At 42.1% G+C, this 113,199-nt stretch overlaps 7 protein-coding genes across 9 annotated transcripts; 3 read left to right on the top strand and 4 right to left on the bottom strand.

Annotated features, from left to right (window-relative positions):
* The first annotated feature begins 2,800 nt into the window (after positions 1-2,800).
* Positions 2,801-4,226, top strand: LOC139376834 (ovarian cancer G-protein coupled receptor 1-like). Its single transcript, XM_071119783.1, has one exon. It carries the CDS (start codon positions 2,901-2,903, stop codon positions 3,753-3,755), a length of 855 nt encoding a protein of 284 aa, XP_070975884.1. The 5' UTR covers positions 2,801-2,900; the 3' UTR covers positions 3,756-4,226.
* Positions 4,227-4,750: 524 nt separating this feature from the next.
* LOC139376836 (luteinizing hormone subunit beta) lies at positions 4,751-5,382 on the bottom strand. Its single transcript, XM_071119785.1, has 2 exons — positions 5,200-5,382; positions 4,751-4,996 (listed from the first exon to the last, which is right to left on the bottom strand). The coding sequence occupies exons 1-2, from the start codon at positions 5,380-5,382 to the stop codon at positions 4,751-4,753; spliced, it is 429 nt and encodes a 142-aa protein (XP_070975886.1).
* Positions 5,383-6,213: 831 nt separating this feature from the next.
* On the top strand, positions 6,214-9,897 carry LOC139376837 (cytochrome c oxidase assembly factor COX20). Its single transcript, XM_071119786.1, has 4 exons — positions 6,214-6,362; positions 6,732-6,846; positions 8,791-8,854; positions 9,393-9,897. The coding sequence occupies exons 1-4, from the start codon at positions 6,333-6,335 to the stop codon at positions 9,538-9,540; spliced, it is 357 nt and encodes a 118-aa protein (XP_070975887.1). The 5' UTR covers positions 6,214-6,332; the 3' UTR covers positions 9,541-9,897.
* Positions 9,898-10,785: 888 nt separating this feature from the next.
* LOC139376835 (uncharacterized) lies at positions 10,786-12,291 on the bottom strand. Its single transcript, XM_071119784.1, has 2 exons — positions 12,113-12,291; positions 10,786-12,007 (listed from the first exon to the last, which is right to left on the bottom strand). Exons 1-2 carry the CDS (start codon positions 12,227-12,229, stop codon positions 11,357-11,359), a joined length of 768 nt encoding a protein of 255 aa, XP_070975885.1. The 5' UTR covers positions 12,230-12,291; the 3' UTR covers positions 10,786-11,356.
* A 352-nt stretch (positions 12,292-12,643) lies between these two features.
* LOC139376833 (ARFGEF family member 3) lies at positions 12,644-61,017 on the bottom strand. 2 transcript variants are annotated; one of them, XM_071119781.1, is made up of 33 exons: positions 60,617-61,017; positions 59,383-59,434; positions 56,420-56,501; positions 55,944-56,075; positions 54,776-54,844; positions 45,964-46,077; positions 45,571-45,616; positions 44,691-44,775; positions 44,276-44,380; positions 43,700-44,030; positions 43,400-43,512; positions 42,236-43,212; positions 41,838-42,004; positions 41,464-41,629; positions 41,191-41,298; positions 35,002-35,217; positions 34,444-34,554; positions 34,031-34,181; positions 33,532-33,819; positions 31,871-32,004; positions 31,600-31,745; positions 31,038-31,217; positions 30,821-30,962; positions 30,427-30,549; positions 30,148-30,251; positions 29,680-29,953; positions 29,348-29,524; positions 28,909-29,023; positions 28,713-28,815; positions 23,712-23,843; positions 23,246-23,376; positions 19,298-20,540; positions 12,644-17,178 (listed from the first exon to the last, which is right to left on the bottom strand). In XM_071119781.1, exons 1-33 carry the CDS (start codon positions 60,699-60,701, stop codon positions 16,987-16,989), a joined length of 6,594 nt encoding a protein of 2,197 aa, XP_070975882.1. In that variant the 5' UTR covers positions 60,702-61,017; the 3' UTR covers positions 12,644-16,986. The 2 variants fall into 2 exon arrangements, with proteins under 2 accessions (XP_070975882.1, XP_070975881.1); XM_071119780.1 differs by having other exon boundaries at positions 30,418-30,549; positions 60,617-60,984.
* A 2,838-nt stretch (positions 61,018-63,855) lies between these two features.
* On the top strand, positions 63,856-70,975 carry LOC139376829 (p53 apoptosis effector related to PMP-22-like). The gene is made up of 3 exons (XM_071119775.1): positions 63,856-64,302; positions 67,658-67,798; positions 69,030-70,975. Exons 1-3 carry the CDS (start codon positions 64,098-64,100, stop codon positions 69,239-69,241), a joined length of 558 nt encoding a protein of 185 aa, XP_070975876.1. The 5' UTR covers positions 63,856-64,097; the 3' UTR covers positions 69,242-70,975.
* A 20,769-nt stretch (positions 70,976-91,744) lies between these two features.
* LOC139376828 (tumor necrosis factor, alpha-induced protein 3) lies at positions 91,745-107,773 on the bottom strand. Of its 2 annotated transcripts, none has more exons than XM_071119774.1 (9): positions 107,011-107,773; positions 105,500-105,841; positions 97,518-97,708; positions 96,562-96,703; positions 96,122-96,292; positions 95,734-95,914; positions 94,604-95,493; positions 94,089-94,306; positions 91,745-93,910 (listed from the first exon to the last, which is right to left on the bottom strand). In XM_071119774.1, the coding sequence occupies exons 2-9, from the start codon at positions 105,804-105,806 to the stop codon at positions 93,620-93,622; spliced, it is 2,391 nt and encodes a 796-aa protein (XP_070975875.1). In that variant the 5' UTR covers positions 105,807-105,841; positions 107,011-107,773; the 3' UTR covers positions 91,745-93,619. The 2 variants fall into 2 exon arrangements, with proteins under 2 accessions (XP_070975875.1, XP_070975874.1); XM_071119773.1 differs by lacking the exon at positions 107,011-107,773 and adding an exon at positions 106,526-106,616 and having other exon boundaries at positions 93,461-93,910.
* Between the last annotated feature and the right edge of the window lie 5,426 nt (positions 107,774-113,199).

The following is a 113,199-nucleotide window of genomic DNA, read 5'->3' as shown; positions in this document are numbered from 1 at the left end:
GAGTGGTTGAACTCATGAACTTCCCTGTCAAAGAACTACAGTACCAGTCAGAAGTTTGGAGACACCTACGCATTCAAGGGGTTTTCTTTTTTTTTTCTTCTACATTGTAGAATAATAGTGATGACATCAGAACTATGAAATAACACACATGGAATCATGTAGTAACCAAAACATCAAAATATATTTTAGATTGTAGATTCTTCAAAGTAGCCACCCTTTGCCTTGACAGCTTTGCACACTTGGCATTCTCTCAACCAGCTTCACCTGGAATGCTTTTCCAACAGTCTTGAAGGAGTTCCCACATATGCTGAGCACTTGTTGGCTGTTTATCCTTCACTCTGCGGTCCAAGTCATCCCAAACTAGGTTGAGGTCGGGTGATTGTGAAGGCCAGGTCATCTGATGCAGCACTCCATCACTCTCTTTGGTCAAATAGCCTTTACACAGCCTGGAGATGTGTTGGGTCATTGTCCTGTTGAAAAACAAATGATTGTCCCACTAACACCATACCATCTGGTTTGTGCTATCTCTGTAGAATATGGTAGCCATGAATTGAAATCAGACAGTGTCACCAGCAAAGCACCATCACACCACCTCCATGATTCACGGTGGGAACCACACATGCAGAGATCATCCGTTCACCTACTGCGTCTCACAAAGACACGGCTTTTGGAACCAAAAATCATTATCCTGTTGAAAAACAAATGATAGTGGGACTAAGCGCAAACCAGGTGGGATGGTGTATTGCTGCAGAATGCTGTGGTAGCCATGCTGGTTAAGTGTGCCTTGAATTCTAAATTAATTTCAGACACTGTCACCAGCAAAGCACCCCCACACCTACATGCTTCATCGTGGGATCTACACACGCAGAGATCATCCGTTCACCTACTCAGCGTCTCACAAAGACATGGGGGGGTTGGAACCAAAAATCTCATATTTGGACTCATCAGACCAAAGGACAGATTTCCACTGGTCTAATGTCCATTGCTCGTGTTTCTTGGCCCAAGCAGGACTCTTCTTATTATTGGTGTCATTCATTGGTGGTTTCTTTGCAGAAATTCGACCATGAAGGCCTGACACTGAAGCATTTATTTGGGCTGGTAACTAATGAACTTACCCTCTGCAGCACAGGTAACTCTGGGTCTTCCTTTCCTGTGGCGGTCCTCATGAGAGCCAGTTTCATCATAGCTTTAAAAGTTCTTGAAATTTTCCGGATTGACAGACCTTCACGTCTTAAAGAAATGGTGACTGTCGTTTTTCTTTGCTTATTTGAGCTGTTCTGGACATCTTGGTATTTAACCAAATTGGGCTATCTTCTGTATAACACAACTGATTGGTTCAATCTTGTGACACCTTGTGACAACACAACTGATTGGTTCAAACGCATTAAGAAGGATAGAAATTCAACAAATGAACTTTTAACAAGGCACACTTGAATTGAAATGCATTCCAGGTGACTACCTCATGAAGCTGGTTGAGAGAATGCCAAGAGTGTGCAAAGCTGTCATCAAGGCAAAGGGTGGCTACTTTGAAGAATCTCAAATATAAAATATGTATTTCTGTTGTTGGTTACTACATGATTCTATATGTGTTCTTTCATAGTTTTGATGTCATCCATATTATTCTACAATGTAGAAAATAGTAAAAATGAAGAAAAACCCTTGAATGAGTAAGCGTATCCAAACTTTTGACAGGTACTGTATCTGTGATCCCACAATTTCAACATTAGTGAAAAGTATTTGCACAATATTTTGTTTGTTGCATTTGTGTGTGGTGGAGGATTGTTATCACGTTTCATCATTGTCTCAACATATTGGTTTTAAGTCTGATGGACCTAGACATTGTGACTGACCTATAGAAGTATGGTGGAATATCACTAGTAAGTTTGTTTTATTCTCCAGTAGCTGCCTGTACCACAGCACATCAAGTCTGTGAATATCAAACTAACAGCTTCTTCACCCAAAATGGTGTATGCATATTATAAGATGTGTGCATGAAGTGTATTATGTTACACATCAGATGTAATATTCCTGTTGTCATTCTGAAATACATTGAAGTAGAAACTTAGTGTGGAATGGATTAGGTCCGGGATCTTTTAACCACTGTTAGTAATGTCATATGATCTTCCTGGCCAATCAGAAATCGAAGACTGACAAATGCTATAGTAACACATTGTGCAATGACTTTTGACATCCTGGAGTGGTGGACTTCCCGTCTCACAGTATTTAAGGCTCAGACGTACATGCTGTATGGTCACTGGGTGTGCACCGTGAGTATCTGTGAGTATCTGTGCTGCAAAAAAAATAGTCTATAGTCATTTTATTTATTTTTTTACATGTTTCTAACTTTCTAACTGTAGATTCCACATGGTTGCTAAAGGTTTATTTGAACTTTTCTTGTGCTACACATGTTAAACACTGAACTACGCAGTGATGACTTAGTTATTCTTATTTTTTTCTATTATATGATATTCATAAGAAATGTAGTAATGGCTCAATTGATTAGTTAATTGCATAAAAAAGAGACGTTTAAGGTATCCTAACATTTACACAATGTAAGAATGTTAATGTCTATAGACATTGCACTTTGACAGGTCTATTTGTATTACATGTTCAGTTTTACAAAAAATACGAAGAACGTAGAACTATTGAGCATACTTCCTGTTTCTTTAGAAGGGAAATGCTTTTAGATTTAGAGTAAAGATGCATAATGCAGCTCAAAACTAGACCTATTTTAAAGAATCATGACCGGGATCTTAGATGTTATAGAGTAAAACACCAGCTATTTCACTTTTTTTCTCTGTGTAGGCACAGCAGGAAAATATTAACGACCCTGAACTTGGAATCTGAATCTGAAGAACCCTGCCATTCACTAGTTCCTGCAACAACAAGCAGCATCAAGGATGGAAGCAAGCCTCTGCAATATTTCGGACAACATCACATCAAATAGGAGCCTCATTGAAACCGTTGTACAGTGGACAACATTCTCCATTGGTTTTCCTCTGATCTGTCTGTCAATTTATGCCATGTACTTCCTGATCAGAGCTGATCACATCGCTCCAGTCTATGTAATCAACCTTCTTATTGCAGATCTCATTCAGATTTGCATGAGGCCATTCATACTGTCTGGTACCTGGCAATTTATAGTCATGTTGATTGAATTCTTTGGTATTAGTGCAAGCATTGGTTTCATGGTATGTGTTGCTCTCGAGAGATATCTTGTGATTGCATTTCCTCTCTGGTACCGTTTTCGCCGTAACATCAAATACTCACTCATAATGTCCTCCATTATCTGGCTTTTTCCTTTCATCCAAATCTCCATGTTTTACCTCACACCAACTATTGATATTTCACTTATTTTGTTTGCAGTTAACCTCCTCATACCCTTTCCACTGCTTGTATTCTTCCTAGTGGGCACGTTGAAAGCTCTGTCCGTCTCAATCTCTGTGCCAGCTGTCGAACAGAGACGGATTATTGGTACCCTGGCCCTTGTGCTGGGCAATTACACAGTCCTGTTCCTACCCCTCATCATACAATATCTGATATCAGGGGTAACATGCCAACACAATGTGGAGATTGGGACAATCTTTGAGAGATTCAGCCCCCTTGTGGATCCTCTACTCTATGTGTTCATGAGAAAGGGAGCTAAGGACACTCTGGCCTTCCCCTGCTTCGACAAGCTCATGGGTGACGAGGAGCAGAGACAGGTCACAAACACTATGACCATGACTGATAGTGGAGTAGAAGGCTCCAGGTAGGACAGATCCAGGATAATGGACTGTATTTGTATGATTCACTATGTATCACTCCTATCAACTCTTTGTTAAAATTATCGGATCGAAACGTTGTCAAAAAAGCGGTGAATTGGGAGCTTTAACAGTGTGCGGCCTTGTTGTTTTCTTTGTTAAAATTATACCATGCGGGCCTCCCGAGTGGCGCAGTGGTCTAAGGCACCCGGGTTTGATTCCAGGCTGTGCCATAACCGGCCGTGACCGGGAGTCGCAAGGGGCGGCACACAATTGTCCCAGCATTGTCCGGGTTAGGAGACGGTTTGGCCAGGGGGGACGGAACGCTGACTTCAGTTGCCAGTGGATGGTGTTTCCTCCGACACATTGGTGCAGCTGGCTTCCGGGTTAAACGGGCAGGTGTTAAGGAGTGTGGTTTGTGGAGTGCGGTTTCGGAGGATGCATGACTCGACCTTTGCTGCAACTCCCCAACGGGCTCGGGAGAGGCAATGAGCCAAGATCGCAATTGGATATCACGAAATTGGGGAGGAAAAGGCTGGTTAATTTTTTTTAATTAACCTACTTTACTTTTATTGTTGTTAAAATGTGACGAATGGCCTTGCTTTTTAATATACAATGCATAACATACTGTATTGTACACAGCCCTATTCTTCATTGCACTATCTTTGTTGGGCTTGTATAGCATCTTTTCAGAAAAATATGGACTCCTTTCCTTCAATAAATTGATAATGTGGATATTTGAGATCGCTCTTTCTCCTCTATTGTTCCCATTCTCTCCCGGAGTCCCTCTTAAAAGAGGACACCTGAAAGTGGTCAGAGTTGGAGCCAGTTTATTCAGATCCCAATATGAGTACAAGTACATTCACATACAACCTACAAGCCCATGTCTGTAGTACCTGTGAAATTTGAGTTCAGTTTGAGTTCACCATACATTGGGCCTACATGTCATTACATGGGCGGGTGTAATATAACATGTCGTTACATAGGCAGGCATGTTGGCTGACATGTCACCACATGTCCCCATCCGTTAGTACTCTTTGGGTAATGCAGAAGTCTGGCTGCAGGCTCTCGATGGTACAGTCAGAAGTGTCCATGTTACAGAGGCTGCAGTCACAGCTCAGAGCCACAGGGTAGGTGACATGAGGGTCCACCCAAGGGGGACAGTCAGGTAGGCGGATCGTTTCATAGCGGACGTCCCGGTAGGTGCACACATGCTGGTACACGGTGGAAAATGGGCTCTTGAAAACCGGCTCCTGGTAAATAAATACACGGGAGGAAAGGTAAATGTAGATCAATGTTTTCTTTTGTTTTCACGCATTAGGGGTGTTTCTAGTATTTGATACGCAATTATGAAGAACACATTGACAATTTAAGGAAGTTATGGCCTTCTAAATAAGATAACACTAACCACTGTATAGTACATTCAGATGATACTAAACCACTGTATACATTGTACCTTGGTGACGCAGTGGCCACTGCAGATAGGGGTTTGAATGACTAAGCACGTTGGGCAGCCTTCCTTCTCCAGAGACACAGTCTGGTTGATGGGCTGACAGGGCTGCATGAGAGACCCTTCAACGGGTTCCAGGAGAATGCACAGAAGCAGGGAGATCAAGGTGCCTACATGAAGACCTAACATCCTGAAAGAGAGCCTAAGTGAAAACAAATTATTTTCTCTGGCATTAGAAATGGTACAGTGTAAATTGCTTATTATTTGCAAATTGTTGTAATAACTATATATAACAGTAAGAGAAGTCTGATCAATATAGATAGGTTTACCTGAAGGACTCGAAGGGTTCAGCAGGCAGCAGAAAGTTGTGTCTTGATGGGCAGTGTGTTTGGGCATTTATACAGTGGAGGAGGCTAGTATTCAGGGTTGGATGCTCTGCTCATGATTTCTCCCCCTTCACAACAACCTTGAATAGAATCCCATGTTGGTAACAGAATGGATTACTTTGACACAATGACTTCCTCCTGACCTCTACTTTGCACATGTGGATGATGACATTGCATCAAAAATATTAATTCATTCGACACCCTAATCCCTCAAGAGTTGATGGCTTTATAGGGTCAGATTGACATAATTGTCATAGATTTAGATCCCTGCTGTACACAGGAAGGACATGTTTTGATGTTAATGCTGCACATGTTATCAAGGTCCAAGCAAGTACATTTTGTTGAGATAGAATTTCATTGACAGGATTAACCCTATTAATCACACACTTGTTCATTGGGACAACGGGTAGTCATTTGAGTTATTCTGTGAATAGCCCACTGTTGGATATTGCTCAAGGTTTTGGTAAATCATGCTGTATCAGTTTGAAAGAATTATGACATATAAAAAAGTCAATATATCAAATACATTTTTGAAAGCATACCTTATTTTTCAATAAATAATGTGTCAGCAATACTTGGAGAAAGACTTCCCGGAACACAAAAGCTTTTGACCACTGTTTCCTTTTATGAACTCGTGGGTTAATTTCTAACGAACCTGCTAGTGCGCATGCTCAGTGTACAGTGTGATTACGAAAGTAAATACAGGCGATGCTGAAGGTAAATTCCTCATAACAGGGTCAATCTAATGCCATAATGGCCGGTGAAGAGGAGAGTGACAAAAAGGTGAGTGTCCTAGTCAATGTCATTCAGAAAACACTGTCTGTGACAATGCTAACTTAGCTAGCAGCAACTCATTTGTTGAAGGTCAAGAATATTATTGGTGGTGATGTCGCTACAGTAGTTTAGTTTGCTTAAGTAGGTAGCTAGCTAACGGTAGTGTGAGTATGGTATAGCTGAGTATGTGTTTCTTCATTAAATGTTTAACGTTAGCTACCCCTCTTTCGTGTCTGCTAGCTAACAGTATGAATGTAATATCATGTGATGCTTGATACAAGATACAAGTAATCACGGTTTATATCTCAGTAATTCTCTGCTTATTCTCTGTGTAGTTTCATTTCCCATAATGTGTTTCATATACGGCATGCCATTTAGGGTTTCAAGGTGCTGGGTATTCTGGACGTTCAAAACACACCTTGTGCCAGAGAGGCTCTTCTACATGGATCTGGGGGATCCCTGGCTGCTGGCCTTTTGCACTTTTTGGCCACAAGTAAGTTTGATTTCCCTGCAGATTCACTGGCATACATCAATGATTTGTTTGTTTGAGTGTAATCTCAGAACCCATAACCTAATCTCGTGCCAGATACATGTAACTCTGTCTTGAGCGATTTGTTTGGGTGAAATCTAATCTAATGTCCATTAATATGAGCATAGTAAGAATATATTACTTCTGTCATAGGTTTCTCCATAGATTATATTGACAAGATAGCCGAGTGACTTCTCTAACAATGGAAGTTGCCTCGTGCATCCACATACAGTACCAGTCAAAAGTTTGGACACCTACTCATTCAAGGTTTTTAATTTTTTATTTTTTTTTACTATTTTCTACATTTTAGAATAATAGTAAAGCCATCAACTATGAAATAACAAATATGGAATCATGTAGTAACCAGAAAAGTGTTAAACAATTTAAACATGTCTTCAAAGTAGCCACCCTTTGCCTTGATGACAGCTTTGCACACTCTTGGCATTCTCTCAACCAGCTTCAGGAGGTAGTCACCTGGAATGCATTTCAATTAACAGGTGTGCCTTGTCAGAAGTTAATTGGTGGAATTTCTTTCCTTTTTAATGTGTTTGAGCCAATCAGTTGTGTTGTGACAAAGTAGGGTTGGTATACAGAAGATAGCCCTATTTGGTAAAACACCAAGTCCATATTATGGCAAGAACAACTCAAATAATCAGAGAAATGACAGTCCATCATTACTTTAAGACATGAATGTCAGTCAAGAACTGCACTCTTCAAGTGCAGTCGCAATGATAAAACTGGCTCTCATGAGGACCACCACAGGAATGGAAGACCCAGAGTTACTTCTGCTGCACAGGATAAGTTCATTAGAGTTAACTGCACCTCAGATTGCAGCCCAAATAAATGCTTCACAGAGTTCAAGTGGCAGACGCATCTAAACATCAACTGTTCAGAGGAGACTGTGTGAATCAGGCCTTCGTGGTCAAATTGCTTGCCAAGAAACCACTACTAAAGGACACCAATAAGAAGAAGACTTCCTTGTGCCAAAGAAACACGAGCAATGGACATTAGACTGGTGGAAATCTGTCCTTTGGTCTGATGAGTCCAAATATGAGATTTTTGGTTCATGGGGGATGTCTTTGTGAGATGCTGAGTAGGTGAACGGATGATCTCTGCGTTTGTAGATCCCACAATGAAGCATATAGGTGTGATGGTGTGGGGGTGCTTTGCTGGTGATAGTGTCTGAAATTTATTTAGAATTCAAGGCACACTTAACCAGCATGGCTACCACAGCATTCTGCAGCAATACACCATCCCACATGGTTTGCGCTTAGTCCCACGATCATTTGTTTTTCAACAGGACAATGACCCAACACACCTCCAGGCTGTGTAAGGGCTATTTGACCAAGAAGGAGAGTGATAGAGTGCTGCATCAGATGACCTGGCCTCCACAATCACCCGACCTCAACCTAATTGAGATGGGATGAGTTGGACCGCAGATGAAGGAAAAGCAGCCAACCAAGTGCTCAGCATATGTGGAAACTCCTTCAAGACTGTTGGAAAAGCATTCCAGGTGAAGCTGGTTGAGTAAAATGCCAAGAGTGTGCAAAGCTGTCATCAAGCTATTTGAAGAATCTAAAATATAGTATTTTTGGTTATTACGTGATTCTATGTGTTATTTCATAGTTTTGACGTCTTCACTATTATTCTACAATGTAGAAAATAGTCAAATAAAGAAAAAACCTTGAATGAGTAGGTGTGTCCAAACTTTTGACTGTTATTATGAAACTTATTTTCAATCAAATAAGTCTCAAGTAATTCAACACTCTCATAGACCTCCAAACAAAAAGGGCTTATCTCACAAGGACAGATTTTGGGCAGAGTAAATCCTCTCCTTCAGCTCTTCCTCTATTGCTTCTCACAGTATTTCTCCATTTCTTACACATGCCTTTAATTTGTCATTCACAGGTCGAGTGAAGCGGTCCTTTGACATAGGTTTTGCAGGATTCATGCTTACCACACTGGGATCATGGTAGGTTTTGAAGTCAGTGTTGATTTATAAGTTTAGCCTACTTGTTGGCTAGTTGATGTCCATTAAAAGTGAGAATCCTTATTTGCTACTTCCATTTTTGGACTTACAAATTAATTAAATAGACCCACTGATTCTTGAAATATAAGATTGTTTTAGTCCAATGTTTGTAAACAATATATAGCCTCAACATGGTTAAAACTATACTTTTGCTGTCCTTTCATCCATTGCTCTGTCTGTGAATTTGAGTGGTTATTTTTCTCCAGGCCCATCCCTCAGCTTTTTACCAAAACACAGGCGTGGTGACCACTTTATTATTGTCTCATTTTAGAATATTTATTTAGCATATTCATGAGATGTTCTCATCTATTTGTGTAGTACTACAACCCCTATGCAGCCAATTTAGCCTATACCCCAAGGCAGCCAATACAGCCTACACCCCTATGAAGCATATACCCCTATACAGCCTAAACCCCTATGCAGGTCCCTATATATTAACCAGCCCTTTACACTGATGGTCTATTTCTGCTGGCGCTCTCAGGTTCTACTGTAGAATTACCAATGCCAAGCTCCGTATGCAGCAAAGGTTGATCCAAGATGGCATCAAGAACAAGGTCATGTATGAAGGCACGAGTTTGGACACCGTCAGTAAACCAAAAGAGCAGGAGCCTTGCCCTTCATGTCCTTGAGATTATTACATGATCCCGTCGTCAAATCATTGATTCTTTCACACACCCTTGACTGCAGTTCACAATGGCCACAGCCTTTAAATGTTCTTCTATTTATCTGTCTTATTAGATCATGTCAGGCATGGTTTGTCTGACAGATTTGTTATTTCTATGTAAAATATTCTGTAACAAGTGTTGTTTTTGTGCACAATGGTGGATCTATTCATAATTATTTAAGAGATGATTGGTTGTGCGCTGAATAAATATTGATTGACTTTCTGTACAGTGTTATGCCTTTTGGTAGGCCATCATTGTAAACTAGAATGTCTTCTTAACTGACTTACCTAGTTAAATAAAAATGAGTATGTGTGGACTAAAGAGTACTGCAATAGTCTATTACCGGGTCACCAGATGGCCACTAGATGGCACTCTGCATCATATCATACCACAGCACTGTAGTAAATCTTCCACACCTCACTATCATCCAGCCCTACTCTCACACATTTGTACTGGAGTGAATGAGAATGTGTGTGTTCTGGGTCTTTAGGTCTGACACAAAGCTACAGCGGAGAACTAGTCCTCTGTCTCCTGTCCTTCTTTCACTCCTGTTGCCTCTTAAGAGGCATGCATTTCCTGACTGCAAACTGTGTGCAAATCTTTGTCACACCGAGGCTAGGGGCTAAGGCCACAGTGGAGAAGCGGACCTCTCCACAAACTCCCAACACACAGGTGCTGCATCTGTGGACAGTATGGGTGTCTCGATAGCTCACTGGCCCCTCCATCTAGGGTCCAACTCATAGCAAAAGTAAAACAATATAAGTTCATATTATCTGCCTCTACCCTGCATTGGCCCTGTGCTGACACAAAATGGGCCTCTCAGATGGCCTTGTTCTTCTCAGTGTGCAGCATTGTCGAGGGCCTACATCCAGCTTACTAAGCAACTTGTGGATAGTTTGTCCCAACGGTCAGTAAATGTCAGTCTGCTGCAGCCAGCCAGTGAACTGTTTACAGAAAAATAAATTAAGACAAAAACAATATTAGATGTCAAAAGACTTTAATGTGTTTACAATGAATTGATACATATTTGGACTATCAAATATCACTTTTCTTCAGTTAATGAAAAATATTAAGAAATATCTAAAATAGACCACTCATTTACATTTGGTATTTCATCTTCCTTGATCATGATTATTATATATATTTTGTTATAGCTGTGCAGTCCAGGAAGGGAGTAATTACATTAGAAATAAGTCTTAATGATATAAATAAAAATAGCAAGATATGGTTCTTTCCTTTTTTAAACATGACCAGATGACAGAAGAAATAGCTTTAGACATTTCTGCAACTGTCAAAAGCTCCTCAGACAGGTGTTAAACAGTATGAAACGCACAGTAACAGTACCATCTTGATCGGCTTATTCTGAATAATTCTGACCATTGACCTCCATGCATTGCTTAACACTATCATGAAAAACTGCACAATATGCTGTACGACACAGCCTAGGAGAAACCCTGGTCTCATACTGTATGTGCTGTTGCCAACTCTTCGGTCATGCTATACATGTTTAGTATGACAATGAAGGAATACAGAGAGGAGTTAGCAAGAGCACAAACAGACTGTTCCATCAGGCTACAAAGGTACATTTTACAAACACAAAGAGAAGCTGCTCTATGGTTTCAGCTCCTGGCAGCAAGAAATTAAGGAATGACGATCCAGAGATGTTATTTTGATATTGGCCAGGATTCAATCCAGACCGCAGAAGATTTGCGTTGACTGCGTTAACATTTGCTTAAAATGGTGCATTGCCAGAAAGGAGCTATCCGATTGAATCCTGCCCTTAGTCCGTGGACTGTTCCTTCACTGAGTCTGCATCTGTCCGGGTTTCATCTGTTCTCCCTTGACCAGCAGGTGGATTGGCGCTATTGATGCTGGCAGCTCGATCTGCACCTCTGGAGCTTCTGACAGAGGCAGATCGGTCTATCTTAGGGGGATCCACATCTCTTGAGTTTCTAACAGTGGCAGCTCGATTCAAACCTCTGGAGGTTCTAGTGCCTTCAGCTTGATCAACACCTCTGGAGCTTCGGACACTAGCAGATCGATCCACACCTCTGGAGCTTCGGATGCTAGCAGCCCGGGCTAACTTAGTGAGGGTCTCCTCATAGGGTGTTGGCAGGTACACCATGAGGAAGACTCCGTCAGACATGTCTGTCTCAGAGCTGCAGCTGGGGATATGGTCTCTGTGCAAGGCCAGTGAGGACAGGAAGTCAGTGCTGCTCTCTGGGTCCTGGAGGTCCTGCAGATCTTGGAGCTCCTCCAGGTCCAGGGTGATGACGTTGGTCAGAGCCAATTTGCTGGTAGAGCATCTCCTGTAGACCAGGAAGCCAACGAGGCTGATGAAAAGGAGAGAGGTTGTTGCTACGACAACATAAAGGATGAACTCTTTGCTCATGATGTCCTCACTGGGGGTCAACTCATTCCAGTGGTCACCCTGGTGATAGAGTAAAAGGTGTGAATAACACTAGTTACTTCTATTTCACATACTTTTAAACATCGCATCCATTTTGTTTAATGTGCATCCTGTTGATCAACTCACCTGAGCATGTTTGTCGAGAGAGGGGAGCGGCGACGGCCCAGACCCAGGGACCCAGTCAAGGCTATCTCTGCCCGCTGGCCCAAACTTCATCCAACCGCTATCCAGTAACATCCGCATGATGCTGGGCTGAAAGCCTGGGCTTGGAGCGCAGAGTGGAGCGACAATCAGAGCGATTATCACTCTCGTGTCAGGGTGTACAATACTTACAAATGAGGGCATGACAAGCATGGGTCCAGCTAAGAGATCACTGAGGACGTAACAGTGTCCAATCACAGCCAGGCTTCTCCAATCTCTTTGGATTTACTCACAGCAGCACCACATTTGGCCTACATTGCAAATAATGGTTACGTGGGTGGTTGGTCAACTGATGTGGCGAGTTATTCTGGCTTGTCCCTGTCGGAGAACCAGGTAAAACCCTTTCACCCACAAACACTGTTTTGAGAAAAGTTCCTGACCCCCTCTTAGATGAAGAGAGAGTTACATAATTGAGACCAATATAAATTGTATAAAATAAATCATCAGATCCGGTAATCGATTTGTTTGTTTATTCTACAACACAACATAAAAGCGCTTTGAAATATACTGAGTATGAATACAAACATGAATACATACAATCTGAAGACAAATTACATCAGCAAGGGAGTCAAGCCAGAGAAAGAACACAAACATTATAATAGTTATTTTTTATCAAAGGCAGAAAAAAGCTTTTAAAAATCACTGACAATATTGGCCCTCTTAGGGCTCTATTAAATCTGTGTCGTTGAAGAATTACTGTAATTCCTGATTGAGCTGACATATGCAGCGTTTACCATGAATGCAGTCTCCACGAACGCTGAAACGTTGCCTTTAAATTTCATGCTGTAACACAGAACTTTCACGATAGGGATTGAATAGAGCCCTAAGCAAGACATTCTTTCTGCCAGGCTTGTGCCATTCAGTTCATCCATAATACCGACCATAGTCATTCAGAGGAAAATGTACAGAACTTACAAACTGGCAGAATTTTGACGGTATATGTACACTTAGTTGCCGAACAGTCAAATATTCATAAAACATATGCATATTAATAACAGTATATTAACCAAATGTTTGTAATAATCAGTTAATTGAATTTTGTTTGGCTAAACATTTAAGATGGCAGAATTAATCTGTTAACAAAACAGTCGTCTTAGTGCATGAAAACGTTACAGAAACCGTCAGGCATGCTCCACACATTCCTTTCTACATTTTAGAACACTTTCTCACTCATATTGCCTTAAATTAAGCATTACACAATACACCTCTAGCTACATGGCCCAGCTGTAAAAGAGACCTTGGTCTCAGTCTGTGTTCTTTGTTGAAATAAAGGTATAATAATACCATTGATGTCAAGTTATTTTAATTCAATCATGTGCTTTTGGTTATAAAACAAAACACATTGAACTGTGTTGAAAACAATTACCATCTCATGGGACCATACTTATGGGTTCCAAAATATTTAATTTTTCTCAAATATTGTTTAAATTGCTCCAAAAGGAATTGCCTTGAATCTTTTTTGAATCATGATCATACAGTATTCATGCACCATTAAGTAATGTGCTCCCACACTGCAGAACATATGGAATTGGACTATTGATGGTTTCAAATAAATGCATCAACACAGTTTGGGGCAGAGGAGTAAAAATGTGTTATAGGAAGCAATGATATTGCCACAGTCTAGGACGGTTAGATACACAAACACTCCAATCCACGTCCATCATCCCATAAACTGATCATTTTGAACAAACTGTGTCAAAAAATTGGGTCACAATCTACCCACAAATGATCAACTCAGACAATAAGGAATAGTCGACGGTTTCTCTCTCAAAGCCGCTTATATGCCTACGCACTCTCTCAGGGTCCTGCTCCCTTTTCATCCTCAATCAGCAGATAGGAAGCTATGGCAGATGATACGTTTCTTGGAAAGGATCAACAGTTAACAGATAGTGCCTCTATATAACACATTCACAAGCTGCATGCTCAGCATAATTTCCAGAGAGATGATGCTGTAAAAGTATACAACGAATGGAACTTAATAATCATCAGCAGCTTACATCAAGGGCTCCATTCAATCTTTATTGCTGAAGTTCAGCTTTACAGCATGATGAGCCCGGTCTCAGACTATAGGTAACATAAAAAAATGTACATTTCGGGAAAACTCAAAATAGTTGGTATGTTTCGTTTGGTATGGTTACATAAAACAGAAGGTTACCTAAGGCAAAAACAAAAGGAGGATGTTTGGTTGTAATATAACGCAAACGTATAGTAACCCAAAGGTTGCGTGTTCAAATCTCATCATGGACAACTTTTGCATTTAGCAACTATTATTTTTTCAGCCACTTAGCATGTTAGCTAACCCTTTCCCTAACCCTACCTACCTTAACGTTAGCCAGCTAGCTAAATTTAACCGCAACAAATTGGAATTCGTAACATATCATACGTATTGCAAATTTGTAACATTGTATGAATTGCAATTCATAACACATCATACGAATTGTAATTTGTAATATATATGGAATGGATGATGGGCATCCACAAATTAATACATACCATACAAATGTGTATTTACTATGATACCCCTGAGTTCAGGTTGGCGTGACTTGACATTTTAACAGCAATATTCCTGTGGAGACTGTATTCAAGGTAAACGCTGTATGTGTCAGCTCAATCGGAAATGACCTTTACATTTCTAAAATCGCCCCAATCTGTAATGCTTCAGCCATCCAGATTGAATAGAGCCCCTAGACACATACAGTGGGCAGGTCTTTGGTCATTGTAGTCATTTTCACCTCCCAAAGTTGATAATTTCATTAAGACAGTAAACAAAAAGGTACATTCTATAATAAACAGTATGTATGCAAAAGACTGTCCCAGGTTGTCAGAAGAAAATACACTATAAAGCACTGTAATAAGTAAACTTGACACTGAAAATTCTACCCCCGGTACTGCAATGGAGACCAGATGAGAATACGCTCAACAAATTATGCAATGAAAGCAATTACTAAACTTTTCAATAGTAGAATATTACATTAACTCTCATGACAGAATTCTAAAATAATAACATGTTACTTTCTAGATATCTACATTTAAATGTACTTCTTTTTCAGTTCTTCTATATGAAATCATCTTGATTCATTGTAAAAGTGTGTTACTATAATGAGCTTGAGAGTGCTTCCATATAAAAATGTACTATATTCACAAATGCATTTGGCCAACTTCAATTTTTTTCTGATCTGTTTTTTTTCTCCAATTCTTGCCTATTTTAGAGTACAGTAGAGCTGAAAACCTAATAAGATATATTTATTTTTAATACCTTTTAAGCGCAGACATTTACTACCAGAGATTCAACTAATCTTTGGAGGCCAGCATGAAAATGTCAACTGTATCAAAACATTAGGGAACAAATGTGCATTCAAGGGAACATGTTCTGAGAGCAGGTGCATATTATATCTACTAATAAATAATCCAATGGGTGGGTACATAAAAGGCTGTTCTTTGACTGCTCAAATTTACACAAACAGCAATGGCGAACATATATTATAGTGATACATGTACTGAGTGTTCAATCATCTGTCCCTTTTCATTAATACCCAAGCAGATGTCAGCTATTAGAGCAGGGTCAGGGAGGTCAGAGAGGGACAACACGATAGCAATTCCGACATTTCCTATAGGCTAGCAAGGAGTCCGGGTATGGTCAGGGAAAGGCGTAGTGATTGGAGAATCATCATGTTTGGGTCTGGCATTATCTAAGGATGACCGTTTCTAGACAGGCCAGGTCTGAGCATGGCTCCAACCCAAACTGTTGTTGAGGTTTGAGGGTATATGAACGAAACATAATCCTGCCTTACAGTATTTGTTGGGTTGTTTATCAACAGCGCTCTCAATAAGGATCAGCATGTGGGGATTTGCTCTCTGATTTCATTGGACATTGATGAGTAAGACTCATTGACCTATATGGTGAGATCTCAGGCGTGCTTAGATAATAGCAAGGCTGTATTTCTATCATGTTAAAGAATGGATGGATTTGGGCAGTGGTGTAGTGGAGGGTAAACGCGAGTAAAACAGTTTACCTACCTTTTGCAGATTTTTTTTCCCCGGAAGTATAGGGAGCCTTACTCTTTTCACTGCGACAGCCAATTAGAGTTTATCCACCTATTTTTTTCTACCACTGGATTAGGGTCATGTGGTCTGTTTACCTAGAGGGGACTGGGTCACTTTCACCAAGGCCTTGTGACTGGCTGGTGTCATCAAGGCATCTCATCTCCTCTCTTAAACAACATTTGTTAATGTTAATTAATACTAAAGAGAATATCATCCATTTCACTGAGAGGGGCCTGGGCTTGGTAAATCATTTTGCCTGATTTATAGATTGGAATCTTGTCAGAGTGCAGTACACCAATTTACTACTGAAATGTGTAAAGCTAACTGGAACTAATATCTTCATATAGCACAAGATCTGATTTATATACAGTTATTCCAATGTCAAATCACAAATATAAATAAAAAAAATATATATATTCTTAATGTAATAGCATATTTGCAGTTGTAAATAATGATATAAATAATATGTAGTAAACATAAATTGGGGTCTACAATAAATAGCTATGTCAGCTAATTTAAAGACACGACAATTCTATTTTTGGTAAAAAGCTCACTTCCATTTCATTCAGGAGTGACAGCGTTAAAGCAAAACCTAGCAAAGAAACTGCATGACTTCCTGTAAATTACAATCAAACTGAATGACTTCCTGTAAATTACAATCAAACTGAATGCGGCTAAAAGTGGCAATGCAGATTCTCATTGGCTGAGCCTTTGAGACTCCCCTTTACAAACACTGTAAGGAACGCAGCTGCTCCTCACATAGTGATGTCATACATTCTTCCTACGCGACTCAGCCACTCTCGCACTGCCTGGCGCACACGGAGGTCAGTCACGTGACAGGTCAGCTGACTAATGCAGGGGAACACGGCAGGCTGCAGGGCCACGAAGGTAGGGTCTGGAAGGAGCTGGATCTGAGTCAGGATGGTCAGAACCATGTTAGTCCATGCCTAGAGAGAGAGTGAGAGAGGTAGAGAGAGAACGAGGGAACAAGAGAACGAGAAAGAGGATTGAGTGTTTATCCAATCATGAAAAGAGAACTGGACCTGTATCTGGTCATGTTTCCCCTGCATGTGATCCCACCTGTATCTGGTCATGTTTCCCCTGCATGTAGTCGCACCTGTATCTGGTCATGTTTCCCCTGCATGAAGTCGCACCTGTATCTGGTCATGTTTCCCCTGCATGCAGTCCCACCGGTATCTGGTAATGTTTCCCCTGCATGTAGTCGCACCTGTATCTGGTCATGTTTCTCCTGCAGTCCCACCTGTATCTGGTCATGTTTCCCTGCATGTAGTCGCACCTGTATCTGGTCATGTTTCCCCTGCATGCAGTCCCACCTGTATCTGGTCATGTTTCCCCTGCATGTAGTCGCACCTGTATCTGGTCATGTTTCCCCTGCAGTCCCACCTGTATCTGGTCATGTTTCCCCTGCATGCAGTCCCACCTGTATCTGGTCATGTTTCCCCTGCAGTCCTATCTGTATCTGGCCATGTTTCCCCTGCATGCAGTCCCACCTGTATCTGGTCATGTTTCCCCTGCATGCAGTCCCACCTGTATCTGGTCATGTTTCCCCTGCATGCAGCCACACCTGTATCTGGTCATGTTTCCCCTGCAGTCCTACCTGTATCTGGTCATGTTTCCCCTGCAGTCTTACTTGTATCTGGCCATGTTTCCGCTGCATGCAGTCCCACCTGTATCTGGTCATGTTTCCCCTGCATGCAGTCGCACCTGTATCTGGTCATGTTTCCCCTGCATGCAGTCCTACCCGTATCTGGTCATGTTTCCCCTGCATGCGGTCCCACATGTATCTGGTCATGTTTCCCCTGCATGCGGTCCCACATGTATCTGGTCATGTTTCCCCTGCAGTCCTACCTGTATCTGGTCATGTTTCCCCTGCAGTCCTACCTGTATCTGGTCATGTTTCCCCTGCATGCGGTCCCACCTGTATCTGGTCATGTTTCCCCTGCATGCGGTCCCACCTGTATCTGGTCATGTTTCCCTGCAGTCCTACTTGTATCTGGTCCTGTTTCCCTGCAGTCCTACCTGTATCTGGTCATGTTTCCCTGCAGTCCTACCTGTATCTGGTCATGTTTCCCCTGCATGCAGTCCTACCCGTATCTGGTCATGTTTCCCTGCAGTCCTACCTGTATCTGGTCATGTTTCCCCTGCATGCGGTCCCACATGTATCTGGTCATGTTTCCCCTGCATGCAGTCCCACCTGTATCTGGTCATGTTTCCCCTGCATGCGGTCCCACCTGTATCTGGTCATGTTTCCCCTGCATGCAGTCCTACCTGTATCTGGTCATGTTTCCCTGCAGTCCTACCTGTATCTGGTCATGTTTCCCTGCAGTCCTACCTGTATCTGGTCATGTTTCCCCTGCAGCAGTCCTACCCGTATCTGGTCATGTTTCCCCTGCATTCAGTCGCACCTGTATCTGGTCATGTTTCCCCTGCATGCGGTCCCACATGTATCTGGTCATGTTTCCCCTGCATGCAGTCCCACCTGTATCTGGTCATGTTTCCCCTGCAGTCCTATCTGTATCTGGTCATGTTTCCCCTGCATGCGGTCCCACATGTATCTGGTCATGTTTCCCCTGCATGCAGTCCCACCTGTATCTGGTCATGTTTCCCCTGCATGCAGTCCCACCTGTATCTGGTCATGTTTCCCTGCAGTCCTACCTGTATCTGGTCATGTTTCCCCTGCATGCAGTCGCACCTGTATCTGGTCACGTTTCCCCTGCATGTAGTCCCACCTGTATCTGGTCATGTTTCCCCTGCATGCAGTCGCACCTGTATCTGGTCATGTTTCCCTGCAGTCCTACCTGTATCTGGTCATGTTTCCCCTGCATGCAGTCGCACCTGTATCTGGTCACGTTTCCCCTGCATGTAGTCCCACCTGTATCTGGTCATGTTTCCCCTGCATGCAGTCGCACCTGTATCTGGTCATGTTTCCCCTGCAGTCCTACCTGTATCTGGTCATGTTTCCCCTGCATGCAGTCGCACCTGTATCTGGTCATGTTTCCTCTGCAGTCCTACCTGTATCTGGTCATGTTTCCCCTGCAGTCCTACCTGTATCTGAGCCTCTGAGTCTCTAATGGAGACGCTGTGGGAGCTTGCTGTAGAACCGGAGCGGGGTCTGATCTTCTCCTGCCTCAGCACCTCTGGCCCGGCACTGAACGAGTGTCTCATGGGCCCCGGGTCCACCAGCTGCTGGGGCCTTTGTGGGTTGGAGGACTCTGGGGCCCTCATCGTCCCTGCCTCGCTCCTGTTCTCTCCCCCCTTGGTCTCCTTCACGAAGGTGGAATGGTTGTGCTGCTGCTTTCTCTTCTTGTACTCCATCATCAGCTTGGTGATGGTCTTGTCGGTGGCGATGGTGTATAGCTTGTTCCCAGCACTCTCCCACCACTCCTTCTTGCGGCCCGCTGGGTCTCTCCTCTCCCCTCTCAGGTGTGGCAGGCTGTCCATGCAGTAGCCAGCAGTAGGGCTGTGTGTGTCCTCCGACGGCGTCTCTGCCAAGTGGGAGCGCACGCTGTCATCTGAGGGTGTTCCCCGGCCGGACAGGCCTCCCGTGGAGGGAGTGGGAGTCTCGGGGGTGGAGGGGAAGAAGGGCAGGAAGAAGAGGGGGTCCCCCCGGAAGACGGGCACTGCCTCGTCCACCAGGTTTTCCTGGTCCAGGTGCATCTGGATGTAATTGTTGCAGAGGTCCATGCAGAGCTTGTGCAGCCGCTTGACCAGCCAGGCCCAGTCTGCGCTGCTGACCGGCTGGATGCTGAGTGAAGGGATGGTGGCCCTCCACTGGCGCTTCTCCTTCCCCCGCGGGGGACTCACCTGAGCCGTCTCCTCGAAGATGTCCTCGTCCTCAGAGGAGCACTGCTGGGAGGAGTCGGAGCTGCCTTCGCCCTCCTCGTAAAGGATCTTCTTCACCAGCTCAGCAGTGATACTCTCTTGGTTGGTGAGCGTGGCACACAGCAGGGCCTGGAAGTAGATGTTGAAGCTCATGGCAGACTGGCGGTACAGGTTGGCAGCGCCACACACCCCAGACACCTTCATCAGCAGGTACTTGAGGCCCGGGCGCGTGTCGAAGTCTCGGGCTGTGCGGTAGGAGTCCAGCAGCAGGTCGAAGATGATGGCCAGGTTCTGCATGGAGATGTAGCGCAGGAAACCAGATGGTCTAGGATCAGATACTGGGGTGGCCTTCTCCTGGGTCTCAGCATCACCAGGGTGCTTAAACTCCTCCAGCAGAATGTCATACAGGTTCTGGAGCAACACTTGATGAGAGAGTAAGCTAACCACTATAGTTCTGAAAGGAATCCTATAGATCAGATGGAAAAAAAGTTTATTGAAACCATTTATGTAAATAGATTCCTATTTTCCTGATATTTGGTTTGCCTGATTGTCAGAAACATGCAACAACGTACTGGGATTTAAGCTTGAAAGTTTTCCGATCCATTTTTGGACATAAATTAATGATATGTACCCATTGATTCTTGAGGAATATAACTTAGAAATACCTCATGAGCTTAGTTCAACTGTCGTACCCTATCATCAGAACCCAAAATATAAGCTTGGTTGTTTGTAAACAATAAAAATGTAAACAAACAGTAGCCTCAAAACATGGTTAAAACTATAATTTTGATATCATTGATGGTCAGTCCTTGCATCCATAGCTCTGTGTATGAATTTGAGAGTGGTTACATTTCTCCAGCCCCAACCCTCAGCTGTTTACCAAAACAAAGGCGGATTGACCGATTTGCTTTTGTTTCAATTAAGGACTCTAGCTTTAAATCTCAGACATCAATTTCTCCATCCTTCTGGGCATCATATGAGGTTTCTGATAAACAGCATTAAAGAAAAGGTCCTTAACTGAAAGTCAAAAGCAGATTTAATAAAACCACATTGTAATCCCAAAGAGCTTGATCAAAATAATAATACTGTATCAGAGGTCAGAGGACTCTGGGAATTTTCTTATTTTATAAAAAGGGAAAGAATTTCATATCTACGCATGGTGGATAAGACAAAGTCTTCATCATCTGCACAGTAGCTCATGTCATCTGATAACAGATGTTGACATGACATAATATGGTCCATGACATTGAATGGATGCTTAAAGGAAAAATGTACAGTGCCTTGCGAAAGTATTCGGCCCCCTTGAACTTTGCAACCTTTTGCCACATTTCAGGCTTCAAACATAAAGATATAAAACTGTATTTTTTTGTGAAGAATCAACAACAAGTGGGACACAATCATGAAGTGGAACGACATTTATTGGATATTTCAAACTTTTTTAACAAATCAAAAACTGAAAAATTGGGCGTGCAAAATTATTCAGCCCCCTTAAGTTAATACTTTGTAGCGCCACCTTTTGCTGCGATTACAGCTGTAAGTCGCTTGGGGTATGTCTCTATCAGTTTTGCACATCGAGAGACTGACATTTTTTGCCATTCCTCCTTGCAAAACAGCTCGAGCTCAGTGAGGTTGGATGGAGAGCATTTGTGAACAGCAGTTTTCAGTTCTTTCCACAGATTCTCGATTGGATTCAGGTCTGGACTTTGACTTGGCCATTCTAACACCTGGATATGTTTATTTTTGAACCATTCCATTGTAGATTTTGCTTTATGTTTTGGATCATTGTCTTGTTGGAAGACAAATCTCCGTCCCAGTCTCAGGTCTTTTGCAGACTCCATCAGGTTTTCTTCCAGAATGGTCCTGTATTTGGCTCCATCCATCTTCCCATCAATTTTAACCATCTTCCCTGTCCCTGCTGAAGAAAAGCAGGCCCAAACCATGATGCTGCCACCACCATGTTTGACAGTGGGGATGGTGTGTTCAGGGTGATGAGCTGTGTTGCTTTTACGCCAAACATAACGTTTTGCATTGTTGCCAAAAAGTTCAATTTTGGTTTCATCTGACCAGAGCACCTTCTTCCACATGTTTGGTGTGTCTCCCAGGTGGCTTGTGGCAAACTTTAACCGACACGTTTTATGGATATCTTTAAGAAATGGCTTTCTTCTTGCCACTCTTCCATAGATCTCTGCAGTTCATCCAGAGTGATCATGGACCTCTTGGCTGCATCTCTGATCAGTCTTCTCCTTGTATGAGCTGAAAGTTTAGAGGGACGGCCAGGTCTTGGTAGATTTGCAGTGGTCTGATACTCCTTCCATTTCAATATTATCGCTTGCACAGTGTTCCTTGGGATGTTTAAAGCTTGGGAAATCTTTTTGTATCCAAATCCGGCTTTAAACTTCTTCACAACAGTATCTCGGACCTGCCTGGTGTGTTCCTTGTTCTTCATGATGCTCTTTGCGCTTTTAACGGACCTCTGAGACTATCACAGTGCAGGTGCATTTATACGGAGACTTGATTACACACAGGTGGATTGTATTTATCATCATTAGTCATTTAGGTCAACATTGGATCATTCAGAGATCCTCACTGAACTTTTGGAGAGAGTTTGCTGCACTGAAAGTAAAGGGGCTGAATAATTTTGCACGCCCAATTTTTCAGTTTTTGATTTGTTAAAAAAGTTTGAAATATCCAATAAATGTCGTTCCACTTCATGATTGTGTCCCACTTGTTGTTGATTCTTCACAAAAAAAATACAGTTTTATATCTTTATGTTTGAAGCCTGAAATGTGGCAAAAGGTTGCAAAGTTCAAGGGGGCCGAATACTTTAGCAAGGCACTGTAGATATTGAATATACAGGTGGGCATAAATGCTGCTCACAGTAAACCAGAATCATGGTATGGGTGTCATCGAGTGCTCTTACCCAATTTTTCTGTTGTAAGTCCAGCACATGAGAGAGAAATCAGCACATAAGGAGATAGAATATACTGCACATCGAAAGCTACATTCTGAGAACGGGCTGTGAACCTAGACAAACTGTAACACACTATATATAGATAGTGAATAGATTAGAATAGAGCAATGATTCAAAGTTGATGGTGTACTGTACACGACAGGTTGAACACACAGTATACAAAAGCCACCACACCAGCTATGTGATTAAAAGTTGCAAACCTTTTCTGAGTGTGACCATTGGATTGCTGGTCTGAAGGGAGCTCTATGATGAGCACACAGGACTGGGCATGCTCAAAGCCTTCTTTGTTATTGGGGGTTTTAGGGGAGCACTGGGTGTCCAGCATAAACACCTAAAGACAGGAGGAAGATAGGAGACATGTTCAACAACTATAAAGTCATACTGAACAATATACATGAATAATGAAATGTACTGTCTACATAGAAGATTTGAGACTTAATACAGAGGTTTGAAATGTTGTTTAATAACAGCTAGATTGATGAATAGTAGTATTTGACACAGGTCGGACTGTGGACAGCCACACATGTATACGTTATTTCACATCAACATGCATGTAAGCCTAGGCCTAGATTCAATCCGGACTGCAGAAGATCTGTGCAATAGGGCGACTGAAATGTAAAGGTGATTTCCGATTGAGTAAATTAGTGTGTGGTGGTGGAGGGTCACCTGCTGGGCCATGGCTCTGATTCTCCAGTACTCTGCCTCAGCAGAGGGGGAGTGGGACGGAGCGGCCACCTTAACCTCACAGGCGTCCCCAGAGAAGCTGTCTGAACCACTACGGAAACACGCCAGCAGGTTCTACACAAGAGGTAGAGACACAGAAACACACACAGGTTCTGTGTGGCACTCTGGCATGCATGCTGAAGCTATACAGTCTGGAGCACAAGGTTACATACAATGTGATCCAATCAACAGGATCTAGAACACACTGATCAACTGCAACTCTCTCAATCAGACACACATGGAACGTCATACAAACAGTTGAGACAGTGAAAGTATACATACACCTAGGATAATTTTTTATGTCTAAAGAAATTAATGAATGACAGTAATCCCAACATTCATTACTGGAACTAAACATCTAAATTATTGTGGACATTTACTTTTACTAGGAAATTAATGACCTGTCCTGAATGTAGATGACCCTTTTACAACAACTATGACTATTTTATAAAGCCCTTTTTACAGTTGTCACAAAGTGCTTTAAAGCCCCAAAGAGCAAGCAATGCAGAGGAGGAAGAACAAAAAAAGCACAAGCCTGAGAAAGTTGGTCTTGTCCATACAGTATGCCTGCGTGCATATAGAGTCTACCACTATATGTTTTAAGACAGTCTGAATAAACAATGCTGTTAGTGAAGACACAATGCATTCTTAAGTAGAGTAATCTCTTGCAAGGTCACTATATTTAAGGTCTGTTATTGGTAGTAATGCATCATGCATTTAAGCCCTCTTTCTACTACAATACAAGTAGAGACAAGCTTTTTATTTTCTCTCTAAAAAGGCTGCAGCTTTAAGCTTTAAAGAAGATTATATTTGGTCCTCTCATATTGTGCAGGGCTGTGACTGAGGAAAATACTTGTAGTGAGACGTATCCTTCTAAATGTAGCCTACCTAGTGTAGGAATGATATGGGGCTAGATGGAAGCATGCATTCACCTGCTGCCACACACCACAGCCATAATCAGAATGGGTTAAAGGCCCAATGCAGCCATTTTTTATCTCAATATCAAATCATTTCTGGGAAACAAGTACAGTGCATTCGGGAAGTATTCAGACCCCTTGACTTCAACATTTTGTTACATTACAGCCTTATTCTAAAATGTATAAAATATATATTTCCTCATCAATCTACAGTGCCTTGCGAAAGTATTCGGCCCCCTTGAACTTTGCGACCTTTTGCCACATTTCAGGCTTCAAACATAAAGATATAAAACTGTATTTTTTTGTGAAGAATCAACAACAAGTGGGACACAATCATGAAGTGGAACGACATTTATTGGATATTTCAAACTTTTTTAACAAATCAAAAACTGAAAAATTGGGCGTGCACAATTATTCAGCCCCCTTAAGTTAATACTTTGTAGCGCCACCTTTTGCTGCGATTACAGCTGTAAGTCGCTTGGGGTATGTCTCTATCAGTTTTGCACATCGAGAGACTGAATTTTTTCCCATTCCTCCTTGCAAAACAGCTCGAGCTCAGTGAGGTTGGATGGAGAACATTTGTGAACAGCAGTTTTCAGTTCTTTCCACAGATTTTCGATTGGATTCAGTTCTGGACTTTGACTTGGCCATTCTAACACCTGGATATGTTTATTTTTGAACCATTCCATTGTAGATTTTTCTTTATGTTTTGGATCATTGTCTTGTTGGAAGACAAATCTCCGTCCCAGTCTCAGGTCTTTTGCAGACTCCATCAGGTTTTCTTCCAGAATGGTCCTGTATTTGGCTCCATCCATCTTCCCATCAATTTTAACCATCTTCCCTGTCCCTGCTGAAGAAAAGCAGGCCCAAACCATGATGCTGCCACCACCATGTTTGACAGTGGGGATGGTGTGTTCAGGGTGATGAGCTGTGTTGCTTTTACGCCAAACATAACGTTCTGCATTGTTGCCAAAAAGTTCAATTTTGGTTTCATCTGACCAGAGCACCTTCTTCCACATGTTTGGTGTGTCTCCCAGGTGGCTTGTGGCAAACTTTAAACAACACTTTTTATGGATATCTTTAAGAAATGGCTTTCTTCTTGCCACTCTTCCATAAAGGCCAGATTTGTGCAATATACGACTGATTGTTGTCCTATGGACAGAGTCTCCCACCTCAGCTGTAGATCTCTGCAGTTCCTCCAGAGTGATCATGGACCTCTTGGCTGCATCTCTGATCAGTCTTCTCCTTGTATGAGCTGAAAGTTTAGAGGGACGGCCAGGTCTTGGTAGATTTGCAGTGGTCTGATACTCCTTCCATTTCAATATTATCGCTTGGACAGTGCTCCTTGGGATGTTTAAAGCTTGGGAAATCTTTTTGTATCCAAATCCGGCTTTAAACTTCTTCACAACAGTATCTCGGACCTGCCTGGTGTGTTCCTTGTTCTTCATGATGCTCTCTGCGCTTTTAACGGACCTTTGAGACTATCACAGTGCAGGTGAATTTATACGGAGACTTGATTACACACAGGTGGATTGTATTTATCATCATTAGTCATTTAGGTCAACATTGGATCATTCAGAGATCCTCACTGAACTTCTGGAGAGAGTTTGCTGCACTGAAAGTAAAGGGGCTGAATAATTTTGCACGCCCAATTTTTCAGTTTTTGATTTGTTAAAAAAGTTTGAAATATCCAATAAATGTCGTTCCACTTCATGATTGTGTCCCACTTGTTGTTGATTCTTCACAAAAAATGCAGTTTTATATCTTTATGTTTGAAGCCTGAAATGTGGCAAAAGGTCGCAAAGTTCAAGGGGGCCAAATACTTTAGCAAGGCACTGTACATACAATACCACATAATGACAAAGTAAAAACTGTTTTTTAGAAATTGTAGCAATTTTTTTTATATCACATTTACACAAGTATTTAGACTCTTTACTCAGCACTTTGTTGAAGCACATTTGGCAGCGATTACAGCCTTGAGTCATTTTTGGTATGATGCTACAAGCTTGGCACAACCGGTTTTTGGGGAGTTTCTCCCATTCTTCTCTGCGGACACTCTCAAGCTCTGTCAGGTTGGATGGGGAGCGTTGCTGCACAGCCATTTTTGGGTCTCCAGAGATGTTCGATCTGGTACAAGTCCAGGCTCTGGCTGGGCAACTCAAGAACATTCAGAGACTTGTCCCAAAGCCAGTCCTGTGTTGTCTTGGCTGTGTGCTAGTGTCGTTGTCCTGTTGGAAGGTGAACCTTTTTCCCAGTATGAGGTCCTGAGTGCTATGGGGCAGGTTATCATTAATCTCTCTGTACTTTGCTCAGTTCATCTTTCCCTCGATCCTGACTAGTGTCCCTGTCCCTGCAGCTGAAAAACATCCACACAGCACGATGCTGCCACCACCATGCTTCACCATAGGGTTGATGTCAGGTTTCCTCCAGACGTGACGCTTGGCATTCAGGCCTAAGAGTTCAATCTTGGTTTCATCAGACCAGAGAATCTTGTTTCTCATGCTCTGAGTCTCTTTAAGTGCCTTTTGGCAAACTCTAAAGCGGGCTGTCATGTGCCTTTTACTGAGGAGTGGGCCACTCTACCATAAAGGCCTAATTGGTGGAGTGCTGCAGAGATGCTTGTCCTTCTGGAATCTTCTCCCATCTCCACTGAGGAACTCAGGAGCTCTGTCAGAGTGACCATTAGGTTCTTGGTCACCTCCCTGACCAAGGCCCGTCTTGGTCAGTGGTTCTAAACTTCTTCTATGTGAGAATTATGGAGGCCACTGTGTTCTTGGGAACCTTCAACACTGCAGAAATGTTTTGGTACCCTTCCCCAGACCTGTGCCTCGACACAATCCTGTCTCGGCGCTCTACGACAATTCCTTTGACCTCATGGCTTGGTTTTTGCTCTGACATGCACTGTCAACTGTGGGACCTTATATAGACAGGTGTGTGCTTTTCCAAATCTTGTCCAATCAATTGAATTTACCACAGGTGGACTCCAATCAAGTTGTAGAAACATCTCAAGGATGATCAATGGAAACAGGATGCACCGGAGCTCAATTTCGAGTCTCATAGCAAACGGTCTGAATACTGATTTAAATAACATATTTTGTTTTTGTATTTTTATAAAATGTGCCAACATTTCTAAAAACCATAAGGACAAAGCGAAAACGGGTTAACAAATGTGTAGATTGATGTAGAACATTTTACATTTATAAAATTTTAGAGTAAGGCTGTAACAAAAATGTGGAATAAGTCAAGGGGCCTGAATACTTTCTGAATGCACTGCAAATACCTTACTGTAATAGCTTTTAATTAATATGTTAAAAATAGCTTTCTAGCAAAAAACTATTTCTCAAGCAAGAAATTTGCAAGGATTGTCTGGGAGTGGTCTGAGTGGGGAGGGGAAATGGATAACTAGCTGTTATTGGCAGAGGTTTGGAACTCTTTCTTATTGTTCTATTAAATAATTCACCATCTGGTGTTGTAATTTTGACTGCACTGGGCCTCTAAACGAGGTGATTTTGTGTCCTATTATTGTAATTTGTTCATGGCATTAATATCACCTCATGAGATCATTACCAGGGAAAGCTTTTTGCATCATTTTCTAAACGGGTGTTGATTATTCCACTGGCCTCAACCCTGAAGAAGGCACAGCGTTGACGAAACGTTGATTAGGTTTATCCATTCAATTGTTGGGAGCATATAGAGTGTGTGGCTTGATTTTTACACAGTTTATTCCACTGGTCTAAAATAACAACCATGGAAATATTTGCACCTTTAATTATTTTTAGATGAAACACCATTGACACAGGGGATGGCAGGGGGTTCTGACTACAGGGAGTACAGCTACGACCGGAAGTTACTTTTCGTAGCAGGTTAGTAGCATTTTCAGGTAGCATTTTCAGTAACCCTAACCCTTTTCCTAACCTTAAATCTCCTAACCTCCCACGTGAATTATCCTAACCTGCTACGAAAAAGTCAATTCCGGTCGTAGCTACACTACCTCTAGTCAGAACCATGGCACGGCCCAGGTATATACCTTGACAGGCTCCAGGGTGGCAGAGAAGGCATCCTGCAGGGCACAGCATGCCAGACGCCACATCTCCTCAGTGAAGACTGGGCCTACCGTCACCAACACGTACCTGCCACAGGAAGAGACAAACACCTGTCATCTACAGCTCAGTCATACACATTCTGTGTGTGTGTGAGCGTGCACAGCGCAAGTGCATGGTCACCTGATGCAGGAGCAGCCCACTCTAGAGATCGTCTCAGCAGGTTCAGCCACACAGGCCACCAGCAGCTTGAAGAGGTCCTTTAGCATCAGGTTGATCAGATGCTCATAGCCAATATCTACAGGAGGACAGAGATATGAAGGATACGGACAGAGGGACAACCAGGATCTGGGGGCGTATGTATCAGGGATCTCAGAATAGGAGTCAGGATCAAGTTTTCCTTGCCCATGTAGAAATGTTCAATGTGATCTAGAAGGCAAAACTGATCCTAAATCAGCACTCCTACTCTGATACCCTGGATACATACAGCCCCTGGGCTACATAAGTTTCACAAAGACCTATTTTGTCTGTTTAACTGCCTAAGTGCACTTCCATCTCTGCTGACAGCTTTGTGTACACTATGTTTTACCATCACTCAGGAGTCATTCCATGGCCACTGTACCTGAGTGGATGAAGCTTTGAATGTGCTCCACTACCAGCTCACAGCACAACCCAATGGCGTGCTTGAAGTTGGCTGCGGCTATGTCCCAGTACGCATGGTCGCCATGGCTACGCTGGAGCCAGAGTGACATCACAGGAAGAAGAAGCTGGATCACAGAGAATATGGCAAAGCCCGGTCCTATGGAGGTGAAGAAAAAAAACGGTTTTCATGTAGGCTACATTCATAATGGCTATGTTTATCTTATAAAATTATCACCCAGATCATGTAAACCAAACTCTAGTGGAGAGTGTTGAATCTGATCTGTCCTTTGGTGTTATGGTATCACTTCTAACCTGGCAAGTTGGTGAGCGCTCTGAGAAGTTCAAACAGCAGTTCCAGGGTGGGGGGCTGGTGCTGCCGGGGGCAGTTCGATACCGCTGCAGTCAGCTGCTCTAGCAGCAGGATCCAAACCTGGATCAAGCCTGTGTCATCGTCAAACTCAGCCAGGACGCAGTCCATGCCATCCTCACTGCTGACAGACTTCTCCTGGGCCCTCATGGGCAGGCTGGCCAGCCGGGCTCCCAGGAACACTGGCTTGGAAGGCATCTTGTAGATTTTGGCAAGCAGCTGCAGAAGAAAACCTCATCATACAGTGTGGATACACTAAACGTAGATGGAAAGTTCTTCCTTTAGCGGGTTGTGTGACCCTTTATTTATCTATTTTAATAGACTTTCTGGAAGCCTGTCTGATAAAATAACTCATTTTCGTGTGACGCCCATTGAAAATAGCTAAGGTGGCCCATGGGCCAGTGTTTTCCTACCTGAGAGCACTTCCTCAGGTAGTCCAGAGCAGGGAGGCACAGGTCTGTAGAACTGTAGCCAGTGGCATTGACACAGTCCCCAATCTCCTTATAGTCCACTTCTCCTGGGAACAAGGCCAACACACTCACTGATGGCAATCAGAGTAATCAATTCCATTATTTCTTACCAAATGACATGAACATTCAATGTCTCTCCCTAAAAATGTGACGATCATGACAGTAGTATTACACATCCACAGAAAAATAAAATGGTGTAATCATCTCATTTACCTGACTTACCTAAACCTTTGACAAACTTCATAAGGCACATGATGTAGTCAGTTGCTGCGTTGGCGAAGACCTGAATGTTGTCGGTGTTGATAAACGCTTCAAAGACATCAAACACAGGCGCCTGAGACTTCCCTGCATTACAGACGGAGCAGAAAACAACCTCAACAAAAAAACAGCGATATACAGGAATCTCCTTCGAGAGAGGAGACGAGGCTCTGTGCCAACATACAGTTTCTCCTGCTGAGACTCTCTCATAAGCCATCATTACAGACAACCCAAAGAAACAGAATGTATGTGAATACAATAGAAATACTGTAGCCGGGCAGTACCTGAGGGAATACAATAACACATAGAAACATTGAGATGTAACAAACTCAAAGACTAGGCTGGCTGTCATACATACCCATGGAATATTCTCCTATCAGGTAGTCTTTCATGTCTGGCTTGTTCCCATGCACAGTCCTCAGGGCACTGAATAGAGGTCTCCAGCCAGACTGGATCTGAGGGGAACACATCTCTACCAGCTCCCCTATGGACGTGACCACCTGAGGGACAAACAATAGGACGTTTCAACTACCGGGTCAACTAATTATAAGAGGTGTGTGTGTGGGACAACTCACCTGGTCCTGCACGTCCTCGTCACACAGCTCCAGCTGCATGATGTGCTCGAAGGGTCTGAAGAGTGCCTCGTTAAAGTGGAAGTGGGGAAGCTCTGCCCAGCTGGTCAGCACCTCCATCAGAACATCATGGATGAAGGACACAGCCTTTTGGGAAACATGGCGCTCTTTGTGGCAGGCAGCCTAGGAGGAGACAGAGAGAAACAGTAACGAGAACAACGCCCAATGGGCAAAAACTGGTAGAATCAACGCTGTTCCCATGTCATTTCAACAACAAAAAATCTATATGTAAATGACATTGAATCAACTTGGAAAACTAAGGGAATTTCGTATTTTCTCACCAAACTAAATCCAACGGTCGCATAAAATGTTTGTTGATTTCACGTTAGTTCACGAACGTAAATCAAAACTAGACGTTGAACTGATGTCTGTGCCCAGTGGGTATAAGCCTAATATAACCTGCAGAAAGGGTGAACCTATTAGGCTATACCATATTAGTGATCGTGGAGGAGAGGACATCAGCAAAGGAGGCTACACAGTTGAGACGCATTCCCTGTGCTCCTACCTCCACCAGGTGCGGTGCCACTATGCTCCAGGCCCTCATCATGTGCAGCAGCGGTCTGGTCTTATTCCTCACGATCCGCAGCATGGCCTCCCCCAGCCGGAACAGATGCAGGGCGCTACGCCTGTCCATGGTGGACTTGGCCTCTCCTAAAAACACACAGGCAACATTGATGACCTTTGGGACTGTTCTGTTGGTTCTATTTTACTGGGCAAATTTGACCCAGGGTTTTTATCTAAGTCTGTTGGGGATAAGCATGTGCTGTGTTTGGTACCTGGCATGGCTAAGGAGTAGTCTCCTGTCTCAGTGACTGAGTCAAAGAGCTGGGACTGAGATGCTCTCCTCAGCTGGTGCAGGAAACCCACCAGGCTAACCATGTTCAGTTTACTGACAGAGTCCTCAAATAACCTGCAAAAAAAGGTCATACAGTGGAATCCAAATTATTGCCACTATATTCTTCAAACAGCAGAAAGGAATCACCACAAGCCAATTAGAAAGCTGTGGGACTAGTAGGAGTGAAACATCTGCCAGATAAGTGTTTTTATTATTTTCTCTAAAAGCGGCCTAGTGCTTATGTAGTTATATAAGCACTGCAGGCAGGGCCGGATTAATGCAGGGACTCAAGCCTGTAGGGGGCCCAAGAGCCCCAAAAAAGAGATAAATAAAATTGTTTATTTATTTTTATCCAACCACAGAAGCCCACTCTGAATGTTCAAAATACACCAGAGAGTAGAATTTTGCCACAGAGGACCAATAGTTTTATCACAGGCACATACAGGTAACTTCCAAAACACTTTAAATGTCTTAAAAGGGTGTTGGGCCACCACGAGCCAGAACAGCTTCAAAGTGCCTTGGCATAGATTCTACAAGAGGACCTAAACCATGGCAGGAAAATGCACCCCACACATAACATACTGTATACGTTGTATTCCTCATTTACTCAAGTGTTTCCTTTATTTTGGAAGTTACCGGTATGCCTACAGTGGGGAAGGTCGCAATTTGTGCTGCATGCAGCGCCAAATATAGGACAGTCTGTTGTGTTGTGGCCATAGACATATAATCCATAGAAGATTTTTGGAACATCTAACCCTGACAATTTGACTGTTAAACTCATGGATACACTAGCAATGGCTGCCAGACCTGACTTGAATGGGAACTGCCATCTATGGATTCTTTTTATACGGTTGGTTGCGGCTGTTAGTTTGCCTTTTGCAAATTTCAAAATACAATTGCGGGAAACACATACAGTTTGAAAAGTAAATGCCTACCGCTGAAAAGAGAAGACTAATCTTTCTGTAGAACCAATAGATTTTTTTTTTTCTTTCTCAACTCCCAATTTTCAGCAGCACTATTTTTCAAAGTAGTTTATCTTGAGACATGCTATGGCCTTGACGAGACCATCACCGGTGAGTAGCCTACAGCGTCATCTTCTTCATTAGGTGAGACAGTGTGACACTGGAAAGTGTATTTAGGTACCCTATAATACACAGTTTATATTTCCTCAGAATATTGTACAAATCTGTGTGTCGCTTCATGATGATTTCTTAATCTGGCCCTGACTGCAGACTATAACTTATCCATGTGTAATTGGCCTATGTCCAGAAGAGAAAGTGCTGCATGACCATGTGACTCTTAATTTGTACAATCAAGAGTACCAAATCACATACTGGTCTGGGTCGAATACAGTCAAATACTTTCATGTACTTGAGCTGTACTTGATCCACACTGCCACCAGGTGGCCATTTAACATGGGCTGCTGTTTCTTTCACTGACTTTAAATGACAACTTTTGTATTTCAGCCTAGTCAGTCAACAATAACTATATTGTTTGTTTCATATTGCTATTCAGGCATGAACGTCAATGAAAAAGAGAGCGAGAGGAGAATATGAAACTTAGTATGCTATTCAGACAGTTCTGTAGCCTATACTGCAGTACCTGTCTGCCTGTGTAGATAGGGTGCAGACGGCCTTGGATGCACTGGTCCCAGTCATCAGGCTACGGTCCAGGCCTTTCCCCCCCCTACCCTCCCTTAGCAGCTCCTGGATGGACTGGGGCTGGATGACCGGCTGGCTGCTGAGGGCCAGATCTCTGTCCGGACTAGGCTCACCACACAAATCCAGCCCCAGGTCTACAGCCTGCTGGGCCTGGGTGATGGTCATGGTGGCCTGGGAGCTGCCGTCGCTGAAGTGGCTGTGCTCCAGAGAGCTGACATATTCGCTCACCCTGGATAGACAGAGAGCAGTACGCTACTGTATTGTTCAGTGTGTCGTTACAGATGAGAGTTCACATTATAGATGAGTGTTAGTAACCTGTGGCTGCAACTGTACCGAGAATCCAATGTAATATGCTATCATGCATTTTTCTCAGTGGTTATGGAGAGGGTTGTGACTTTGATCTCTGCATCGCCTGCCCTGCCACAGCTTGGCTGTATTACCTGAAGACATGTGGCCAGCAGTCCTGGTTGTGGCTGCCCATCTCCAGGCCCACGTTGAGGATGGCCTCCATGCAGAGCACATGGGCCGTGTGCAGCCGCACCCCCTGAGGACGTCCCATCTGCTCAAGCTTCTGCTCCACACGCTGCTTGACTGGGAACACACACACCCAACAGACACAGGATCAGATCAGACCCCAGCACTCTGGCTAGCACCGTATCAAAAACTAAAATGTGACCATGTAACTATGGGATATTTTCTGAAAGGGATTCTTTATCCTTTACATGTCTTGCACAGTAATGACAAATGAAATGTCATCTTTGGTGTATACACTAGTTTTATAGTACGGTATGTGTGTTTGAAAAAGGCAATTGAATCCCTGTGTACAGTATGTTATGTGGGGTGCTGTAAGTACCTTGTGTGATGGCATCTCCAGACTCGCCCACCTCCCTCTCCTCCTTCTCCTCCTGCACACACGAGGCTGCCGCCATCTGGGCCAGAGCCGAGGCACAATTGGCAGCCACACCTAGAGAACACAAGAATATTCATATTCATTAGAGCTGATGGTAATCAAAGACAAGCTGGGCTGAGAGGGCCTACGGCACCGGTCACAGAGCGCCAGGCCAATACTTTATCATCATATGGTCCTGATTCATATATGTTTTCAGGGACATTTCAATAGCTACACAAATAGACCTATGAAGAATTCAGATATTGTTCAAAATCTAAGCAAAACGTTTGCTTGAGTTTGATTCTCTCAAAACGTGATGTTTTTGTACTTATGTCTTTGTGGACACACATCTAAACCAGACCTGGAATCAAATCGTTTTCTTTCAAATACTTTGAGCCTTTGACCCAGCCAGCCTCTGATCTAAACACACTAGCTAGTGGGTTAACTAAACGCTTCCTGTTGAAGATTATATTCAGTCAGGCAGGCCTTATCCACGGTCACCATGATGTTGGGTCCTGTTACCTAGAGCACAGCTGAGTCCGGCTGCCTTGCGTAGTCCATCCAGGCTGATACAGATGGTGTCTCTCTCCTTCTGGCTCTGCTCCTTCAGCCCCTCAGACCCCAGCATGAAGGCCAGGCCCTTGGAGCTGCCCGCCATGCGCCCCGTCAGTGGGGTGGACAGGGTGTCCATCAGGTTCTTCCAGCAGCCCATCAGGATGTAGCGAGCAAACACTATGCCTGAAATAACATGAATGAATGTTGAGTGAGTGAGTGAGCCAGACACTTATCTGTGCATTGACCAAGACAATATGTATGAAACAGGGTCAAATGGGGGTTGGGTCAGACCCTTAAAAGCTAGAATCTGCAGCTGAAAGGGTCACCCTGCCTCTGTTTTGGTTAAAAAAAAACAGATGGGCCTGTAGAAATGTAACCATTCTCAAATTCATAGACAGAGCTAGGATCCAAGGACTGACCATCCACAATATAAAATAATTATAGTTTAAAACTTATTAGGGATAGGGGGCAGTATTTTCACGTCCGGATGAAAAGCTTGCGAAAAGTAAACTGCTTGTTACGCAGGCCCAGAAGATAAGATATGCATATAATGGGTAGTTGTGGATAGAAAACACTCTAAAGTTTTTAAAACTGCTAAAATAATGTCTGTGAGTATAACAGAACTGATTTAGCAGGCGAAACCCCGAGGACAAACCATCCCAAAAGTTTTCTATGGGAAGCCCTATTTAATAGGAACCTGGTTGCAGTTCCTATGGCTTCCACTAGATGTCAACAGTCTTTAGAAATTGTTCGATGTTTTTCTTTTGAGAAATTAAGAAGTATGGCTGTTCATTGTAAGTGTCACTCCAGGTGGACTCTACTGTTTGGTGCGTGTGAACTGGAACGCGCTTCACGTTGTTTTAATCCGGTATTGGAAACAGTTTATCCCGCCTTAAACTTGATCAATTATTTACATTTTAGGATACCTGAGGTTGGATTAGGAACATTGTTTGAAATGTTTGGACCAAGTTTACAGGTAACTTATTAGATACTTTGTAGTCATGTTGGGCGAGTTGGAAGCGATATTTCTGAATCAAACGTGCCAAATAAATTGACATTTTGGGGATATAAAGGAATTTATCGACCAAAACGGCCATTCATTGTGTCACTGAGACATTTGGGATTGCAAAAAGAAGAAGATATTCAAAGGTAAGGCATTTATTATATAGTTATTTCTGACTTTTGTGTCGCCACCTGCCTGGTTGAAAATTATTTTCATGTGTTTGTCTGCGGGGCGCTGTCCTCAGATAATTGCATGGTCTGCTTTCACCGTAAAGCCTTTTTGAAATCTGACATTGTGGCTGGATTACCAAGAAGTTAAGCTTTATTTTGATGTATTACACTTATATATTCGTGAATCTTGAATATTGATATTTCTGTAGTTTGAATTTGGCGCTTTGCAATTTCACTGGATGTTGTCAAATCTATCCCGCTAACGGAATTGGCGTGCGAAGGGATCACTAACAGGCATTCTTTGAGGCTATACAGTGTTTGTTTACATCAACTTTATTAACAAACATTGGAGTAAAAAATATATATATTTTGGGTTCTGATCAGGTGACAGTTGAAGTAAGCTCATTTATGAGTTACGTTCTTCAAGAATCAAATGGGTGTACAGTGCATTCTGAAAGTATTCAGGTCCCTTCACTTCTTACACATTTCATTACAGCCATATACTAAAATTGATTAAATATATATATTTTTTTAGATTTGCAAAAAATAAATAAAAAACAAACCGTTTTTGCTTTGTCATTATGGGGTATTGTGTGTAGATTGAAAAACAACAATTCAATCAATTTTAGATTAAGGCTGTAACGTAACAGTGTGGAAAAAGTCTAGGGGTCTGAATACTTTCCGAATGCAATGTACAGTACCAGTCAAAAGTTTGGACACCTACTCATTCAAGGGTTTTTATTTATTTTTACTATTTTCTACATTGTAGAATAATAGTGAAGACAACTATGAAATAACACATATGGAATCATGTAGTAACCCAGAAAAGTGTTAAACAAATCTAAATATATTTGAGATTCTTCAAAGTAGCAACCCTTTGCCTTGATGACAGCTTTGCACACTCTTTGTATTATCTCAACCAGCTTCATGAGGTAGTCACCTGGAATCAAATCAAATTGTATTTGTCACATACACATGGTTAGCAGATGTTAATGTGAGTGTAGCGAAATAAGTCATCTAACCTAACAATTTCACTACCTTATACACACAAGTGTAAAGGAATGAATAAGAATATGTACATAAAAATATATGAATGAGCGATGGCCGAACGGCATAGGCAAGATGCAGAATGCATTTCAATTAACAGGTGTGCCTTGTTAAAAGTTAATTTGTGGAATTTCTTTCCTCAATGCGTTTGGGCCAATCAGTTGTGTTGTGACAAGGTAGGGGTGGTATACAGAAGATATCCCTATTTGGTAAAAGACCAAGTCCATATTATTTCAAGAACAGCTCAAATAAGCAAAGAGAAACGACAGTCCATCATTACTTTAAGACATGAAGGTCGGAACATTTCAAGAACTTTGAAAGTTTCTTCAAGCACAGTCGCAAAAACGATCAAGCTCTATGATGAAACTGTCTCATGAGGAAAGGAAAGGAATCCCCAGAGTTACCTCTGCTGCAGAGTCCATTAGTTAACTGCACCTCAGATTGCAGCCCAAATAAATGCTTCAGAGTTCAAGTAACAGACATCAACATAAACTGTTCAGAGGAGACTGCGTGAATATCAGGCCTTCGTGGTCGAATTGCTGCAAAGAAACCACTACTAAAAGGACACTAATAAGAAGAAGAGTCTTGCTTGGGCCAAGAAACACAAGCAATGGACATTAGACCGGTGGAAATCTGCCCTTTGGTCTGGAGTCCAAATTTGAGATTTTTGGTTCCAACTGCCGCAGAGTAGGTGAACGGATGATCTCCGCATGTGTGGTTCCCACCGTGAAGCATGGAGCAGATGGTGTGTTGGTGCTTTGCTGGTGACACTGTCAGTGATTTATTTAGAATTTAAGACACACTTAACCAGCATGGATCCACAGCATTCTGCAACGATACGCCAACCAATCTGGTTTGGGCTTAATGGGAAGGTAATTTGTTTTTCAACAGGACAATGACCTAAAACACACCTCGAAGCTGTGTAAGGGCTATTTGACCAATGAGAGTGATGGAGTGCTACATCAGATGTCTTGGCCTCCACAATCACCTGACCTCAACCCAATTGAGATGGTTAGGGCTGAGTTGGACCACAGAGTGAAGGAAAAGCAGCCAGCAAGTTCTCAGCATGTGAGAACTCCTTCAAGACTGTTGGAAAAGCCTTCCTCATGAAGCTGGTTGAGAGAATGCCAAGAGTGTTCAAAGCTATCAAGGCAATGGGTGGCTACTTTGAAGAATCTAAAATATATTTTGATTTGTTGAACACTTTTTTGGTTACAACATGAATCCATGTGTTATTTCATAGTTTTGATGTCGTCAGTATTATTCTCCAATGTAGAAAATAGTAAAAATAAAGAAAAACCCTTGAATGAGTAGGTGTCCAAACTTTAGACTGGTACTGTACAGTTGTGGACAAAAGTTTTGAGAATGACACAAATATTAATTTTCAAAGTCTGCTGCCTCAGTTTGTATGATGGCAATTGGCATATACTCCAGAATGTTATGAAGAGTGATCAGATGAATTGCAAAGTCCCTCTTTGCCATGCAAATGAACTGAATACCAAAAAAAAACATTTCAGCCCTGCCACAAAAAGACCAGCTGACATCATGTCAGTGATTCTATCGTTAACACAGGTGTGAGTGTTGACAATGACAAGGCTGGAGATCACTCTGTAATGCTGATTGCATTCGAATAACAGACTGGAAGCTTTAAAAGGAGGGTGGTGCTTGGAATCATTGTTCTTCCTCTGTCAATCATGGTTACCTGCAAGGAAACACGTGCCGTCATCATTGCTTTACGCAAAAAGGGCTTCACAGGAAAGGATATTGCTGCCAGTAAGATTGCACCTAACTCAACCATTTATCGGATCATCAAGAACTTCAAGGAGAGCGATTCAATTGTTGTGAAGAAGGCTTCAAGGCGCCCAAGAAAGTCCAACAAGCACCAGGACTGTCTCCTAAAGTTGATTCAGCTGCGGGATCGGGGCACCACCATTACGGAGATTGCTCAGGAATGGCAGCAGGCAGGTGTGAGGCGAAGACTTTGAGGATGGCCTAGTGTCAAGAAGGGCAGCAAAGAAGCCACTTCTCTCCAGGAAAAATCTCAGGGACAGACTGATATTCTGCAAAAGGTACAGGGATTGGACTGCTGAGGACTGGGGTAAAGTCATTTTCTCTGATGAATACCCTTTCCGATTGTTTGGGGCATCCGGACAAAAAGCTTGTCCGGAGGAGACAAGGTGAGCACTACCATCAGTCCTGTGTCATGCCAACAGTAAAGCATCCTGAGACCATTCATGTGTGGGGTTGCTTCTCAGCGAAGGGAGTGGGCTCACTCACAATTTTGCCTAAGAACACAGCCATGAATAAAGAATGGTACCAACACATCCTCCCAGAGCAACTTCTCCCAACCACCCAGGAACAGTTTGCTGACAAACAATGCCTTTTCCAGCATGATGGAGCACCTTGACATAAGGCAAAAGTGATAACTAAGTGGCTCGGGGAACAAAACATCAATATTTTGGGTCCATGGCCAGGAAACTCCCCAGACCTTAATCCCATTGAGAACTTGTGGTCAATCCTCAAGAGGCGGGTGGACAAACAAAAACCCACAAATTCTGACAAACTCCAAGCATTGATTATGCAAGAATGGGCTGCCATCAGTCAGGATGTGGCACAGAAGTTAATTGACAGCATGCCAGGGCGGATTGCAGAGGTCTTGAAAAAGAAGAGTCAACACTGCAAATATTGACTCTTTGCATCAACTTCGTGTAATTGTCAATAAAAGCCTTTGACACTTATGAAATGCTTGTAATTATACTTCAGTATTCCATAGTAACATCTGACAAAAATATCTAAAGACACTGAAGCAGAAAACTTTGAAAATGAATATGTGTCATTCTCAAAACTTTTGGCCACGACTGCATATCATTAATATAAAGTAAAACAATGTGTGTAGCAACTAAGGATAGAGAGCATAAGTAGTACAGCTGTGTAGACTATTGATCAGGAACTAAGCATAATACAGTATGAAGGAAGGTTGAGTAAGTCAGACCGTCATCTTTGTATTGACCAAGACCTATGCTACAGCACAATGGGGTTGAGTCAGACTCTTAAAACTGTATACAGTACATGCACCAATGGGAGTTAAGTCAGAACCTACACTACATCTATCTGTGTATTGATTCAGCAGCTCTGTAATGTGCTGTGGCCTTATTTGCTGAGAGGCAGTGAACAGACAGGCAGTAAACAACAGTCCCGTTAGACACCTTGAGAGATTTAAGCGCTATAAAAAGCACTCTGTGTGACAATAACATTTCATACAGGGAAATAAGTAGAACTGACAACGTTCCCTTTTCTCCGTTCCATGTTAATATAGTCGTCCCTGTTGATTATGTGTACATAGCTAGCTTATTACATGAAAGCTTTAAAAGCCTAATGGGCAACTCAGCCGCGGTTGCCATGGTAACGAGGTTGCTCAAGTGCTCGATGGTGCTTCTTTTGTTCTCAGTGGTAATAAAAGAGGTAGGCAGATGCTGGCAGCTTTCCATTCCCTCTCCTGTGAGGGACACAAGGAGAACAATATATTTCTCTCTCCATGTAGAGTACAGCATCTAGGCCAGCGTTTCCCAAACTTGCTCCTCGTGACCCCAAGGGGTGCACGTTTTGGATTTTGCACTAACACTCCACAGCTACTTCAACTTATCAAAGTTTGATGATTATTTGAATCAGCTGTGTAGTGCACCCCTTGGAATCTCGAGGACCCGAGTTTGGGAAACCCTGATCTAGGCACATATATGCAACCCCAGAGACCAGGGTTCAGTCCCTGTCTCCACCCTTCCCACTTTGTCTCCTCCTAATCTATCTCCCCCGATGTTTGAATAAAGCAAAAAAATACACACTACAATATGCCTAAATATCGAAGCAAAATATAGTCAAAAACTGCCTTGTCTAAGCGACTCAGAAAGGACAGCTGGGGGTACCTGGTGGTGTCAGTACCTGCCATGAGGGTGTCACTGCCACTCTTGTCACAGCTGAAGGGGGACTGTGTGTTGGCCTTACGGATCAGCTGACCTCCGATGGCACTACTGCCCAGACCATCAATGTCTGACCAGAGACAGACAGAGAGAAGACACAACGTGATGAGAGACGTCATAATAACATAGCAGAACATTTCAAAGACCCAAAGGAGCATTATGTTAATACTTTTATGTTGACATATAAAGAATCCTCATGAATAAAACAGTGTGGGAGAGCTGTGTCCCATCCTACCAGTTAGCATGGTGATGAGGGGTAAGGAGTGTTCCTCTGGTGAGCCCCAGTAGCCAGCCTCCCCCAGCAAGTTCCGGTCCAGAACCTGGAGGTAGAGCTCCTCGATCCAGGCCTGAGACAGCACCACCAGCACCCCACTGCTCTGGATGAGACGAACAAACTCTTTCTGCAGCAGGAGAGAGAATTCAATGGGGATACCATGAGGCCGGGTGGGATCGCTTTAAAATATATAAACCGCATAAACAAAATAATTGGCTACAGTACTATATCGTGTTCAGCTGATCACAACACTTGTCTTCAGGCTTCCTCTCTACCATACACAGGGGATGTCAGCTTTAGTGCGCCAACACATTGACTCCACAACCACCACTCACCAGGCTGACCAGTACAGGCATGGGCCTCCTGCGGTAGTAGTCCTGGCAACAGAGTTTGAGGCTGAGGAGCAAGGCGTAGTAGGAGACCAGGTAAAGGCCGTCAGCGTTCATCAGGGCCTGACAGTTCAGGTTCTCACTGCCCTCATAGCCTGGTGAATGGATGCCACCTGAGGGAGAGGGTCAGATACAGGGTCAAATAGAAACCATTGACGAAACTAGGACAATTAAGACAATTATCTTACCTCGTATCCCCATCAGAAGACATAAAATACTAAATTAGATACTGTAATTACAATGCAACTTTCAATGACTTCTCCACGGATATCTGATGTTATCTCACATCCTCCCTTCATTGTCTCATGTCATCTCCCTTAATCTCCTCTCTTTGTATCGCTTACCCGCCTGTAGGCCGGAGCAGAATGTGGAGGAGAAGTTCTGCAGGGACGTGTCCACGTCTGTCGTGCTGTGCATCCCCAGCAGGCGAGGCAACAGGCCGGCCAGCGACTGGACAAAGAGCCGAGCGCTCTGCTGGTCAGCCTCCTGGTTCTTCAGTAGCTTCAGGGAAAGGGCTGCCGTCCTCAGGGAGCGATGACCGGGACAATCCCTGGGTGTCTGCTCCTCATCGGCCAGGGAGCAGTTATCAGAGCCCATGTCAGACACATCCGAGCGGCCCGAGTCCTTCTCCGCCGCCATGGAGTACTGGTCACATGAATCAAACTCAGTGCGCGACATCTCCCCCTCATCCACACTGAAGTTGCTCTCGCTGTAGCGCGAGCCGTGAGGGTGCGCCCGGGCATCCACGGACAGGAAGTTAGTGATGTCGGGGTAGACTAGTGCGTGGCTGCGCTGCACCACGTCTGGGGGTCCTCCGGGCTCGGCGCCTGGCTCCCTCACACAGGGGCGTAGTTCAGGGTCAGCGTCCGGCCCGCAGGAGGAAGGCGAAGGCAGCTGGGGTTCTTCACCACACTCCTGCCCCTCTGGAGTGGTCTGTCCCAGCTCCCCATCCAGAGTGGTCTGTCCCAGCTCCCCATCCAGAGTGGTCTTGCCCGTATCTGTGGTGACGCTGATGCTGATGTCAGGACTGCGCTCCGTGGCAGAGATGGCAGAGGGCTCAGAGGGAGCGTGCTCAGACGAGAGGACGTGGCGCTGCCAGCGGAAGTCCGCCTCATTGATCTCCATGGACTCCCGCGTGGATTCTGCCCCCTCGTTCAGCTCATCCAATCGGCGCAGCAGCATGCGGGCCTGTTCTGACTGTAGGCCACGCCCATGACTCAACTCATCCAGAGCTCCCAGGAGGGCACAGGCACACGACACTGAGGAGTAGCAGGCCTCGATGCCCCCCTTCATACAGGCCTCTGTCATGCCATCCATCACCCTGTAGGCACACAGACACATCATAAACACTATGTACCAGTTTACAACAGTACTACTTCCTTTTCACTATAGTACATGATGTATGGGTTAGAGGCTTATACAGCAGGTAGACGCATATCTTTTGGTTCACAAGGTTATACCGGTAAAGGTTATACCGGTAAATAAAATCAGAGAATGTGGGTCCTCACAGTTTGAGCAGGTCCAGGTGAGACTTCCTCTTAGAGAAGGACCTTTTCCTAGACTCAGGCTCTATAACACAGGGACCAGCCAGGTCAAACAAGCGCTGAGGACTTCCCAGAATCTACAAAACGCATACAAAGACACTTTGGTTCATTTTTGTTCATCGCATCCCTTCTGCAACACTCAAACTGGTTCTGTTGATAAAGCAGCAACATTCCACTGTCTAATTCAATTGATTGCTCTATAAACATTATGTTAGGGGATTTGAGGTGACTGGTGAACAGTGAGGAGTCTGGGGCTCAGACCACCTCCTTCATGATCTTGATGGCCTCCACGCGGTGCTGTGGGGGGGGATAGAGCAGGATGCGGTGGTACAGCGACTGTAGAACAGGCTTCATGGACTCCACACAGCCCACCAGGCGCACCAGCTCAGCAGCCACGTAGCAGATGGTCCGCACCACCGGGCCGATCATGGCCGGGGTGGTGGAGGAGCAGCCGGATCCCCGGCCCTGGTCAGACACACCACCTAGAGAGGGGTCTGGATCCTGACACCCCCCTCCGTGGCCGTGGGCCGAGGTGATGGTCTTGTCGTTCACAGGGTTTCCCATGATCACCACCAACGTAGGACAAAGTTGCTTCCTGAGAGCAGGGGACAAGACATGTCACGTGTTTTATGTAGACAGATAATATGGTAACACTTTACTTGAAGGAGCATACTTTATGAAGTGCTCATGTTCTGCTTATGAATGTGGCATGTATGCATTATGAAGACCGTATATAGGGTCCCCTCGAGATAAGAAATCAGACTGAAAAGGAGGCATGTATTCAGACAGGGAAGCGTGACTGTCAATATACTGTATGTGTTAGCCACAGCCAGGCCTTACCAGATCAGGTCTGTGAAGCCTCTGTTCAGGTGCATGGTGGGAGGACAGCTGCTGAGCATGGACAAGATGCACTCTAGGTAGAGCAGCTGGAGCAGCTGGTTCTCACTGTGAAAACAAACAGACCATTAGTCAGAGTGTCAGGCTTTTATCCCAAATGGCACCCTATTCCCATTGGATTCTGGTCAATAGTGCACTATGAATGGAATGGCATTTGGGATGAAGCCTCAGTGTCTCACCTTAATAAAAGCCAAGCAAGAAACATCTCTATAAAACATTGCTGTAAAACTGAATCATGCTTTGTAGAGGTGACCTTTAAAACAGCTAGCAGGGTAGGTGGGAGGAATGATGTGTTCTCCGGATGAGAGAGAAACATACAGTTCAGGGCTATAAACTCTGCATAAAGAATCATTCTTACTGGTCAACCCCCTCTAGCTTCTCGCAGAAGACGGTTATCACAGTCACAACGTCCTCACACAGGGACTGTGCAGTGGGAGACACATCTAAAAACGTACAGGCCAACAACCATTAGAGACACCACACTCAGGAGAACAAACGCAACTGATAACACAAGCATTTCGCTACACTCGCATTAACATCTGCTAACCATGTGTATGTGTGACAAATACAAATTTGATTTGACATACCTTATATATAGCCTAACTATGTTAAATACATACATGCGATTCCAAGCTTGGCGTTTTAACTTTTGGGAACATTGGAGAGCTACCGTCCTCTAGATTTTCACTCCATCTAGCCCACCTGATTCTAATAATTATCTAGTTGATAAGCTGAATCAGGTTAGTTCCAACTTTGGTTGGAGCAAAAACCTACAGGGGGATAGCTCCCCAGGAACAGAGTTGGAGAGCCCTGCTGTACAGTATGGTGCAAGGAAGAGATGTGTTTTCGGCTTTTATTCAATTTGTTTAAGAATTCCCTTTATAGTGACTCCAAGTTTGGAGTTTGAACTTTTGGGACTATGCCATTGGGTGCATTGTCCAGGGCAAACTAAATGAAACGCAGCTCTGTTTGACAAATGCATTTGACCCAGGTCTGACAGAACAGTTGAACCACAAGACACACTGCACCAACCCCTCGTAATAGTCTCATCTCTCACACTTTTAGACGTGGACTCGAGGTATGAATCACCCAGCCTTGCAGTAAAAGACGTGTGATGTCTAAACAACCTGTATTCACTGCTTCATAAAAAGGGACATTATAGTCCCTGTGGAGGTATATTCCACCTGGCATGCGAAGGGCAGTGAAGGCTTTTGCTATATAACAGGGCTATAAAGTACCTCTGCGCTGGTGTGCGGGCACTGGTGGGTCTTCGCCATCCACTCCCTGCAGAGACCCACAAGACAATAGTATAGAATTTCAGACACTGTATGGTGGCTTCACTTCATCTATGATTATGCATGCAATGCATTCCCATGCATATTCAAAGAATTTGTGATCTTATTAGTGATTCTTATAATCACAGCAGTACAACAGTCTACCAAAATGTATAGAACACAGTACTGTATTTTATGTAGCTATTTAATGAGGTGATTACAAGCTCTCAAGTGTGAAATGAAGATGTGCCTCACTCTAGAACCACTCCCCTCCCCACCCAACCTATATTCATTCAAGTTGCTTCTAGTCTGAGTGGGTGATAATGTGAGAGGTCAAAGGTGCCTGGGGTGGCTGACCTGTCTGTGTCTGAGCTGCAGGGCGAGGTCCCCCAGGATCTGGCTGAGGGTGGCCCTCACGGCCGTGTTGATGCTGCGCTGGTGACAGCTGGACATGTACGTCTCGATACACACCTGGAAAACAGGACACACACACACACACACACACATTACAACATAGCAGGGAGCTTACCGTTACACCCAACGACTATAAATGAAGGTAAAACCTCTCAAGAAAAAGCTTGCTGGACTGAAGAAAGTCTGACATCAGGAGCGAATTAACATATAATCTTTAAAACAACACTGTGCGATAGCCGAATTGAATTAAAGCAAGTGAGATGCCAAGCCCTAAGGAGACAGTATAGGACACATAACTGCTTTCCGTCACTTCACACTTTTCATTTCTTCCCACTCTACATAAATCAGTATAGAAATCTACATGACATCCCAGTGGCTAATTGAATTATGACCGCCTCTGAAAGCTGGTCTCTGTGGCATACGGAGGATGACACAAGGGCTGGGAATTGCCAGGGACCTTAAGATACGATGTTATCACAATACTTTGGTGCCAATATGATATGTATTGTGATTCTCACGATTCTATACTGTATGTATAGAGATTTGATGTTGCTCACCATATGTCTGCTGAAGAGGGACAAGAGAGAGCCAGGAGAAAAATTGTTTCTGTCATGGAAATAAAAAGACCTGAAAACAAATTGGCTCCCTATTTAAAAAGAAGATCGAGAAGAAGCTATGAAGGAAAGATACTGGAGTTTTGGTGCAGGTACAGCTAACAAGCGCAAAAATAATATTGCGATATTGTCAATACAATATATCGTCAAAAATAATATCCAAATATGTAACTGTAGAAATGTTTCCCCCATCACTAGATGACACACAGCTAGAGGCCCAGCAAATAAAGCACGACTGGAACATTCTCTTAACCCTCTCCTCTAGTACAATAAAAGCAGGTGTCACCATTCAGAGTGGTTATCCGGCAGGTGAGATAGAACAGAGTGGAAAAGTGTTCCGTCTCATTGGATCCAGCAGATAAGGTGTGAACAATCTAAAATAAAGACTCCCAGTCGCTCTGGTAATTAACATGCAGATTAAAATGTGAAAGGCAACTGCTATTACTCACGTTTCTGTTCTGTTAACCAAGAGTAATCCTTGTGCATTTATAATCCATCCTGAGATGTGATTCATGGTACGAATCAACTATACGACTAAAATAAGACTTTAATAGCTTGGTCAGTCGAATTATGAGATGACCGCCTAGACCAATGACTATATAAATAAAGTGACCAGACCAGTTCAGCGGGGCTCCAGGGACTAAGGTCAAAAGGTCAGAAGGCAACTTAAGTTCCTTAAATCTGATTCCAAATATCAACTCTGTTGTTCTCAACAACAAAAAAACGTCTTTCTTGGGGGTACTGCATCATGAAGTATAGTCATAGTCAAGGTCAGATCTCAAGGAGTGTGTTGACACTAAGGAAAGTGATGATCCCACAGATATGCATCTGTTAGTTCTGTGAATAACAAATACATTGAACATGTGTCACTCTTTGAATCCTGGTCAGCCTGACCCCAGACCAGTAGATCTGATAAAAGACAACATATTTTTGCTAGGGGGTAAGGATGTTAGGTACAATATAGGATGAATCACAATAATTGTTTTCTAAAAAATGTACTACAATGGCAATCCTGGTGATATGTAACAATCCTTTGCAAGAACTGTCGCCATTATTAAGCATATTCATTATTAATGATGGAATATTAAAAAACGAATATACAGTCGAGGCTAAAAGTTTTGAGAATGACACAAATATTAATTTTCACAAAGTCTGCTGCTTCAGTGTCTTTAGATATTTTTGTCAGATGTTACTATGGAATACTGAAGTATACAGTGCCTTGCGAAAGTATTCGGCCCCCTTGAACTTTGCGACCTTTTGCCACATTTCAGGCTTCAAACATAAAGATATAAAACTGTATTTTTTTGTGAAGAATCAACAACAAGTGGGACACAATCGTGAAGTGGAACGACATTTATTGGATATTTCAAACTTTTTTAACAAATCAAAAACTGAAAAATTGGGCGTGCAAAATTATTCAGCCCCCTTAAGTTAATACTTTGTAGCGCCACCTTTTGCTGTAAGTCGCTTGGGGTATGTCTCTATCAGTTTTGCACATCGAGAGACTGACATTTTTTCCCATTCCTCCTTGCAAAACAGCTCGAGCTCAGTGAGGTTGGATGGAGAGCATTTGTGAACAGCAGTTTTCAGTTCTTTCCACAGATTCTCGATTGGATTCAGGTCTGGACTTTGACTTGGCCATTCTAACACCTGGATATGTTTATTTTTGAACCATTCCATTGTAGATTTTGCTTTATGTTTTGGATCATTGTCTTGTTGGAAGACAAATCTCCGTCCCAGTCTCAGGTCTTTTGCAGACTCCATCAGGTTTTCTTCCAGAATGGTCCTGTATTTGGCTCCATCCATCTTCCCATCAATTTTAACCATCTTCCCTGTCCCTGCTGAAGAAAAGCAGGCCCAAACCATGATGCTGCCACCACAATGTTTGACAGTGGGGATGTTGTGTTCAGGGTGATGAGCTGTGTTGCTTTTACGCCAAACATAACGTTTTGCATTGATGCCAAAAAGTTCAATTTTGGTTTCATCTGACCAGAGCACCTTCTTCCACATGTTTGGTGTGTCTCCCAGGTGGCTTGTGGCAAACTTTAAACAACACTTTTTATGGATATCTTTAAGAAATGGCTTTCTTCTTGCCACTCTTCCATAAAGGCCAGATTTGTGCAATATACGACTGATTGTTGTCCTATGGACAGAGTCTCCCACCTCAGCAGTAGATCTCTGCAGTTCATCCAGAGTGATCATGGGCCTCTTGGCTGCGTCTCTGATCAGTCTTCTCCTTGTATGAGCTGAAAGTTTAGAGGGACGGCCAGGTCTTGGTAGATTTGCAGTGGTCTGATACTCCTTCCATTTCAATATTATCACTTGCACAGTGCTCCTTGGGATGTTTAAAGCTTGGGAAATCTTTTTGTATCCAAATCCGGCTTTAAACTTCTTCACAACAGTATCTCGGACCTGCCTGGTGTGTTCCTTGTTCTTCATGATGCTCTCTGCGCTTTTAACGGACCTCTGAGACTATCACAGTGCAGGTGCATTTATACGGAGACTTGATTACACACAGGTGGATTGTATTTATCATCATTAGTCATTTAGGTCAACATTGGATCATTCAGAGATCCTCACTGAACTTCTGGAGAGAGTTTGCTGCACTGAAAGTAAAGGGGCTGAATAATATTGCACGCCCAATTTTTCAGTTTTTGATTTGTTAAAAAAGTTTGAAATATCCAATAAATGTCGTTCCACTTCATGATTGTGTCCCACTTGTTGTTGATTCTTCACAAAAATAAAACTGTATTTATCTTTGTTTGAAGCCTGAAATGTGGCAAAAGGTCGCAAAGTTCAAGGGGGCCGAATACTTTCGCAAGGCACTGTAATTACAAGCATTTCATAAGTGTCAAAGGCTTTTATTGACAATTACACGAAGTTGATGCAAAGAGTCAATATTTGCAGTGTTGACTCTTCTTTTTCAAGACCTCTGCAATCCGTCCTGGCATGCTGTCAATTAACTTCTGTGCCACATCCTGACTGATGGCAGCCCATTCTTGCATAATCAATGCTTGGAGTTTGTCAGAATTTGTGGGTTTTTGTTTGTCCACCCGCCTCTTGAGGATTGACCACAAGTTCTCAATGGGATTAAGGTCTGGGGAGTTTCCTGGCCATGGACCCAAAATATTGATGTTTTGTTCCCCGAGCCACTTAGTTATCACTTTTGCCTTATGTCAAGGTGCTCCATCATGCTGGAAAAGGCATTGTTTGTCAGCAAACTGTTCCTGGGTGGTTGGGAGAAGTTGCTCTGGGAGGATGTGTTGGTACCATTCTTTATTCATGGCTGTGTTCTTAGGCAAAATTGTGAGTGAGCCCACTCCCTTGGTTGAGAAACAACCCCACACATGAATGGTCTCAGGATGCTTTACTGTTGGCATGACACAGGACTGATGGTAGTGCTCACCTTGTCTCCTCCGGACAAGCTTTTTGTCCGGATGCCCCAAACAATCGGAAAGGGGGATTCATCAGAGAAAATGACTTTACCCCAGTCCTCAGCAGTCCAATCCCTGTACCTTTTTGCAGAATATCAGTCTGTCCCTGATGTTTTTCCTGGAGAGAAGTGGCTTCGTTGCTGCCCTTCTTGACACCAGGCCATCCTCCAAAAGTATTTGCCTCCCTGTGCGTACAGATGCACTCACACCTGCCTGCTGCCATTCCTGAGCAAGCTCTGTACTGGTGGTGCCCCGATCCCGCAGCTGAATCAACTTTAAGAGACAGTCCTGGTGCTTGCTGGACTTTCTTGAGCACCCTGAAGCCTTCTTCACAACAATTGAACCGCTCTCCTTGAAGTTCTTGATGATCCGATAAATGGTTGATTTAGGTGCAATCTTACTGGCAGCAATATCCTTTCCTGTGAAGCCCTTTTTGCGTAAAGCAATGATGACGGCACGTGTTTCCTTGCAGGTAACCATGATTGACAGAGGAAGAACAATGATTCTTAGCACCACCCTCCTTTTGAAGCTTCCAGTCTGTTATTCAAACTCAATCAGCATGACAGAGTGATCTCCAGCCTTGTCCTCGTCAACACTCACACCTGTGTTAATGAGAGAATCACTGACATGATGTCAGCTGGTCCTTTTGTGGCAGGACTGAAATGCAGTAGAAATGTTTTTGGGGGGATTCAGTTGATTTGCACGGCAAAGAGGGACTTTGCAATTAATTGCAATTCATCTGATCACTCTTCATAACATTCTGGAGTATATGCAAATTGCCATCTGAGGCAGCATACTTTGTGAAAATTAATATTTGTGTAATTCACAAAACTTTTGGCCACGACTGTGTGTGTGTATATACTGCTCAAAAAAATAAAGGGAACACTAAAATAAGACATCCTAGATCTGAATGAATGAAATATTCTTATTAAATACTTTTTTCATTGCATAGTTGGATGTGCTGACGACAAAATCACAACAATTATCAATGAAAATCAAATTTATCAACCCATGGAGGTCTGGATTTGGAGTCACACTCTAAAGTAAAGTGGAAAACCACACTGCAGGCTGATCCAACTTTGATGTAATGTCCTTAAAACAAGTCAAAATGAAGCTCAGTAGTGTGTGTGGCCTCCACGTGCCTGTATGACCTCCCTACAACACCTGGGCATGCTCCTGATGAGGTGGTGGATGGTCTCCTGAGGGATCTCCTCCCAGACCTGGACTAAAGCATCCGCCAACTCCTGGACAGTCTGTGGTGCAACCACGTTGGATTCAGGTCTGGGGAACGGGCGGGCCAGTCCATAGCATCAATGCCTTCCTCTTGCAGGAACTGCTGACACACTCCAGCCACATGAGGTCTAGCATTGTCTTGCATTAGGAGGAACCCAGGGCCAACCGCACCAGCATATGGTCCCACAAGGGGTCTGAGGAACTCATCTCGGTACCTAATGGCAGTCAGGCTACCTCTGGCGAGCACATGGAGGGCTGTGCGGCCCCCCAAAGAAATGCCACCCCACACCATGACTGACCCACTGCCAAATCGGTCATGCTGGAGGATGTTGCAGGCAGCAGAACGTTCTCCACGGCGTCTCCAGACTCTGTCACATGTGCTCAGTGTGAACCTGCTTTCATCTGTGAAGAACACAGGGCGCCAGTGGCAAATCTGCCAATCTTGGTGTTCTCTGGCAAATGCCAAACGTTGTGCACGGTGTTGGGCTGTAAGCACATACCCCACCTGTGGACGTCGGGCCCTTATAGCACCCTCATGGAGTCTGTTTCTGACCGTTTGAGCAGACACATGCACATTTGTGGCCTGCTGGAGGTCAGTTTGCAGTGCTCCTCCTGCTCCTCCTTGCACAAAGGCGGAGGTAGCGGTCCTGCTGCTGGGTTGTTGCCCTCCTACGGCCTCCTCCACGTCTCCTGATATACTGGCCTGTCTCCTGGTAGCGCCTCCATACTCTGGACACTACGCTGACAGACACAGCAAACCTTCTTGCCACAGCTCGCATTGATGTGCCATCCTGGATGAGCTGCACTACCTGAGCCACTTGTGTGGGTTGTAGACTCCGTCTCATGCTACCACTAGAGTGAAAGCACCGCCAGCATTCAAAAGTGACCAAAACATCAGCCAGGAAGCATAGGAACTGAGAAGTGGTCTGTGGTCACCACCTGCAGAACCACTCCTTTATTGGGGGTGTCTAGCTAATTGCCTATAATTTCCACCTGTTGTCTATCCATTTGCACAACAGCATGTGAAATGTATTGTCAATCAGTGTTGCTTCCTAAGTGGACAGTTTGATTTCACAGAAGTGTGATTGACTTGGAGTTACATTGTGTTGTGTTCCCTTTATTTTTTTGAGCAGTATATATATATATATATATCCTTGTTTTTGAAAGAAAAGCACATTTGTCATTCATTAAAATAGCATCAAGTTGATCAGAAATACAGTGTAGACATTGTTAATGTTGTAAATGACTATTGTAGCTGGAAACGGCTGTTTTTTTCAATGGAATATCTACATTACATAGGCCCATTATCAGCAACCATCACTCCTATGTTCCAATGGCACGTTGTGTTAACTAATCCAAGTTTGTCATTTTAAAAGTCTAATGAATCATTAGAAAACCCTTTTGCAATTATGTTAGCACAGCTGAAAACTGTTGTCCTGATTAAAGAAGCAATAAAACGGGTCTTCTTTAGACTAGTTGAGTATCTGGAGCATCAGCACTCCTGGGTTTGATTACAGGCTCAAAATGGCCAGAAACAAAGACCTTTCTTCTGAAACTCATCAGTCTATTCTTGTTCTGAGAAATGAAGGCTATTCCATGCGAGAAATTGCCAAGACACTGAAGGTCTCGTACAACGCTGTGTACTACTCCCTTCACAGAACAGCGCAAACTGTCTCTAACCAGGATAGAAAGAGTGGGAGGCCCCGGTGCACAACTGATCAAGAGGACAAGTACATTAGAGTGTTTAGTTTGCGAAAGAGATGCCTCACAAGTCCTCAAATGGCAGCTTCATTAAATAGTACCTGCAAACACCAGTCTCAGTGGCGACTCCGGGATGTTGGCGCTCTAGGCAGAGTTGCAAAAAAAAGCCATATCTCAGACTGGCCAATAAAAAGAAAAGATTAAGATGGGCAAAATAACACAGACAGTGGCCTAGAAGGCCAGCATCCCGGAGTCGCCTCTTCACTGTTGACGCTGAGGCTGGTGTTTTGTGGGTTTGATGGAGCTACAATATTAAAGCTGATCTATCCCCTAAAAAATTAATTAAAAAAATGCATTAAAAAAAAGACAACTCTCGCTATTTCTCCCCCCTGCCTGGTGCTGACGTAGTGGAAAGACCACTTCAGACATCAGTGGCCTTTAATGTTGTGTTTCCATGCCAACGAGATTAGAGGAGGAACGAGCACCTTGTTTGACTTGGTTTGTTAAGGTTACAGAGAGGAATTATTTAGGGACAGTCAAGGTCCTCTGTGTCTCTTCCTGTCTGTCTGTACCAGGGATGAGGAAGAGCAGGGCATGGACCATCTCTGTGACACGTCAGCAAAGAGATGGATGAGAAATAGTATTCACCCACAGAACACGTCATTAAAATGTATCCCAAAATAATAATGATAAGTTAGTTTTTACCTGTAAAGCTGTAGACATTAATGTGTTAGGAAAGAATGGGATGTATAAGTTATATGCATCTTAACATGCAGGGATGAAGAGGGTAATCTCTATTCAAATTAAATCCCTCAGGGTAAACAGGATTTTACACCTTCTGTTCCCGGTGCCAGATCGACAGAGCAGGAGCATATATTACATCCAGGACTGCATTAGGTCCAGTTATTTATGAGCTGCTGTTAACAGTACAAGAGCAGCGTTAACGCGTCTGCATACATAGATTCGGTTTGCTGCTAGCAGAACTCGGCTAGGCGAAGCGACCGTCTGGGCTCTCATACTCCCTAAAAGACCCTCACTTGAAAAACTAGAGAAAAAAGCTTACATTTCACTGGTGTTTGTCCCTCTCGAGCCAACATAGTCAGAAACACTTCCTCAAAATAGTCGGAATTAATAAGATAAATCAAGAAATGCGTAATGAATGTGTTTTTTTCCAGAGGCGGTCTTAGTCTTTATATCTAGCTAAGATGTTTTGTGCAGTATTTCTCAAGTGAAAATAATTGCTTGAAAACTAGTAGTCTCTCGTTGAATGACAACAAGCACTTCATGTTCCCACTCACTCGTAATGCATTAGATTACCATGACTGTGACTACCATAAACGTTGGACGCATAGCAGCAACACAGAAATTCACCTTTGTGATGGATGGTCCTCGTTAGGCTGTTGCTAGCAGTAGCAGGGAGTTGATGCTACTGAGGTGGTGTTTTGTGACACATTATGTCAAGAGTCAGCATTAATCAGCAGCCTGGCGCAAGGCTGAACAGATACAGACCAGACCTGGGTCCAAACACTATTGGGTTTCTTTTAAATAACTGTAAGTATTTGACTGAGCTTGTCTGGAGTGTCAGGGGTGGCGTGGGTTGCACTTTTAGGACTATTCCATTGCTGTAGGTAAGCTCAATTAGGTGCAGCTAAAGTATTTGAAAGAGAACCAATACTATCCAGATCTAAAATAGACTGCAACATCCAGCAGGTTGACACTGGCTCCCTGTTCTCCCTTTGCATATCAGTGATACCTCCGTCAGGCTAGGCTTACCTCAGCAATCCTCAGGATGGAGTCTCCATTGATCTCAAAGGTGGAGGAGTACGTGATGCAGAGAAGGACCTGTAGGGCAAGGAGACAAAGGCTTGTAAAACACCCATCGAACTGAACAGGGAAAGAAGATTGGGGGCAGCTGCATAAAGGCGAGGCTCTCAGAGATAATCCTCTCCATCAGGGAACATAAACTCTGTATAGAACAAACACAATGCCTTGTGTGACTGTGGAGAAAAGTACTGTGGCACTGCTGTCAAAACAGACAGCATCACTTCAACTACTCAGCATAGCACAGAGTTTAAAATACATTTGGCTAGAAGTATATATTTACTGTCTCTTTTGACAAAAGTGCTGTTTTTGCATTGCCATATCTGGGATGAAGGAACAATAGGGTCTCAGGTAAGTGTGGAGCAGAAGGCAAATGACATGGTTACGCATGGTTACTCAGAGCACTCTTACAGGCAGAATGAACACTACACTGATCTTATAGTAATAACTCTGTGGACACTAGAGACATGAGGTGCAGCCCACATACAGCTAATAGTAAAGTAGGCAGTAAAATAATATCGTTTTAAAAAGTACAACAAGTGGCATGATCATGAGAGCCACAAAAGCAAACCACAAGTAATCAATACAGTACTGTGAATTGGTGTGCACATGGCAAAGACGACCTTTCACTGTTCTCTCATTTTGAACAACTTTGGCCAGATTTACTACACCAGCAAGTGTTTGCATCAGTTAAAAAATGGCCCCCCAATTGAACATGTTGAAGTCCATTCAGTTACGTCTTGCTGTGTGACATGATTTACTGGATGCCCCATTCTGAGGTGGCTCTGTGCCCAGTACTGTATGATGCAGAGAGAAGCGTATGGTGGAGCATAATAACTTTAGAGTGATTTGTGGCAAACTGAGACCGCACGTACTGTATCCATGAGTACAACTGACTGGCAACAAGCCAGGGGATGGTCCCGGCTTCATTTTACTACCCGGGGACCCTTTGTGCAATACAGTACACCAGCAATCTTCACACATCGGCATCAGAGGGAAAAAAAGTTGAATTCTTCATTGGATTGTAAAGTATACTCCTTTAATCAATGTTTAGACCAGCTATAACAGAGACTAAGTCATCTGATCGCTTTTATAATCCCAGTGTGCAGAGAGGACTGACCTTCATGACCTCGACCTGCAGGTCCTCGTGGAGCATGGGGGTTACCCTCACTGCATCCAGCATCTGACTCAACAGCTGGCTCTCCAGAGCCTCCGCCTCCACAGCCACAAACCTGTCCTCACACAGGATCTTCTGCAGTCAAACGAGGAGGAGGAATAGGATGGAGAATGGCACAAAATGGAGGAGAGAGAAGAAAAAAAAACACAGGGAGAGAGTTGGACAATACACAGTCAGAAAATGTATACTGTGTGTAGAATATCAGAATTCGCACCAAAAAAATGCAAATTAGGCTTCACTGAAGGGTAATAGGTTGGGTCTGTAGCAGTAATGCTTGTAATGAACCTACATTTCCTCTCAGAATGTACTGTAGTTTCACAAATGCATGGCTAGCAATGACCTTTTCCTGTACCTGGTTCAACCACATCTGCTGTTTTGTACAGTACATTGTTGCTGCATGTATAGCTGCTGGACTGTACCTGCATTCCTGTGAGGGCAGTCTGGGCCAGCTTCATGTTCTTGGACTCCAGTGCCAGCTGAAGAGGGAGAAGGCATCTTTCTCTGCAAAGGCGAACATATGATTAAGCTACCGAGAGAAAATACAAACACTGAGGGGCAAAGCTTTCATATTTAGGATGGAGAAGGTTGGATTGAGGGCTCTGACAAAATTACCTGTGGAGCTTTCCAACAAGAGATTACAGCTAACATGTCCACATTAAACAAAACAAGAGCAAACAAAGCACAAACAAATCTGATGCAAAAATAAGAACGATACTTTCACATCAACCATGTTATATTCCCAGCCTGTCCCCTGAAACATTATAAAATCACAACAGCCTACAAAAAGAGACATTTAATCTCATATTAATCTGTCTGAAATCAAGGCCACAAATCCACAACACCTATTTATTAGTGGCATTTTAAATCAGATGTTTTGGGAGAATTCTTGTTGCTGCTTGCACTCAAAATGATTTGGCTGATGCAGAAAAATCAAAGAAACGGAAAAGCTTTCCTTTTCGAGAACATTGCAGGAAGGAAGATACATTTCCTTTGAAGGAAAGCAAAACAAGCTTTGCCCTTTTTACCAACTGGAATTACATTTCCAAGTGGCTACAGGAAGTGTTCTTAACTAGACATGTTTTTTTTCTGTTTAATAAGGAGAAGTCTTCTTTCTACAGTATCAGAATCATGCGTCATGCTGAGCTGAACATCAAATCAAAGTTTATTGGTCACATGCACAGGATACAGGGTGTAAACAGTACAGTGAAATGCTTACTTGCAAGCCCTCCTCAACAGTCCAATACACATTAATTCAAATAATCACAATAGGTATCCTGCCACGTGTAAAGGAAATTAGCATGCCATATCTAAAATAAACACAACCTTTTCCTTAAATCAACATACTGAACATCAAATGACAACTTCAGTATAAACTACATAACTATAATTAGATAAAGAGTATGATAACTTCAGTATTACTGGATGCACTGAATCATAACCATATAAGAACACCATTAGGCTACCAGTCATCTACAGTGCCGACTTATTTCCGAGTATGGACTAAAAGCCTATCGGAGAAGGTTCAACTTCATGGATTACTGGTATCAAAGGGGAAGGAAAGATATTTCCCTCTGAGGCTGCTCCTGGTCTGTCATGGATATACTGTGTCAATGTACAGTAAATATCTAATGTCGGTGCATTGAAAGACTTATGCAACCACTGGTCAGAGTGCAGGTCACGGAGCTTGAAAACCCACTGTATTTCACTATATTATTAATGGCCGAGGCTCAGGCTCATTATACCTACTGTTAACTACTCATGTTATTGATGCTAGGAAGTTACACCTATTGATTCAATTGCATGGCAGTAGAAGACGAGTCCTATGTGTTTCAAAGGGGGCAGTCAGATCATTGATGGAAGATAACTGAGCTGACAAATTAAATCAGGCTATTGAACTTTGCATTAAAAGACCTGAGGTGAAACCTCAAAGAAAATTGCTATGGGGTCCGGCAATGGGATTCTTGACAAGCTCCTGTAATAGGCTACCACTAGCACTGCCAGACTAACATCACAGGGCACACCAGGCAGGGCAACGACCAGACAGCATTCCAAATGACCAGACAGACATTCCAAATAACAGGGTAGCAAGCGTAATATGATTAGATGGAGACAGACAGACACTGAGGTGATGGTATTACTGCCAGATCCAGATCTAACACCAGCCCAGATGAGACATATCACATCTCCAATTTATCCGGAAGGCATAACTCTGACACTGCAGAGACAAAGAGCGCTCCCTCAGTGTAGCGAGCCAAGCTGGATCACCTTGTGGTTTTAAATTAAAACCTCATCATGACCCAATGAATATGAGGGTTGTGGTGGCTCAGTCTCTATGCCTTTAACTGAGTGATTGTAATGAAGAGTTGCTCTTTGTGGAGAGAGTTGACTGTTGTCACTATAATCTCCTCCCTGAACACAAACACTAGTACAGCATCAAACAAAAGAGTCCGGGTTGGGCCAAGTTTGCTAATATCATTGTGCCAGATCTGGATGATACTTCACTGGTATTTCAACATTGGATTCATGTTCAGTTCCAGCATGTTCTGCTGACAGAAATATCACTGAGGAAAGTGGAGGCAGGAGATTCAGAGGTGTGGGTCTCTGCGGATGCTGAGCTGGCAGAAAGGGGCTGAGCCAGAGAATGTTTTTGGAGGATTAAACTGTGGAATAAGTCATTTGGAATAAACTAATAATTGTAGAAATAAGAGTAAGAGTGAAAAAAGAAAACCTTGCTAACATGAGTAGTTACTGTTAGGGTCTTATGTGAACTGAACCAAAACAGTCTAAATCATTCATTCTAGAATTTTAGCAGCTTTGAAGGTGAATACTGCAAATGTTTAACTAATTAAGAGTGATAGCACTCTCACAGTTCTTCCTATGATACATCATGTTTTTCACACAGCCTTCTTGCCAGCACAGCAGGTGTTGTTGTTTGTGTGTGTGTGTGTGTGTGTGTGTGTGATGCTTGGGTGCCTTTGTGCATGACTGTGTTTGTGTAACAGTGTTGCTTCTGTCCCTCTCCTCGCCCCAACCTGGACTTGAACCAGGGACCCACTGCACACAACAACAGTCACTCTCGAAGCATCGTTACCTATCGATCCACAAAAGCCGCAGACCTTGCAGAGCAAGGGAAACAACTACTTCAAGGTCTCAGAGGGAGTGAAGTCACTGATTGATACGCTACTAGCGCACACCGCTAACTAGCCATTTCACATCTGCATGTGTGGGAGAGGGAGTGGTAGGACTGTGGAGAGGTTGACTTTTTGGATGTGAAACATCACAACAATCACACTGCTGCATAATTAAGTAGCTCCTCAACACACAAACATGACTGACGTCAAATAAACTTTTGATGATGCCTTAAGTCAGTTTCCTAACTTACCTGAGCCGAGACGGTGGAATCGTGGCCGATCCAGTTTGTTTCTGAAGGGTTTCTGTAGTCATATACAAAACAAAAAATATTAAAGTTATAACATCAAATCACATAGGACTGGACCCATGGTTCTCAGTATTTGTTGTGGTACAGTATCAGAATAAGAAACACAGGTCAGTTTGTTCCAGGTGCTCTAGGAAAACAGGAAGTTCATAAAAATGTATTACCATATGATGATATTCACATTGAAATGGGAGCATGAATAATGTAGTATGTGTGTGGGAGTGGATAAGTTATCCTTGCCCTTATTCATGTGCCCGATGTGCAATATTGCATTCATCTGCAATACCTGCTGTCCATTGATATGCAGTGGCAGCAATGAGGCCAGCTGTCTGCCAGGCAGCCTGTGCTATCGTGTCACTCTGTATTCCCTCAGAGAGAGGTGACAGGAGCCTTGTAAAAAGCAGGTTCCACCAAGAAGTGGACAATTACAGTACTCAGTAATGTCTGTCACAACAACCTTGCATTTTGGTATTGAATGAAAGCAAAATGTTATTGTTGACAGTAAGAGAGCTTGGCCTGAAATGTTAACATGCAAATGTGGTCTGTGTTGATGTGGAAACTGCTGTGCTGTTATTGAATCGGCCTACCTGTCATATTCTGTGAATGAAATTTCCTAAGGGAATCAGTAATATGGCACACTATGTGTTTGGCTCGTGAAAAGTACATTATATTACAATACGTCATTCAACAACATTCATAAACATTATGATTCTTTCCGCAACTATTGTCCACCTGTCAATTGCGTTCAGGACAATAGAAATTCCCACCAGTAATCGTGGCCAAATAGGTGAATGAGTGCTGCATTAGCTACACGGACTTAAAATTTAACGACAGCAACCCTTAGTTGCACTGACTCAACATTTAACAACAGCAACCCATATGGGTGCTGCCAAGCTGGTCATGGCACATAATGCTACGATCGTTTTACACTTTCCAGTAACACGATGAGAATATTTCCGGAAAGTCAACAACAGGCATAGCGGGTACAAATAGCCGATAGTCAAAATAGTTGACCATCTGAATGGCGAACCTATTAAACGGGTTTGTGTTGGGGGCTTTTCAGGAAGCCTGTAACACACAATAGTTGTCATATTTAGCCTATCTTTGGTCAGTTTTCGATTACATGACAGGTCCAACATTGGCTAATGTCTGTAGCAACCTGATAATACAGGCTACTCACCACAGGCGAAGACGCACGAATCCCGAATTGCTTTGTGCTTATTTCCAGATGCGTCCTTCTGTAGCTTCCGCAGTATTTCTTCCATGATAAGACTAAGATGACAAAATTAGCTATTTTAAAATAAGTGCGATGGTCCAGTTCACAGGCGCAGCATCCCTATTCTCTTATGATGATTCACTCCCAGACCAGTGACGTAAGACCGAACGTGAAATCCGCTGAGTTGAGAGGAAGCGTTCATTTACAGCGTCGCATAGCTATTCCAGGGTTTTCGGACTGTTATATATTGATGCAACCGAGCGACCTGATCATTCTCATGAAACACCTGCATTTATTGCGAAAAGACATGCCATTCTACTGGGCTGTCTTGATTTGAGTATGTATGGTCCATATCATTCCCCCTTAATTCGTTCTGGGAATTCTGAAACTGTGTCCATGGATCGGCTTTGACGACGGACGCAGGTGGTCTGCGAGAGTGTCTTGCAATTGTGTTTTACAGTTTTAGGCCTAAGCATTGAAATATTGTTGGGATGAGGATAGTAATATTTCAGAATAAACTATCTATCCCCGAGCCTGAGTTAAATTTAGACATGCAAACACAGTCGTTCTCCATCCGATCGATTTCATGGAATCTGATTCCATGCATTATATTCCTTCTCACCCTCTATGCAACCGCACCGGCTTCACGGTCGTCACTAGTTACCACAGCCACAATGTCACAATTATGGCTAAACCCAATGATGTATATTTACACTCAATGACTAACAGGGGGCGCTGTGTTGAAGCTAACATGCCTCCATCTTGGTACTCCCACACCATTGTAAAAGCTATATGTTGGAAGCTATAGAAATGCATGTATTATTGTCTACGTTCGAGTTTACTAATCCCCACTACAACAAAACCTACTCAAATACATGAATGCCATTCATTCCTATGGGGAACTGCTCCACAATAATGTCAGTATCGCCGACCAGCGGCTTTAAAGCCTCTCAATGGCCAGCACATAGCATCTGCAATCGAGGTGTGTATTCATTACGGAAACCATTTACCGTTTAACCAAACGGAAACAAACAGAGCAAACGGAATTAAACGGGAGGGACCTACCTGAATTTGTCCAATAGAAACTCTCATTTGTGTTTTCCATTTGGTGTATTGTTTCTTTGCAACATAATCAGCGAAATGATTACAGGGGTGATGTTTATAAAATCATTGGCTAAACCCAACCTATTTCTAATTATATATTTTTTAAAGATTTTAAACACAACACTTACCTTTACCCCATTGCTAACCATTGTTTTCAGGAATTTTTACCATAGACAATTTTTACTTTGGTAAGTAGTAATCACCGAGCTTCACTGTTGCTACTCCCAACACAACGCAAAACAAAATATGTAATCCTGAAACATTCTATGGAGTAGCTGCCCGACCTGGCCCATTCGCGACATTCTGTAACTCCGCAGAATGAAACATTGTACCGAAAAACACTATAAAGAGGTATCTTATTTTGATTTTGGATACAATGTTGCGTTTTGCATTCATTAAATAACAGCCTGATCCACATAGTAAAGGTAACTCAAAATCTGTATAAGGTTTAGAATAGGCCTATAATATAGCCTAATATACAGTGAGCAAAAATATAAACGCAACATCTTTAGCGTTGGTTTCATGAGCTGAAATAAAAGATCCCAGACATTTTCTATGTGCACAAAATGCTTATTTCTCTAAACTGTTGTGCACAAAACATTTTTACATCCCTGTTAATAAGGATTTCTCCTCTGCCAAGATAATCCATCCACCTGACAGGTGTGGAATATGAAGAAGCTGATTAAAAAGCACGATCAATACACAGGTGTACCTTGTGCTGGGGACAATAAAAGACCACTCCAAAATGTGCACAACACAATGCCACAAATGTCTCAAGTTTTGAGGGAGTGTGCATTTGGTATTCTGACCAGAGCTGTTGCCAGAGAATTGAATGTTAATTTCTCTACCATAATCCACCTCGAACATTGTTTTAGAGAATTTGGCGGTACAGTACGTCCAACCGGCCTCACAACCTCCAGGACCTCTACATCTGGCTTCTTCATCTGTGGGATTGTCTGAGACCAGCCACCCAGACAGCTAATGAAACTGTGGGTTTGCACAACCAAAGAATTTCTGCACAAACTGTCAGAAACCGTCTCAGAGAAGCTCATCTGTGTGCTCGTCGTCCTCACCAGGGACTTAACCGGCGTCATAACCGACTTTAGTGGGCAAATGCTCACCTTTGATTGCCACTGGCACGCTGGAGAAGTGTGTTCTTCACGGATGTATCCCGGTTTCAACTGTACCGGGCAGATGGCAGACAGTGAGTATGGTGTTGTGTTAGCGGGTGGTTTGCTGATGTAAATGTTGTGAACAGAGTGCCCATGGTGGCGATGGGATTATGGTATGGGCAGGCATAAACTACGGACAATGAATGCAATTGAATTTTATCATTGGCAATTTGAATGCACAGAGATGCCTTGATGAGATCCTGATGTCCATTGTCGTGCCATTCCTCTGCCGCCATCACCTCATGTTTCAGCATGATAATGCACGGCCCCATGTCGCAAGGATCTGTAAACAATTCCTGGAAGCTGAAAATATCCCAGTTCTTCCATGGCCTGCATACTCACCAGACATGTTACCCATTGAGCATGTTTGGGATGCTCTGGATCAACATGTATGATAGCGTGTTCCAGTCAAAAAGGTGACTTTTCTGTGTTTTGTATTTCCACACTACGAGGTTGGAATAATATTATGAAATTGTGGAAATGCCCTTTTAATGAAAGAAATATTCAGCCTGTTTTGGTGGGATGGAGCTTTGGCCTGCCTGGTGACCTATTCATTTGTTAATATACCAATAACAAAGAAAGTTCCAAACCTCTGCCAATAACAACTAGATTTCATCTTGCTTGAGGAAATGTCTCTTTGCTAAGAAGCTATTTAAAAAAACATTTTTTTAACCATTTTAATTAAAACAATCACGGTAAGGTATTTCATTGTTAACCAAAAATGATTTGATATTGAGCTAAAAACGGCTGCACTGAACCTTTAATAACATTTATCATTTATCATCTCCACACTGATTGTACTACTACTTCAACCAGTGTGTTTCCTGAAAGAAAGTAGCCTACAGTAGACCTTCAGGTGTCATAAAGAGTCCACACAGTGACGAGACCACGCTTTATAGCCTGTGTGGCACTGAAGGAGTTACAATGAGCTGGGTAATATGAAACAGACTGTCAATGGGTTGGGCTTGGAGTTGCTGGTTGGGTTGACTCTCGCCCTTCGTACATGACCAGTTTTACAGGTTTATTAAACAGGTTCACTGTGCACTGATTACATTGCAAACTCGGGTGTGGCTTTTATATTTGATCAGTAAAAAAGGTGTACACAGACCCAGACGCTATCTGGACGCTCGTTCGCTTCTATCCGCACTGTCTTTTCTTGTTTGTCGAATATGTTTCGCTGTGGAATTGCGTATCCAAGATGCAGGTGGATCGTACCACTTCTTTTGCTTTTTGCGATTATATTTGATATTATTGCCATTGCTGCTAACTCGGGATGGGTTGAGGACGAGGGTGCAAAGTCCCACTACGCAAGTATGTGGAGCCATTGTCGAGGGCGGAATGACAACTGGGACTGCAAATCTCTCATGGAATTCTGTAAGTTTCATATTGCGGGGGGAAAACAATGATCCACTCAACAGCCCTAATCATAGTGACAAGGAAAATAAATGTGTATACTATGTATTCAGACATGGATTTAGAGACTATAGTGCTGACAGTTACAGGGCTGAAGATCATAACTAATAACCTACCTATACAGAAAAAAAAGGTATTCCATGGATGTATTGAATTAGTTTTTAATTGTTTGTAGGGCAAGTGCATAGGCCTAGCCTACTTAATTAAAAAAAACATATCCATATGAACAACCTAGTTCATTATTTTTGTCCACATTTTATTTCCAAAAAGTCCACAATTTCTTTACAACAAGCAAATTAATGCTCTGCGGGGAGTTTTTCAATGGCAAAGTGGCAGCCAGCCAGAGTGAACTTCGAACAACACTTTATTTATCCTGGCTGTATCCCATTCTCTTTAGCCTGTCATTTGCTTAGATAAACCCAAACTGGTAGCTGTTTATTTGTGTTGGTGTTTTCCTCCAAATTGTACAGGTACTATAATAGATCTCACAAACTACATCTCAACCTATCATGGTAATCAGAAAATAGTTCTGATCAAGCACGTATCCACTCAGATCGTTTTCTCATACTAAATTAAAATGTTGGCTGTTATAAATGTATTGTAAGAATTTCAATCATAGCCAATGGCAGGATGTGTCAAACTTTCAACGCGAAACCAATTTACCCATTCTTAACAATAGAATAGACTAGAACCGAATAGAATATCGAATTGCCTTTGAATATTGGTGTTAACAGGCAGGATGAATTCATATCAAGATGGCTTTCTCAGTCATGTTGTCAGGGCTATTTTTAGAAGTGTGATGAGTGCCTTTACCAAGCTGGAGAGGTCCTGCTATAAACCACTGCCAGACAAGCTGTGGTGAGAAAAGAGAAGTGAGAAAATGTCTCTTTGTCTTCACTGGACAGTGAAAAAGATCCATGTCTGGTACATACTGAACACGTGCTCTTTCTTACTCAGGAAGTACTCCTGCAGTCAGTCAGTTAGAACAGCTGTGTTGTCTGTCAGGTACAGTAGTAGTCCAAATGGACTAGTAGTTTCAGCCCTCGGTAAACAATGGCAACATTGTTGATCTTCTCAGGAGGGGATAGAGGCTTACTTACATAAAGACAACCATTCACTTACCCTATATTGTGGGAAGTCATAGCCCAGTGGAGAACAAAGCAGCCAGGTGGAATTGGACTCTGAGAAATGCAATTGGAACAAATACAAATCAAGAGGAATGATATATTCCTTTTTATTCTGCAGTGTATGTCGAGTCAGTGCTGCTGGCCAAACATAATGAATGTTTGGGTGAGTGCAGTTGGCTATAATGTCGCTTTCTGACTTGTGCCATCAAGGTGAACTAGTATTGGTATATTGCCACTGGGACACAACTTTGTTGTGATTAAACAACCTCAGCAGGATTTTGTCCAATCCAAGGGCCACTCCCTGTCCCTTCTTGGGTGTGAACATAGCATGGATGGAGTCTCTGGAATTAGTGGTGTCATGCTGGATTGATGGTGTTATGGGATTTGTTTGTCTTCACAACCAAACCAGTGTGAACTTTTTGTTGTATATTGTGTAATAACACAGTAATTACTATTGTATCAACATTGTATTAACATTGTATCAACATTGTATCAACATTGTATCAACATTGTATTAACATTGTATCAACATTGTATTAACATTGTCACACAATTGAGTAATTTCTTTGAAATTGTCTACCATAGTGATGAAGAGCATTTTTGTCTGATTATTAGTGTTACCCAAATCAGTAGCTGTCATTTAAATGCATGGTGCATGAATGAAATCAACACTCAAAAGTGCACGTATGAACAAAACAGTGCCAAAATTAATTATAATCTCTGTAGATGACGACTCAACTGATTCAAGCACTTCAAGTTCAGACCCATACTTATTCTAACTAACAGAATTTGATAGCCATTGGTTGTTTATTTTGAACTTGATTCGGAAAGACACAAGACAGATGTTCCCCATCTGGAGAGTATAAACACTGTCCGGTCTATTTGTGAGCTACCTTCGGCCCTGTAAGCTCACCACACGTTTTGGATTGGATTTTCTGACTGACACTAACATTTAAAGAGATCCTTTGCGACAGTCACACATCTGTAACAGTTAGCTACTAATACACCAAAGTTGTTTTCAAACATGGACTTGATATCCAGAAAAGCACTTCATTTTGAGTGTCTCAGTGTGAGAATACTTACATTTTCTGACCACAAGAGACATATTATCCATTTCTCACACCATCTCTCTGTACTTCTATTTAATGTTTGAATGATACTCTCTACACTATGTTTTAGCACACAGGGAATAAAACTTGATAGACTAGGACCCCCTTGTTAGTTAGAGGGATGTTAGTGCATGACTTCAGTGCCTGAGGCTCAGGCGTAGGCTGCCTGCCATTTGATCCTGACGTCAGAGAGAGAGAGTGAATCATTTCAGGTGTGAGCTCTGCATGTGCATGCAGCAGATGTGACCGTATGTCAGTTAATAACCTACCACTTGTAATGGGTGTAATTACATTAGACATTTTAGTCATTCATCCAGAGCGACTTAATGTGTGTTGAAATACCATACAGTTGTGATACTGTAGGACAAATGTTTGTTCCCATTTCAATGAAACCTATCACTGCAATGAAACCCCTTTCTCTTCCTGTGGAGACTCCTTGTGCATAAGGGCTGCAGTTGTTCTTGGGAGAATGTGGTGTTACGTAATAGAAAAAACTGTTGTTACAATATTTCTTCCAGACTGAGTTTATGTTTATTGAATGCACCTGTATCAGTTATCAAGATATTTCAAAATGTAGGGCTATGTGCAAAGAGTTATTTGTGACAAGTATAGTCAAATCCCGTGTGTACAACTGGAAATACATTATGCAATTTTATGTCAAGTGCTTTGCTAAAAACAATCCACTTTCCCCAAAATCACTCCAATTTTTCCAAACCTCTTATCCTTCAAATTCCAAAATACATTTAATTCCAGCTCTGTAGTATACAGATGTAGGATCTTAATTTGAGCCATTTTGCTACAGCAGGAAAATAATTATTCAGCAACAGGAAATGTGAATTATTATGTGGATTATAATTCATTCACATTTCTGGAGGGGTTGATACATTTTTAGTAATGGAAAATCAAGTCTGAAAATTTAAAGTTGAAATTACAAACTTCAGAAGTCTTAAATCTCAAATAGGAATTAAGGAATTACTTCCCAGCTCAAAAGTATATAGGTATTTAACAATCTTTCTATAAATATGTTTAGCCCAAGTCGTGTCTATAGATAGTAAACACTGTTTGTTGATGTGTTTTCAGCTTGGGCCCAGGCTGTGGCAGCTCTTATGATCATCGGCCTCATCATCCTCATCATCGCTTTCATCATCTCCTGTATCGCCCTCTGCTGCACCCTCAACATCAGCCTGCTGCCCGTCATTGGGGCCTTGCTCTTCATCACTGGTAAGATACATAAAATGTTTGTGTTGTTCTTGGGGAAGTTGTATGGATTAATCTTACTCCTGGACTGAAAAGTAATCTCCCTTGAAAATGCTTTTTAGTCTAGTATTAGGCTTAATCTGTGTCAGGGAAACCAACCCCTAATGTTTTTGTACTTCACGTGTCTGGGCTAATGGAGGAGAGGTTAGTTATTGAAGAGAAGAGTAATGAAATATTAACAACTACCTTGCCTTTGTGAATTCAGCTTGCCTCAAAATGTCTGGCTTCAAGACTCAAACTACAAACACTCTCATACTTCACTGCGTTCTATGCTCCTCCACTTTCAGAGGGTGCTCAGGTAGCATGGCATCCAAAGCTACTGTAGAGTTGGAGAGTCCTAAAGCTAGTCTTCCTCTGATTTGAACCATTGCCAAGGACAAGAGGGAGTGGGAGTTGTTTGTGTCTCTACTCTGCTCTGAGGTTCAGGGAAGAAGGGCTGTGGTATGGCGTTACCATGGAATCTGGGAGAATGTTCGACGTCTGGCTTAGTCACAGCACTGATCATAGGGCATTGAGAATTACCACTCCCCCTCCTCGCCACTCCCACTGCTCCCCTTCTGCAGCTGCCACCCTAGTGTGAAACCTGATAGCCCAGCCCAGCCCTGCCTATGCCCAGAGGGAACGAGAGAGGCTACACAGTCAGTCAGAATTACACTGAAGCTTTCTGTCAGACATAGCTGAATCATAGAGCTGTCTGAGTATAAAGCTGATGCATAGTCTTATCATGGGAATGATTGCGTTTTGCCAGTGTTTTGAGTGTAGTAAATAAGTATTACTATTTAGAACTAGTTCTAGCTGCATCATCACTACCTGTGGACATAAAATAGTAACAGTAGTGTCATTGTTATGTGTGATCCATTGTTTGATCCCACTTTGTGTGTGATTTGCCATCCATAGAATGAACGTGTAAAATATCAGTCTCAGTTTCTCAACTTTACCTCACAGTACACTTTCTTTCTGATTTCCTTGACTTAGTTACCCACCTTCTGATTTAAATGGCACATTGATGGTGTTTTCATCTAAGCCCATAAAGCTACAGTACTTGCGTACAAAACTATTTCACACACACACCCACACGCTAGTTTTGGCAGGCTCTCACACTCATGTGTCACAGTTCCACAAAGTCAGCCTCCTCCCCTGTTTGGAATTATTCACCACTGACAAACCTCTCTGTTCTGTCTGTTCTTCACCACAGTGGTCATTCAGTTCATCGCCCTCATCATATACCCAGTCAAGTTCAATGACCTGATCTTCGAGGGCCACTATGACTACACCTGGGCCTATGGCTTCGGCTGGGGGGCCACCATCCTCACCATCGGCTGTGGGATCCTCTTCTGCTGCCTGCCTCGCTACGAGGACGAGCTCACAGGCCTCGCCAAGACCAAATACATCTATACATCAGCTTAGCGGAACCACAGACACCCCCAAGCTACATCTCAATAGTCTGAAAAAGCTTCCCTTCTCCGCATCTCCTTCCCTTCATCTGCACTGATGAAAACACAGGATAAGTGTAAGCAAAATAGCGGACACCTGCCAGGTTCTTTCACATCAGTGCAGATGAAGGAGAGGAGATGAGGAGAGGAAGCCCACTTTAGACTATTGAGATGCATCCCCAGGACAGAAGCACCTCTGCCACCACAGAGGCCAGAGGACACTGACACTTAGACATATCATTGGATGTCAATTTAGTCATTTCCAACAATGCTGAATGCCCTCTCCGTTGGAAGGATCCCATAGATGTGTATCTCTGTCTAACGCCCTATTTCCGACCCTATACTGACCCGCATATTGATTTGAGTGGCCCACATGTTACCAAGGGAGGCTGCCAGGTATGACTATTCCAGAGGCTTTGTTTCTATCACATTGGAAGTTTTCCACGCTTGACGTTTGTGTAGAGTAGTTGAAGTGACCCAGATGCAATATTTCAGATTATACATAAAACATTCACATAATCCTCCATAATCTTATCCAGACCCTTGCTATAATTCTCCATTGTAAATTAGTTTAATGCAAAATCACAGAAGTGCACTTAATATCAATGTTAAGGAGTCCATCCTTTAGAGTTTGTGGATTATGTCAAGGGTTCTAACCAGCTGAGTAAGAGGGTGTATGTCCTACACACAATGCTAATGCATTTGACTGCAGCATTGTTATTTGGTCTCGTATTAATGGATGTTTTAAGATGTTGCTTTTCAAAGCTTTAATCACTTTAATTCTAATTTGAATTGTTGAGGCCATTGAATGGCTAAACTGAATTATCGTAAGTACAGTAGAGAAAATGGAAACATGAATGTATACTGTACTGCAGGGCTCTCCAACCCTGTTCCTGGAGAGCTACCATCCTGTAGGTTTTCAATCCAACCCTAATATAGCCCACCTGATTCTAATAATTAGCTAGTCGATAAGCGGAATGAGGTTAGTTACAACTAGGTTTGGAGCAAAAACCTACAGGGGGATAGCTCCCCAGGAACAGAGTTGGAGAGCCCTGCTGTACAGTATGGTGCAAGGAAGAGATGTGTGTTTTTGCTTTTGTTAAATTAGTTTAAGAATTCCCTTTATAGTCATTGTATTATGCAACACAAAGCTGTATCTCAATGCAAGATATTTTGTCTTTTTTTATATTTTTGTTTTCTTACTCCAACAAGGACAATTTTCTTGATTTGAAAATGAATGGGTATGACAATGTGTATTGCTGTATTGTATTGTTAGTGACACCTTTTGAAATCTAAAACACAAATAAAGGGGAAATACAATGTTTTTAAAACGTAATGTCCACTACATTTGTTGATAATGGTAACCAACTTGAAGCACCCAACCACAGACTGTTAGATGTACAGTTCATTCTGCATTTGACTTAATGCTTGTAGGAGACATCTCTTTTAACAGCATCAAGAGAGCCCCATGAGTCTGTTACACAAGGCTAATGTCATACTCAGACGTGCCTTCATTTTCCATAAAATGTGTTGTTGACATATCGAAAAGGACTTCCTATGGACTCATAACAAATCATGTCAGTTGAAATGGAAAAGGTCATATCGATACTCAATAACATTCTGGTAACCATCGTTGTTTATTTAGTAGTTTAAATAGATCATTTTCAAGTAGTGTCTTTTTTACACAATAAATAGTTTTTTTTCACAAGTTAAATCTTCAGACTTCATGTGTGTGCGTGTGTGTGTGTGTGTGTGTGTGTGTGTGTGTGTGTGTGTGTGTGTGTGTGTGTGTGCGTTATTACAAAATTATCCTAATTGCATGTTTTGCATGTACTCTATATACAGTTCACTAGGAAAGAGTCCATCATGGTGCTATCAGATATTGCTAGAAGATTTGGAATATTATGAGGTACTTGAGGTAACAGCTAACAGTAACAGAGTATTCCAACTTCAATGGCAACGCAATTGCATCCTGCTTTATCCTCTTGCTGAATTGATACAGGCCAGAGGACAGAGACATGACTAGATAAGTAACTGAGCCCTTATCTAATCGCATGTTTTTAATCAGTAAATCAACCATGTGTTTTGGATTAGTGGAAATGGCGATGCCTCTGCAGTTTGGTCTTTTGCAAAAACTCGGGAGAAATCAGTCAACCAGTAAAAAGAAAAGCGGGATGTATTGGTCCTTTCATAGATTGACCATGTGGTCAAAGTAATTCCACTCAGACAGTGAAGACTGTCTTTAGGAAGAATGTAGCCCTTGCCTCTGCTGGGAGACTCCCATTGAGAACAAAGGAGAAAGCTTTTGATACACAAAAGAAAGCTAGCTAGAGCACATTCCATAAGGAAAATACATTTAGATAATACAAAGACAGTTAAAGCAACATTTCACTGTGGAGGGGGGAATTTACTCTCTAGAAAAACACAGCTGTACTATGTACAGTGGACGGTAGATAGGCAACTATATGAATCAAATGAGTCCATTGTCTGTTTTCAGCTTTTATGATTCAGTCTGATCTTTGTGTAAACACACCCATGAGTCAGTACCAGTACGCCACACCTTGGGAGTTGTTGATACAGCGAGAACTGTTTTCTATTCAGCATGCTCTGACAGGAGCTTCATCAGGATCAGGTCAGACGTGTCCTCATCTGAACTCTGAAGACTGTTTAGTGTTTAGAGTTAATGATCTCACGTTGCACATACAAATCAAGGGAATTGGCACACCCTCTTTGTGTACACTGTACATGCTCTGGATTTCAAAACTCTGAAATCCAGGAAGAGCACTGTTTCAGCATTTTGCATTTGAAATAAATTACAATTTAAAGTATACAGTCAAACATAATATTAAAAAAACATGCAGGACAAGACCTGGGTCTGGTTGAACCTATGTGAACAGGATAGCATAACTGAAGTATAATTTCCCCCTTTTTAAACGTGACTCTGAACAGTAACCACTAGATGTCAGTCTTTACTGGGAAATAATATTGTTTTGGCTTTTTTTATGATACTGAGGACATATGATACTTATGATCAGGTATGTTTGAATGAAGACGATCAAATGGATTCTCATAATTGCTCCTCACAATACATTTTTGGTGAAACCAGAAGTGTGTAGTAAATATTAATGTTAGGCTACTGGATGGGATTGACAGAACAAGCCACATGATGGCAGCATCACCTACTTGGTAAAAGTATGGTAGGTCTACACAAGGAAATTCTCTCAGGTGCATTTACAGTAGAGGTCGACCGATTAATCGGCATGGACAATTAATTAGGGCCAATTTCAAGTTTTCATAACAATCGGAAATTAGCATTTTTGGACGCAGATTACATTGTATTCCACGAGGAAACTGCGTGGCAGGCTGACTACCTATTACGCGAATGCAGCAAGGAGCCAAGGTAAATTGCTAGCTAGAATTAAACTTATCTTATAAAAAACAATCAATCTCCACTAGTTAACTACACATGGTTGATGATATTACTAGGTTAACTAGTTTGTCCTGCGTTGCATATAATCAATGCAGTGCCTGTTAATTTATCATCGGATCACAGTATACTTCGCCAAACAGGTGATGATTTAACAAAAGCTATTTCGTGAAAAAAGCACCATCGTTGCACGAATGTACCTAACCATAAATATAAATGCCTTTCTTAAAATCAATACACAGAAGTATATGTTTTTAAACCTGCATATTTAGTTAAAAGAAATAGCAGGCAATATTAACTAGGGAAATTGTGTCACTTCTCTTGCGTTCATTGCACGCAGAGTCAGGGAATATGCAACAGTTTGGGCTGGCTGGCTCGTTGTGAACTAATTTTCCCAAATTTTACATAATTATGACATAACATTGAAGGTTGTGCAATATCACAGCAATATTTAGACTTATGGTTGCCACCCGTTCAATAAAATACGGAACTTAAGGTTTGTAATCATTCATTCAAACTTTACTGTGTGTGCCAGCAGCTCTTAGCAATTCTTGAATCACAGCGATTTGATTAAACCAAATTGAACATGTTTCATTATTTATTTGAAACTAAATAGATTTTATTTATGTATTATACTACGTTAAAATAAAAGTTTTCATTGTTCATTCAGTATTGTTGTAATTGTCATTATTACAAATATATTAGCCCGGTATCGGCTTTTTTTGGTCCTCCAATAATCGGTATCGGCATTGAAAAATCATAATCGGTCGAACTCTAATTTACAGTGCCTTCAGAAAGTATTCATACCCCTTGACTTATTCCACATTTTGTTGTGTTAAACCCATCTACACACAATTACCCATAATGACAATGTGAAAACATATGTTTAGAAATGTTAAGAAATGTAATGAAAATGAAATTCAGAAAAATCTCATTTACATAACTATTCACAAGCCTGAGTCAATACATGTTAGAATCATCTTTGACACCTGTAAATCCTTCTGGGAAAGTCTCTAAGAGCTTTGCAAACCTGTATTGTACAATATTCGCACATCATTCTTTTTAAACTATTCAAGCTCTGTCAAGTTGGTTGTTGGTCATTGCTGGACAGCCATTTTCCAGTCTAGTAATAGATTTTCAAGTGTTTTTCAGTCAAAATTGTAACTAGACCACTCAGGAACATTCAATGTTGTCTTGGTTGGCAACTCTAGTGTATATTTTGCCTTGTGTTTTAGGTTATTGTTCTGCTGAAAGGTGAATGTCTCCCAGTGTCTGTTGGAAAGCATGCTGAACCAGGTTTTCCTCTAGGATTTTGTCTGTGCTTAACTCTATTCCATTTATTTTTATAATTTATAAAATCCCTAGTCCTTGCCGATGATAAGCATACCCATGCCATGTTGCAGCCAACACCATGCTTGAAATTATGATGAGGGGTACTTAGTTCCTTCTTTTCACTCTGTCAATTCGGTTTGTATTGTGGAGTAACTACAATGTTGTTGATCCATCCTCAGTTTTCACCTGTAATTGTTTTAAAGTCACCATTGGCCTCATGGTGAAATCCCTGAGCGCTTTCCTTCCTCTCCGGCAACTGAGTTAGAAAAAACACCTGTATCTTTGCAGTGAGTGGGTGTATTGATACACCTTCCAAAGTGTAATTAATAACTTTGCCATGCTCAAAAGGGATATTAAATGTCTGCTTTAAAAAAAATACCCAACTACCAATAGGTGCCCTTCTTTGCGAAGCATTGGAAACCCTCCCATGTCTTTGTGGTTGAATCTGTGCTTGAAATTCACTGCCAGACTGAGGAACCTTGCAGATAATTGTATGTGTGGGGTACAGAGAAGAGGTAGTCATTAAAAAAATCCTATTAAACACTATTATTGCACAGAGTCAATGCAACTTATTACGTGACTTGTTAAGCACATTTTTACTCCTGAACTTTAGGCTCGCCATAACAAAGGGTTTGAATACTTATTGACTCAAGAAATTTCAGCTTTTCATTTTAAATTCATTTGTAAACATTTCTAAAAACATGGTTCCACTTTGACACTATGGGGATTGTGTGAAAGATCAGTGACACAAAAAGTATATATTTTAAACATGAATTAACTCTGGGACCACACAGAAAATGTTTGGGAATAATGGATTATTTAAGTGATAATGCCTAATAAGCGGTGCTTGGAGGATATTGGCAAGGGTCTGTCTCAGGCCGGCAAATCGTGCCAACATATACTCCAAACACCGGCTTCGAGGGCATTATCACTTTTATACAACAGGTTACCAACACAATCAAATAATGATTGTCATATTTTAATTAAAAAGGTATTTTGATAAATGTATTCATACTATTTCATCCTTCCACAAGATATAGCCCCAACACAAATCTAGGTTTGCTACCCAAGCCAGCTGGTCATTCGTTCTATTGGTTCGGTTGCCAGAGATATGACTGTGTCTGTTCTGTGTCTATGGACGCGACCCAGTCGTTCAGTCTTTTTGTTCTGTGTCTATGGACCTGACCCAGTCGTTCAGTCTTTTTGTTCTGTATCTATGGACGTGACCCAGTCGTTCAGTCTTTGTTCTGTGTCTATGGGCACGACCCAGTTGTTCAGTCTTTTAGTTCTGTGTCTATGGACCTGACCCAGTCGTTCAGTCTTTTTGTTCTGTGTCTATGGACGCGACCCAGTTGTTCATTCTAAATGTTCAATTGCCATACTGGCTGGCAAAGTTCTTATCCCTTGATTGCTAGCTAGCCAACTACGGCTAACTTACAGTCACGTCAAACATAAAAATAATAACAACAGTAGCTGCATTTGCATTTGTTTAAGCAGTTTTCTAGTGACAGTTATTTGGATACATTCATAACATTGAGCTAATGAGGCGCAACTTCGCCTGGCATAGAAAATGTGCTCTCTCGTCAGGACACTGTTGTTCAGAGGAGCTAGCCAACAACTCAGCTAACACAATCACTTCAAACACTGAAGCTTTAAAGACTGCAAACTAACTGCACTTTGTTTCGTTTGACCTTTTTTCAATTGACCTTTTTTTGTATATATCCATAGAAATTATTACAACTGATTCATGATTTTGACTGGCTGGGAAACGCTGCTTGCCTGTCTGTCTCGTTACGACTCCCGACACGTTCATTACTATGGGATAGCTGGAGATCGAATTTGAATATAGATTATTTTTTTTGCAAATGTCGGAGAGATGGTCGCAACCCAGTCTCTCACTAATTATGTACTATATGTACAAATTAGCACAATATTTGTATGTCCTAATAGCACACACTCTTGGTATTTGTACAGTGCCTTGCGAAAGTATTCGGCCCCCTTGAACTTTGCGACCTTTTGCCACATTTCAGGCTTCAAACATAAAGATATAAAACTGTATTTTTTTGTGAAGAATCAACAACAAGTGGGACACAATCATGAAGTGGAACGACATTTATTGGATATTTCAAACTTTTTTAACAAATCAAAAACTGAAAAATTGGGCGTGCAAAATTATTCAGCCCCTTTACTTTCAGTGCAGCAAACTCTCTCCAGAAGTTCAGTGAGGATCTCTGAATGATCCAATGTTGACCTAAATGACTAATGATGATAAATACAATCCACCTGTGTGTAATCAAGTCTCCGTATAAATGCACATGCACTGGGATAGTCTCAGAGGTCCGTTAAAAGCGCAGAGAGCATCATGAAGAACAAGGAACACACCAGGCAGGTCCGAGATACTGTTGTGAAGAAGTTTAAAGCCGGATTTGGATACAAAAAGATTTCCCAAGCTTTAAACATCCCAAGGAGCACTGTGCAAGCGATAATATTGAAATGGAAGGAGTATCAGACCACTGCAAATCTACCAAGACCTGGCCGTTCCTCTAAACTTTCAGCTCATACAAGGAGAAGACTGATCAGAGATGCAGCCAAGAGGCCCATGATCACTCTGGATGAACTGCAGAGATCTACAGCTGAGGTGGGAGACTCTGTCCATAGGACAACAATCAGTCGTATATTGCACAAATCTGGCCTTTATGGAAGAGTGGCAAGAAGAAAGCCATTTCTTAAAGATATCCATAAAAAGTGTTGGTTAAAGTTTGCCACAAGCCACCTGGGAGACACACCAAACATGTGGAAGAAGGTGCTCTGGTCAGATGAAACCAAAATTGAACTTTTTGGCAACAATGCAAAACGTTATGTTTGGCGTAAAAGCAACACAGCTGAACACACCATCCCCACTGTCAAACATGGTGGTGGCAGCATCATGGTTTGGGCCTGCTTTTCTTCAGCAGGGACAGGGAAGATGGTTAAAATTGATGGGAAGATGGATGGAGCCAAATACAGGACCATTCTGGAAGAAAACCTGATGGAGTCTGCAAAAGACCTGAGACTGGGACGGAGATTTGTCTTCCAACAAGACAATGATCCAAAACATAAAGCAAAATCTACAATGGAATGGTTCAAAAATAAACATATCCAGGTGTTAGAATGACCAAGTCAAAGCCCAGACCTGAATCCAATCGAGAGTATGTGGAAAGAACTGAAAACTGCTGTTCACAAATGCTCTCCATCCAACCTCACTGAGCTTGAGCTGTTTTGCAAGGAGGAATGGGAAAAATGTTCGTCTCTCAATGTGCAAAACTGATAGAGACATACCCCAAGCGACTTACAGCTGTAATCGCAGCAAAAGGTGGCGCTACAAAGTATTAACTTAAGGGGGCTGAATAATTTTGCACGCCCAATTTTTCAGTTTTTCATTTGTTAAAAAAGTTTGAAATATCCAATAAATGTCGTTCCACTTCATGATTGTGTCCCACTTGTTGTTTATTCTTCACAAAAAAATACAGTTTTCTATCTTTATGTTTGAAGCTTGAAATGTGGCAAAAGGTCGCAAAGTTCAAGGGGGCCGAATACTTTCGCAAGGCACTGTACATATAGTACATACCTAATGAGAGACTGGGTTGGAGAAACAGACAGCAAGGTTTAAAAAAAAATCTCAGCTGCTGAAAACTAACTGTTAGTCTAAAAGAAATGTGAGATAATGTCTTGATACTTTTTATAGGGGAGTTCGAGTTTATAATTTTCCCTGGCTGGGATGATGAGACAGTGGATTGCTCAATCAGATGGACCAAGTAAATCAACATTTTAAAGTCATAGCTGAATGACCTTTTAACCAATCAGCGTTTAGGATTAGACCCACCCATTGTATAATTGATGATACATACTCCTATAAAATTTGAATCATGCTATGGAAATCACCTAATGATTTCATGTCATGTGTCTGTAAACTCCCCAGATGAGACACTTAAACTTGGAAATAAATACAATTTGATGGGAACAATGGTAGAACAATCAAAAATAATCCCAGGTGGGTAATTCCCAAATTTCACTCAGTATGACATGATTAATTTATATGAAAAGGCCATGTGGAATTTCAATGAGAGAGGAAATAGAAAAGGTCTCATGACCTAAACCCAGGTTTATACAAATCTCCACTGTTGAAAACTACATTTTAGTCCAAAAGAAATATGAGATGCTTTTTATAGTGGAGATCAACATTTCTTGAGCTATTTCTTATGTTTCTCCTTAAGCAAAAACTTAAAAAGAAATTATATTCTTGAAAATAAAGGTATTGGACATTTTCTAAATTCCAAGATAGCTAAACCATTGTCTTAAACTCAGTGAGAGAAAAAATTCATGAAAGCAATTCACTCATAAACTTTAAAAAATATATTTTAACCAGACAAGTCAGTTAAGAACAAGAATTCTTATTTACAATGAGGAACAGGAACAGTGGGTTAACTGCCTTGTTCAGGGGAAGAATAACATATATTATTTTTACCTAGTCAGCTCAGGGATTTGATCTTCCAACCTTTTGGTTACCGGCCCAACACCACTAGGCTACCTGCCACCCCAGGTACTTCATCTGAAGGTTTCAGCCTTTGACCCTAAACCCTGAGCCCTTGCATACACACTTTCGTTCACACTTGAGTAGCCCCAGAACTTCACTCACTCTTGTTAATAGTCCCTGACTTATTAACTACAAACAAACTTGATACCCAGTATCTAGTACATTACATTTGTTGTTATACCTACGTTTACACATACATACCAGTAGGTTCGCCGACATCGTAACATCTGAAGTGTACCTTAAATGTCCCTTGACCAAGCGAGGGAGAGTTATGCAATTTTGAAACTGATCAGATAATTTGTGATATGACAGTAAATGTAATGTACTAGATACTGGGTATCAAGTTTGTTTGAAGTTAATAAGTCAGGGACTATTAACAAGTGTGAGTGTGGGTAAAAGTAGGTATAACAACGAATGTAATGTACTAGGTACTGGGTGCCAAGTGTGTATGTGGTGGGTCGGCGAACCTACTGGTATGTATGTGTAAACGTAGGTATAACAACAAATGTAATGTACTAGATACTGGGTATCAAGTTTGTTTGTAGTTAATAAGTCAGGGACTATTAACAAGAGTGAGTGAAGTTCTGGGGCTACTCAAGTGTGAACGAAAGTGTGTATGTATGTGTGAATGGGGTTAACAAATGTATGCGACTGGTTAGAACGTGTGAATGAAGTACATTAGATATTAGTCGGCGTACAAATATCGGTCTGGATGGTCTGCGGATAACGGTACAGGCAAGAGACCTGTGTTATACTGAGAATGGTTTACTGACTGATTGTAGTACATTGGGTATTAAGTCGGAGCGCTACTACCAAGTTTGAATGACCTGTGGGTATTTCTTGAAGTCATATCATAAATTATTAGGGGTGGTAGTAACGTTAACATAGATTAGAGTGACGATTTTACATTGGAATTAATCCTAAATTCATATTACAATTTAACCCCAATTTTGTTTAAGTTAAATAAAATAGAACGCAATATAAAAGTTAAAAATGACTAATCAGGAGGTCAAAACAGTATTGAAAACATTAAAGTCTACTCTGGAGAAAGATTGGAAGGAACGAGGGGAAAATTATACAGAGAATGGACAGAAGAGGGCAGTATTTCCGCGCCCAACGGGCTCCCAGTCGACGGGGAGCCTGGTTGAATGCTGGTGACATAAAGAAAAACATAAAACCAATTCGGAGTAGAGAGAATAAGGAGAATCCTCGCTGGGGAAAAGCTTGGACCTTTGAATTGTAATATTTTCTGGGAATTGTCTCGGTGCTGGAGTTTGCGAATACAGACAATTATAATAATATATTTGTTGGCGGGGAAACTCAATTATTTCAATAGCGTTGGTGGTTCAGCGGTAAAGCTTTTGCCTTCAACGCGGGAGACTGGGGTTCGTAAACGCGGGAGACGGGTTCGTAAACGCGGGAGACTGGGGTTCGTAAACGCGGGAGACTGGGGTTCGTAAACGCGGGAGACTGGGGTTCGTAAACGCGGGAGACTGGGGTTCGTAAACGCGGGAGACTGGGGTTCGTAAACGTGGGACACTGGGCTTCGTATCTCAGCCTTGACATCGATAGACTAAAATTCATTCTGATTGTAATTCAAATATTTATAGGTTTTGCCCGGAAAGATACGGTTGTTAGTGTTTGTCCAAGACATGAACTGAACGTTTTAATAGTTTGTTTAGGTTGAATTGAGAGACTAATTCATTCAAAATAATGGCGAGGCAATTTCTATGTAATACGTTGTGTTTCCCAAATTATCTGCTGGAATAACCTATTGGGAATGGAGTCGTTTTTTAAAATGCTGAATCATAAGATGAGACAGTTACCTAAATCTGATTAATTCTAAATAATAATGAAGAGACAATTACAATAGATTTGTGCCCATCGAAATGTTCTTATGAATTTAGCGAAGTACATGGTACGTTTACATTTTGGGGTAGAGGAAGTTGGAAGGTAAAACTGCGTCATTACGTTGAATACACAATAACGTTCCTCAAATTATGACAGAGAAAATGGGTTGTGTCATTTAGAGGGAAAATGCGTTATAGCTTTGAGTCACTTTACAGAAAAAGTTCCAAATACATTTTTTTTTAAGTAGCTGAATATCGTTTTACAATAATTCCCGGTTAATGATTTTGGTTTGATTGTTCAGATAACACCATTTGAAATTAAACAGGAGGTTAAGGTATACTAACATTAGAATCTGTTCTCATTATGGGGAACAATGAAAGGCCCGCAAAGTGGATTGCAGGCTGAGTTTATTTTATGTTAAAGGGACAGTGTACGTTTATCACAGTTGTGTGTGTGTCTAATGGCAGGGTATTTAAGAAGCATTTTGGAGAGACTGTTTGAAGAGAGACTGAATGGGTTTTTAGATATAACCATTAAGGTAATTTAAAACTAATGATTTGATAGATACAATAGAATTATTATAACTATTAGGTTTTATTTGTAGTAAACGTTTTAGGTTTAAGGGGATTTCCATGTTCCCAGAGACAAGATATCTTAAAGGGGTACACTCACATATGGAATATTAGGAGTTTTATTTTCTGAGTTTTAATTAAACAAGTGATTTAAAAAAAAATAATAATAAGATAAAGGGTTCTTTAATATGTCTAATATGGTATGGAACACGAATGTAAGGGGGTAGTGTAACCTTTGACCTGTTTTCATGGCTCTCCCAGGTGATCAGCCACAGGGGGGTGCCATTTGAATAATGAATGTGTGGTCATAGGTAATACTGTTTTTTTAAGGTAAATTAATTATAATGGAGTTTAATTAACCTATATAAGGACTTTAGAAATTGCCACCATAGACATGTTTTTCAAAAAAAATCCATGAGTTTAGATAAAGCCAAACAGTGAGACATTTAGTTAAAATTTGGAAACAACACGCAGTTGTTACCTGATTGTTATGAAAAAAAGAGCTACAGACAGATAAGGGGAAAAGGCAGACAGACGAGCCCTCCCCGCACTGCGGAGACCTTGAAGGTTGGAGAGCAGAGAGGAGAAGTTTTAGAAGGGGCGCCAGGACGAGCAAAGATAACAGAATGGGTAGATAACATTTACTGAGTGGAGACAAAAGGGAGAATTGGACATGTGGAGAACGAAAGGGGTGCTCCTACATGATAATGTCAGAACAGAAGGATAATTTACTAATCTTACCTAAGTCATTATTTAGAGTAGGTAAGGTTGTTACCTGGGCAGGGCCAGGTATCAAAAGGGGGATGGGTAAAATGTGGTCTAAGATAGGATGGTGCCTATTGGATAATAAACTAATAAAATATATATATATATATTCTAGCTAACAAATAGGCATAGAGGTTAAAGATATAATCAGATAGAACAAATGAGAAACTGTTTGTTAACCAAACCTGTATGTCCAAGATTTTATGCATTACAGGTGAATTAAAGGAGAAGGTGACTCACTCAATCCAGTCCATGAGGAGAATAGATGGGAAGCAGCCCATTGGGATGGGGCCATACTAAGAATTCATGGTGACAGCCTTTGCTGTGAGAATAGCTGAAAGAGCTACCTGGGGACATATCACACATTGTTGGAGGGTAAGACACAATGACACTGTCGAACACTGTTCGAGAGGAGAACTGGAATTAACAGAATTCCGGGGGCCACTTCCTTTTCCTGTCATTCCATCCCTGTGTTTGTTCATAAATGTGGAGGTGTGTCTGGCCTCTGGCTGCTGATGTGTTGTCTGGGAGAGTGTGGGACTTTACAGGAGTGCCCGTGTACCTGTGTAATGGTGGAGGGTGTCCGAATGGGGATTACATGATAACCAATTTGGGACAGTTTTGGGATTGGAGAAGAGGGTATCCTTATAAGGGGATCCCACAAAGGTGGATAGGTTTTCCATGATATGGGGGAAACCTGGGAGCACTGTTGAACTCTGTAAAGGTGATGAAATCCTACTAACCATTGGACCATTAAGCTTTCTGATGCAGGAACCTATACCCTTGGTCTGGAAAGGAATGGGGCTGACACGACGGGTGTGTTCTCTGTAAAAGTGCTGCCTGAGCCACAGCGGTCCCAGATGAACCAGAGCCAGACCCAGAAACACTCCTCCACCACTCCAGGCCCAACCCTATCTCCACCAACCAAAATACCAAACCCTATCCAGGTAATTAATGTTAAGGATATCACAGATAGCGACCAATTGGATATGACGGTAGGGAAAATATGTGGTTGGCATACATGCAATATACTGCCAAGACATTACAAAGGAAGGGCTGTTATTTGTGGCCATACTAGGCCTGTATTGGCTACTCATCCATTTGCCTTGGGAAAGGGGGAAGGATGGAGGTGTGTACTGGAAAGTTTTTACCATGTTAAACCCAACTCCACCCTTTGTAAGACTCTGTCTCTAGTGTTCCTGGAAGTCCCTCCTCAAAAGACTCCATGGGGTGTTAAGGCATACGGAGGTAACTGCAGATTGTAATAGTAACATAACCATTAATGCCACCTGGCCAGTGAAAGGCTTGAATCAAACTAAGGGTGTTGCTGATGTATGGTGGATGTGTGGCCCAAACAGGCATTTAACACCTGTCCTTAGAGGTAACTGGCAGGGTACGTGTGCTTTAGCCAGTCTGATAATACCACTAACCATTATTGAAGTTACAGCTAATCAGCTCCTGGGATCAACTAGAAAACCACCTAATGATGTTCACCCGTACTCCAGATATAAGCGTGATGCACCTTGGTCTGAGGTAACGGATAATATACATTTCAACCTACTAGGTGTGCCAGTAGGTGTTCCTCAGGAATTCCAGGCCCTAAACAGGAATGATTGTTTATGCCATCTACTACCCATTATTGGCCCAGCTATTGTGGATGCCAAACAGACCTCGTGGATAAATATAATTACACCCACACTGCCCTTACTGACCGCCAGGCAGACTTGAGATATGATCCTGGCCAGTCAGGGAGGGGTTTGCAAAATGTTTGGTGAACAATGTTGTACATTTAAACCTATTAATACTATCCCAGATGGGAGCATATCAAAAGCATTGGTTGGGTTGATCGAGCTTTCGGCAGAAATGAAGGGCGTGGCTGGGGTGGAGGAGTTTGACTGGATGTCTTGGATGGGGGTGTAGCTTGGTGAGTATGCATTACTGGTGGTTACTGGATTTCTGACCCTAATTCTTGTATTTTTGTTATTGATGTGTTGTGCTGCTTGCATCGTACCTTGTTTGAAGAAGTCTGTTACAGATGTGGTACAGGCTTCAGGTATGATGCCCTTGCTTGATGCTCCTGAAGGAGATGCAGATACGGAATCTAACTTCCGGAGACAGATGGGGCTGACTGAGGATGACCCCTGGTTTGCTGTGGGTGAGGATGGGGATGACTGAGGATTTGGTTTTCTGTGGGTGAGGTCGTGGAAAGATAACTTCTTAAATACATAACGTGTATGATATAACTTGTCCTCTCTTATGTGAAGGTTTAGAGTCCCTGGGTGGCAAGGAGCCCACCTGGTACAGGATAGGAGTAGCTGAGAGGACCAGATGGTTTATAATAATGCTTTGCTCTGCTTTACTCTGTTTTCCATGACCAAAGTTTTATCCTATATCTAACATGTCAATAAACAATAAAGTTTTATCCTCTTTTTGATAAGTGACACCCTTGTGGGTGTCAAAAGGGGGAGACAAAAGCATATTTGTATTTTTATTTGTTGATTTTTCTTTTATATTTTTCTGTAAAAAATAATAATAAAAAATTAATAATAAACTTTTTATTATTTTCATGAAATTCTATTAACGTATTACTATGTTGGGACCGCTGAAATAAAGGATAATGAGTGACGCCCTAGGGGGTGTCAAAAGGGGGACTCAAATTTAACACTGTTTTATAAATTCTGTTATTAAATGAGCTGTTGTACTCTTTTGACATGATGGTTTTAAGTTCCTAGGTGGCTGGTAGTCAATCTAGTATATAGTGGGATCGAATGGAGGACATGAGGGTATTTTAAAATGTGTAGCTTTTATATGATTCATTGCTGAATTTTTATTCACACCCTTGTGGGTGTGAAAAGGGGGATTGTGAGGTTCTGTGTTATGCACTATAGCCCGTTACCATATCATATGTGATTGAATATTATCTGCTGTTGGCTTGTGTGGATGTATGTGTTATGCAACATGGCTGACTTGAGACATTGTTAACAGTTTCAGGGCCATGGGCCTTTCTCAAAAATACAGAATGACATGAAGACAGGAACTGTGCAATGAGTTGGGCAGGCCACATTCAGAACGTAGTGTTGCGAGAACAAACTGTATTTTGTTAGATAACAGGAGCCAGGTGCCTGATAACTGTATATTCTACACAGCTACAACGACTGACCGCTGAAGCACTTAGGGGGCTGGGACCAGCCTCTGCGCCAACAATCAACGATAGGCTGGGTGAGTCTAAACCACGCCCAGTCTCTACTCTGACAGGCCGTCTCAGAAGCAGGAACTACCTCTGTCAGAGTATATTTATAATATCTTTGTCAGGAACAAGTCAGTTCTCTGTTTGCCCTGCGAGGTGGGACAGATATGCGAAAATTGCATTTAGCACTTATTGTTTAGCTAATAAAAAATATATAGTATACAATCGGTGACTCAATGTCATATTTATCCTGATACCAGATTCGAATTGACGCAAACCTAACACACTAAACTCTGTAGTGCCTTGCGGTCGGAGGCTGAGCAGTTGCCATACCAGGCAGTGATGCAACCAGTTGGCATGTTGCTACAGTTACCCATTACCGGCTAGCTAGTTTTATAGTTTGGTAATTTATTCCAATATGTTTCAGAATTCCCCAAAATATGTTTATGAAGCTAGCTACGTTTTATACTGTCCTCACTACTAGACTAAGCCAATTTGCCAACGCTAAAATCAAATATGTTTCTACAATGACGAAAGTGCAGATTAGAAAACGCTGTTGTGCTATCTCCTATCATAATTTGCGTGCTGACTCCATGCTAAATTATCATGCCACTTTGCCACTAGGCATCCTCATAGAAAGGTGTTGATTGAGCTCATTTCATACACAGAGCGGCTGTGAGTTGTTTACTTAGACATACCAATTTTTTTTAACTGAATGTTCAACATAGTAGGAATTCCAACTATACCAGTGAAAGAAAATCAGGCATTGTGCCAAATCAATGTTTTATTATTATTATTAGAATCATCACTTCTTAGACTTGGCAGCCGATAGTGGGCACTAGATCTGCACTATCGTCTAGGCTTGATATACATTGGCGTGAATGCAAATTGATTTTAGGACAAACAACTAAGTAAACACATTCTCAAAATCTGATGTACACCTATACCCTGATCTCATTTTTACATTTTAGTTGTTAAGCTGACGCGCTTATCCAGAGCGACTTACAGGAACAATTAGGGTTAAGTGCCCTCCTCAATGGCACATTGACAGATTTTTCACTTAGTCATATGGGGATTCGAAACAACGACCTTTTGGTTACAGGCCCAATGCTCTTAACAGTACCTGCTCCTCCTCCCACCTATGTCTGTAACCTCTAATCAAGGACTTTGGCAGACTCAGAGGCATGGCGCACTTTGAGTGTCTTTAAAGGGACTGTCTCTGGTTCTACAGAGGTCTATTCAGAAACTTTTTTTTCACTGGGGACAACCCCCTGAGGTGAAGATGCACAGGGTTAATTGAGGGAGTGAGATCGGATTTACGGGATCCATCCAACAGTTCAGGTGCAGAGAATTAGTCAGCTCACTGTTTTAATCTGTAGATGGACTCACATTTAAATCAACATGCAAATCACACCTGTTCCCCACTTCTTTTCTCGTGCCTCATTTACATGTGAGCAGCTTTTGGTTTGGCTCTTTGAAAATGTCAGCGCAGATAACAATCAATGGGAGTGGCTGTACATTATTGTCCTGTTTTGAAACTATTGCCTTCTCAGTTTCAATGGGCATGATGCTCCTGTGACCCAATGACATGTGCCTTAATTTCTTAGTCAACATTTGAGGGACAGCACATTCATATGAATGTTTTTCTCTTGTCAAAGCTCTTTTCTTATCATGGAAGACTTCAGTTACTGGTTTTCTCAACCGTGTACAAACATTTCTTGGAACAATGTCGATTTTCAAAACAGTTTACACAAGACACAGAACCTTGTGGCCTTTTGCAAAACAGTAAATACATTTTCAAAATGTATTTGCCATCTCAAAACATAAATATACTGAAAAAAAATAAAATGTGTAAAATATTGGTCCCATGATTCATAGACTGAAATAAAAGAGCAAAGACATTTTCCATACGCACAAAAACCTATTTTCTTCTCAAATTTTGTGCACAAATTTGTTTATATCCCTGATAGTGAGCATTTCTTCTTTGCCAAGATAATGCATCCACCTGACAGGTGTGGCATATCAAGAAGCTGATTAAACAGCATGACACAGGTGCACCTTGTGCTGGGGACAATTTATTTAAAGGGGGAGATCAAGCTGATCCTAACTGTTATAGACCTATTTCTATTTTGCCCTGTTTATCAAAAGTGTTGGTAAAACTTGTCAATAATCAGCTGACTGGCTGTCTTGTTGTCTATAGCATTCTCTCTGGTATGCAATCTGGTTTCCGCTCAGGTTATGGATGTGTCACTGCAAACTTAAAGGTCGTCAATGATGTCACCATTGCCCTTGATTCTAAGAAAAGTTGTGCTGCTATTTTTATTGACTTGGCCAAAGCTTTTGATACGATAGACCATTCCATTCTTGTGGGCCGGCTAAGGAGTATTGGTGTCTCTGAGGGGTCTTTGGCCTGGTTTGCTAACTACCTCTCTCGAAGAGTGCAGTGTATAAACAACATAGCTCAGGCAGTAGGATGCTCTCTCCTCCATTTATATGCAGATGACACAGTCTTATACTCAGCTGGCCCCTCCCCGGATTTTGTGTTGAATGCTCTTCAACAAAGCTTTCTTAGTGTCCAACAAGCTTTCTCTGCCCTCAACTTTGTTCTGAACACCTCCAAAACAAAAGTCATGTGGTTTGGTAAGAAGAATGCCCCTCTCCACACAGGTGTGATTACTACCTCTGAGGGTTTAGAGCTTGAGGTACATCATACAAGTACTTGGGAATATGGCTCGATGGTGCACTGTCCTTCTCTCAGCATATATCAAAGATACAGGCTAAAGTTAAATCTAGACTTGGTTTCCTCTATCGTAATCGCTGCTCTTTCACCCCAGCTACCAAACTAACCCTGATTCAGATGACCATCCTACCCATGTTAGATTACAGAGACGTAATTTATAGATCAGCAGGTAAAGGTGCTCTCGAGCGGCCAGATGTTCTTTACCATTCGGCCATCAGATTTTCCACCAATGCTCCTTATAGAACACATCACTGCACTCTATACTCCTCTGTAAACAGGTCATCTCTGTATACCCGTCGCAAGACCCACTGGTTGATGCTTATTTATAAGACCCTCTTAGGCCTCACTCCCCCCTATCTTAGATATCTACTGCAGCCCTCATCCTCCACATACAACACCCGTTCTGCCAGTCACATTCTGTTAAAGGTCCCCAAAGCACACACATCCCTGGGTCGCTCCTCTTTTCAGTCCGCTGCAGCTCAGCTAGTGACTGGAACGAGCTGCAACAAACACTCAAACTGGACAGTTTTATTTCAATCTCTTCATTCAAAATCTCAATTACGGGACACTCTTACTGACAGTTGTGGCTGCTTTGCATGATGTATTGTTGCCTCAACCTTCTTGCCCTTTGTGCTGTTGTCTGTGCCCAATAATGTTTATACCATGTTTTGTGCTGCTACCATGTTGTGCTGCTGCCATGTTGTGCTGCTACCATGTTGTTGTCATGTTGTGTTGCTACCATGCTGTGTTGTCATGTGTTGCTGGCTTGATATGTTGTTGTCTTTGGTCTCTCTTTATGTAGTGTTGTGTTGTCTCTCTTGTCATGGTATGTGTTTTGTCCTATATCTTTTTTTTTTTTTTTAAATCCCGTTATCTTTTTAAAATCCTGTCCCCGCAGGAGGCCTTTTCCCTTTCGGTAGGCCATCATTATAAATAATCATTTGTTCTTAATTTAACTGACTTGCCTAGTTAAATAAAGGTTAAATAAATAAAATGCAAATAAAAGGCCACTCTAAAATGTGCAGTGTTGTCACACAGCACAATGCCACATATTTCTCACGTTTTGAGGGAGCGTACAATTGGCACACTGACTGCAGGAATATCCATCAGAGCTGTTGCCAGAGAATTGAATGTTGATTTTTCTACCATAAGCCGCCTCCAATGTCGTTTTAGAGAATTTGGCTGTATGTCCAACTGGCCTCACAACCGCAGATCACGTGTAACCACGCCAGCCCAGGACCTCCACATCCGGTTTCTTCACCTGTGGGATCGTCTGACACTAGCCATCCGGACAGCTGATGAAACTGTGGGTTTGCACAAGAAAAACAATTCTCCACAAACTCTCAGCTCATCTGCGTGCTCGTCGTACTCATCAGGGTCTTGACCTGACTGCAGTTCTGCGTCGTAACCGACTTCATTGTGCAAATGCTCACCTTCGATTGCCCCTGGCATGTTGGAGAAGTGTGCTCTTTACGGATGAATCCTGATTTCAACTGTACTGGGCAGATGACGTTGCGTGGGTGAGCGGTTTGCTGATGTCAATGTAGTAAACAGAGTGCCCCATGGTGTTGGTGGTGTTATCTTATGGGCAGGCATAAGCTACAGACAACGAAAACAACTGAATTTTATCGATGGCAATTTGAATACATAGAAGTACAGTGACAAGATCCTGAGGCCCATTGTCGTGCCATTCATCTGCGCCATCACCTCATGTTTCAACATGATAAGGCATGTCCCAAGGATCTGTACACAATTCATGGAAGCTGAAAATGTCCCACTTCTTCCATGGCCTACATACTGACCAGACATGTCACCCATTGAGCAATTTTGGGACGCTCTGGATCGACGTGTACGACAGTGTGATCCAGTTCCTGACAATATCCAGCAACTTCGCACAGCCATTGAAGAGGAGTGGGACAACATTCCACAGGCCACAATCAACAGCCTGATCAACTCTATGCAAAGGAGATCTGTCACGCTGCATGAGGCAAATACTGGTCACACCAGATACTGGTCACACCAGATACTGGTCACACCTGACAGACAGCTGCATATCTGTATTCCCAGTCATGTGAAATCTATAGATTAGGGCCTAATGAATTTATTTAAATTTCCTTACACAACTCAGTAAAATCTTTGAAAATGTTGTATTTTGCGTTTATATTTTTGTTCAATAAAAACCATACTGTATATCAGCAAAATTGCAAATACATTCATCAAAAGAACATGACTGTCTGCAAAGGATGACAAAATGGTAAAGCATCATCCAAAACACAACCAAAACAAACTGCAAATGCATACAAAAAGTTTGCAGTCACACACATAGTCATTGTAGTCATTGTATGCAAGGAATACGGGACCAAATACTGAAGACATTCAGACTGGTTAAGGTGTTGGTTTGACAGTTGCTGGACCTGGGTTCAAGTCCCATTTGGGGCTACAGCTACCCCTCAAATTCCATACAATATACTTTCATGGTCGGTTTCATTGAATTGCCCATATTTTTACCTACAACTTCTGAGTCCGTTGGAGAGGATCACCTCTGATCTACAAATAGTATTCCTTGCAAAATAATAGGTTTTGTGCGAGTTAATATTCACAGAGCTACGCTTCCCATGGCTTAGGCAATCCTTCAACCACATGCCAGACATTGAATGATTGATTGATTGGAGACAGCTTGTGCCAATTACAGAACATTTCCTAGGATTTCCTACCTTCAGCAACACTAGTGAATAAGGCTAGAAATGCCAGTTAAAGCAGTGCCTCAAAAAGTGCCCCAAAACTCCTGGTCCTAGTCATACCGTACTTCATACTCATACATGACCATGATGCAAAATGAAACTGTACGTCTCATTTACAGCAGGTACTTAAGGTTATTCACCCCAAAGGCATAGTGTACATAGTTACCATAGTGTACATAGTTACCATGATCAACTTGTTTGACTTGCTTTTGGATAACACGGTCAGAGTTGGTTACACCCACTGCCGATTGCAAAACAGAGTTCGCAGCTCAACTTCCTGAATTGAAACAGAAGAGTCCTGAGCTAGAAGAATTTCACATAGGCCTACCATAAAACCTACGTTTTAACCCTTGATAATGTGCAACAATGGGGTAACTGCCAGGTGATAACACAGCCGCCCACTTTGAATGCAAAGTTATTTTCAGACCACCACATCTGCCCACCTGCCATGTCAACGGCTTTTGGCTGACTTAGGTAGACTCTCAATTGCATTTTCCTCACATCCTCTCTCCTTGCCTCCTTCTCAAAACCCATTGGAGAAGGTCAAAGGGGAGGGAGGCAAGTAGAGAAGACGCGAGGAGTATGCAATTGAGATTCTCCCCTAGTACCCACGCTAATGCTATTCCTCCCTCCCACGCACTCCTGAAATGTCACCTCTGCCCAACAACCTATATCCCCTCCCTCACCCTAACTCTCCCTCAGCAGCGGTAACTTCTGATGAAGACTTTCCTTTCAGCTGTGACTCAACTGTGAGGATTCTGAAGGGGGTTGCCTTCTTTTTAAGCACTATGGGCCAAGGTTGTGAGAGGTCAGACGTGTGGGTTTACTTTCAGAATTACATTGTTAGAAAGAGTGAAAAAAATGTAATGAGAATTTTGTTAAAGTGAAACGCGTATGTGTGTGTGAGAACCAAGATGCTTTAGAAACGTAATGTGGATGGTTTAGCTAAAAATATGAGCAGGTCAATGTGGTAGTGTCTAGCTGCACTTTGGCACAGGCCCATATGTCTCCACTGGAAAACACACCACACATCAGTAATAGAATCACTCTAAAAACAGAAAACACAGAATAATGTCATTTTTGAAAACCAATCATTGAGCAATATCCAGTTACTCACATACGAAATGTAGAAATATGTTCTGTAGAGTTTGTTCATACGCAAGCAAACACACACACACACACACACACACACACACACACACACACACACACACACTTTGTTGATACGCAAGCACACGCACACACACAAATACACACAGTGTTGAAATAAGCAACAAGACAATGTCAGGTTTTCTTAATAAAAATAATTCATTTCAGGACAACATATAAATAAGTATTGAAACGCACAATACAGATAATATTTGATATGAATAAATACTTAACAAACAAAACAAAGCTTTTCATACAATACCCTATTATTGAAAGGTTACACAAAAATGTATCTCACAACTTTTGCATGTTTTGTTACAACTTTGCGTGTTTACGTCTAACATTGGAATGTCCCTATGCATGTCAAGGAAAGTACCATCCTAAATTCCGGAGCAGCTTATTAAGTATTGTGCAAGTAGTATGTGATGATCAGAGTTCCGACCCATAACCAAAGAGCATGTACTCCTTTGATGTCTCGTAATGAACTGACAACTAATTGCCCTTATATTATATTATGTTTATCATCTGATTACAGACCAGATCTCTATCTAGGCTACCATAAATCTCATTTTTAACAGACGTCAGATATGCATATTGAACAGACGTTCTTTTGTTTCAACCAACCTTTTGTTTGGTTAAGAGGTCACGAGAATGCTTTGTAGATGATGGCACGTTTTTTGGCAGGAACAAAAATGTCAGTTCAAATATATAGATATAAAAGAAGAAAAGGAATGTCAGTTTGCTTGCGCATATCACACAGGTGTGAGTACTGGAGTGAGGCATCGTGTGAGCAGAGCAGATTTCAGCAGAGCCCCTATGATGAAGAGGTACTCTACTGCAAGCCAGGTTCTACGGGTGGAGAGGTATTTTACTGCAGGCTGGGGCCTACCAGCTCATGGTAGCTAAGAGCACTGGCTGCCATGCCACAGCTACATGGTGTGAACCAAGCTCTTTCATTTTTTTCCCCACAGGTGTATTTGTTTACCTTCTCTTGGCTTTCCTCCCTCCTCTGACTGAGGTATTGAGCTCTAAGGGGATTTCTCCTGCACTTATGTTTTCTTTCCTTTCCTTTCAAACACACACTCCTTTCTTCACTGGCAATCCCCTTGGACGAGATCAACTGAACTCTGCTCTTATCTTTCTCTGTAAGTTAGTCATTAACTTGGAGTCTGTGTGAAGGTAATTGCCCAGCATTAACAGAGGCCACATATAGAACATACTGTAACGCGGTACAACTCTCAGGGCAAGCATTAACTTGTATTTCTACAGTACAGATACAAAAGTGGTCAACAGCAAACAAGAACACAACCACAAAAGGCAACAGCATCTGTACTGCCAGCAGACATCTATGCGGCGGTGGGAGAGGTTGAATATTATTGAGTTCTAACTACTGTTTTCTCTGTCATGTCACAGAACCTCCATGTTTGCTTTCTGTACAAGTAGCACCATACTTTTAAGGGTCCTGCCCACTCGCAAATGCTCAGAGACTGTACATTAGCTGTCTAGGTAGGTGCAGTTTTTGAGACTGTAACTACTCCTGTTTAAAACCGAATTTTGACTAAACAAACTCCTTTTGGCAGTGCATGATGGCTTTGGCACAGCTTTGCACTTGTCAGAACTTTGGTCAATGAGGTTCTTAAACAAAAGCTGTGGTTTATCACATTATTGTGTAGGTAGCTAGCTGCTTGATAGATCATTCCTTGGCCGTATTATTAAGCAGTATACACATTGCGCTTTTTTGAAGATACAATCAGTAGTCCAGCATGATACAGTATGTACTTAGATACATACTGTACATATGTTGTCAGTTTTATGACACGTATACCTCACCTCTCGTCCTGTACACGTGAGATAATAATAATTGCACTAAGAGGTATTCTGCCGGCCATTTCTACTGCCCCCGCACTTCATGAACACATTTTAAAATGGGCTTTTGGCCGTAAGGTCACTAGTTTCAGAGATGCATTGACTAGCATCGTGGCACGGCCATTTTAATCTTCCCCAAGCCTTTGGGCTCACCCCCTGTAGATCTGCTTAAAGAGGTCACATTCATTACAGTAGCCTTGCTTCTCTTGGTTAGCATAGTGCTCACAGCCTAGGGTTTTACAGCGCTGCTTTGTCTTCTCTTTAGGTGCCCCTGCCCTCTCCCTGCGACTCTCTCTCTGCCCCCGCGTGTTTCGCGTGTGGCACTCTGGACACAGGTCTGTGCAGCCGGGGGAGATGTTACTGCAGCCACTCCGCCTACACGTTGCCTGGGTCTGGGTCTGCGTCTGTCTGGTTCTGTCTCTTTCTGGTTTAGCTGTTCGCTGCAGAAAGAGAGAAAAACAGAGGAACATTGTCACTTGTGGAAACAAATCAATCATTCGATCTGATCTAAGACTTTTATTTACTCTCTGAAACAAAACATTTTTTAGAAAATTATCTGCAATTCAAAATGTGGTGTTCAGCCACTGGGCCCTGTGTGAGAGAGAAGGAGACACTCACCATGACCAGTGGAGGGGAGTGGGTGCCGGGAGCCCTGGTAGCAGCTTGGTTGAGCCTGGTGCTCTGCTCCTTTACGTAGCACTTGTTGCAGTAACCCTCCAGCATGACCTTGCCCATGGCCCCACAGTCCGGGCCCCGACAGCGCGAAGCATCCTGGAAACCTGCCTCTGACGCGTGACGACTCTGGATTGGAGCAGGGGGAGGATGAGGGGTCGCCACTGGGGGAGGTGAACACAGCAAAACCACACGTCAAACTCACATATGACCACACACAATATCAACTTATCTTGAGATTCCAGTAAATTTGCAGGTTTCCCAGTACTGTCTAGTGTAAACATTTTGTTTGTTTCATGTTGTCTCTAAGTATACTGATATTAGTAGATTAATAGTAGACATGACAACTGTGGGTTTGATGTGGCCTGATTCCCTTTGATGAAATCAAGGTTTTGCTGGGAAATTATTAGAATAGCATTTCTTGTTAAAATGACTATGAGCAAGCGGCTGATTAGACTTACGGTGGTTGGTCTGATAGTCCAAGTAACAGATGGTGCAGAATCCAAGATTCTGTTGAGTCCCGAAGAACTGGCATCCCGACCTCTTACAGGGCCGGCCAGACGTGTGGCCGTTGAGAGCCGAGGTGCCTGAGCGCTCAGAGTCCCTTGGCTGGGGCTGGGTCCATAACGAACCAGAGGAGGCCTCTATCCTGGCTGTTGCCGGTGGCTGGGGATCCTCGCCCCTCTCCGTAGCAGTCCTCTGGAGGCACGGGGGGCACAGTCCGTTAAATATTCTGAAGGCCTTCTGGTGGCACACGTTGCACCGCTCTGTCTCCTGCTCCCGTCCCGCGCCCCACTGGGGCCAGCCGAGGTGGGCAGGCAGGGGGAGGCCCGAGGGGCCATCAGCAGTGGGTGCATTCTGCCGGGTGTTGAAGCAGCGTTCACACAGACCATCGTGCTCCACGCTGAGGGTGAAAAGGCAGCCGGGTGTCTTGCACTTCATGGCGTGGGTCTCGCTGTACAGGCTGAGGCTGGGCGCCGTGGGTGGGGGAGGGACGGAGCGTGGGCTGGATAACACTGCCCGGCAGCCACTACTACACTCTGGCTCACAAGCCTGACCACCGCCTTTCGTAGGAGCAGCCTCTATCCTCCCGTTAGGCTGGCCCTGGCGTTTCTCAAAGCACTCGTGGCAGTGTGGCTGGGTGTCCACGGAGACGTAGAAGGTGCATCGTGGTGTGGCACAGCGGATCTCGATGAGGGACAGCTGGGACACGGAGAAGGGGGGTGGTCTATGGGGCTGGGCGGCCCACAGTTGGTCCTTGTCTTCCTGCCAGCGCTTGTACTCGTGGTTGACCAACTGGAGGTAGTCCTCCATCAGGTTCATGTCCTCAGGCAGGTTCCCTTCATCCAGCCTGGGAGAGGCAATATGGAACACACTCAGAACTATTGATAGGCTAATCACACACCTCTCGGCGAGGTCGTCATCTATTGACAATTGGTTCTCAACTGACCCACTCGACTAAATAAGGTAAATACAAATGAAGTACAATTATGCCACAAACATACTTTTAAAAACAGATTTGTAGTGCTTTTTAAACCGTGCTTTATATCCTGTTCTCTGTAGTTCCCCATGCCTCTAGTGTCCCACCCACCTGGCAGCGTTGATGATGCGTGTGGTGTCATAGCCCAGTCCAATGACAGGGATTTCAATCAGCATCAGGTAGTCCTTCAGCAGCCTCTCCTTCTGCGTCTGCTCCTTCTCCATCAGGAAGTGCACCTTGAGCTCCTCGAAGTCCCCACGACCCGGGTTGATCAGCGGCACCGCTCGGATCTCTGGGGCACACAGTCATAATAATAATACATGAATAATACATAGGTGTTAGGTATATACCACTTTTCTGGGACCCAATGATGCTGTACAACAAAAACAGCAGAAGAAATTACTAAATTTAGTAGGATGCGGTATATAGGTCACATTCACCCTCATTCTACAAGCACTCCTCAACAGGGTAATCTATCAATGATGGTTACTGTACACACCCGGGCCACTGTCTTTGATGGTGATGAGGGGGGCAAAGTGCTGGGAGTCGTAGCCGAGCACTATGGGGTACTTGTAGCACTCCCCTGGAGGCCAGTGTAAAGGCAGGTAGATGCCTCCCACATTGAGAGGAGAGAAGGAGGAGCAGGATTTCATGCTACGTAGCACCTGATCTGTAAGGATACAGCCATGAGTTAGACACTGGACACCATACTTGACTGATTGCTTCTACTGCAATAGCAGACAGACCTACAGAAAGAGGTACAGAAACTGTACACACCAGACCAGGGTCAAAATAATTTGTCAAACACTTTCATAAATGTGTGCTTGAGTTTGACCTGTACAATTGAACCAACAGAATAGAGACGGAGCATACTTTTACAATGTAAACAACACTTCTGATGAACTGAATGATGAAAGGCTCCATTGAGAAAGGCTGTACCTGCGATGACGATGATGGGCCTGCGGAGGATGTTTGAGAGGACAAAGATGTGTATGTCTTCCAGGGAGTCAAACTGCAGCCCGTTGCTGCTGGATACAGGTGATGCCATCTTGATGATCTTCTCCCATTCCTCCTCCCAATTCTGAAAATACAAAACATTTTGAGATAGGCTGCTTTGAACATTATGATACTACTAACAGGTGATACCAGTAACAGACCTGGGTGATACTACTAACAGGTGATACTACTAACAGACCTGGGTGATACTACTAACAGACCTGGGTGATACTACTAACAGACCTGGGTGATACTACTAACAGGTGATACTACTAACAGACCTGGGTGATACTACTAACAGGTGATACTACTAACAGACCTGGGTGATACTACTAACAGACCTGGGTGATACTACTAACAGACCTGGGTGATACTACTAACAGGTGATACTACTAACAGACCTGGGTGATACTACTAACAGGTGATACTACTAACAGACCTGGGTGATACTACTAACAGGTGATACTACTAACAGACCTGGGTGATACTACTAACAGGTGATACTACTAACAGACCTGGGTGATACTACTAACAGGTGATACTACTAACAGACCTGGGTGATACTACTAACAGGTGATACTACTAACAGACTTGGGTGATACTACTAACAGGTGATACTACTAACAGACTTGGGTGATACTACTAACAGGCGATACTACTAACAGATCTTGGTCAAATATATACAATACGTCAAACACTTTCAAATACTTGGGCTGCACTTGACATAGCTTGCCTGGTACAATGACACCAATGGAATAGGCCCAAAAGTGCAAACTCCAAACTAAATTAAACACGCTTTACTATACTTTCCAAGTATCTGACATTATGCAATTATCATTATGCACCCAGGTCTGCTATAGTAACACCATCCTAGCCGTAGCAGGGCCTCCGTTCCTCACCATGGTGCTGTAACGCAGGCCAGTCTGGGTGAACTCCTGAGACTGCAGCAGCTCAGTCTGGAAACGGGCTCTGAAGTTGCCCGTGTCTGTTTCCTTTAGCACGCTGAACAGGGCCTTCCTCAGGACCAGGTCTGTGTCCTGCACCCCCAGCATGTACTGAGATGCAGCATGGAGAAGACAGTTCCCATCTCCTGCAACACATGAGAAATGGGAGTAGATATTACATACGGCACAGGATCCCCACTAGAACACATGTAAACAATAATAACATGACCTAGACTAGCGTAAGGGGGATATCACATCCTTTATTAATAACAAGCCTGTGTCAACAAATATGTCGACTGACTTTATTATGTTGACGCATTCCACTTTGTAGAACTCCGTCTGGTTTGAGCCAGACATGTACAGTAGATGTTAAGTTTATCTCCCGTCCTTTAGTATGAATCTGTGTTTATGTGAAATACAAAGTGCCCATCCTCACATCACCACAGGTAATACTGCAAGTCATTAACGGCAAAACTATCCATGACAGACAAAGACCCGTATGGCTTGGAGAAAATAGTCAAAAAGGAGAGGGGATTTCCAGACAAGCTCTCACAGCGCTCTTTAGGCATCCATTATATCTGACCATCATTCATCACCTTACAGAGGAAATATAAAAAGGCCTGAGAAAGATTGATGTCACAGACTCTATCAGCACTGTTCGTTTTTGTGGTGTACTTTTATTGCATTCCTTTTTTAACTTCTTTGAGAGACCAGAGGAAAAAATTGTGCAGGTACTGTGGGCTTTGACACATTAGCCTGGTCCCACACTTTATGTACAGAGAGGAGAACAAGTATTTGATAACCTGCAAAATCAGCAGTGTTTCTTACTTACAAAGCATGTAGAGGTCTGTAATTGTTATCATAGGTACACTTCAACTGTGAGAGACGGAATCTAAAACAAAAATGTAGAAAATCACATTGTATGATTTTTAAGTAATTAATTTGCCTTTTATTGCATGACATAAGTATTTGATCACCTACCAACCAGTAAGAATTCCGGCTCTCACAGACCTGTTTTTCTTTAAGAAGCCCTCCTGTTCTCCACTCATTACCTGTATTAACTGCACCTGTTTAAACTCGTTACCTGTATAAAAGACACCTGTCCACACACTCAATCAAACAGACTCCAACCTCTCCACAATGGCCAAGTCCAGAGAGCTGTGTAAGGACATCAGGGATAAAATTGTAGACCTGCACAAGGCTGGGATGGGCTACAGGACAATAGGCAAGCTGCTTGGTGAGAAGGCAAAAACTGTTGGCGCAATTATTAGAAAATGGAAGAAGTTCAAGATGACGGTCAATCACCCCTCGGTCTGGGGCTCCATGCAAGATCTCACCTCGTGGGGCATCAATGATCATGAGGAAGGGGAGGGATCAGCCCAGAACTACACGGCAGGACCTGGTCAATGACCTGAAGAGAGCTGGGACCACAGTCTCAAAGAAAACCATTAGTAACACACTACGCCTTCATGGCTTAAGATCCTGCAGCGCACGCAAGGTCCCCCTGCTCAAGCCAGCGCATGTCCAGGCCCATCTGAAGTTTGAGAGAAGGTCATGTGGTCTGATGAGACAAAAATAGAGCTTTTTGGTCTAAACTCCACTCGCCATGTGTTTGGAGGAAGAAGAAGGATGAGTACAACCCCAAGAACACCATCCCAAACGTGAAGCATGGAGGTGGAAACATCATTCTTTGGGGATGCTTTTCTGCAAAGGGGACAGGACGACTGCACCGTATTGAGGGGAGGACGGATGGGGCCATCTATCGTGAGATCTTGGCCAACAACCTCCTACCCTCAGTAAGAGCATTGAAGATTGGTCGTGGCTGGGTCTTCCAGCATGGCAACGACCCGAAATACACAGTCAGGGCAACTAAGGAGTGCTCCATAAGAAGCATCTCAAGGTCCTGGAGTGGCCTAGCCAGTCTCCAGACCTGAACCCAATAGAAAATCTTTGGAGGGAGCTGAAAGTCCATATTGCCCAGCGACAGTCCCAAAACCTGAAGGATCTGGAGATGGTCTGTATGGAGGAATGAGCCAAAATCCCTGCTGCAGTGTGTGCAAACCTGGTCAAGAACTACAGGAAACGTATGATCTATGTAATTGCAAACAAAGGTTTCTGTACCAAATATTAAGTTCTGCTTTTCTGATGTATCAAATACGTATGTCATGCAATAAAATGCAAATTAATTACTTAAAAATCATACAATGTGATTTTCTGGAGTTTTGTTTTAGATTCCATTTCTCACAGTTGAAGTGCACCTGTGATAAAAATTACAGACCTCTACATGCTTTGTAATTATGAAAACTTGCAAAAATCAGCAGTGTATCAAATACTTGTTCTCCCCACTCTATCAGTCTTCTATTGTTGTCATCATGCCATACAACATGGCAAAAAAAGACTGGACCACTAGGCCTAAGACACATACAGAATTGGTTTAAACTCTAACTGTATTTTAATTAGACAGTTGTATGGTCCATTGGCACGTTAACACTGAAATAACCTAAACTAAATAAGAGAATGAAAGAACAGCCTTCAGTGATGACTGGATAGGGTGACAGACAGGGGCTGAATGAGTAAATCAGGTAAATTACGAGTTGCGTATGCAGGTTTTAATCCAAGTTTAAGAAATCAATGGTAAACTGTATGGAGAAAATGTTGACTCTTATTGCAGGACGGCGGGTCTTTTTGTCATTGTGAAACATCAGTGAGTACGGGGAGCCTAGCTCGTCTGAAATACCCTGCTGCCTGCCACACTAAAGAGAGGAATTTCCCTGAGTGTGGTTCTCTGTGACTAAGTGCCGTGAGGCTGCCATTTGACTCTTTCTTCCCTTGTCTGCTGCTCCATAGACATCAGACTCTGGACTTTCCAGAGGGGCGGAGCTTGGCTCGGCTGGAACGCTTTCTCTTTACGAGCTTCGCCGACGACCAGTAGAGGTCTCATTTTCGCGTTGGATGATATATTTTTATATTTACACACGCATATTTCTCTACTTAAAAAGGGAAGTTCTGAGTACTGACATGGGACACCTTCTGTCTTCCTCTTTTTTGTCTTTCGCCAGGCTGAAGAACCAGTCTGGGCCTGTAGAGGTGGACACTGTGTTGCACCACTGTTTTTATATATGTACTACTATATGTGCACTGCTATATATGTATTACTATATGCACCACTATGTAATATGTACACCACTATTATACCTATGTAATATCTGCACCCCAGTCTGTAGATACCTGCTGCCAATAGAGGCAGGACATGAGCCTAGTAGGGATACAAGGGAAAGGGGCCTAACATGTTTTTTCTATTTCTATCCTTTAAATAATTTGATGTATGAGGAGAATGCTTTCCGTCAGTAAAGGGAACATTCTACCCGAGCAACAACAAACCTCCGCACAGAACAGGAAATCTTGATTATGTTCCATCTTAAGGTTGAATCATACTGGACAAAAACCTATTTCTGGTAAAAACACACTATGCTTGTTGTGTTGTCAGAATCTTCATATGTAGACATAAAACCTATACTTGGGGTGTATTCAGTGATTTGAAAAGATTTGACATGTTGCAGATAGAAATGGAATGAGATCTGACACAATTGCCTATTTTAAATGATAAATGGCAAATGTATATGTTCTTCTACATAATACATTTCTATCTGAACTTTCTGTAATGTTGCACTCTTCCGAACACTGTGAACAGATCCCTACAGTTGTATATTAATCAGACAATAAAAAATAAAATAGGTAACCCTGCCTTTGAATGTCTGCCTTCAGACTATAAAATCTTGTTGGTAAATGGGCAATTCCCTGGGAAAGTCAACCTGAGCATGCACAATAAAGTTAGTAATTTGCAAACGAAACCACTTTCATAATTATCCAAGGTCTAAATGTTGGAGTGCAAGCTTTATTTAACCAGTTGAATTTGGGCCAATACAGAGTAGAAGAGCTTGTTTTCCCACTCACAGCTGTCCACTAGTGTTTGTTAAAAGGTTGAGATGTTAATGAAGTAATACAGACCTAATGGAATGTCTTCAGTTGTATTTGCTTATCTTACAGTCTTGTGAAGATGGGGGGGGGGGCAATGTAACATCTAAGCCCCTTACATCGGATCGTCCTGAAACTTTCTCTGCAACGTTAACTTTCATCAAGTTGTTTATATAGGAGTATCCTTTTTCAGCGTTATGATAGTCGTAACATCCATAACGGTTGTGGATGTGATGGATATAGATTTATCATATCTTACCTTCAAAAGCATGTGCATTCACACATTTTGTGTGCTTGTTCTGAGAGGTATTCTTAGACTTTTACAGGAGTAATATTGATATATTGAACATTATGTGATATAATTTCCCATACATGGTAGTAGTTTTTTTAAGATAGAAAGATGAAAAGAATGCTTATCCACAATCTGTGATTAGTCCTGGAGTGTTATTCAAATGAAACCCCCCAAAATATGCTGACTTTATTCAGGGTCCAGTAAAATGGATTGGTGTTATATGCACATCTACAGTATTTTACCTCATTTGCATAATGTTATATCATATTTCCAATAAGGTGTAATACAAGAAAAATTGCATATTTGTGTCTACATTCAGTTGGTAAAGGTTCATTTTGAAATACACTACCGTTCAAAAGTTTGGAGTCACTTAGAAATGTCCTTGTTTTTTAAAGAAAAGCTCATTTTTTGTCCATTAAAATAACATAAAATGAATCAGAAATACAGTGTAGACATTGTTAAGGTTGTAAATTACTATTGTAGCTGGAAACGGCTGATTTTTTATTGAATATCTACATAGGCGTACATAGGCCCATTATCAGCAACCATCACTCCTGTGTTCCAATTGCACGTTGTGTTAGCTAATCCAAGTTTATCATTTTAAAAGGCTAACTGATCATTAGAAAACCCAGACTCAAAATGGCCAGAAACAAAGATCTTTCTTCTGAAACTCGTCAGTCTATTCTTGTTCTGAGTAATGAAGGATCTTGTACAATGCTGTGTACTACTCCCTTCACAGAACTGCGTAAACTGGCTCTAACCAGAATAGAAAGAGGAGTGGGAGGCCCCGGTGCACAACTGAGCAAGATGATAAGTACATTAGAGCGTCTAGTTTGAGAAACAGACGCCTCACAAGTCTTCAACTGGCAGCTTCATTAAATAGTACCCGCAAAACACAAGCCTCAACGTCAACAGTGAAGAGGCAACTCCGGGATGTTGGCCTTCTAGGCAGAGTTGCAAAGAAAAAGCCATATCTCAGACAGGCCAATAAAAATAAAAGATTAAGATGGGCAAAAGAACACAGACACTGGACAAAGGAACTCTGCCTAGAAGGCCAGCATCCCGGAGTCGCCTCTTCACTGTTGACACTAATGTATTTGTCCTCTTGGTCAGTTGTGCACCGGGCCTCCCACTCCTCTTTCTATTCTTGTTAGAGACAGTTTGCGCTGTTCTGTGAACGGAGTAGTACACAGCGTTGTACGAGATCTTCCGTTTCTTGACAATTTCTCACATGGAATAGCCTTCATTTCTCAGAACAAGAATAGACTGACAAGTTTCAGAAGAAAGATCTTTGTTTCTGGCCATTTTGAGCCTGTAATCAAACCCACAAAATCTGATGCTCCAGATACTCAACTAGTCTAAAGAAGGCCAGTTTAAAATGCTTCTTTAATCATAAAAATTGTTTTCAGCTATGCTAACATAATTGCAAAAGGGTTTTCTAATGATCAGTTAGCCTTTTAAAATGATAAACATGGATTAGCTAACACAATGTGCCATTGGAACACAGGAGTGATGGTTGCTGATAATGGGCCTCTGTACGCCTATGTAGATATTCCATTAAAAATCTGCCGTTTCCAGTTACAATAGTCATTTACAACATTAACAATGTCTACACTGTATTTCTGATCAATGTGATGTTATTTTAATGGACAAAAAAAATTGCTTTTCTTTAAAAAACAAAGACATTTCTAAGTGACCCCAGACTTTTGAACGGTAGTGTACATAAAGGAAAACAACGACCCTGATAGGATGTGGGGTATGGCCTTAGCCTATACAGTATATTATCAAGGCTACCTGTAATCCTAAGCTACTATGCTTTTTGCTGACATCTTAAAAACGTTCCAGATGACCAAACATTTTTATGTCTATTTCAGACTCCGTAACTTTCATAACGGAGGATGTAACATCCATAACGGTAGCTATTTCCTTCTAAAGTAATATTGCAAATTAAAATATTTTCAAAAGTATTGTTTTTGTGTTCAACCAAACCTTTCCTTCGAAATGGCTATCCATGTTTCAACCTAAGACTTACAAACACAGACTTTTGCTAATATGTTCAGTCTTCCCAAAATGCTTGTCCATTTCATGTAACATCCATAATGCCTCTTACTTGCTTCATTTCTCCACCATGCCAATATTTAGATTTTCGCTTTTTGGGATATACACTCACCCTAAGGGTTACTATAGATGCACACATCAACATTTTCATTTAGATTTTGTTTGGCCATTCTGTGACACATTAAAGTTGTGATTTTGCCTAAAATCAGTACGTGGTATTCTCAGTGTTCTCGTTTAGAATACTGTGCATTTTTTGTCAGCAACAAAATGACCATCCATTATTTGGCAACAGTGGGAATCCACTGGCTCACAATGTCCTGCTTTGTCTCTCATGTCCTGCTCTGCTTCTCCTGTCCTGTTCTTATTCACCGGTCACCTGACACAATAGATTAATTCCAGTGAGTCAGCAGCCAGCCAGCAACAGACAGGGTGGTCCTCCTCAGTCTGAAAGTCCTCTGCTGAAAGTCATGGCTGCTGTGTCATTCAGAGGAGAGGCTACTGTATACGCTGATTTCCCAAATCAAGGCCTAGCTGGGCCCTCCAGAAACTTATGAGAAAATGCTATCCTTTCGTAAGGAAGGAAATATGTATCATGTTAAAGGGTGTTTCTGAATTGGATTTCCAGGAAGACAAACTTTTGTTATCACTATCATTTTACTGAAAATACTGTAGTTTCAACATGTAGGGAAAAGCCAATAGCCTATGATTCATGTTTCATGTACTGTTACTTTGTTATGACAGCATTAAATGACCAAAAGTTCAAGATGTCTATTCCACAGGTGATAAGATATTTACCCTCAATAAGACAACACAAAAACAAGCCTAATAACCTGGTTATATCTCCTCCTGACAATAACATTCCATATTTGCAATGATTCAATGAAATTACAGGATTGACATGGTAACTCACCCACGTGTGAGTCAAGACAGGTGGGTGTGTTTGCTGTATGATTTGTGAATAAAGGTCCAACTCACTTAGCTACTTATTGAGAGAAGGGGTATACCCAAACCTCCACTGCAAGGTATGAATCTAACCAGACGGAAACTGAGCACTACAGAGTTTGAATGCGTCAACAGAATAAATTCAGTCAACATGGTCTTTAGAAAAATGGTGGGGAAATTATCACTATGACACCATAGAATTTCTGCTTTGGGATCTCCCACATAATTACCCTAGACGTCAGGATTTAGATACGCTGAACAAATCCTGTACTGTAAATCTTCAGAGTCATGTTAGGTACCAGTCAAATCAAGAGCTACTAATGGTCATTCTAAAAGATAATCAATCTCACCATTGTCATTTACCATAATGTCTGAGTACCCGTGTTTCCCCTATATTGATTTAGCAGCGTTGGCCCAGCGCTTTTAAATGGATATTTGTTGGCTCAATGACTGGAAGTCTATGTTAACAGCTAGCATGTCATTGTGCTAACGCTAGTAGCAATGCACCCCACTCCCCCAAGTTACCCTGCCACTTCTGCTGAAAGAACTCATAGGGGAAAAAGTATGAGTAACTCTTACTCTTCAGTGTCAAGGTCTTTCAAACTCCTTTGACAAATACCATCTCCCCTACTACCAGCAAGAGGAACAGAAACCCAAACTAATACATTACCATTGGTTCTCAATGGCACCATCTTCTTGACCTCGCGGCACCAGTTGAGCTTCTTCTCCTGCTCTAGGGAGCTCTGCATGGCCCTGTCCAAGATGGCTGCCTGGATGACCTGTTGGAAGGCCTGGGGGAACTGGCTCATGCGGATCATCTCCAGGGTGTAGCGGTGCATGCCCCGCAGGTGGTGCATCAGGCCTCCGCTGGCCGCTGGCTTCACCACATCGTTAGGCACCCGCTCCCGGATCTTGACCGCTTTCAGCAGGTTACTCACAAAGAGGAACTTGGGCAGGAAATTCTGTCCCTGGGACATGGTGTTCACCAGATGTAATGTGTACAAACGCAGAACTGAAGAGGAGAAAAATAAAAAGTTGTTGGTTGGTTTCATTGGCAGCACGTGGTTCTGATCACTGGACTATATGGGCCACTTCTAATACTAGACAAATTGTGGGTAATGAATAAAGACAAACAAGAGGGCTTTTGTGTTCTTTTCCAAGTTAGAATTTCCCCACAGCCTCTGCCGCCCCAATGGGATTGAGGCACATGACAGACGCCTTCTACAAACTGATGGTGATTTCCAGACCCAAAGCCACTGCCCAGACTCACAGCGCTGGGCAGTGGCTAGTAGAAATCATAAGGCCCACTCACACCCACCATCACAGAAAAGTCGTTAATACTGACAATGATGCATAAGTGTACAGGATGGAACTATTAAAAACCCTTACAGTTCATTTCAGTATTCAAGATGGAGGACCATTGAAACAGGAACTTGAAAGTAATGTGTTTTAACATCAAGAATAACACATTGCTCATGAATCATAAGTAATCTCCCATCTGTAGAACAGTCTGTCAGATATCTGTACCCATTTCATATATGACAATAAGCTGTTAAGACCTTATGGAAAGCTACCTACCTACAATGTGAAATATACTGTAACTGTATATTATGGGCACCATATACATTATTTAGAACAAAACAATTCAAGCAACAAAGCAATTCAAGCATCCATCATCAATTACGGTATAGATTACCTTGAAGGCGCATAATGTCATTGTAGGAGAACCTCTAAATATCCATGTAATAAGGAGACTGTCGCTCTTTCGATATTGGCAGACATTGAAGCGTTGGCACAATGGTGAGCGCTGCGGTTTACACAAAACACAATAACAGGAGTCTGCTGACGTCCGGATTACGTAATTCCTCTGACAGCAACGGTTGAAACATTGTAACATTGCATCGCGAGTATTGTCAAAAACATAGTTACAATGTAACATTAATTATTTATTCCACTGGGTAATGTTTTTTTAATTGCTTGAGGGTGACGTCTTCGTAAACAATGGCTGTCAGAACCATGGCGCCCATGCCAACGCGCATACCTCTGTCTGTGTCCCCAGAAACTCAATGCTACGACCAAGGCCTCTCAATGTTAGTCAATAGTAGATATATTTCAAATGCTTAAATGAAAGTGAGTTACAATCCTTGGTAAAGAAATATATAGAATATGAATGAATATTACCTGTGCAATATGTCGGTACAAAGACTACCAACAAAGCCTAAGGATGCTCCGGGTAGTCCTCTGCCACTTCAATCAGGTTAACCGCAGCAGTCCACACAACGCCATTCAGCTTTCTGCACAATCAATTCTATTTTGGTTGATTCACTGTATAGACCGTCAAAGCATAGATCACGTCCCCCAACTTAATTTAGTTAATGTAGACCGAGAAAAAAAACTGACTAAAGGGGATTTCCAGTGTTAGGGACTTTCCACATATCTCTGTCACAACCTTCAGACGTAGTTACATCTCACACACAATAGGTGGTGTCTGAGCGAAACGCCATTAGGCTACGTTCTCCGGGTTGTGTTGGTGACGAATAGCGTACTGAAATACACGTAACCTCTTGTCTACTCTACATAGACAATTATTTGCACCAGTCTTCATAACCAACCTTCAGCTACACAGAGCCTCATACTTTAACTGCATTGTAAATAAGAGTGTTTAGGTGCTCCCCCTCTGGTGTAATGCAGTCTGATGAAGGTATGTTGCAGCAACTGTAGAGGAAGTCAGGAAAGAATTTACCTGGTCCTCTACCAGATAGCAAATGTGCAGTGTAGAACAAAATCTATACAAATTGCAATGGCATTATTGCTAATGAAATCCATGGTCCAAAAGCATGACAGACAGCTCGATCAATTAAACTGCAACAATTTGATTTCATACGGTATACAGTACAATACTAAAGTTAAACTTGAGTCATTACTAGCGCTGCGTCACTATAGTCAAAGAGGAAGTGGCGAAGAGAGAGGTTTTACTCCGCCCTAAATCGTCTACGAAAATAAGCCCACTAAGTGGAATTTTTTTTTTGTGGTGTCGTATTTGGTCAACAAAAAATATAATTGCTAATTTGCTACGTGAGGCTTATTTGATCGAATAGACGTTTCGTAATAGTTAGGTTGTTACAAATGCACTGATATAAGTGGGAATAAACGATTTATGGGAGTTATGCCTGTTGTCATAGAGATAGATAGAGGACTCATCGTGAATATAACCCGCTTTAGCATGGACATTGCTATTTAGGGCTTCCACCATTTTAAAGTAGTCAACTGGGTGGGTATTCCTATGAGTTGGGCGCAATCAGCCAATAAAGAAGAAGAAAATTGACTACTTTAAAATGGAGAAAGCCTAAATGGCGCTGCTCATGCTGTCACAGACGCTATAGTGGCACAGATACAAAGAGGAGTCCTCCCTCTCTATGGCCTGTTGTGCACACCCGTATCTGCCCTCTCATTGGCTAGAATGGTCCCACCTGATCTTGCCTCCTCCCGCCTGCCTTCCGTCTTGTAGGACATGTATTTCCATTGTTAGAGCGGTCACTTGACTATCTTTTCAATATAATAGACAATCTTTGCTATAGTCTAGCTAGCCTAAAGCTAATGCTTGGTGATATCAATCCTAAACAGCAGTGACATCTATTGGATATAGTTGTAAAAAGTAATTTTTGGGAAATATGCAAAAAGTAACACAAGGGGGCAGACATGTTACGTGGTGAGAATGTCACAGAATGAAAGGTGGCCTATCATCCAAATTGACATGCACAAAGCAGATGCTCCATATTCTGCAATGGTTTAAATACTCCATGAAAGTACAAAACACAGATGGTACCAAAATATCTTACTCAAAAACAGTTCTCAACAGCATGAACTAGAATTGGGTGCATAGGCATGTCTTGAATTTCAATATTGATTGGTTCCCTCACCATCAAGTGGTTGCATTCACTCCACATGTAACTGTTTAATAACTACAATCTTGTCGTTAAGGTTGGTTACTGCAGTGTATTAATCCATGGCTTATTCATACCAAGACAAAGATGAGAGAATCTTGATTGATACACTGTATACAATGAGGGTTTGGTCCATATAGAATAAGAATTCTAATTGTATGGTTTGGTCAATGGGCCTTCAATGTGGAGATAGGGTGCACACAAACAATATACAAGTTTGTTCTTGCTTAGTATTTTACACTTATTGAATTCAGTATTTAGCCAACCGCAACATTTTATCTGCTGCCTTTCTAAAGGGAGGCTGGTGGTCAATGGACTTTACCAATGAGAAATGTAACCACAGTCATACACAGCAAATGCTTTACTGTATTCGACCACTGCCCTACAGTGTCTTCAGAAAGTATTCTCACCCCTTGACTTTTTACACATTTTGTTGTGTTGCAGCCTGAATTTAAAATTAAGTTTAGATTGTTTTGTCACTGGCCTACACACATTACCCCATAATGTCAAAGTGGAATTATGTTTTTCAACATTTTTACAAATTAATAAAAAATGACAAGCTGAAATGTCTTGAGTCTGTAAGTATTCAACCCATTTGTTGTGGGAAGCCTAAATATGTGCTTAACAATTCACATAATATGTTGCATGGACTCACTGTGTGCAATAATAGTGTTTAACATTATTTTTTAATGACTACCTCTTTTCTGCACCCCACACGTACAATTATCTGTGAGATTCCTCAGTCCAGCAGTGAATTTCAAATACAGATTCAACCACAAAGACCAGGAAGGTTTTCCAATGTCCCGCAAAGAAGTTCATCTATTGGTTAAAAAAAGCAGACATTGATTATCCCTTTGAGCATGGTGAAGTTAATAATTACACTTTGGATGGTGTATCAATACACCCAGTCACTACAAAGATACAGGCATCCTTCCTAATTCAGTTGCCGGAAAGGAAGGGAAATAATCAGGGATTTCACAATGAGGCCAATGGTTACTAAAACAGTTACAGAGTTTAATGGCAGTGATAGGAGAAAACTGAGTATGGATATACAACGTTGTAGTTACTCCCCAATATTAACATAATTGACAGAGTGAAAAGAAGGAAGCCTGTACAGAAAAGTAATACTGAAGTAATACTGCAAAAAATGTGACAAAGCAGTTAACTTATTGTCCTGAATACAAAGTGTTATGTTTGGGACAAATCCAATACAGCACTTATTGAGTACCACTCAATATTTTAAAGCATAGTGGTGGCTGCATCATGTTATGGGTATGCTTGTAATCATTAAGGACTGAGGAGTTTTTCAGAATAAAAAATTAACTTAATGGAGCCACAGGCAAAATCCTAAAGGAAAACCTGGGTCCGTCTGCTTTCCACCAGACACTAGGAGATTAATTCACCTTTCAGCAGGACAATAACCTAAAACACAAGGCCAAATCTACACAGGAGTTGCTTACTAAGAATACAGTGAACGTTCCTGAGTGGCCAAGTTACAGTTTTGACATAAATTGGCTTGAAATCTATGGCAAGACTTGAAAATGGTTGTCGAGCAATGATTAACAACCAATTTTACAGAGCTTGAAGAATTTTAAAAATAATATTGGGCAAATGTTGTACAATCCAGGTGTGTAAAGCCCGTAGAGACTTACCCAGAAGGATTTACAGCTGTAATCGCTGCCAAAGGTGATTCTAACATGTATTGACTCAGGGGTGTGAATACTTATGTAAATGAAATATTTCTGTATTTCATTTTCAATAAATATGCAAACATTTCTAAAAACATGTTTTCTCTTTGTCATTATGGGGTATTGTATGTAGATGGGTGAGAAAACAATATATTTAGTCCATTTTGAATTCAGGCTGTAACACAACAAAATGTGGAATAAGTCAAGGGGTATGAATACTTTCTGAAGACACTCTATAGTGAACAGGAACAAAGTGACACTCATGGAACTATATTATGGTATACAGGGGTCCCAGTGTTTCAGAACTTCATGAAACAAATTGAAAGTACCTTTCATCTACTGTGAGCAATGGGAAGAAAAAAGTTTGTATCATAAACATAAACCGAATGGCTGGGTGTGCTGTTAAGATCACATAACTTGACATTTTGAGTTTTAAAGTGCAGTAAATGCATTTTGCACACACAAATAACATAATAATACAATTATATTTATGAACATTCTACAGCCTTTTGTATATTCTTGCCTGTCCTTTATCATGTGGTGTAGCACCTGCTAAACTGACAGTAGTATTTGCATGATAAAACATATACTGTAAGTTGTGTGATGTCCTGATTGCCTGTTGAACCTGCACCTGAGGGGTTAGAACCAAACTGCCAAGCATGGGAAATTACAGGGCAAATCACTGCCATACCATTGGCCCCAGTGCCATCTTGAGTCCAAAAGGAGGTGGGCAGATTGGTCCCTCACTTTTCACAAAGACGCAAAGGCGTGCTCTTTATGAAAGCTGGGGAAGTCTATAAAAATCAGCCTCTGATCTCCTCACCGGCAGTTTACCACTAAAACATTTTTATAATCAGCCTTTATTGTTCATTCCCTCCTTGTGGGAGATGCGCCCATGTTCATTTTTTAAAAGGGCAAATCAACCATAATTCAGTTTATAAACTGCTGCGGCGGGTGAGAATGCCTGGATGAATATTCATTAGCCTCCCTCAAGCTGCCACGCACTGTGATTCATTAGGCATATGTAAATATCACTCACTTTAATTGCCCCTAAACTGACTCAACATAATGTTGTCATTAGCAAATTATTACTTATTTGTGATACTAATGGTACAGTATGCTGTGCATGTTAAAAAACCCACATATATGATTGCAATTATAATCCCCTTTTTCAGGGCAGTTTGTTGTCCCATTGTCAGGGTGTTGAGGAGTCTGGCGTATTATGGACAGAGTTGGGGTGATGGTAATGAGTGAGTTAGGGAGGGAGGAAGGTGGGAGCTCTCGTCTGCTCTGTTGATGTGCCAACAATTAAACAAACTGGCACTTTGATGGGTTTAGGACACCGTTGATTTTCCTCTCCCTCCCTGCCCTCCCCTGACTTCCTCTCCCTGCCCTCCCCTCACACACGGCAGCAGCGCTCCTTCACCATCTCATCTATCCCTCTCCTTTGCAGTGATTACCAGGATTAGTATGGCTGACTGGCATTAGTAGAGCGGTGCTGTAGAGGTGAGGCTGGGGCAGCACACTGCATGGCTTGTGACTGTGGTGTAGCCTGCCTCTCACAACCTTCTTCATTTGCTGCAAACACAATATTTTGCTACTTTTACATCTTTCACAAGCGCATCAAGTCTTGTAAACCATCTTTCGTTTACTCCACTTTTTCATCAATAATTATCCATTTTTTTGTTCTCTTCTTTAAAATTGGAATTTTGAGAAAAATATAAACACAAACAAATCTTAACTGATAATAGATTCTGTGCTATATTTATTTTCTTAATTCCAGCTATTAGAATAACATATACATGTTTATTTCAGGTGTTGATAAATGCTTCTAATGTTTTCAAAACATTTGTGTGTCATATTTTACTTAAAAATATCAACAGTGCCTCTATACATTGCCACATTTTGCTACATTAGCAAATAATTACATTACATTTTTTATCAAAGAATGTCCGCATATTTCATTTTATAAATGTGGCTTATTAGGCTTTGTTTGTTATTGGTAATGAGATCAGAATTTGTGAATTCAGTTAACTGATTTACAAATATGAACAACTTTAACTTCAATTTCAGTCTTTATCTTGTAGATTCTGTAGATTATGCCCATTCCAATTCATCATTCTCAAAATTCTATCGCTACAGAAAGAACAATTTCCTACACCTAAATTTGGAACCAATTGGTGTTTCCTTTGTCAATATACTTAATGTTATAAACAAATTTATCCTCACCTATTTATTTGGTCAGTCATCAACAGACAAATTCTGCTTTAGTAACTAGGGATTTAATGATAATGAGAGTATTCATGATTAGTTGTTTTTGTTGTTGTTATAAAGACTGGTCTGAAAATGAGACTGTTTAGTAATCCAGGCATGTATCACAAGTTCATGGTGACAAAACCGTCTTTGACCCTAACAGATCCTTAACCTGAAACTGGTCCAGGTTCTTGTAATTCAGTTGGGAATATATTCAGGGGGAAATCATGAAAATGTATTTGATGAGGGTGATGCCACATAAAACATTTTTAACTTCCACTACCAACACTAATACTCCCTCCTACCCCTGTAACCAACAACCTCAAATCCCTAACTCTGGGCATCACAAACGTGCACATTTTTTACAACCCAGCAATTAAGCTGTTTGGAGTTTTTTATGGGGCCAGTTGCACTCGGCACAACAACCATGACAAAACGGGGGAACAAAAAAAAGAAGAGGGAAAGTAAGAAAGGGGAGAGGGAAA

This window comes from Oncorhynchus clarkii, chromosome 20, assembly GCF_045791955.1.
Source record: "Oncorhynchus clarkii lewisi isolate Uvic-CL-2024 chromosome 20, UVic_Ocla_1.0, whole genome shotgun sequence".
Taxonomy (NCBI): domain Eukaryota; kingdom Metazoa; phylum Chordata; class Actinopteri; order Salmoniformes; family Salmonidae; genus Oncorhynchus; species Oncorhynchus clarkii.
This window is presented reverse-complemented; position numbering and strand designations above follow the sequence as displayed.

Bases quoted from the DNA above. Each gene is read 5' to 3' on its own strand.
- LOC139376834 (XM_071119783.1), top strand. From the start codon at position 2,901: ATGGAAGCAAGCCTCTGCAATATTTCGGACAACATCACATCAAATAGG.
- LOC139376836 (XM_071119785.1), bottom strand. From the start codon at position 5,382: ATGTTAGGTCTTCATGTAGGCACCTTGATCTCCCTGCTTCTGTGCATT. The intron at 4,997-5,199 runs GTACAATGTATA...TTTATTTACCAG, and splicing joins GTGGCCACTGCGTCACCAAG to GAGCCGGTTTTCAAGAGCCC.
- LOC139376837 (XM_071119786.1), top strand. From the start codon at position 6,333: ATGGCCGGTGAAGAGGAGAGTGACAAAAAG. The intron at 6,847-8,790 runs GTAAGTTTGATT...TGTCATTCACAG, and splicing joins TTTGCACTTTTTGGCCACAA to GTCGAGTGAAGCGGTCCTTT. The intron at 8,855-9,392 runs GTAGGTTTTGAA...TGGCGCTCTCAG, and splicing joins CTTACCACACTGGGATCATG to GTTCTACTGTAGAATTACCA.
- LOC139376835 (XM_071119784.1), bottom strand. From the start codon at position 12,229: ATGCGGATGTTACTGGATAGCGGTTGGATGAAGTTTGGGCCAGCGGGC. The intron at 12,008-12,112 runs GTGAGTTGATCA...CTCTATCACCAG, and splicing joins CTCTCGACAAACATGCTCAG to GGTGACCACTGGAATGAGTT.
- LOC139376833 (XM_071119780.1), bottom strand. From the start codon at position 60,701: ATGGAAGAAATACTGCGGAAGCTACAGAAGGACGCATCTGGAAATAAG. The intron at 43,213-43,399 runs GTGAGGACCCAC...GTGTGCCTACAG, and splicing joins CACCTGGACCTGCTCAAACT to GGTGATGGATGGCATGACAG. The intron at 31,746-31,870 runs GTACCAAACACA...GTGTGTTTTTAG, and splicing joins CTACTCCTTAGCCATGCCAG to GAGAGGCCAAGTCCACCATG.
- LOC139376829 (XM_071119775.1), top strand. From the start codon at position 64,098: ATGTTTCGCTGTGGAATTGCGTATCCAAGATGCAGGTGGATCGTACCA. The intron at 64,303-67,657 runs GTAAGTTTCATA...ATGTGTTTTCAG, and splicing joins CAAATCTCTCATGGAATTCT to CTTGGGCCCAGGCTGTGGCA. The intron at 67,799-69,029 runs GTAAGATACATA...TCTTCACCACAG, and splicing joins GGCCTTGCTCTTCATCACTG to TGGTCATTCAGTTCATCGCC.
- LOC139376828 (XM_071119773.1), bottom strand. The intron at 96,704-97,517 runs GTGAGGAACGGA...TTGTATTTTCAG, and splicing joins GCCTGCGTTACAGCACCATG to AATTGGGAGGAGGAATGGGA. The intron at 93,911-94,088 runs GTGAGTGTCTCC...CTCTTTCTGCAG, and splicing joins ACTCCCCTCCACTGGTCATG to CGAACAGCTAAACCAGAAAG.